General features: G+C 45.1%; 22 protein-coding genes across 22 annotated transcripts; 11 read left to right on the top strand and 11 right to left on the bottom strand.

Moving 5' to 3' along the window:
• The first annotated feature begins 38,485 nt into the window (after positions 1-38,485).
• On the top strand, positions 38,486-39,815 carry MYCFIDRAFT_211194 (uncharacterized protein). The gene has a single exon (XM_007928104.1). The coding sequence runs from the start codon at positions 38,528-38,530 to the stop codon at positions 39,563-39,565; it is 1,038 nt and encodes a 345-aa protein (XP_007926295.1). The 5' UTR covers positions 38,486-38,527; the 3' UTR covers positions 39,566-39,815.
• A 1,179-nt stretch (positions 39,816-40,994) lies between these two features.
• MYCFIDRAFT_174422 (uncharacterized protein) lies at positions 40,995-44,533 on the bottom strand (the record flags this gene model as incomplete). The annotated part of the gene is made up of 15 exons (XM_007928103.1): positions 40,995-41,075; positions 41,135-41,172; positions 41,207-41,311; positions 41,338-41,791; positions 41,812-42,191; positions 42,227-42,303; positions 42,343-42,445; positions 42,476-42,684; positions 42,716-44,033; positions 44,075-44,084; positions 44,111-44,123; positions 44,173-44,237; positions 44,276-44,334; positions 44,364-44,436; positions 44,468-44,533. 15 exons carry the CDS (start codon positions 44,531-44,533, stop codon positions 40,995-40,997), a joined length of 3,051 nt encoding a protein of 1,016 aa, XP_007926294.1.
• A 920-nt stretch (positions 44,534-45,453) lies between these two features.
• Positions 45,454-47,640, top strand: MYCFIDRAFT_203446 (uncharacterized protein). The gene is made up of 6 exons (XM_007928102.1): positions 45,454-45,633; positions 45,702-46,036; positions 46,087-46,345; positions 46,395-46,515; positions 46,774-47,160; positions 47,215-47,640. Exons 1-6 carry the CDS (start codon positions 45,610-45,612, stop codon positions 47,601-47,603), a joined length of 1,515 nt encoding a protein of 504 aa, XP_007926293.1. The 5' UTR covers positions 45,454-45,609; the 3' UTR covers positions 47,604-47,640.
• A 1,343-nt stretch (positions 47,641-48,983) lies between these two features.
• On the bottom strand, positions 48,984-50,376 carry MYCFIDRAFT_164219 (uncharacterized protein). The gene has a single exon (XM_007928101.1). The coding sequence runs from the start codon at positions 50,341-50,343 to the stop codon at positions 49,471-49,473; it is 873 nt and encodes a 290-aa protein (XP_007926292.1). The 5' UTR covers positions 50,344-50,376; the 3' UTR covers positions 48,984-49,470.
• Positions 50,377-58,180: 7,804 nt separating this feature from the next.
• Positions 58,181-62,806, bottom strand: MYCFIDRAFT_36185 (uncharacterized protein; the record flags this gene model as incomplete). The annotated part of the gene is made up of 4 exons (XM_007927550.1): positions 58,181-58,498; positions 62,209-62,357; positions 62,419-62,715; positions 62,767-62,806. The coding sequence occupies 4 exons, from the start codon at positions 62,804-62,806 to the stop codon at positions 58,181-58,183; spliced, it is 804 nt and encodes a 267-aa protein (XP_007925741.1).
• Positions 62,807-63,443: 637 nt separating this feature from the next.
• MYCFIDRAFT_80492 (uncharacterized protein) lies at positions 63,444-64,289 on the bottom strand (the record flags this gene model as incomplete). Its single annotated transcript, XM_007927801.1, has 3 exons — positions 63,444-63,616; positions 63,673-63,901; positions 63,963-64,289. The coding sequence occupies 3 exons, from the start codon at positions 64,287-64,289 to the stop codon at positions 63,444-63,446; spliced, it is 729 nt and encodes a 242-aa protein (XP_007925992.1).
• A 901-nt stretch (positions 64,290-65,190) lies between these two features.
• Positions 65,191-66,814, bottom strand: MYCFIDRAFT_188130 (uncharacterized protein; the record flags this gene model as incomplete). Its single annotated transcript, XM_007928100.1, has 4 exons — positions 65,191-65,205; positions 65,298-66,101; positions 66,151-66,669; positions 66,728-66,814. 4 exons carry the CDS (start codon positions 66,812-66,814, stop codon positions 65,191-65,193), a joined length of 1,425 nt encoding a protein of 474 aa, XP_007926291.1.
• Positions 66,815-67,571: 757 nt separating this feature from the next.
• MYCFIDRAFT_211192 (uncharacterized protein) lies at positions 67,572-68,679 on the top strand. Its single transcript, XM_007928099.1, has one exon. The coding sequence runs from the start codon at positions 67,738-67,740 to the stop codon at positions 68,377-68,379; it is 642 nt and encodes a 213-aa protein (XP_007926290.1). The 5' UTR covers positions 67,572-67,737; the 3' UTR covers positions 68,380-68,679.
• Positions 68,680-69,334: 655 nt separating this feature from the next.
• On the top strand, positions 69,335-73,916 carry MYCFIDRAFT_164213 (uncharacterized protein). The gene has a single exon (XM_007928098.1). It carries the CDS (start codon positions 69,470-69,472, stop codon positions 73,304-73,306), a length of 3,837 nt encoding a protein of 1,278 aa, XP_007926289.1. The 5' UTR covers positions 69,335-69,469; the 3' UTR covers positions 73,307-73,916.
• Positions 73,917-75,125: 1,209 nt separating this feature from the next.
• MYCFIDRAFT_164211 (uncharacterized protein) lies at positions 75,126-76,284 on the top strand. The gene is made up of 3 exons (XM_007928097.1): positions 75,126-75,349; positions 75,406-75,541; positions 75,599-76,284. The coding sequence occupies exons 1-3, from the start codon at positions 75,216-75,218 to the stop codon at positions 76,223-76,225; spliced, it is 897 nt and encodes a 298-aa protein (XP_007926288.1). The 5' UTR covers positions 75,126-75,215; the 3' UTR covers positions 76,226-76,284.
• Positions 76,272-77,028, bottom strand: MYCFIDRAFT_174416 (uncharacterized protein; the record flags this gene model as incomplete). The annotated part of the gene is made up of 2 exons (XM_007928096.1): positions 76,272-76,354; positions 76,383-77,028. The coding sequence occupies 2 exons, from the start codon at positions 77,026-77,028 to the stop codon at positions 76,272-76,274; spliced, it is 729 nt and encodes a 242-aa protein (XP_007926287.1).
• A 1,191-nt stretch (positions 77,029-78,219) lies between these two features.
• Positions 78,220-79,785, top strand: MYCFIDRAFT_182667 (uncharacterized protein). Its single transcript, XM_007928095.1, has 2 exons — positions 78,220-78,982; positions 79,034-79,785. The coding sequence occupies exons 1-2, from the start codon at positions 78,434-78,436 to the stop codon at positions 79,487-79,489; spliced, it is 1,005 nt and encodes a 334-aa protein (XP_007926286.1). The 5' UTR covers positions 78,220-78,433; the 3' UTR covers positions 79,490-79,785.
• Positions 79,786-80,165: 380 nt separating this feature from the next.
• Positions 80,166-80,983, top strand: MYCFIDRAFT_101422 (uncharacterized protein; the record flags this gene model as incomplete). The annotated part of the gene is made up of 2 exons (XM_007928094.1): positions 80,166-80,489; positions 80,561-80,983. Coding segments are annotated over 2 exons (747 nt in total), but the record flags the coding sequence as incomplete, so codon positions are not given.
• Positions 80,984-81,277: 294 nt separating this feature from the next.
• MYCFIDRAFT_80483 (uncharacterized protein) lies at positions 81,278-82,408 on the bottom strand (the record flags this gene model as incomplete). The annotated part of the gene is made up of 4 exons (XM_007927800.1): positions 81,278-81,618; positions 81,763-81,945; positions 82,028-82,154; positions 82,208-82,408. The coding sequence occupies 4 exons, from the start codon at positions 82,406-82,408 to the stop codon at positions 81,278-81,280; spliced, it is 852 nt and encodes a 283-aa protein (XP_007925991.1).
• Positions 82,409-89,371: 6,963 nt separating this feature from the next.
• Positions 89,372-94,628, top strand: MYCFIDRAFT_215124 (uncharacterized protein; the record flags this gene model as incomplete). The annotated part of the gene is made up of 2 exons (XM_007928093.1): positions 89,372-92,533; positions 92,586-94,628. The coding sequence occupies 2 exons, from the start codon at positions 89,372-89,374 to the stop codon at positions 94,239-94,241; spliced, it is 4,818 nt and encodes a 1,605-aa protein (XP_007926284.1). The 3' UTR covers positions 94,242-94,628.
• Positions 94,629-95,631: 1,003 nt separating this feature from the next.
• Positions 95,632-96,513, bottom strand: MYCFIDRAFT_90177 (uncharacterized protein; the record flags this gene model as incomplete). Its single annotated transcript, XM_007928092.1, has 2 exons — positions 95,632-95,936; positions 96,012-96,513. The coding sequence occupies 2 exons, from the start codon at positions 96,511-96,513 to the stop codon at positions 95,632-95,634; spliced, it is 807 nt and encodes a 268-aa protein (XP_007926283.1).
• Positions 96,514-99,758: 3,245 nt separating this feature from the next.
• Positions 99,759-99,998, top strand: MYCFIDRAFT_19639 (uncharacterized protein; the record flags this gene model as incomplete). Its single annotated transcript, XM_007927518.1, has 1 exon — positions 99,759-99,998. A coding segment is annotated over one exon (240 nt), but the record flags the coding sequence as incomplete, so codon positions are not given.
• A 2,262-nt stretch (positions 99,999-102,260) lies between these two features.
• MYCFIDRAFT_36293 (uncharacterized protein) lies at positions 102,261-104,243 on the bottom strand (the record flags this gene model as incomplete). The annotated part of the gene is made up of 1 exon (XM_007927555.1): positions 102,261-104,243. One exon carries the CDS (start codon positions 104,241-104,243, stop codon positions 102,261-102,263), a length of 1,983 nt encoding a protein of 660 aa, XP_007925746.1.
• A 167-nt stretch (positions 104,244-104,410) lies between these two features.
• MYCFIDRAFT_203438 (uncharacterized protein) lies at positions 104,411-105,479 on the top strand (the record flags this gene model as incomplete). Its single annotated transcript, XM_007928091.1, has 2 exons — positions 104,411-105,120; positions 105,188-105,479. 2 exons carry the CDS (start codon positions 104,411-104,413, stop codon positions 105,198-105,200), a joined length of 723 nt encoding a protein of 240 aa, XP_007926282.1. The 3' UTR covers positions 105,201-105,479.
• A 614-nt stretch (positions 105,480-106,093) lies between these two features.
• On the bottom strand, positions 106,094-114,861 carry MYCFIDRAFT_174407 (uncharacterized protein; the record flags this gene model as incomplete). The annotated part of the gene is made up of 6 exons (XM_007928090.1): positions 106,094-106,402; positions 106,433-106,566; positions 106,596-106,690; positions 106,725-106,737; positions 106,776-106,832; positions 114,855-114,861. The coding sequence occupies 6 exons, from the start codon at positions 114,859-114,861 to the stop codon at positions 106,094-106,096; spliced, it is 615 nt and encodes a 204-aa protein (XP_007926281.1).
• A 5,493-nt stretch (positions 114,862-120,354) lies between these two features.
• MYCFIDRAFT_188121 (uncharacterized protein) lies at positions 120,355-123,659 on the top strand (the record flags this gene model as incomplete). The annotated part of the gene is made up of 3 exons (XM_007928089.1): positions 120,355-120,675; positions 120,729-122,842; positions 123,593-123,659. 3 exons carry the CDS (start codon positions 120,355-120,357, stop codon positions 123,657-123,659), a joined length of 2,502 nt encoding a protein of 833 aa, XP_007926280.1.
• An 11,421-nt stretch (positions 123,660-135,080) lies between these two features.
• On the bottom strand, positions 135,081-135,371 carry MYCFIDRAFT_135774 (uncharacterized protein; the record flags this gene model as incomplete). Its single annotated transcript, XM_007928088.1, has 2 exons — positions 135,081-135,212; positions 135,246-135,371. Coding segments are annotated over 2 exons (258 nt in total), but the record flags the coding sequence as incomplete, so codon positions are not given.
• Between the last annotated feature and the right edge of the window lie 4,566 nt (positions 135,372-139,937).

The following is a 139,937-nucleotide window of genomic DNA, read 5'->3' as shown; positions in this document are numbered from 1 at the left end:
TTAAGCTAGATTATAGACCTTGTAATCTCCTCTACGCACTCGACCCTATCGATACAATTAGTAATTTTAAAGACATATGCGAGTGAATTGTACATACAACGCCTTATACAATATTCGATTATTACTAGCGTTATCCGTAGTAATCGAGATTAGTTTCGTTATTACGCTAACCCTATCTATTACCGTATAGACAAGCTTCGCTATATCCTTACTAGTATAGGAACCTAGAATTTTAGGGAATCCGATTATAAGTTCCTAGAGTTTCTAATCCGAATTAATAAAGTATAGCATAATCGAGAGGAAGGAGGCTCTTATAGTCCGGCTTAACTAGCTATCGATAGTAATAGCTACTCGGCGAGTATTACGGAGGATCTCCCGAATGTCGTCTAACATAGCCTCTTTGTTCTTTTCGAATATAATACGCTAGGTTGTCGCGCCGAGAAATAGGGGAGGGTAGTTTATAAGATATAGGTATATCTTCTATATAGACTCCCTTTCGTAGAAGTCTTCCGGAAGACCGTTTATAGCTAGTATTTCGTTTGCTAGTTGCTTAAAGTCTTCGGGGGAGAAATCGGTAGCCTTTAATCCTAGAGCTTCCTTAAGCGCAGCCTATAATAATTAGCTAGATCTCTACGGTTGATTTAGGTAGCCGGAATCTGTAGCCGGCAGCTATAGCCGGCAGCTATAGCCGGCATTTTAGAAGATATACCTCTTTCTAGAACGCTATATCTATATTAACTCTCCTCTCTCCTTAAGATTCCCGATACCGTTTAGAATAGAGATAGTTCGTAGGCGATAAGTTCCTATCCCCTAGTTTCGGGTATTTTAAGATTGAACCGTAGAAGTTATAGACAATTACTAGTTAACCTTTAAGTCGAGAAGTCGTATAACGGTACAATGCCCCCTCTATAAAGAACTTCTAGAATATATCCGTTCGCTCCTTACTCCCCTATCGTATCGAGTACTTCCGGAGTTTATACTCCTTCGAACGTAAGTATAAAGGGAACTATATCTTATAGACCTATTAATTGAACTACTCTATATACTCGGGTTTCTAAAGATACGCCTAGCTAGCCTTTTCGAAGATTTCCGGGTTAATACTCGATATTCTTATATCTCCGAACAACCTTCTACTTAGACTCCGTAAAGGTAAGGACTAGGTAGTAGTACCCTATAATAAATTCCTACTACTAGGATTCGGAGAGGATAAATCTAGCCCTAATCGTAGTCTAGGACTCGATAGGCTCGAAGGTAAGTATACGACCTCCTCTCGACGTTGTCGCAATCTCGCTCGTATACTAGACTGTTTCGACTATCGTTTCGTTGTTACCCTTCCTAGTATAGCGCCTAGTATATATACAATGTCGGTCGGCATGTTTTAAGGTTTCGTACGGTAAGGTAAGGACTTAGGAGTAGTAGATATATACTAGTAGCTATAGAGAAACACCCTTTCTTTTATAGCATCGTATCGTTAGGAATAGCTAGGTAGTAAATAGCTAGCTACCTTTTTTTTTTGTTTCCTAGCTACCTAACTACTAGATTTTTTTTCCTAGCCACCCTAGCTAGCCTAACTACTAGAATTTCTTTCCTAGCTACTCTAACTACCTGAATTTTGCCTTCTATACGGCGGCTCTCTCCTACTAACGGAACCGAGCTACTATACCTAACGAATCTAAGCTCGTTTTTAGTCTCAATCTATCCTCTTTCGGTATAAGATACTCGATAAGCAAATGCTTAGGCCGAGTCTAACTACGAAACCTAAGACTAACTAACAGCTCTATTAACTAATCCTAATCCTCGAACTCCTTCCGCTTCTTAGTAAAGACCTTAAAGAGCGCTCGAGCTTCTTCGGGTGCCTACGGAGTAGTCGAGATAAAGCCGTATCGCTAAAATAGGTAATCCTTCGGAGGCTTATATAGAGATTTAGAGAATTCTAACGCTAACCTATCCTACTAGCAGCTTAGATTCCGGATATAAGCCCTCTCTGCCTTAGTAAAGATTTTATATAGTAGTAGCACTCTGCCTTCGAGAAACGCTTTCTATTTAACTGTTAGTATCTACCGGCTACGAACGCCGGCTATATATGCCGAGTATAGAATAATTACCTATACCCCTTCCTCCTATAGTAACACTTCTACCGTCCCTAGATACCTAGCCCCGATCGCATTAATCGCAAGCTACTTTGCCTTTATAGACGTAAAGGCTTCGCTCTAATACTAATAAAGAAACTTCTACTCTATATTAAGGATATAAAGACGACTAGTCTCGATTCTAATCCTTACTAGCTTTTCGTAGTAGCTTTAACTATAATTTTCTAGATTAATAGGACTTATACCTTAGCCCTTTACTAGTATCTCGTCTCTTTAACTATACTCGATCTACTCCTAGCGCTTATCGTCTATAGCGTTAGGCCCTAAGACTATACCTGTTACTAGATCGACGTATAGTATCTCCTCGCTTTTTTTAGTTCCTTTATTCGTAGTATTAAGCTCTGTCGCGGTATCCTAAACTCTAGTATTGTTGTTCTCGGCTATCTAAACATCTCCGTTACTATCGGTCGTATCGATAGAGGTAGCGGCTACAGGTCTGAATACTATTAGTTAACGTGTTAAAGAAAAATATACCGGCTACAGCTGCCGGCTACGGCTGCCGGCTATAGCTGCTAGCTACGGCCGCTAGCTAGATTAACTTACGCTACTAGAACTTTACGCTCGAAAACTAGCCGCAATTCTTTCCTCCTCTTAGCCTTCTCTTAGGTTGTCTTCTTATTCTAACCTTTACTTTTTTCTATAGGCGCTAGCTATCGATAGAATGCCTTATTCCGCGCCTTTCTTCTCTTATCCTTAGCTCTTTTATCCTTATCTATCTTATCCTTTCTCTCGCGGTCTCGTACGGAATTCTTCTTCGTAGAGTACTCCTCTTTAGTCTTACGCTTTTTAGTTAGACGCTTAGGCAAAACAAACTCGCGGTCTTTAGTTCTATCTTCTGTTTAGCGCGCGGCGCGCTTCTCTCTTGCTATTATAAGGGAAAGGGGCGGGGGCGTAGCGTATAGTAGTTATTATCGGTATAGGTATAGAGGAAGAAGTTAAAAGTGTAAGAATATCGCGAAGCCCTAATTATTGCCGCCTACGTAACGTTATATAGGTAAGCTTTCGCAACTACGGCAACTACGCCCCGGCAATAGTAACTACGCCCTAGCAACGGCAACTACGCCCTAGCAACGGCAACTACGCCCTAGCAACGGTAATAAAGCGTAGTAAATACAACCTAGTAACTATTATAGCCGGCAATCGTAGCCGGTAGTCGAATAAGAGTGTCCTTGTAGCAAAACTACGCCCTAGTAACGGCAACTACGCCCTAGCAACGGCAACTACGCCCTAGCAACGGCAAAAGAGCGTAGTAAATGTAACAGAGTTACTATTATAGCCGGCAATCGTAGCCGGCAGTCGAATAAGAGTGTCCTTATAGTAAAACCAATATAGTCTCTAGTTTAAACTAGGAATCTATATAGTTCGAAAAAACTAAACCGGAACTAGGGAGCTAGTTCGCCGCTAAGAAACCAAACTATATACGTTTAGTAGTTCGGAAACCGAACCACTACGGGGTCTATTTAAGGTATAGGGAGCGAAGTCGGTATTCGTAAGCTACGCTATCGAGACGGTACGATTATAGCTATTCATCTACTTGTCGTTACGAGGCCCGTTATATATATAGTGTCGGGGGTTAAGGTCTCTACTAATACGTAGTTTATCGTAAAGCTCTCGAGGATAGTAGAAGCGGCAAGTACGCGCCCCTATATCCTTGTTCTTACGCTAGCAGTATTCGTAGCCGCATTTATGCCGCTAAACTCGATTAAGGTTTAGTATAAGGAGGTATGCCGTATTACGCACCTTATACGGCGGCATAGACAATACTATAGGTTCTCCTAGCTATAGACTAGTACGATCCGGGTCTAGCTAGAAAGCAGTAATATAACGACCCTAGAAGGTAGCGAGCGCGTTACGATCCGCTTAGGTATTAGATCTCGGAGGCGGAAGTAGCGCCTACTATATATGCGGGTCTAGATTATTATCCTTAAGCTAGTATATACCGTAATTGTATAAACTGCCGCGAGCCTAGAATTCAAACCGGTTCTAATAATCGATAACGCCAAATTTAGGCTTAAGGACGGTTTGCTAGAGGATAGTATAGCGCCGGAAGTAGTAGTAAGCTGCAATTGCCGGGTTGTCTCGTATATTGTTACGAGCAATCTTACGGCGCTAGTACTTATCGCTAGTAGGGATGTTAGGTATATGCTTCTATAAAGACTACTACTAGTTGTTAGCGGCACTAAAAGTAAGGAAGAGATGCGGACTACCTAGAGCTATAACGTAGACCTTAAGTTGCTTACGCTTACTAATCTAGTAAGCGCGGGTACCTCGTAGCTTGTCGGCATATCTTATTAGATCAGAAAGTAGCTTCTTTGACTTATTATCGTTATATAAAGCTAGTGCGGCCTTTAGATCGTTAAGGGAAATCTCCTAATATTCCGGGTTCTACTAGACTAGAAAGTCGGCGATATAGTTGCTCTACTTCCTTATAGAGGTATTTAAAGCAACATATCGGAAGCGGGTATATTAAGCAAAGCGTCCGTCTTGATACTTAAGCATATGCTTAATGTATTTATCGTACGACACACTGCGCTCTCGGTATTCTATAAAGTCGCCTACCCCTATTAGATATAGTAAAGGAAACGCGAGCGAGAGGAGGGCAATCGACTTATTAAACTTAGAAAGAGGAACTCGATCGTATAGAGGGAGAGTTAGGTAGTTCTGTAGCGGATCTCCTAGGCTATCGTACTAAGCGGCCTGTATACGGAGCTCGTCGTCTTTAGCCTAGCGCTACTCCTCCTACTAATTAACAACCTCCTATAACTGTTGCCGCTAATCCTTTAGCATCCGGGCTTACGGAAGGGCAGATTCGAAAGGATAGTCGGCGAAGTCCTCCTTATCTTCGGCTTGCTCTACTTGTTTAGAAGAAGGCTACGGAGCCGATATATTAGGAATCGGTAGAGGGATGTCTTCCTCGGTATAGTACTAGACATTAATACGATCGATTATATTATTATCGACTAGAAGACTAGATAGGCGGTTCTCGTCGATAGCTATATCGGAGTAGCCCTTATAGTTAACCGTTAACTATACTAACTACTAACGAATAACGGCTTAGCGAACCCGGAAGTCGCGCTTAAATATACGCCTAGTCGTATTATTGCCTTATGCTAGTCGAAGAAGAACGGTCTCTAAATGCTTAGGAAGTAAGGGAAGTTCTTACTAAAGCTTGCCTATATCGCGTAGAAAGTTAACTACGTTGTTCTTATATCGGTACTACGCGCCCTTAATTAGGCGAAGCTCGACGTAGACATAGACACATACGATAAGGATCTCCTTAATTATCGTAAGCTTTAGAAGGTATACTAGGTATTCGCCGGGGTCTATTCGATTACGGCTCGATATAAGATTAGGCTCTTCGGGTCGCTTGTTGCTATCGCGTATTATACGACACTTCTTATAGATATTAAAGGTAGGCGACAGTTTACGATTGTCTAGTTGTATATTAAACTAACGCTCTTTACACCCCTTCTAAAGCTCTTTATTCTAGTATGTCTCTATCTTCTCCTATTCTAATGCCGTAAAGAAGTCGGTAACTAAATCGTAGTCGATATTAGCGAGAGCTTGCTAACCGTCGAGATCGGTACGTACTTAGATAGGTAGATCGACAGGGTTGTTAGTAAGGAAGTGATTACGTAGGTCTTACTTGTATTAATCGACGCGGGTACGGTCGCGCTAGCCGGGTCGAGGCGTACGATATAGTAGAGGCTCGTTATCGTTATTACGGACAATGCGGTAAGCTATATAGCAATTCTCGAGTTCCTAAGAGCTATTAGGTATATAGAAATCGCGTCGCTTTATCTCGTATCGGCGAAGGATGCACTACTTGTACTAATTAGGCTCGTCGTTATCTCCTTCTACGTAATAGTAGCAGATATCGATACTAGGATCGGCCTTAGGGGCATCGAACTTGCGGGCAATAGCACGTAGCTAGTTACAAATGCTACACTTAAACTAGCGTCGGGCATTGCGAATTAGTAGATTATATAGATCTCTAGTAGGTAGGCTAATATTACTAAAGGCGGAGCTCGGCAAGGGAGGATCGCTACTATAATTAGTTTGCTATGTTAGTCGAGTAGTCTATAAGGACTAAAGAGGATGCCCTACTAATAGTTGTTTAATAGTTAGTATAGGAGGAGGATGTCTACTAGCGCGACGCTCTTATCGGTGTTAGCGAGAGATTGCGGCGACTTAGGTACGAGTAGTAGTAGTCGCTACGTCGTTACTGCTATATTAACCGCGTAGACGGAGACCTGCCGTACTAGAAGACTACGTTAGAAGCGACGGTAGGCCTATCGAGCCTAAGCCTAAGCCTAAGCCTAAGCCTAAGCCTAAGCCTAAGCCTAAGCCTAACGAATATAGCGGGTTGCGCTTAATTAGATCTCTAGCGGATAGATTAGATAAGGAGGGAATAGAGCTCGAGGGAATAATAGAGCTCTATATAGGGGAAGGCGAGATAGAAATTAGATTAGATACAGCGCCGGCTCGTAGTATTAGTATTAGTGTCTTAAATAGACGGCCGCGCTTATTTAGAGTAAGTATATCGGTATCCTAGTCTGTATCGCGAGGATGCTTTTTAGATATAGCTGCGTTCTTTTTCTTGCTCTTTATATTTGTAAGACGACATCTAAGGTAGTACGCGGTCGCTTTAGTCGCAGTGCTAGTGCTAGTGCTAGTAGTACGAAGGCTCTAGAATTAGGTGCGCTTCTTACGCTTGCTATATAGCGGATTTGTACAGACTCGACTGCTATTAATACTCGGATCGACCTCTTTATCGTCGAGTGCTAGATTGTCGATAGCGTCTTCGTTACGATCGGGCGGAAGAGTCTTACGCAGGTTACTATTACCGCTAGGAGGGCCTTGTCCGCCTAGTGCGCTAGCAGCGGCTTACTAACCGAAGTACTAAACGTCGGCTATATTTAGATTAGGAGGGTAGCTAGAGTTGGCTATAGAAGGAAAGCAAAAGGGGTAGGTAGAAGTCGTAAGGGGCAAGTTAGAAGGTAGAAGGTAGAAGGCGGAAGGTAGAAGGCGGAAGGCGGAAGGCGGAAGGCGCTCTCTGTTTATAGAACGCTAAGCTATGCCGAATTAGGCCTAGAAGGTGAATGCGGCTTCTTGTATATAACAGATTAGACTTGCTATACCTAACCTATATATGCATCGCTCTTAGTACCCGTATTACCTTGCTTACGTTAGCGTTCCGGACAAGTTAAGTACTCGCTAAGGCTCGGCATTAACTTGCCCTCTACTTTAGTACCCTTATTCTACTTATGTTAGCGTTCCGGACAAGTTAAGTACTCGCTAAGGCTCGGTATCAACTTGCCCTCTACTTTGGTACCCTTATTCTACTTACGTTAGCGTTCCGGACAAGTTAAGTACTCGCTAAGGCTCGGCATTAACTTGCCCTCTACTTTAGTACCCTTATTCTGCTAACGTTGCGTTCCGGACAGGTTAAGCTCTCGCTAAGGCTCGACTAAACCTGCCCTCTACTATAGTACCCTCCTCGATACTGCGATACTGTTCTCCTACTAGTAGCTTTGCTTCGAGGTGCCTAAGGCATCCGTCGTTATCGTATTAATTACTTTTGCTAGCGTAGTTTTGCTAGAATTGCGCTCAATCGATTCAACTTAGCGGCTTTAGAGGGTGCGAGTTTAGGTACGAATTTGGGGCCAGTTTGGGTGCTAGTTTAGTATACACTGTCGATACTAACTTAATATTAATAATATAGCTTCGAGATACGGAATTGAACCCTTAACTAAAGTGTCGAAACCTTACCTACCTGCCTTCCCCTTCTAACTAAGCTATTACGCTAGGCAGCAGCAATAAGGGTATACAATAACACTGCAATTCATAACCTTTAACTAATAATAATCGACTAAGACGAAGCGTCGCCTAGCTATAACTAGGTAAGGAGTTACAGTAATCCTTTGCGCCTAGTTATTAAGTTACATAGGGAACCTAAGGGATTTAGGCCATTTAATGGTCTTTTCTAAGGCAGCTAGCAGCCTAATAAACTAGTAGAGGTGACTGCCTATTGTCTAACCCTAAAGAAATTAGTTCTCCGGGATAGGTTTTCTATAGCGGCGTTTCTTCGGAAGCGTATAAGGTCGAAGTCTAGTAGGCATGTTTACTTAGTTAATTCGTAACGTGTCTTAAAGGGTTAAAAGCTCGAGGTCTATATCGTGTCCGCAAGAGTAACTCTAGGTGTTGCCCGTCTATAGTTTTTTTTACCTTTTAGTATTCTCCGTTTTTTTTTAACTAAGTCCTTTATGTCTCTAAGTCCTTAATTACTTATCCTTGCTCTTCCTTTATGCCTCTTTTACCGTCAAAGGTCGCTACAGATTGTGTTTGTTTTGCTATAGAAGGTCGTTACTTCGTTAGTTACGGAAGAGGTAGGTATAGGGGTGTCGCATAGTGCTATTGTCGTATAGTGCTATTATCGTAGGGCGGTTGTCGCATAGGGCTATTAGCGTATAGTGCTGTTGTTGTATAGGGCTATTAGCGTATAGTGCTGTTATCGCATAGTGCTATTAGCGTATAGTGCTATTAGGGGATTGTAGTACTGTTAGCGCATTGTAGTATTGCCTTTGTTATAGGACCTAAGGTTAGAGGGCACGTAATAGTAACTTGAATTGTTAACTAATTATAGCGCGCGCTCGATTTTGCGGGCGTATCTTTAAAATTCAGCCCCCCTACGCTGCTATACTACTACTACTACCTCCTTACTACTAATATTAGCTACGTTATTAGTAGCAATCTGATTTGTTCTCGACCTCTACGCTAGACTAAACAGATACCTTCTACAACCTTCGTCGCAAGCTCCTTAGGTTGCTCTAGGTGCCTATTTTTAGTCTATCGCTCCGCTCGAATAAGATTAATATTATAGAGGGCAAGGAGGTTCCTTTTAGACTACTCTACAACCTTAGTAAGCGCGAGCTTGCTATATTGCGTAAGTACCTAGAAGAAAACCTAGCTAATAGCCGGATACGATATAGTAACAGCCCTACTAGTACACCTATCCTATTCGTACTAAAGAAGGATAGTAGCCTGCGTCTATGTGTTAATTACTATAGGCTTAATACTGTTACTATTAAAGATCGCTATCTACTTCCTCTTATTAATAAGACCCTCGATCGCCTTTCTAGTACCTACTACTATACTATTGTTACGGTTACTCGCGATAGATCGTTAAGTAACTTCTTATTACGTGCAAGCCGAGGCTTCTTTAGAGAGGCTAACATAAGCGGGAGGCAGAGACAGAATAATTGGTACAAAGGTAATTCTAATTAGTAAGTAGGTAATATAAGTTAAACGCTTCGAGCTATAAGGGCATTCCGGCGTTCCTAAATATAAAGGAGATATCTTGTCTATAGTCGTAAGCGACGTAAGCGACGCTATCGCTCTCGACCGCTCCTATCGCTCCTAGTAAGATAGAGCGATAGCTTAGCCTCCTAGTCTTAGCGTCGCTCTAAGATTATATAAGGACTCTAACTAATTAGATCCGTAACACTATCCCCCTCCTTAAGCGGAATAGTCCCTTATTCCGGGACTTTCTAATTCTAACTTCTTTGTTATACTAAAGTTATCTAAGGATTTGTCTTCTCGCTAGCGTAAGGAAAATATCGTAAATAATATCCTCGCCGACTGCCTCGAAATGCCGATCCGCTACTTTTATTGCGAACAGGCCGGTAAACCCTATAAAGTCGATCTTCGTTCCGGTCGCTGCTCCGAGTGCGCCCTATACAGCTAGTCCTATAATATATAAGTTACTCGTATAGAGTATAAAAAAATTCGGAAGGCGCGCCTAAAGATAGCTAAAGATCTCGAAGCGGCCGAAGAGGAGGAGGACCTCCTTACGCGGAAGCTTTTCGAGTATCGCGTAAAGGTCTATCGCTTACGTAAGTCGCTGCGTATAAAGGAGGATCGGGAGATACAAGCTCTTAAGGTAGAGGAGGCCTCTATTTAATAGGCGGAGGAGCTCGAAAGAGAGCTAGGCTCTTCGCTTATAGAGCCGATAATATTCTCGTTACCTACTAACGAGCCGTTTCCCCTAGATAGCCGATTATAGATATCGCCTTATAACTAGAGTCGTCTAGATAGGACATCCTAGCCTGTCTCTAAAATCCCTAGTAGGAGTGCCGAGAGTCTAGTGTCCTAAAGGTATATATTTTTAATGTTTCCTATCTATTTCATCTTCTAGCTAGTTAGTCTAGTAGTATAATTCTTAGCTACAAAAGATATAGTTGCTAGGTACGCTATTAGAGTCCCCGCTCCTCGAGCTACACTGCCCTAGGTCGTTAAGAACTCTAAGGCGCTATAATCGATAGGGTCTAAGAGGTCGTAGGTTTAATTCCTATACTAGTTATTTCTTTTTTGTCCGGTTTTGATATTTTTTAATTATCTGCTAACAGTTCTATAGGTTTTCTTTTAGTTCCTAGGTGTTTTCTAAATGTAGGTATCCTTTCTATTTAATAAGGTATTTCTAACCTTACTAATCTAGGATTTCCTCGACTTTAAACTTATTTTCTTCCTTAAGTTAGAAGTAAAATGTTTCTTAATACGGTGTTTCGGCGTCTGCAGGTTCTAGTATAGAGATATAGAATACTAGGTGGATTTTCGCGTCGTCCGGTAGTTTAAGTCGGTAATTAACTAGTCCTTTAGGCTTATTAATCAAAAATAGCCCGACTTTAACGTAGTCTAGTTTCTTAGTCGATCTCCGGGTTTTTAGATTCTTTGTTAGGAGGTAGACCTTATCCCCCTTCTTTAGCTAAGGTACTATTTTTCGTTTAGTATTATATAGCCCCGTAATCTTTTCTTAAGACTCGGCAATTGCCCTTTGCAATTCTTTATATACCTGCTTTAAGTCTTCTAAAGCGACTATCGCTTTATCCGCGTATAGATGCTATAAATACTGTTCCCCGAATAGCTACGGATGTTTCCTAAAATTAGCGAAGAATAGTGTCTCTTTCGTAGTCTTAGATTGTTAGTTGTTCAGTATAAGTTGTGCTATAGGCAATAGCGATGCCTAATTGTTTTGTACGTAATTGACGTAGTACCGTAAGTATACCTCTAAGGCCTAATTCTTAACTTCCGTTTAGCCGTCTATCTATAGATAGTATACCGTTAATAGCTTGTGCTTAATTCTAAGTATCGCTATAAGCGTCTTCTAGTAGTTTGAGGTAAAGAGCTTGTCTCTATCCGTAATATAGGTCTTTAGAAATCCGTAGTATCGTACAAGTCTATCTAGTACGAGGTATCCGAGTTGCTCTGCCGTACTTACTTCGTTAGCAGGAATAAAGTGTATATATTTCGTAAGCCTATCGACCATAATAAGTATTATATCGTAGCTATATCCTATAACCGGATCCTTAGACTTCGGTAGTTTCGTAATAAAGTCTATTATAACTTCGTCCTATAGTTTATCTAGTAGCGTCCTAAATTGGATGTGTCTATATCTAGCGTGTCTATTAGCCTTATTACGCTAACATTATAGACATTTCTTAATATATTCTAGAACTCGTTGTCGTATATATAGGAATCCGAAGCTTCGCTTAACTAGTTCTATTGTTTTTAAAACTCTAGGGTGTCCATTTTCTAGTCCGTCGTAGTGTTGTCGTATACACTCCGTAACTCGTTCCTTAGGTACTTAGTATTTCCTATATTCGATTAGAAACTGTTCTTCTATATCCTAAAGAACTCGTATAATATAGTTGAATTCTTTTGTATTAGTACTAAGGCTTCCGTCTTGGTTTGCTCTTAATATCTGCTACTATACTAGTTCGTAACCCTCTATATAGTCGCTACGGCGGCTTAGTGCGTCGGCTCGTCCGTTCTCGCGTCCTAGGGTATAGCGGATTTCGAACTTGTACTGTCCTAGTAGCTCCGACTAGCGGGCCTATCTTCGGGTTAGTACTTTAGTCGTAGTAAAGTAAGTTAGATTCTTATAATTAGAAAGAATCGTAAGACTTAGTGCTCCTTCCGCGTATACTCGCTAGTGTTGTAGTAATACAACTATTGCAAGTAGCTCCTTATTATAGATATTGTAGTTCTGTCCCGCGGGTAACATCTTTCTCGAGTAATAGGCTACCGGGTGTCGTTTCCCGTTATGCTCTTATATAAGGCATGCTCCTATAGCTCTATCCGACGCGTCTGTTTCTATCTAGACCGCCTTATTTCTATCGAATAATCGTAGCGTTAGCGTAGAAACGCATTGCTTCTTTAGCTACCTAAACGCTTCGTCTTCCTTCGTGCTCTAGTTCCATTTCTTGTCTTTCTTTATAAGCTCCGTAAGGGGTGCCGCTGTCTTAGAGTAGCCCTCGATGAATTTTCTATTATAGTTGGCTAATCCTAGGAATGATTGTACGTCTTTAACGCATATAGGCGTTAGCTATTCCTATATTAACTTGGTTTTTTCTAGATCGATCCTAATTCCTATAGTACTAATAATAAATCCTAGGAATTTGACTTCCTTCTTATAGAATTCGCATTTCTTAGGTGCAGTCTTAAATCCTACTTAAGTAAATCGTTTAAAGACGTCCTGCACTATTCGTATATAGTCCGCGAGAGCTCCCTTAGTATAGACTAAGATATCGTCTATATATGCGATAACGTATACGTCTAGAAGGTCTCGGAGGACTTCGTTTATAAGGTCTTAATATAACGCTAGGGCATTTGTAAGTCCTATAGGCATAACTAAGAATTCGTAAAGCCTATATCTTGTTCGGAATGCTGTTATCTATTCGTATCTAGCTGCTATACGTATTGCGTAAAACGCGTCGCGTAGGTCAATCTTCGTATACTAGTCTAATCTAGTTAATCGGTCTTGTATTTCTTCGATGTTCGGTAGTAGGTACCGATTCTTAATTGTAATGTCGTTAAGTCGTCTAAAATCGACTACTAGCCGTCCTTCGTCTAATCCGGCTTTCGGAACGAATATTACTAGTAAGGCTGCCGAGGATGTCGACTTCCGTATCTAGCCTTTTTCTAATTTCTCTTTTAGCTACTTGTCTAGGGTTTTAAGCTCTTTCTTAGACATTGCGTATAAGGGTCCCTATAGAGGCTCTTTCCTAGGCTGTAAGTGTATCTTATAATCCTATAGTTAATGTTTAGGTAAGGCTGCCTTGCCTCTCTCCTCTTTAAAGAGTCGCTTCTACTTACTATACTCTTTAGGAATGTCTAGGTCCGAGATTCTAGTTTTATTCTTCGATAGCGTATAACTTCTATCCTTCCCGTAATTATTATTATAACCCTCCTAACCTAACGGTAGTATCGATCCGGGTTGAATACGGTTCTCCGTAATTCCTATCGACGTAAACGTCTTACGAGTCGCCCTACGTTTGTTAATCTTATCTGCCTACGAACGCTGCCGCTATATAGGTTGAATACCGATTATATAGTCGCATTCCTTAAATGTAAGTACTCCTTTTCTCTAGTCTACGACTAGGTTATGCTTTCTTAACTAAGGTATGCCTAATACAATGTTATAACTAGCTATATTAGTAATATCTAAGACAATCTCCTCGTAGTGCTATTAGATAGCTAGTAGTAACGGTATCGTTTCTCGTTCTATACTAGGTAGCGGTAACCTATCTACTGCTATAAGTTTATACGCTCCTTCTCTTCTACTTCGGGTTGCGATCCCTCGGCTTTTAACAAATAATTCGGAGGCAAAGTTCCTGCTCGCTCCGGAATCTATTAATGCACTCGTCGGGTGCCTATTAACGATAACTTTTATACGGAAGACTGCTATTAATACTTAAGCGCTTTCGGCACTAAGGAACTCTCTTAGAACGCTCTAATCTAGAGAGTTAGTCCGTTTCCCGACTGATTAGTAGCCTAACGTTGTTCTAACTAGTTACGGATCCGTAGTCCTACCGTTCGTACTTCTTCGGCATATAATTTTTCCTCGAGGGTATCGTTATATATATCCCGTCCCTGCGCTACTACAGCCTTTCGGTATTGCTAATTTAATTGCTAGACCGTCTAACGCATTTCTTAAGTAATAATCGTCCTTTCGTCGGGTAGGACGTATCCGTAGGGCGTAATTATACTTCCTATCGGTACTCGCTCCGTAATGAAGTTGTAGTACGTATAATCTATAGGTATCCGGGGGTGATTCTAGAATTTTGCCCGTAAGCTTATCTAGAAATAGTTAAATTAGATAGGATCGACCTTCCGTTATCCGTTAACCTTTAGAAACATTTCCTCGTATTTGCGTACTAGATGTAAGGCGATTGTTCGCGCTACTATAGGTATATCTATTATAAACGTAGGGATCGTATCGTCGTTAATCCCGAATTCGTCTTTACTTTCTTTATTCGTAGTTTCTTCCTCGGTATCTAGACTTCCTTCTAAATCTTCTTGCTATTCCTCCTCTTGCTAAGGGGACTCCGGTACTTCTAGGATAGCTCCTAACTCCTCCCCGGGAGGGAATAAAGCTTCTAGATCTCGGTTTTCTTTATCGTCGGCATCTAAGCAAGATTTATTAATCGTTTCTTCTTCTAACTAGGATTTCGCATCTTCTCGTACGAGTCGCCTAATCTAAGGGAAGAATCCTACTTCTACTTTAGTAGAATAATGAATTTAGCATTAGTCGTCGTAACAGAATCTCTAGTAAAGGGTTCTATATACAGGTTCTTGTCGTCGTGCTATTATATAGATTTGTCGTAGCTCTTTCTTTACGACCTCTACGTAGGTCCTCGGCGCGTTATTAATAGAGTATAGTTCTACTACTATTCGGTAGCCTTCTCTACCCGAGTCCTTTCGTTGCATTATATTAAACTGTTCGCGTCGCACTATATTCTTACCGCGGCAGTTTCGTACTATATAGCCTTCCTTGCTATACGTATAGCAAGTTAATCTTCCTACTTTCTTAGGCGAACTCTTGCCTTTTCTTCCTTTAATTGCTCGACCCTTCTAGGTAGCGTCTAGCTCTATTAGTTGCGTACCATAGTAGTTGTTCCTCTTTAGTTTATTATAGGTACTATAGTTTCGTCTATTATCGTATCTAGGAGTATAACTAGCTTTTCTAGAAGTCTTGGAATCGTAACGTCGTTCTAAAGCTCGTTCGTAGAGCCTATCGTCGAGATCGATCGTAACCTTAACTAATGTTCCTATATTATCCATTTTTCTACTATCGCGTATAAGCTCGTCTTTAACGTTATTCTTAAGACCTCGCCGATATATTGTTATAAGAGCTTCGTCGTCCTAATCCGTAAGTTAGGCGTATTCCTAAAATTTGGCGGCGTAATCGGTATATAACCCCTTCTAAGTTAAATGTTAGATAACCCTAACTACGGTAGCAACTTCGTTAGAAGATCTAAAGACCTTCTTTATCGTACGCTTGAGATTTTCGTAGCTTGCGAAGATTCTATCCGAATTGTCGGTCCCGTTGCTATCTAGATAGGTCCTAAGAAATAGTTTAACCTAATACTAAGCCCTACCTCGTATAAACGTCGTTGCGAAGACTAGCTTTAAGTTATCTTAAACCTAGTTAAATATGAAATATATATCTATCTAGCTAACCTAGGTATCGAACTTGTCTCGGTCGCCGTAATAGAAGTCTAGCTTTCCGATCTTAAGAGAATCGTTTCCGGCATAGGTTCCGAGTGTATTACTAGTACTAGAGGTAGTACGTCGAGTACTACCTATCTCGCTAGGGGCGGGAGTTCCCCTTCCGACTTGTAATAAGGCACTTATCCTAAGGGCGTTTAAAGTGTTACGGTTACTCGCGACAGATCGTTAAGTAACTTCTTATTACGTACAAGCCGAGGCTTCTTTAGAGAGGCTAATACAAGCGGGAGGCAGAGACAGAATAATTAGTACAAAGGTAATTCCAATTAGTAAGTAGGTAATATAAGTTAAACGCTTCGAGCTATAAGGGCATTCCGGCGTTCCTAAATACAAAGGAGATATCTTATCTATAGTCGTAAGCGACGTAAGCGACGCTGTCGCTCTCGACCGCTCCTATCGCTCCTAGTAAGATAGAGCGACAGCTTAGCCTCCTAGTCTTAGCGTCGCTCTAAGATTATATAAGGACTCTAACTAATCAGATCCGTAACAACTATATTAGACATTAAGGATGCATACTATCGTATCCGCATTCGTAAGGGTAACGAATAGAAAACGGCCTTCTGTACTCGCTATAGCTATTTCGAGTACTTAGTTATACTATTTAGCCTAGCTAATGCCCCTATAATATTCTAGTCCTATATTAATCGGGCCCTTTCAGGCCTATTAGACTACCTCTGTATAGTTTACCTAGATAACATCCTAGTTTACATATACTTACCTAACATTGCGGAGCACTAGGCTATAGTCCGTAAGGTGCTCGACCGCCTACGGGCCTATAGTCTATATTACAAGCCTTCTAAATGCACCTTTACTACTAAAGAGGTGTCCTTCCTTAGCTTCCTCGTATTAACCGAGGGTGTTAAGGCTGATCCTAACCGGATTAAGACTATTACTAAGTAGCTAACGCCTACTAGTATTAAGGAGCTTTAGTTATTCCTCGGCTTCGCTAACTTTTACCGCCGCTTTATTAAGGGCTATTTACGGCATATAATGCCCCTAACTAAGCTTACTAAAACTAAGGCTAACCTAACTAGAGAGTTTAGATAGACTAATAGAGTACAAGCCGCTTTTAACGGTTTAAAGCAGCGCTTTACTAAAGTCCCCTTGTTATACTACTTCGTACTAGGCAAACCAATCCGTATTAAGACTAACGCTTCGCAGTTCGCTGTATTAGCTATAATGTCTTAGCAGTTAGACAGTGACTACTACTAGCACCTAATTGCCTTCTTTTTACGGAAGATAATCGATATAGAACGTCGGTACGAGACCTACGAGCAAGAGCTCTTAGCAATCGTAGAAGCCTTTAAATACTAGTGCTACTATCTCGACGGTGCTTAGCACCCTATTTAGGTCTATACGGACTATAACAACCTTCGTAGCATTACTAAGGTTACTAGGGTTGTAGGTCGATAGGCTAGATAGGCCGTCTACCTCGCTAGGTTTGATTTTAATGTATTATATCGGCTAGGTATAAGTAACCCTACTAATAGCCTATCGAGGCGACCTAATTACGATAGCGAAACCTAATCTATCAATTCATTGTTTCTAACCCTGCAGTACAAGATTGCTATAGACCTCGTAGTAAGGCAAGCGTAGGATAAGCGGCTTACTAGACTCCGCGACGGCTTGAAGCATGTTAATGCTCTTGCTATATTAATAGTGCGTATTAAGCTTAATAACACTAATAGGAAGGGTTACGATAACTCCCTAGTCGATATCGCTATATATAGTAACAGCGATTAAAGCACTACTACAGTTAATCCGGCTACTAGTGCTACTAGATATATATAGTGTATACTACGCACGATAGCGAGGGTGCTATTAAGCGAACTTGTATAAGGAGATAGTTAAGCCTTTATAAACGAACTGTTACGCGCTTAGCAAAGGGACGCTTTTACTACTGCTCGTATAGATTAGCTTAGAAGTAGCCGTAAGACTAGATCTAGTAAGAATTAGTCGATTGATGCCGATAGCTATTTACGCTATAAGGGCAGATTGTATGTCCCTGCCGAGTATTCGATACGACAAGAGCTTCTTAAGCGACACTATAATAGTAAGCTTGCCGGTTACTATAGTATAGAGAGGTCGTACGAGCTACTATCGCGTATATACTACTAGCTAAATAGTAAGCGGGACATAAAGGACTACGTAAACACGTATGCCGTATATTAACGAGTTAAAGCACCGAAGCACTTACTATTTAGCGATTTGTCTTTACTCCCTGTTCTAAAGAAGCCATTTGCTAAGCTTATAATAGATTTTATTACAGGCCTTCCGCCTACTAAGCGTAGGGGAAGCAAGGATATATATAATGCTATCCTAGTTGTCGTAGACCGGTTTACTAAGGGCGCTCGTTACATTCCTACCCGAAAGGATTAGACGGCTATTAACCTAGCTAAGTCGCTATAGAATAACATCTTCTATAGCTATTAGGGGATCCCTAAGGGGATAGTCTCCGATCGAGGTTCGATATTTATATCTTACTATTAGAGTAAGATTTGCCTATAGCTAAGACTCAAGCATCGCCTATCTACAGCATTCTATCTATAAACAGATAGTTAGACCGAGAGGTAGAATGCTACGCTATAGCAATACCTACGTAGCTACATTAACGAGAATCCTAACGACTAGGTTAACCTCCTATAACTAGCTAAATTCGTATACAATAATAGTGTCTACTTATTAACTAAGGTATTACTATATATAGCTATAATAGGCTAGAACGCTACTATGCTACAAGATCCCCTATCGCTCGAGGCCGAGCGTAAGGAAAGGGAAGCGGGTCAACCTAAAACACTAGCGGCTATTAAGAGGGTTCAAAAGATGCGAGAAATCTATGCTAAGATAGCTAAGAAGCTAACAAAGGCTCAAGAGTACTAAAAGACCTACTACGATAAGCGCTATACACCGATAACCTTTAAGCAAGGCGATATAGTTATACTTAGTATAAAGAACCTCCGCATCCGCAAACACCTATTACCCGATAGCAAAACACGCCCTAAACTAGCACTACGGTTTATTGGCCTATTCCGAATCCGAGAACCGAAGGGCAATAGCTAGGCCTATTAGTTATAGCTTCTACCCTATTATACTATCTATAACACCTTCTATATATCCCTCCTTAAACTATACTACTAGCGCGAAAGCGATAAAGCGCCTACTAAGTTAGAAGAAGTCTTAGCTAATAGCGAAGAGCTGTAGTCTATAGAACGTATCCTATAGCACCGGACTAGGAAAGGCAAGAAGGAGTACCTATTAAGATAGTAAGGCTATTTACCTAAATAGGACTCGTAGGAAGCTAAAGGTTCCTTTAAGGATATAGCTAAGCTATTAGACGAGTATTAGACTAGCGTAAAGAACAAGAAGAAGGCTAAAAGCTCGTAATGTTACTAAGGCTTAGGAATAATGCTACCCCCGGGGTGCTATTAAGCTAACTAATTAGAGGCAAGCAATTGTTAGTAAAGGACAACAAGACTATACTACGATAACGGATGCGTACCGAGCGTTAACAAACGCGCTATAACTATTAACCAATCGACTGCTCTTTCGAGGATTCTACCTCTTTACTAATACGCCCTATAGGTCCCCCTCTTAGTCTTTATTCTATCGAGGCCTCGAGACCTAAGCGTTCGACAAGGGCGATATACGCGCGCGTACGAATAGCGGTAATAAAGGTAATAGTATCGCGCTACGAGCTAGTAGTGCGCCGGCGGCTAACGCGGCTATGTTAGTAACGGTGTTATAGAGTATATTATTAGTCGAAGAAGGAAATCGAAAAGTAAGGTAAAGTTAGCGCTAAGACGACTAGCGCCGCTATTGTTAACATTACTTACTATTATTACTACGCCTACAGACACAACCTTACCTATACTACGAGCCTAAGGCACCTTTAATTAAAACTTTGATCAAAACTTTAAGCCGCCTAAAAGATTAAGCGACTAATAGACTAACTAAGGGCAAAACTATAGAGCTAAGCTAGCCGGGGTCGATCTTGCGGACAATAGGTTACTCCTCGATCTTTCTAACCCTTTAAGCGAGGCGAACCTCAACCACTATACTTACAATAGCCTTTACCTATAGAAACTAGACGAGCTGTGTTTTTTCTAAAAAGTAAATAATAGCCCTCGTAATAATAAGAACAAACCCTCGGAAGCGGACAACCCTCGGAAGCGGACATTACTAGGTCTTTTAAGAGTAGACGCAAAGAACTTAATACGATATCACTTAGAACGGAGGCAGGGCTATAATACCTCGTACGTCTACCTATTATAGTAGGGAAGACGCGCTCGTATTATAATTAGTCGAAGGCCCTCAATTCTTGTAGATACATATTACTTTATAGGTTGTTATATATAGGAATAGCGTAGTTAGAGTTGGACATTGTATTAGAAGGTAAGGTTTAATATAGTTATATAATTAGGTGGTTAAGTGTTTAATTTAGCGCGGGCTAAGTAGCTTATTAGATTTGCTAAGTTAGTAGCAATAGAGGCCGAGATTAGAATATAGACAGGCTACGAGGGCGCGGCCTTTAGAAGGGAAGCGTATATTAGGGCTAAGGAGGCTATATATAATTAGCATATAATTAGGCCGAGTGAAGCTAGGGTCTTAATGCCTTAGGCAGGGCTTAGCGCTTAGCGTTAGGCTAACTCTCCTACCTTCCTCCCTCTCCTCCTAGATCTCTATCGAATACTATACTAATTTACTACCACCCTATCTACCTACTAACATAACCCTTCTTATATACTAGATAACTACTAATAACGCCTCTAATAAGACTATAAGGCTATACCGTTAAGAATACCCTCCTTCTTAACCGTAACCCTAATTATTACTAACTAAGCTCCCTATCGTACCGAGGCTATATTAAATATAAATTAAATATAAATATTTACTAACATTTAATAGTAAATACTAATACAAGCGGTAAATCTTAAATATTTAGTATTTAATATCTATAGGTATAATTCTATATATTTTAAGAGAGATTAGCTATACGCGACTATGTTTGTAATGCTGTAATCGATTAGAATAGTTATAGAGGTTTGATTCCGACGAACCGACAGTCTCGTATCCGCTTACATTCCTTAGCTCCTATATCCGGGGTTTCTTTAGTTACTTTACCCCGCTAATCGCGGGGATTTAGTCTATACGTAAAATCGGCTTTTCTTAGTAGGCTATACGTAAATATCGATATAGTAGTAGGTTCCAGTCCTATATAGATATCTAGGTGTATGCAGTATTAAACCGCGAGTCTAAATATTATATTAGCGAGGTTATCCGAGTATATAGTAGCTATAGACCTTACTGCCGCCGATTATTATATAATCCCTTAGTAGGCGCGTCTACCTCTATTCTAGCGCGTATTCTATCTCTTTATAACATAGTATTCGCTACTGTTACTATTACCGTCGATATAGTAGCTCGGAAGGGTAGAAGGAAGAAGCGCGTACGTACTAAACGGCTTACCGAGACTAAGAGGCTCGAGAAGGTAGTAGAAAGGGTTGTATCGAAGGCTTAAGAATAGAGGTTACAAGACAGGCGCTTTAGTCTAAAAGAACTGTATAAGAGTAGTAGTACGGCCTGTCTAGTAAAGATTAAAGATATATAGGATAGTAGCTATTATAGCTAGCTATTTACTCTAGCGTAGGAAGTAGTCTTTATATGCTCGAGATATAGGCCTACTTGTAAAGTCGTAGATTACATAATTGACGCCAAGTATGCGCTAAGACGGCTACTACCTAATATCTACGTTATTTAGTCGACAATTCTACCTCTATATATTTACCTGTCTATTTATAAGCCACTTATTAGTCTATATCCCGACAATGGCACCCCTATCGAACGTTTCTATCGAGATTTACGTATAGATTACTATAGAAAGCGCGATTTTACGTTTGGCTTAAATCCCCGAGCTAGGCGAGGGGCGGAGTGTATAATAGAGCCTCGGATATCGAAGGCTTCCCTTATTAGAGCGCAGCGCCGGTCTAACTACCAAAATCGCCGAGCTAACTACCGCGGTAGTTAGGAACTCTAAAATGACAGGGGGTTAGCCGAGGTTAAGCTAATTGGAATGCGAAACCATTAAGTAAGTTTATTATATTTTTAATAGAATTTAAATGAAATTTCAATAAGAAATAAATAATCTTTTATTTTTTTACTTCTATAATAATTACTATAGGGTAAAGATTTTTTAAAAGGATTTAGAAAGGATTTAGAAAGGATTCGGAAAGGATTCGGAAAGGATTTAGAAAGGATTCGGAAAGGATTCGGAAAGGATTCGGAAAGGATTTAGATAGGAATTAAACAGGAATTAAATAGGAATTAAATACAATTTCAATAGAATTAATATAGTACTCTTAAAAAACAATTTAGAAAGGAATTAGATAATAATTAGATAGAAAGCGGATAGGAATAAAATAGAAATCGGATAGGAATAAGATAGGGATTAGCTAGGAATCGGATAGGAATCGGATAGGAATCGGATAGGAATCGGATAGGAATCGGATAGGAATCGGATAGGATTTAGATAGGATTCGGATAGAATTTTAGAAATAGTTTAGCTAAATACTAAAATAACTAATTAGCTAGTAGATTAGCTATATTTAAAAATTATATTAGTTAATTACTAAGACTTTCTCTAACTAGACTTAGAGACTATTAACTATTTAGATAATAAAAAATAATTATAGTAGCTAATACGAATAGAATATAAAGAAAACAGAATAGAAAGAATTTAGAAAGGATTTATATAGATAGATAGATATTTCATTTGCCTGTTATAGTGCCTTTCGGCCTATGCAGGTCTGTTTCTATATATTGTTTTAGATAGGAAACCAACTTAGTTAGTAAAAACCTCCCTCCTATCCTATTTATAAGTGTTGATCTTCCTCGTTTCCTTGTTTTCCTTCCTCTAGGGTGCACTAGTGTTATAGTTATTACCCTCTAACTACCTTGTCTGCTGCCCTACCCTTCTTTCCCCCTTAGACCCCGCAGTGGTTCGGGTTGGTTTGGTTTAGTTTGCTAAGCCGAAACTCTAGTTTGGTTTGGGTTGGTTTGCTAAGCAACTATATAAGTAGCTAGTTCGAACTATATAATTTATCGGTTTTTAAGAAGTGTACGAATGTATACGTAGCTTCAAGCAAGCCCTTTATAAGACTTAGCAGTATAGCCGGCAGCGTAGCCGGCATTTTTAGTCCTTAGTACTTATAGAATTTTCGAATCCTACTTAGGCTATATAGTTATATAAAGGTACTTATATAACCTTAAATCTATAGACAATTAGCTAAGGGCACTAACCAATCAAAAGCATATATATATACATATAAGGCATTATAGTTTAGTTCGGAAACTGTACTCCTTAGGTATAAATTTCATCCTTTCGTTTACAGTTCAATTCCCTAACTGCTTAGTAGAATGTCTTTATCTAGATCTAGGTAGAACTCATCGATTTCCCTAGAAGTCCTCCTCCTTAAGAAGTTTATACACTTTCCTACCGAACTATTCGACAATATTAAGTACTAGGATAGCTCCTCCCTCGGTATCGGTATAGTATATAAAAGAGCTATAAGGTAGCTCTGTAGAACGTTCTACTAGTTACTCGCTATACTAAGGCCGAATACTAGTTCGTTCCTTAGAACTCTTAGTTATTTAGGAGATATAAAGGGTAGGGTAGGTAGTAACTTCGTATTGTATAAGGAGGTAGAGGCTGCTATAGAAGAGGCCTTTAACCTATAGAAGATAGTAAAAGATATAGAGGCAGCTATAGGTCTAGGTACCTAGTTGAATTTTTAGTAGGTAGAGTATAAGGATATTTAGAGGGAGTATTAGGTAGAGTTGCGAAGGCAGGTATATAATATACTCTAGAAAACAGGGATAGTGCCTATAACTATAACTATTAGGCTCTTCAACCTTCCTTATTTTTCCCTGTTTTCTTTTTATAAAAATCTAAACTAATACAAATCAACCGGAATGTCTATCTTCTTTTAGTTCTTTGAAAAACCTAGCAGCGTAGCTAGTAGCGTAGCCGGCAGCGTAGCCGGCAGCGTAGCCGGCCTTTTTACTCCTTAGTACTAACGGGATTTTAGGAGACTTCTATTCCGTACGGCTAATAAAGTATACTATACTATATATATATATGCTTAGAGAGTATTTAGAGCGCGGTATATAGCGCCGTATAACAGCGGCTCATTTCGCATATAGAAAAGCTTATAGATAATACTACGAACATCCTTTCTACTAGAATATCTATCCTACCTAGCACCGTCTCGAATATAGACATTCTAGCCTTTTAGAATCTAATCGAGTGCTTTGAAATCCTTATCTATAATCGTTATACGCTTCGCGTAGATAGCTATAAGGTTAACCGCTAAAATAGTATTAGTATAGTCCGAAAAGAGGTAGAAGAGAAACATACATTCGAAGATACGAACTAGGTAGGCTTCTATAGCCTCTTAAAGGGCGTCTATCGCGGAGGCTTAGAAGCGAAGGTCCGTTCTATAATCCTAGGCAATTTCGCGAACAAGTCGTTAGAAAGGAGTTTTGCGGATTAGGAGCTAAGAACTCTTCTAATACTGCCGAATCTTACGGAGGGCTACGGCTAAAGAAGGATTAGTAAAAAGACAGTAAGAATGCCGGCTACGCTGCCGGCTACGCTGCCGGCTACGCTGCCGGCTATAAATAGGACTTACTTCCTAGGCGCTATCGACGCTTCGTACGATTGCTACTAGTAGTAGAAGCGCTAGTTGTCGTCTTACGTAGAGCCTTGCCCGCCGTTGTCTTACGCGGAGCCTTACTCGCGACGCCCTTTCTAGTACCGGAGCTAGCGGTAGTAGCAGTAGCCCTCTTACGTTAATATACTATACTCGTTCTACTATTTCCGGTCTTATTGCGACCCGCAGAAGTACTAGGTCCTTTCTTACGAGGCGTCGTAACTTAGTTAAGTAGACTCGCTATTATAAAAGTCGTCGAATTAAGGAAAAAAGTACGTTGCGAAGGTGTACGAAGGCGCGCGCAGAGCGAGGGTATTACGGAGGTAGTAGATATAGAGCGTAGAGGTATAGGTATCGATGCGAAGGTTAAATATAGCGGTAATGTCGCGGTATCGCTAGGCAATAGAGTAAGCTTCGCGCAAGCCTACATTATAGTAACGTTAGAGCAAGGAAAGAAGGTAGGCACGGCTAAAAAAGGCAGGCACGGCTAAAAAAGGCAGGTACGGGAGACTTTGAAATATAGCCGGTATATATAGCCGGCATAGTAATAGGCGAAAGCCTCCTTTTAATAAATAGCCGGCGTGATAATAGTATCTTACTATAGTATAGATATTCTTTAGTAATGCCTTTACTAGCTATAGTAATCTTATAAGTAACCTAGGCCTATTGCTAGTAAATATAAGAAATATTAGGTAGGCTATACTAAACAAGCTAGTCATTTAGTAGGAAAAGGCCTACTACCGTCTCTATATGCCGGCTACGAGTGCCGGCTATCGCTCTAAATTCAACTCTGCCCTATCTCGGAGGCTAAGGTACTAAGCGGAAACCCTATAGCTTATATTCACTCGGTTATCGCGGAGCGCTTACAGGTAAGGTATTAGAAAAGAGTATAAAAAGTACGAGAAGAGTATCCTAGGATATAGGTCGTAAGTAAATAAGAGTAGTACGCCTAGTTATTTATATAGTACGTTACTCTATACGACTAAGAGCCTATATTATCTTATACTTCGCTTATAAGACCTCGACTCTACTAGTATACTATCGATCTCTTCCTCGGTCGCTAATACGCTATCTTAATTCTTCTTCGAGTTACCGGACTTAGTACGTATCTATAGCTATACAATAGCGCTACGTATTATAGAGAATTTCTCGTTAAAGTTTCTCTCTCGTAGGCTTACTATCTGCCTCGCAGTATAGAGGATTAAAGTGCTAATGCTAAAGAATCTCCTTATAGTTAGGATACTAGGGCTCCTTAGGACCTTTATATTTTAGGTCTAAATAGAGACGTATTATAAACGTTCTATCGCCCTTTCGCTTACTACCCGCTAGGTCGCGATATACGAAGAAACTAATCTGAATATAGCTCGTCTCTGTAATAGCCGGGTAAATATAGAGCGCTAGGTTTCTACTTCGTACCTTAGATTTAGGGACGGCGCGGAGATAAAATCAGAAATGTAGCCGGCACCTATAGCCGGCAAAAGGATGCGAAAATGGGCTTCCTCCTAGGTTAATCTAACGACTAAATACAATTTCCAACTAATCTGCTATAAACCGACGCCGAATTTTAGCTAGAAGCTATATATCTTTATTTTAAAAAGTAACCCGCTTCGTATAGATAGTAAGGAGGTTTGAAAGCTTAAGCTCGGTTACGAGAAATGCCTCCGTAGCTTCCTAAAGAGCACTAATCGCCTTAGCCGTAAATCGTATATTAGACCGAAAATCTAATATAATTTCTCGGACGAGTCGCTAGAAGGGAGTCTTAGGGATTAAAAGCTCGGTCCCTCTTTTGTTTTAGAAAAGCCGGATCTAGCGAAGGGCAATAGTACCTAGTTTAAAGCGCCGCTTCTTTATCGTCGAGTCCTACCTTATTCCCTTTCTTTTAATAGAAAGATAACTTTTCTTCGCGATAGTCTTCGTCCGCCTACTCTTTTTAGCCTTCTCCTATCTACCTATAGCCTTCTTGTTTTTTAGTACTGTTTTCCGAGGAACCCCCTTCCTTCGTATATACTACGGAGAGCCTTGCTCTTCCGATATCTCGTTCTCGCTACGGTCTCCCTATACTTAGCTTGCTTTACCCTTACCCTTTAGCCTCTAAAGATATTTATCTACGCGTTTAGGCGACGAAGGTATATCGGTAGGACCTAGAAAATTAATAAGTATATAATCGTAAGGAGATATTAATGCTTCTTACCTTCTAGAACAAATAGTCTTCTATTAAATCGCCTTATTAGGTTATCGTTAGATTCGAATAAAGGATAGTAGCTTAAGGAAGGGGAGGTAGCCGGCTTAGGAAGGCCCGAAGAGCCGAATCCTTAAGGTATGTTTGTCTTTAAGAATATAGGGAAAGGGAAGAAGGAGAGGAAGAGCGAATAGAGAATTAGAAATAGTCCGTAGGTAAGCGGGGTCGGTTGCTATAGCAACTAGTCTGTTTAGGTCCTAGGAATTCGAAACACATTTCGGATATATACCGGCTATATACGCCGGCTATATTACCTTATACGTAAACGCTTCGTCTCCTTAAAGCTGCTCTAAGCCTATATACGTTTCCGCTTCTCGACCCGGTATCGCCTTCTACCTCCGCCCTCCTCCTCTTCGTTATCGCTAATTAGGGTTTCGCTTAGACTAAATTTCGTATTCTCTTCGCGCTCCTAGGTTTCTTCGATCTTAAGGTTTTCTAATTCCTCGATTAACTCCTTTAGTATAATCTTTAGTAACCTGCCTTAGCGATTCTAGTAGAGGAGATAGTATCGGAATACTATAATAGATTCGAAGGTAGTAGGCGAGTATGTTCGATTAAAGCGGCCCTAGTAACGAGCGATACTAAAAGACCTCTTATAGCCTATACCTACGCTCGGGATAGCGAGGACGTCCCGAGCGACCGACGCTATCGTTAGAAACTTAGGCTCTAACCGCTACTATATAGCGAGAATATCGTCTCCGAATTCGTCTAGAAGACCGGTAAGATCTAGAGATTATTAGCCCTCTTTCCGAGCCTACGGGTTTATACTTACTCGCGCGCCGATAGAGATCGAACTCTTCTTTATTTACTTTAGTAGTTGCTTCCTCTTCTGCCTCTACTTCCTACCTACGAAACAGGTATAATATCGGAGCCTTCTAAACCTTCTTTTTCTTTATAGGAGCTATATTTAGACTAGTTTCTTTCCGACGCTCGTAGAATATCTTTTCTAGAATAGTCTAGTAATACTTCGGCTATACCTCGTCCGCTTTCTATTCCGGCCTCTACTAGTATATATCCTTTTCTACCGGGTTAAGCAAGCACGTAACGCTATAGATATCCCCGAACGAGTTAAAGGTAGTACTATAATATTTATACAACTTAGTATAGGAGGTGTCTATAGCTTTCGTTATAGCTACTTTCTAGGGAACGCTCTTCTTAGCTAGCTTAGCTACGGTTTCCTCGAGCTCGTTAAAGAGCTAGTTATAGTACGTAAAGATAAGGTAGATCGTCGGTCCTCGGGTTCTTCTAATCGTAGTAGTAACCTTCGCGTAATGCTTACTAATATCGACGAGATACTCTACTTAGCGCTATTCGGCGGCGGTAAGGCCGAGCTACTTAATACCCTCGGAACTCTAATAGATCTCGAGAGCGGTACGTAAAGTATATCCCCTCGTAACTATATAGAAAGTCGAATCGAACCGGGTCTTAACGTCTTAGGTAAAACGGAGTAGGCGCTAAGGAGGCCGCTTTTGCTATCGCTTATTCTATACGATATTCTAGGCATCGGTTTTAGGGCGCTCGATTAGGTTCTTTTAAATAGCCTCGAATCGGTTATATCTCTATAAGCTCGAGTTCGTATATATTGCTAGACGACGAAGCTAGAGAAAAAGAGTTAGAACTATACTAGGTTGCCGGCTATAGGTGCCGGCTACGGACAAAAGTTATACCTTATATAAAACGAGAGCGAGGCTCTCTGCCTTATCCCGTCTTATTACTATAATAAGTTTCTCGACTTTCGACTTTGCTTTATCCTTATCTAGGATCTTCTATTAGTCGTCGTTTAATAGTGCAATTTTAAGCGTCTTAAAGAGGGCTCGGATCGCGATTTAAACTATATAAGCGAGGTAGGGAAACTTCTATAGGGATATAACTAGTAACGACGTCGGCTCCGATTTAATAGGGCTAGGGCTATTAATAGGCTCCTCTTTATCGTTATTATCGTACGTATTGTCGTACGTATCCGGAATCGTAGCGAGCTTAATATTCGGAAGATTAAGCTAGATTATAGACCTTATAATCTCCTCTACGTACTCGACCCTATCGATACAATTAGTGATTTTAAAGATATATACGAGTGAATTGTATATATAACGCCTTATACAATGTTCGATTATTACTAGCGTTGTCCGTAGTAATCGAGATTAGTTTCGTTGTTACGCTAACCCTATCTATTACCGTATAGACAAGCTTCGCTATATCCTTACTAGTATAGGAACCTAGAATTTTAGGGAATCCGATTATAAGTTCCTAGAGTTTCTAATCCGAATTAATAAAGTATAGTATAATCGAGAGGAAGGAGGCTCTTATAGTCCGGCTTAACTAGCTATCGATAGTAATAGCTACTCGGCGAGTATTACGGAGGATCTCCCGAATATCGTCTAACGTAGCCTCTTTGTTCTTTTCGAATATAATACGCTAGGTTATCGCGCCGAGAAATAGGGGAGGGTAGTTTATAAGATATAGGTATATCTTCTATATAGACTCCCTTTCGTAGAAGTCTTCCGGAAGACCGTTTGTAGCTAGCATTTCGTTTGCTAGTTACTTAAAGTCTTCGGGGGAGAAATCGGTAGCCTTCAATCCTAGAGCTTCCTTAAGCGTAGCCTATAATAATTAGCTAGATCTCTACGGTTAATTTAGGTAGCCGGAATCTATAGCCGGTAGCTATAGCCGGCAGCTATAGCCGGCATTTTAGAAGACATACCTCTTTCTAGAACGCTATATCTATATTAACTCTCCTCTCTCCTTAAGATTCCCGATACTGTTTAGAATAGAGATAGTTCGTAGGCGATAAGTTCCTATCCCCTAGTTTCAGGTATTTTAAGATTAAACCGCAGAAGTTGCAGACAATTACTAGTTAACCTTTAAGTCGAGAAGTCGTATAACGGTGCAATGCCCCCTCTATAAAGAACTTCTAGAATATGTCCGTTCGCTCCTTACTCCCCTATCGTATCGAGTACTTCCGGAGTTTACACTCCTTCGAACGTAAGTATAAAGGGAACTATATCTTATAGACCTATTAATTAAACTGCTCTATATACTCGGGTTTCTAAAGATACGCCTAGCTAGCCTTTTCGAAGATTTCCGGGTTAATACTCGATGTTCTTATGTCTCCGAACAACCTTCTACTTAGACTCTATAAAGGTAAGGACTAGGTAGTAGTACCCTATAATGAATTCCTACTACTAGGATTCGGAGAGGATGAATCTAGCCCTAATCGTAGTCTAGGACTCGATAGGCTCGAAGGTAAGTATGCGACCTCCTCTCGACGTTGTCGCAATCTCGCTCGTATACTAGACTGTTTCGACTGTCGTCTCGTTATTACCCTTCCTAGTATAGCGCCTAGTATATATACAATGTCGGTCGGTATGTTTTAAGGTTTCGTACGGTAAGGTAAGGACTTAGGAGTAGTAGATATATACTAGTAGCTATAGAGAAACACCCTTTCTTTTATAGTATCGTATCGTTAGGAACAGCTAGGTAGTAAATAGCTAGCTACCTTTTTTTTTGTTTCCTAGCTACCTAACTACTAGATTTTTTTTCCTAGCTACCCTAGCTAGCCTAACTACTAGAATTTCTTTCCTAGCTATACTAACTACCTGAATTTTGCCTTCTATACGGCGGCTCTCTCCTACTAACGGAACCGAGCTACTATACCTAACGAATCTAAGCTCGTTTTTAGTCTCAATCTATCCTCTTTCGGTATAAGATACTCGATAAGCAAATGCTTAGGCCGAGTCTAACTACGAAACCTAAGACTAACTAATAGCTCTATTAACTAATCCTAATCCTCGAACTCCTTCCGCTTCTTAGTAAAGACCTTAAAGAGCGCTCGAGCTTCTTCGGGTACCTACGGAGTAGTCGAGATAAAGCCGTATCGCTAAAATAGGTAATCCTTCGGAGGCTTATATAGAGATTTAGAGAATTCTAACGCCAACCTATCCTACTAGTAGCTTAGATTCCGGATATAAGCCCTCTCTACCTTAGTAAAGATTTTATATAGCAGTAGCACTCTGCCTTCGAGAAACGCTTTCTATTTAACTGTTAGTATCTGCCGGCTACGAACGCCGGCTATATATGCCGAGTATAGAATAATTACCTATACCCCTTCCTCCTATAGTAACACTTCTGCCGTCCCTAGATACCTAGCCCCGATCGCATTAATCGCAAGCTACTTTGCCTTTATAGACGTAAAGGCTTCGCTCTAATACTAATAAAGAAACTTCTACTCTATATCGAGGATATAAAGACGACTAGTCTCGATTCTAATCCTTACTAGCTTTTCGTAGTAGCTTTAACTATAATTTTCTAGATTAATAGGACTTATGCCTTAGCCCTTTACTAGTATCTCGTCTCTTTAACTATACTCGATCTACTCCTAGCGCTTATCGTCTATAGCGTTAGGCCCTAAGACTATACCTATTACTAGATCGACGTATAGTATCTCCTCGCTTTTTTTAGTTCCTTTATTCGTAGTATTAAGCTCTATCGCGGTATCCTAAACTCTAGCATTGTTGTTCTCGGCTATCTAAATATCTCCGTTACTATCGGTCGTATCGATAGAGGTAGCGGCTATAGGTCTAAATGCTATTAGTTAACGTGTTAAAGAAAAATATACCGGCTATAGCTGCCGGCTACGGCTACCGGCTATAGCTGCTAGCTACGGCCGCTAGCTAGATTAACTTACGCTGCTAGAACTTTACGCTCGAAAACTAGCCGCAATTCTTTCCTCCTCTTAGCCTTCTCTTAGGTTGTCTTCTTATTCCAACCTTCACTTTTTTCTATAGGCGCTAGCTATCGATAGAATGCCTTATTCCGCGCCTTTCTTCTCTTATCCTTAGCTCTTTTATCCTTATCTATCTTGTCCTTTCTCTCGCGGTCTCGTACGGAATTCTTCTTCGTAGAGTACTCCTCTTTAGTCTTGCGCTTTTTAGTTAGACGCTTAGGCAAAACAAACTCGCGGTCTTTAGTTCTATCTTCTGTTTAGCGCGCGGCGCGCTTCTCTCTTGCTATTATAAGGGAAAGGGGCGGGGGCGTAGCGTATAGTAGTTATTGTCGGTGTAGGTATAGAGGAAGAAGTTAAAAGTATAAGAATATCGCGAAGCCCTAATTATTGCCGCCTACGTAACGTTATATAGGTAAGCTTTCGCAACTACGGCAACTACGCCCCGGCAATAGCAACTACGCCCTAGCAACGGCAACTACGCCCTAGTAATAGCAACCACGCCCTAGCAACGGTAATAAAGCGTAGTAAATACAACCTAGTAACTATTATAGCCGGCAATCGTAGCCGGCAGTCGAATAAGAGTGTCCTTATAGCAAAACTACGCCCTAGTAACGGCAACTACGCCCTAGTAACGGCAACCACGCCCTAGCAACGGTAAAAGAGCGTAGTAAATGTAACAGAGTTACTATTATAGCCGGTAATCGTAGCCGGCAGTCGAATAAGAGTGTCCTTATAGTAAAACTAATACAGTCTCTAGTTCAAACTAGGAATCTATATAGTTCGAAAAAACCAAACCGGAACTAGGGAGCTAGTTCGCCGCTAAGAAACCAAACTATATACGTTTGGTGGTTCGGAAACCGAACTACTACGGGGTCTATTCCCCCTCTTCTTCCCTCCTTCTTATCTACTCCTTAGTTTCCCTTATTAGTGCGAATTGTTGTATAAATCCCTGTTTAATAATCTACTTCACTATCCTCTTTAGGTCTTCTTTGCTCTAGATTAGCTTGTCGTATTCCCTTTCTATTGCTTTTTGTCTCTAATTACTTCTACCTTCTAACTATTAAGGGTAGACTAGCAGTATATGCTTAGGGTTCTAAGATTAGTAGCTATATTAGTAAGCCCTGCTTTCAATTCCTAGGACGTTTCTTCTAAATAGGTAAGATCTGAGTCTAATGTGCTTAGATCTAATTTAGATAGCTAGGCTTGCCTCGGCCCTGTTTAGGTCCTTATAGAGCTAGTAGTTGTATTGACTAAATTTAATTAGTGCCTTTAGGGTTCCTAGTCTAACTTATGTTTTGTTCTATTCCTGCTCTTATAGGTATCTAGCAATTGATTCTACTAGGCTTTGTTTCTCTCCCTTTAGCTTGTCTTCCCTTAGCCTTGTATTTAGTCCCTAAAGCTCTTTCTCTAGTATTTCTCTTATTAAGACTCTATATTGCTCTAGGTCTTTGACTTTCTAGGGAGTTATTTATAGTCTGTCTCGCCTCCTAGTCCTAATGCACTAGGCTTTTATCTTGTCTATTGCCTTTTAGATAGTCTATTAGGCTAGGTATTCTATTGTCTTTGCTATATATTAGTGTCTTAGTCCCTTAAAGTATTATTTAACTAGTAGGATCCCTAATTCTATTTCCACTACCCTTGTTAGTATAGTTTTGTATACTCCTAGGATTTTCTTTAGGCTTTAGGTTTAGGACCTGCTAACTGGTTACTTAATCCTCTTTAGTGTTTTCTCTTAGGCTGTCTATATCTATACTCTATATAGCATTGCTAGCTTGACAATTGCTTTGTATATAACTTTAGCTTTCTCGAATATAGCCCCCTATATAGAGGCTATAAGCCTATTAATAGATTGTATATTAGCATCTGCCCTCTGCTTTGCCTTCTTTACTTATAGTCCCTAATTCAGTTTTGGATCCAGCTAGATCCCTAGTACCCTAAGCTCTATTAATAGCTAGGTTTCAAAGCCTTAGATAGTAATTAATTGCTTTATATTATAGGTTGATTTAGCCTTGCTAAAGTAGATAAGCTAGTACTTTTCTAGGGCGAATTTTGCTCTATACCTCCTTACCTATTTTTTATACTCCTAGTGCTTCTCTTCTAGGATCTTATAGTTGGTTTCTGTTGTCTTAGACTAGGCTAGGATATTTGTATTATCTACAAACCCTAATGCTAATGTGTTTTTTAATTCTAGGAGTAGGAGTAGGTCTGCTACGAAGATAAGGAAGAGGATTAGGGAGAGTGTTAATCCTTAGGGGATTCCCTTTTTAGTTAGTATTAGGTCTGATTTGAATTTGCCTAGAATAAGCTATATTGATCTTTCCTATAGGAAGGACTAGATAAATTGGACTATCTAGTTTAGTATAGCTTTCTATTTGAGTATATATAGGAGCCTTTCGTAGGAGACATTGTTAAAGGCTCCTAAGATATTAAGGGAGAGGAGGGTTGCTACCTAGTTTTAACTATAGTACTAGATATGCTTAATCTGTTCTATAATTAGTTTTATAGCTGTTAGTGTTAACCTCTTCTTTCTTCCTCCTATCTAGCCTTTAGGAAGGATATTCCTTTCCTCGGTAAAGGTTGTTAGCCTTTTAGCGACAATTTTTTCTAGTACCTTGCCTATTATGTTAAGTAGGGCTATTAGTCTATAGGCCTTAAGCTGTATATAGTCTTCCTTCTAGGGCTTCCTTAGTACTACTGTTAGAGACTTCCTAAATAGTCTTAGGTAGTGTCCTAGTGCTAGGCTTTATAAAAAGATATTAGCTAGTGCTAGGGCTAGCCCCTTCCTATATGCTTTTAGAAGTTTGTTATAGATCTTGTCTTCTCCTAGTGCCTTGTTACCTAGAATCTTCTTTAGGATCCTTTTAATAGTTTTAGGTTTGACCTAGGTGTCTCTTAGTATACCTAGTAGTAGAGTCTCTTATTCTTTCTCCTTTATATCTAATAGGTCTACTTATACTTGTCTATAGAAGAAGTGTTGGCCTAGGGCTCTTGCTTTCCCTTCTATTGTAGTCTACATTTGTCCTTATTAGTCTATAATGTCCGGGAATTGTAGTAGTATGTCCTTATCCTATTTAGGTCTCCTTGCCTATTTAGCTATCCTCTATATCTCCTCTAGTTTCTTTGTAATTATTCCTATTATAGATCTCTATTCTTGTATCTTGTCTTTCTTAATTTAGATCTTCTTTTCCTAGTAGGCTTTGTTATAGTTGTCCTATGCTTCCTAGGTATAGGTTTGTATTTACTGCCTCCTAGCCTTCCTTGCTACTTTAACCTTCCTTATATACTTACTAGTCTAGTATAGTTGCTAGTATAGTAAGTGTTTCTTTGCTAGGGTATACTTTCTAGCTACCTGTTTCAGGATTCCTATTAGTTCTTCTACTGCCTTATTAATATCCTCTAGCCTTAGTAGGTGCTTTGTTAAGAGTTCCTCTAGTTTTAGGTCCCTTTCTAGTTCCTCCCTAATCCTGCCCTATTAGGTACCTTTCTAGTTAAGCTTCTCCTCTAGTTCCCTTTCCTAATTAGCTTAGACATTTAGCTTAATCTACACTAGGAAGTAGTCTAATAATTCTTCTAGTTCCTAGTTAACCCTGCATCTTGTAATCCTATTCCTAATCTAATATAATATAAAGTATAGGTCTAGTGTGCTACTACTTCCTCTTGCCTCCTAAGTAATTAGTCCCTTTAGGGTAACAATTTCTATTCCTTCCCTCTCTAACATATCAATTAGTCTTCCTACTAGGAAGTAGTAAGCTAGGGTAAAGTCTAAGCCCTAGAGGGGGTAGTAGAGGTTGAAATCCCTAAGTAGGATTTAGTAGGTATTCCCCTAGATAACTCTAGGTAGTCTTTCTAGGGTTTTTAGTTAGGTACTGCTTCTTGAGTCTAGTAGTAGGTTATATATATAGTGGACTTAGAGTGTACCTTAGGATGTCTCTACTTAAACTAATGTTAGGTCCCTATCCTCCTATAGTATAGCCTGCTAGGTTTCTATATCTATCTCCTTACTAATATAGATGTATATCCTTAAGGCTCCCTAGTTATAGATAATTAGGTAGTATCTTAGGTCTTTAACTATTGCTAGTCTCTTTGTATATAGGTTAAGCTAGGGCTCTTAGATTGCAATAATGTAATGTTCTTTTAGGTTTAGTGCTTAAAGGAAGCTCCTCTGTACCTTATCTTTGCTCTTATTAATATTGTACTATATAATATTCAGTAATGTTGCAGTGTTTATTAGGTTTTATCTATATTATTTCCCTATAAGTTTTCCTTTAGTCTTCCCTTACTTTAGACCAATATTTAACTAAGCTTTGTCTACCCTACTTCCTTTCCTACAATATTAAGGTATCTTAGTCTCCCTAGTTGCTAGTAACTCTCTTATACTAGTAAGGCCCTAAATGTGAACCTATTATCTTGTCTAGACCTCTTTTATAGTACTTAGCTAGGTTGCTTCTATATCTAGCTGCCCTAGCTTGTTGTATATCTTTTTAGTGTATTGATTCTAGCTTCCTTTGCCTTTCTAGCTACCTGTATTCTTACTAGGCATTCCTTCGCCTAAGAGGGGTATCTTTTAGTGCAGTATATATATCTTGCTTCTCCCTTATATGCTTTGTATTCTTTGACCTAGTAATCCCCTATATAATAGGAGCAGGTATTAGTTGTCTTTATATACTTAGCTGCTAAGTGTCTATAGTATTAACATTTAAAGCACTGCATTATCCTATAGTTGCTTCTATATATCTCTGTTTCTAATCTTTTAAAGTCCTAGAACAACCCCTAGTCTAGTACTATATTAGCTTGCTCTATACTCCCGACCTAGATAATTAGGGAAGACTGCTTCTTAGTCTCTTCGATTTTCCTTTTAATCTATGCTACTTTTGTAATCTTTAGGCCTAGGCATATAGCTTAGTTTTGTCTCTATAGGCTCTTAATATCCTATTCTTCCTTAAAGCTTCTTATTATACTATAGGCTATAATTATAAATTGCTATTAGGAGACCTTTACTGTTTTCCCTATCTTAGTTGTCTATTCTTTTTGTGTTTCTAGCTTCTTTTTGTCCTGCTCTTGTACTATAAATAGCTTAATTACCCCTTTACCTTCGTTCCTAGCCCTAATTACCTCTTTAACTATAACTCTTTTTACAATCTCTTTCCCTATAAGTCCTTAGATTTCCTTTTACTCCTATAGGTCCGTAATATAGACTCTAACTACTATCCTCGGGGGTTTTAGCGCCTCCTAACTAGCTACTACTGCCTAGGTGCGGTAGTTTAGGCTTATCTCCTATTGTTTCTTCGTAATCTTTGCTACGACTATATTAGCTACCTTTATAATTACGTAGCTTGCCTAGTTATAGATTGCTTTTAGTCCTCTAAGGAGTTCTAAGATCATTATCCTATATGCCCTCTTAGGGGTTCTTCTATCTTCCGCCTTTAGCACCTCCTCTGCCCTAGTATATAGTGCTTTCTATTCGTCCTCCCTTCCTTCTTAACTGTCTTCCCTTCGTCTCTAATTGTTCGCTACTATTTTTTCCGCTTAAAGGATTTATATAGAATTTTAGAAAAACTTAGCTAAGTACTAAATGAAATAACTAAATAGCTTACCTATATAGAAAATATTATTATATTAAAATAATAAGACTTAGTTTAATTAGAAGAAAAATCTACTTTAATAATAGCACTAATTCTAGTAGCGAGTTTAATTAGAATATAAGTAGGATATAGATAGTACTAAAATTATAAATATACTCCTATAATAAACGAATATAGATTACTAATAATATAGCCCTATATACTAGATATATACCTATATAAAAACACTACTAGATATTATTATACCTAGAATTAGATCTACTACTTAGTTCTACCTAGAACTACTCTAGTAGTATCTAGTTAGAAGTAAAGCTAGGACTATATTTGCCTTCTAGACCTATTTAGTTTCTATATAATTTCTAATTAAATTGTACTAGAATTCTTTAAGAGTCTTATTAAAGTAATTTATTTACTTAGTTATAGCTTATAAAATTATAGCGCTAGGCCTTAACTTATATATACTTCTACTTTTATACTTACTAGGCGTATCTAGTTTTAGATTTATAAGTTTTTTAGTTATTAAAGTTATCTAAAGCTATAGAAATCTACTTTATCTTTTATTCCTTTCCTATTCCTTTCCTATTCCTTTCTTATTCCTTTCCTATTCCTTTTCGATTCCTTTTCGATTCCTTTTCGATTCCTATTCGATTCCTATTCGATTCCTATTCGATTCCTATTCGATTCCTATTCGATTCCTAGTCGATTCCTAGTTAATTCCTAGTCGATTCCTAGTCGATTCCGATTAACTTTCGGCAAATGGGGCTAACTTAAGCCGAGGCTACGCACGGTCCACCGTACGGACTACTACGGCTCTATCCGATTGGTCAATTCGGTGGTCAGGTCGGTGATTTCGGTGGTCAGGATTTCTGAGTGCCCCCCTCATCAAGAGCATCACGTGAGGGTTCACAGGATATGCCAGGCCACTAGCGAGGAACGAATCCGCCAAGATGGCAGCATCGCCCCCGGCTACTGCAGAGAACTGCCCCGTCCCGCGCGATATAGAAACACGACGCCACGTCAGAGCATTTTCGTCTGGCACCTTCAAATCCATTTGCTATACATAAATCTGCGCTGTGCATGGTCCATACTGGGCGTCGGCATCGCCTCACCGTAGCATGAGCCCATTCACTGCAGTCTGTATCGACGGTATTCTGAGAGTCTCACATGACCTACAGCCTAGTCCGCTTCTTTGGTCTTTCACTAGAATAACGGCAGTCGTCAATATTAATCTGCTCTGCTTCCTCCAGTCGCTCGCTCATGGCAAAGCGTAGAATATCTCGCTTGTCTCCTGATTCTCCCCCGGGAGCAGCCGTTTCCTCAGAACAGAACACTGCCACTCAGCGACCCAGACCTGATCCTGATCCTTCGACACGCCAAAATTATGGGCCTACGTCGCCACAGATACATCTGGCCCTGTACCCGCCCCACAAAGCTCCCTTGGCGCACTGCTGCAGCAACATGTACATGCGTCCTCCCTTTCACCACCTTTCGCAGACACTACGAATGCTGCAGCCATTGTCTTTGGCCTGGCATCGGCTACCGCGAGTGCATACTCAATGTCGAGCAACAACTTCGGACTTGATGCGATGCCCGGCGCAGACATTCAGCCCACCTCGGCGAGAGTTGCGGATGCTATGAGCAGCAATGGAACTGGCAACATCGTGTCAGTCCTAGCTCAGGTCGCAGCACCACACGCCCCGAAGCCCACCGGAGAGCCAAATGCCCTGTCTGTCTTGCTTTCAGCATTACCGAGCGATGTCGTCTCATCATTTGCATCGGAGTACCACGATTTCACAAGCATAAATTTCCGGCCAGCGAGCACAGAACGACCAGAAACATCGGAACCAGGCCAACCCACATCAAGACCTTCGTCACGCCCCACAAATTTTCAGACTTCTATGCGTCCCTCTTCAAGGCCACACATGACCTCAATACCACCACTATTCACCTCAAGACCTCCAACAACATCGATTCCTGTGACATCTACTTCCACCAGCTCTTCTACGACACTGTCGACCATGACACGATCTAGCTCAACAACTTCCTCTATCGCAGCAGCGACGTCTACAGCAGCTCCGACAGCAGCTCCATCGCCGCAGCTGGCAAATGCATCTATTGCTGGCATTGCGACAGGCGTCGCTGCTGGTGCCGTTCTGACTCTCATGGCAGCATTCTTCCTTTGGAGACGTCGACAGCAAGGGAAGCCACCATTCGCCCGAAAGTCTTCTCAGCGATCAGCACCAGTGTATCCCGAAGTAGCATGGCTCTATGACCCGACACCCTCTCCGCCACCTGAAGGCGAGATGCAGGATGGACACGCATCCGAAAGAGCATTGCTAAATCCTCAGGGTGGAGCTGCAGAGATGACTCCTCTGGCTTCGGCGCCGGGAACACCTGAGTTAAGGCCTGCTCGACCGGAGAGTCCTCTGCTACCTCCCGTGATGCCAGCAGCTCGTCGCCGTTCTCCTGGTGCCTCGCCCAGCGGGTCCAATCGCAGCAGCATAGGCAGCTCGTCTGGAGGTCGTCGATCAGGAAGGAGCTCGGCAGGATCTGTGGGACGCATGGTTCCAATCTTCGAGGAGCCAAGAGTTTGAGCTATAAGCATATCTGACAACAGCATCGGCAAAGCAACGGCCTGTACTATTTTGATAGCGTTCTAGCAAGGAGTTCAGCGATGACGGAAAGCCTGAAAGGAATGGCATGCATTTGTTCGTGAGATATGGCGTTGAGGATTTGTATTGTCTATCCTGGGACAAGGATGATACCCCATCAGCATTTGAAATCAATGACCAAAATAGATCATAGATCATCGATACCTTACGGCTGCCTTCAATCTACATGACTATCTAAGGCCACCCTCCATCGTGGCATTCAAGCTCAAACTGATGCACTTTCGCTAAGGACCAGGAGCACATGATTGTACTTGGTGCAGCATCATGCGAATGGGAAGAACGGCACCGTAGGTGAAGAGAACTTATGAAAGACCGCCTCTGATCAGCCTCCAGGGGACCAGAATGTTCTCGCTCAGGTACGGCTTGTATCAAGTCCAGTCTCGAATGACGCGGTCGCGGCGAGACAGTGCTGACCAGAGGATGTGCCACACAAGCGAGGCAAGGCAAGTTGGCCTCTCTCTCTCTCTCTCTCTTCTCGTCAGTTCGGGTACCACCACTCGGAATCTCACGAATTCCCTACAACTCACGGACCAAGCCATGGTCGAAAGTACGTGTGAGTCCCCTCGCTGGACCATCGATTGCGCTTCATTGGTGAGCTCTGATCCCGGCAGTAATTTCAGCATCATTCCGTGACTTGGCCTTTGACCGCCTGTCGCAGAGCAATGGACAGCGACAGTCTTCACCACCAAACATCCGTGCTCCCTGATACAGGAGGCAAGAAACTCGCTTGGAAGCTTGCGCGGGTGTCATGAGAGTTTGTTTGTCGGAACGCCGCACTGAGCAATTTCTCAAGTCGTGAAAGCGAGTACGGCCAAGCTCACGGTAGCCCTTCTACCGCTCCGCGAAAGCCTGTTTATGGGGTGAAGCGTTGTGCACTTCAATTGCAGAGCAACAGGTCCGGTCCCGAGCCGAAGACCTCGCTTGGAAGCGGCCTTGATTGGTTTGCTCGGCGAATTCGATTCGGCGCCGGGCAGGTGGCCGATCCTTGTGGACGACCGACCGATTACTGCCTAAAGTCGAGTCGTTCTTTCTATAGACGCTCGCGTACGGAGCCTACGTTATGGCAGCTCAGTCTCGAGTTGAACCCCACAGCCGATGCGTTAACGCCAAGCGAGGAGATTGAGCGGGAACGCATTCAGGAAAAGTACCAAATCCCAGGCGAGTTCGGCCTTTGTAAGACGGACAAGTGTTCACATCCGCAGAATTGGTGAGCCGGTCTCGAGGAATTCGAGCATATACAAGTCTCCGGTCTCGATCTGGACCGCATATTTACTGCTAAAACGCCCCAGAGAACGACTATTCCTTAGCTCCTCGTAAACTGTATACATACTGATTTTCCGTCCCTTTTCCATTAGGCTGTCTCGAGTGGGTCGAGGGTACACGAGTCCCCAGTCGAGACATAGGCACTACAGTCACCAGTCCTCGCAACGAGCTAGAGCTAAATCTGCACCTAGATCTGAGAGAATCCTAGCTATTGTAGAGTATACTCACGCCTGTTCCTCTCTCGAGGTCTGCGAAGATATACGAGACTTTGATTGCAGCCAGAGCAATCATACTCAATACTCTTGTCCTTCATCTTGGACAGGCTGAGGTTGTACAGGACCAGCGTTGCGGGCATGAGTAACGCAGCGACGTGGGGTGTTCTGAATACTCGTCGTTGATCAGAAGCTGACCATCCCTTCGGAACTGAACACGATATGAATCGTGACGGCCAGAGATGCACCACTTGCGCTCATCGTGAGGATTCAAGTCGACAGTCTTAGTAGTGCAATACAGGCAGAGATCGGTGCCTTCCTGAGTGCGTAAGTCGTTCTTACGTGGGTGCTCGCACTTGTCGCAATCAAAGTCTAGTGGCGCAGCGGGAGCAATGGTGGGTGGATCATTCGAGGTTGCCGTACCTGTTGCTGGTGGCGCTGTATCCAACTCTCCTTCAGGTTCTTCTAGTCTATTTCGAGTACGCTGACGCTTTTTAGCACGATCTTCCCGAGCATGGCTCTGGGTAAGAAGGCGCTGCTGAGCTTCCTGCTCGGTCGCTTTCCGCCTGGTAGAGTACCTTCTGGAGTGACGTCGAAGTACTGAGCATGCCGCCGCTTTATTCCATGTCAAGGCGGGCGAGGAGGTGGAGGGTCGTTCAGCATACGATTCGGTCTGCCAGCACCAGCTCGAACACCACCAGCTAAGCCCTGGTTCTTCCAGTGCTTGTTGCAGGTCTTCTTGGTCTTCGGATTGCCGTTATCATCGCGGGATCCATCCCAAAACTCGGTCTTATTCTTGGTCTTGCCACAGTTGCTGCACCTCTGTGTACCACTAAGAAGCTGCTCGTCGTCCTTGTCCATAGGAAGCGCGATCTTAGAGCCAGGAATAGTAGGTCGCTGCGGTGGTTGATCGTCGCCATCGTCTCCTGCTATACCGCTGAGAGTCGCTATCTTGGACTTGGTCTTGCTCGAGGGTTGAATGTAGAATGGAAAGGAATAGCGAGAGACGGACTTACGTAACATGTTCTCGCGTTTGTTCGCGTTTGCTTCTACGCGTCGGCCCGGCAACTGACCTACAAAAAGCAACATTGTCGTCCTCGAATCGAACTAGAGCCTAAAATGCATCGAAGTCCGAGTGAGTTTGGATATCGTAAACCTGCAAGTCTGCTTACATCTACAGCATCTCTTAGGGAATCCGAAGGTATATGATATACTGATTACCACCCGAGCACCTCAGTTATTACTACTCGAAATGAGCTGAAAGTGCGAAGTACACAGCAGGTCCAGCCTTTGTGAAGCGTGCGTGAGCTCACATTTACGGCTTTATCTCGAGAATTTCGAATGGCACACTATACACCCATCGCCACCAGAGCACTACGGTCACGAGCACATGGAACGAGCTGAATGAGAAAATGCAAGAAACCAACCAAGTTTTGCATGTCATGTCTACCAAAAAAAGTGCAGTTTACCAGAGGACCAGCCTCTTTCACCAAAGAAAAAAATCGCTTAAACCCCACGGTGAAAAAAAAAACGCTCAAAAATGCCCTCTCTCTCTCCCTCTCCCCCCTAGTTCTCTCTCAGCCTAAACCGCTGCAACAACTTCCTATGAAACCACGGATCGCAAACCTGACAGTAATAATCAAGATCCTTGCCAGTCTCCTTCTTAGGCTCCTTATCCTCGCCCGTCATGCACTTCGCATGCTGCCAAACATGACACTCAGGAGTCTCGCAACCAATCCAGATCTGGCAGCCTCGAGGAGCGTTGTAGTTACCGCAGACGCAGCGAACAGGACCGTCGCCGTCGAGGATGAGTTGCTGCTCGGCGGCGGAAAAGTTGCGGCGGTCGAAGAACTCTGGGGGGAAGTCTGGATGTTGAGTGGTTGGGAGGTTGGATTTGAGATTCGAGAGGCGGAGACGAGAGGCTTCTTTGGCTTGGTCTCGGCTTCTTGGGAGGTTCTCGCCGTTGATGATCTTTTCGTAGTCCACTTCGAGGGTAGGGGGCAAGGGTTGAGCGGGCTGCTTTGCTGGGGCCTTGAGGTTTACCTTCTTGGTGGTGCGAGCGGGAGCTGCAGCAGGAGCGGGCTGTGTCTTGGCGCGCTTGCGAGGTGCTGGAGCTGGGGCTGGGGCTGGAGATGGTGCTGGGGAAGACTCAGTTGAGTCGCTGTGGTTGGATTGGATGTCGTCGCGGTCCTCGTCATGTCCATCTGCTGGTGCGGCGCGCTTGAGGCTTTGCGGCGTCTTGACTGGTACTGAAATGGGGCGATTGCCGACAGCGGCGACGCCAGAATGCGCGGAATAGTGTGGTGGCTCTGCGGAGGAGGAAGCGCTCATTTCTGGTGTGGCAGGAGTGTCTTCGCGCAAGATGGGAGTCGAAATGAAGCCAGGGTGCCATTCGTCGGCGGGATAGCCTTGGAAGTCGTCGAGAGAGTGGGTGTTGGTGGCGGTGGACAATGGGAGCAGCGGGTCAATCTCGCAGGCCAGCTCGCGAGCGCGCACCTGCTGCGCGGAGAGGACCTCTTGCTGGCCCTTGAAGACCTCTTTTCCGTCCCTCTTAATGCCAGGGAGGAGGCGGGTCAAGCCCCGAAAGGCAGGGTGCTTGCCCAGGAAGCCGAGGCGGCGCGTGGTGTACTCTTCGAGTGAGTACCACTCGTTGATCACTCGGCCATCGCCTTCGAGGCGCTTGGCCTCCGCAACTGCGGCCAGGTTGGTGGTGGCTGCCATGGTGGAGTGGCGGCGGCGGAGTTGTTGTGGTAGTGGTGGTGGTGCTGCTGCTGCTGTCCTTCTCTGGTTGATCACTTGAGGCTGCTGGTGTGCTCTCGAAGATGTGAGAAGGGTAGTGGGAATGTGAGTAAAACAGGAAGAAAATAAGAAAGTTGGCGGCTTAAGAGTCAAGACGAGATGAGACCGTGCGGAAGCTCACCTCTGAGACTATTGTTCAATTCGATGAGAATGGCACAATAGTCGTGCTATTGTGACAATAGCAGACCTCCACAAGCACCTGCCTTCTGAAATATATATGTTATTGTGCTTGTTGGGAGTCGTCGACCGCTCCACTCGTATTGTCGTTGCCGGTGAGGTTGTTTCATGTGAATGAGTGAATGTGAAAGCTTGACGTCACACTTCAACGGCGGGCATTTTCAAAAGGCAGCGGCCGCACGAAGGCATAGGGGACAATAGCAAAGCCAATCGTGAGCAACACGGTGTAGTCTTGCGGAGCTGACGTGCACGCGAGCTGCGCACTTCACGCAGATGGCGTTCCTGGCAATTCCAGCAGCTCACAGCGAGGACGGCGAGGGAGGTGGCAAGGGCGCAATCATTCTAATGACCCGAATGAGGCGTCTCGGAGCACAATATCTTCCTGCGGCAGTGGATTGGGCGTGGGTCCTGTGAAGCAAGACCACAGTAGCGGAAACATTGCAGTACGACATCTGCTTCGCCCAAAAGTACATGATGTGATGGGCGGTCTCTTGGCGGCAGGTCTGCAAGTATCAGCCAGTGTACAGATATATGGGTGAAACTCTGTGCCGCTACCTTCTTGCCATTGCTTCCATGGCCGTCGTGTTGGCGATGAGCATGTCATATGTCATAGGCACTGCGGCCTTACAGCTGCCCTCTTGAGCGTTCTTTCTGAAGCCTTTCTAGTGACAAAGCCAAGTTCCGAGCAATATGAGCTCAGCTATGGCAAGTCTGACCAAATGAGATAGACAGACATAGCGAGCCTCGGATAGTATCTCGAGAGCCGTTGTTAGGTGACGCGACCAGAAGTCGAATCTCGAGTGTGGTACTGATAAGGCCCGCGTCAAAGAGGATTCCGCTGTTCCGGACAGTGAGGCTGAAGAAGCATGGCATAATCACTATAATGACGGGAAGCTGCAAGTGACGACAGGATCCCCTGTACGGAATGCAGCACAGCATACCATGCCACGATCTACATTTATGCAAGATCCAGCCTTATTACGAGGCCCGGACACGGCATGTGCGCCGTCAACAACTGCCGTGCAGCTTCACCACCAACCAGCTCACACACGTACGTACTATGGAGTATGGACGACGTCTCAACAATCAAATTCAATCAATGTGTGCATCAATAATGCACTCTGCACTGCATCCTCCTCCACAGTCTACTCCGCATCCGAAGTCACCCCCAGATGCCGCTGTTCTCCCTACTGCAACATCTCCGCGCTCATCGACGCCGCCTTGGACCAGAATCCTGGTCGCTTAGCGAGTGCGGTACTGTGTCCGTCCCTCACGTGCATTTTGACGTGCTCTGACCTTAAATAAGCTTGCCTTCCCGCTCTGCTTCCCTGTCCTGATTCCTGGAGAATAGAGCCTCAGCACTCGCGACGTTGCCGCGGTCGCTGGCACGCAGAGCAACATCCTGAAGGACTCCCTTGGTCGAGCGATATCAGCTTCCCACACTTCTTGCATCCCTCGTGGTGCCCTCATCCGCATGCCGGATCGCCACGGTCACCAGAGATAAGAGCAGCGGCCATGGAGATGAACGCGAATGCTCGGGCACGTACCGCCCAATGGCGTACACTTTATCCACCGACGACATTCCACTAACGAACCTGAGAATACAGGAGCTCCATGAGCTGGAAAATGAGCTCCACGTCGAGCTCTTGCCGGGCACGGAGCTCATGACAGACGTCGGCTCCCATCATTTCGTAAAGGGCAAATCTCATGTTCTCGTTCCTCAACCATCCGACGACAGCCACGATCCTCTCAACTGGAGCCCATTCTGGAAATCGTGCTGTATCATAGCCGCAACCATGGTCACATTTACCCAGGGCTTTGGACCACTCGCATTGGCGCCCATGTTTCCAGCATACATCAAAGAGTTTGACTCTGATCTGCATCATGTCGTCAAGTTCACGGGCGTCTGCATCTTGGTGTTGGGTTTTAGCAATTTCATCTGGTGCGAGCTCTCGCATTGAACCGAGTCTCTCCGGCTGACACTATCTCCAGGGTGCCCATCAGCACATCGTGTGGGCGACGGCCAGTCTACATCCTTTCCCAGCTCATCTGCCTTGCCTCGTCGATATGGCGAGCGAAAGCCACAACATATGGACAATTTATGGGAGCTTGTGTACTGAATGGCATCGGTGCCGGCCCAGCAGAGACGATTCAGCCCCAAGTCATCGCTGACATATTCTTCTTGCACGATCGTGGATTTTGGAATACACTCTACTGGGTAGCCTACATGGGCAGCTTGATGGTCGGACCGGTGAGTATTACCTTTTCGGTCCATGCACTTGGCACTGACAACTGCAAAGATCGTCTCTGGAGTCATGGACCTTCATATCGGATGGCGAAGCTTTTGGTGGCTCAATGCGGGCCTCCTTGGACTATCCATCCTAATGGTTATCTTCATGTTCCCAGAAACGAAATGGCATCGTGCGCATCGCGACGAGTTCCTTACAGACAATGATGTTGTGAAGACAGTTCACACGAACTCAAAGAACTCAAGTTCTGCCGACAATGTCGAGGTTCGTGCACTATGCCACACATACAAAGGAAAATCCATTCCTTCCGTACAGGCGCTTCCCTCCCAGCGGCGCTAGAGTACGCTTACTGACTTTAATCAGGACGTCGAGAAGACCGGCATCACGGGAGTTCAAGCGGACGAAAATGCAATGTCACGACAAGACACAGCCGCCAGAGATCCGTGGCTCGGCAAAGGAGCTCCAAGCAGGCTACAGTGGGGCGTCTACACCCCAAGCCCGAACCCGCTCAAGAGCATATTCCTCGATCTCTGGATTCCGTGGAAGCTTTTCATGTTCCCGATCGTCGAATTCTCCTCCTTCGTCGTTTCCTGGTCTTGCAGCTCCTTCCTCACCATCAACCTTACACAGTCTCAGAACTTCGCCGCACCACCTTACAACTTCAGCCCGCAAAGCATTGGTTTCATGAACTTCGCTATCCTGGCAGGCGCGATCATCGGTCTCGTTACAGCTGGACCGCTCAGTGACTGGGTCAGCGCTCGCGCCACCAAGAAGAATCGCGGCATTCGCGAGCCTGAGATGAGACTGCCTGCTATGAGTACGTGTGCTACTTTCCCGCGTGAGCATACCAATGCTGATCTATTCTTTCTAGTCCCTTACGTCCTCATCATGATCCTCGGCAACTTCATCGTCGCATTTGGCTATGACCGGAAATGGTCCTGGGAAGTCATCGTTATCGTCGGCTTCGCCTGTGCTGGTCTCCAGGTCGCTGCACTTCCCGCCATGGCTACGACTTACGCTGTCGACTCTTACAAGCCTGTCGCCGGAAGTCTGATGGTTTCAATTACCGTCAATAAGAACCTGTGGGGCTACGGATTTGCCGAGTTCATCACACCTTGGGTTGTGAAGTCTGGTTTCATCCCGCCCATCATGACTAACATGAGTCTCATCACATTGTGGTGCTCTTTTGGCTTCTTGTTCTACTACTCTGGCAAGACATTCAGAAGATGGAGCAGGAATGACTCGGTGCATCGAATGTAGAAGTATCTATTACATGAACAAGGCGCATCATGACGATATATGGGAGAGCCTCATCACGATTTTTCAGTGAATCTAATGACTACCGATACCTGAACCTGACTACAATCATAGAACATGACAAGGATTAAACACTTGCACGACTTTTGCCACATCCAGTTGTTGTCTAATACTCACTGGAAGGTCCCTAGGGAATATGTGCAGTGCAGTCTTTCCGCTCAAATTTCTAGGTTCCGCTCAATGTACATATACATAGATTCCGCTCATCAATTTTTCTTTAGATTCCGCAGCGCAGCCTCGTACTGTACGGTAAATCCTGTTCGGCAGATCTATAACCTAGTTCTTTTTTTTATTAAGCTCCACGTGCCCAGGCGCATGGTAAGTATACATGGATGGAAGCCGCTGAGTACCAACCACCAACCACCAACCAACACCCAACCTCCTTTATTAGAAACCCCTGCGGAGATAATGTGGGAGAAGTACTGTATGTAGAAACTCCAAGCGGATTATTAGGGAGAATATGCTGCAGAGACACAATCCTGAAGGAATTGGCATGATGAGATAGATGAGTGGAGATTTCTGGACTGGACTGGACTGGCAACAAGTCTGGCTAATAAGAGGTGCAGATCAGTGCCCCTTGAGAATCACCGGGAGCTTTGATGATGGAACTGTTGCTTTGTATTGTTCTTGCGTTGTTGATGAGAGCGGTAGGTAGGTAGGTAGGTACCCAGCCAGTCTCAGATTTTCAGAGCACACATGCAATTTCTGAAGTTCATAAGTATGACCATGAAGCTGCCTACCTATGCAACAAGATGCCAAAATTCCCACAGAGTCCTCCTGCGACGTTACTTATGTACGCACACCATGTGAGGCTGTGAAAGTCGTGAACGTTTGCAAAAATCAGGGTATACATCTTCGTTCCTAAATGGGCTGCTCAAACAGCAGCAGCGACCTTTGGTTTGGCAAGTAGAGGGGGGTTGGTTCCCACGAGAATTCCACTATGCTTTTCAGTAGCCATACAAGTGGCGCCATTTGAAGTCTGGTCGGGATGTCAGTAGCACTTCCTCAAATCCGTGATGCTTCCTGAGCGGAGTTGGATGAGGCGTCAAGCTGGTCTGTCACCACGAAAGGAAATTGGTCCAGAAAATCGGGGGGGTTCACAAGCAAGCACAAGCAGTTGACTGTAAGCATAAGACAACAGTAGGTTACATGATATATGGCACTAACGCTCTTGAAGGACCATCATTAATGGCCGTCAGATGTTTCGACCACACATGATGAAGAAAGCTTCAGCGTTTCGCATCCGGTGGGCTTGGTGTGTTCAAGAGTGTGAACTTCGGACAGAACCACCATTGTCCAGCGGAAGCTGGCAAGACCTCGTGCGTCTACGTTGTGATGAGATATATGCAGGTAGGTCAGCTCACTTCCTCGCGCGGCTTCTTCAGACCATGCAGCTAATGGCTCTCCTTCTACAACAGTATCTGGTTCATGAGTGTCCGAATCTCTGTGAATCGACCAAATGCGATGAGGCATATTCCATCAAAGCACCCCTCAAAGGAAGAGATGTCAGGTGATATTGTAGGTACGATGAAGGACCTGCAGGGAAGAATTGTTCTCGGTTGGGTCATGAATTTTGGAAGCCGACAGTGCCATCGGGTGACGGTGGCGGACTGAGCGCTGTTGATCTCACGGCAGGAAACAATAGCTCCGGGGGGACTTCAACATCGGAGCTCGATGGTCGGAATACAGTCGTTCCCTATGCCATCCTAGGTGAGAGTTTGGACACCTCTTCAACAAGACCACAGAGCGCCAGCTGTGTGACTTATGAGCTTTTTTGGGATATCACTTGAATTCAAACCAGCTCTCTTGATCACCGATCGGCGTGCAACATGTCGACGATCATCTTTGCTCTTTCGCCTCCCAAATACTGCGTCGCGCCTTCCATCTCATCAAGTTCGAGACTGGCGTCGTAAGCTCTTCTGACCGTGTGTTCCTCGACCTTGACGCTTCCCTCGACGAGCGCTTTGATGCATCCAGCAACCCTTGCTATCTCCCTCCTCGTGTCCGGGCTGATTTCATCATTCTGGGTCGAATACATGCCGATGCTGGCAGTCTCCTCAAGGCGATTGATACCGACATCTTGGCTCGACTGCTCTTGCACATGCTTCTCGATCCACACATATCCATTGACGCCCAGCATGACATCCACCTCTCCTCCACGGCTCGTCTGCAATGTGAAGATCTGCCTCTTGCTCCTCACGACACCCATGCCTCCGCCCATGCCACTAACAGCCATGAAGTATCCATTTCTCAGCTTTCCATATTTCAGAGAGCGCGTGTGCAATGCCGCGCTTCCGTCGTGGAATAAGTTCTGCACCTCAGCCACAATCAATTCTCCCTCTCCAAAGAATGAGCGAATGTTCAGCTCATCTACGCTCGTTCGCTTCCGCAGCGCTCCGCCGGGTAAATTGATAGAGCTCAGCTGTAGGACTGCCAACACTGGCGCCGCAACATCAACTTTCCATCTCCTGCTCTGGACCTCCACAATTCTGCCAATCACCAAGTCTCCGACCTCAGGATTATATCGTGCTCGCAAAGGCACGACCGAAATGAGTTTGTTGGTTTTCTGAATTGTGCCGGCCAGTGTTGAACGAATTGCGGCGGCGGTGTCGTCTGCGGCGGCGAATGTTCCATGGCCGCGCATCCATTGAGGGTCTGTGGTAATGATCTGGCCTGGCGTCATGATGTGGGTGGATTGTGAGTGGCCAGACGGGAGGTTGTCAATGTCCATGGAATCGCCATCCTCGGAGGGGTCATCGTAATCTTGGCCGTGGGCGTTTGTTGGGGGTGCCGCTGGTGTCGGCGGCAATATCGTTATAGCCATGGCGTTGTGTACAAGTTCAAGTTTCACATGCAAAATAATTCAAGGCGATGTACGTCAGATCCCGGTCCCGGTCGACAAGCGCGTGGGGCTGGGGCTGGGGCTGGGGCGGAGACAGGACGTGAATGCTTGACTTCGACCTTTTATTACCTTCGACACCACCATCCACATTTCTACGGCAATATTCTCGCCGTCATCAAGCACGAGCCGGTATGAGCTCTATTCTACATTGCATATCGCATTGAGCTATTGTTCTTCTGGCAGCGTAAACTCGACGCGATGTAGGCGTTACGTATTTTCTATGCGACACTAAGAGGAACTAACTGTATAGCAGCAACACTAGGTTAGATGCTTGCATTTCTATAGATAGATAGGAGACATCCGGTAGGCGTACAGTCTCGATGCCTTAACCTTCCCCTCCTCTTATCTCTAGCCCGGTACTTGCAAAATCGCCTATCTTGCGCTAATATATATTTCGACCGTAGGCGATAATAAGCAGTAAAAAACTGCGTACCGCAGATACTATCTCTTAAGCATTAGCATAACAACTACGAAATCTACTCCTAGCGTAACTAAGGATAGTATCGAACCTTAAGTTTTCGATTAAGGGGCTATCTACGAGAAAGACGATAAACGAGAAGCTTATAAGATCTTCTAGAAATCTATAGATAGCGTAGAATCTCGCACTATATTATAGCCTAAAGCACGGTCGTTTATTATATTACGTATAGCGCAGTAGATTACTTATATAATACTACATTGCCGGCGGTTGAATTAGCTTCGTTAATTGCCTATATTCTGCTCTATTCTATAGTCTAAAATATAGTGTAAAAATTCTTTAAGCTAAGAAGTTACGTATCTGTTATATAATTGAGCTAACGCGTTACATACCCCCTTAGCTTATACAAAAGGGTTTTAGGTAAGGTAGTTAATGCTTCTTTATATACAAACAAAAGAAAATTAATCCTTTTAACTCCTTATATAGTGCTTTATTAAAACACTAAAAAAAAATAGTTTGAATCTACACTATATATAAGAGAGTCTTATTTCATATCCCGATTACCCTAGAAGGATATCGTTATATAATCCGGACTGCATATGCACCTTTATATATAGTCCCTATTACTAGGAACTGTTGTCTTCCTACGTAGTCTAAGCACAGACCGACACTATTAAGCCTTATCTAAGTACTCGTATCGTACAGTAAAGTTAGTTTAGCTAAACTGAGCCCGTTACATTATTACTATCGGTTATTATATCAATCGCATAGGTAGCGTCTATTTGATTAGATAAAGGATTAGGTAAGATATACATTAGTTAAACAGATTTGATAAATTAGGATAGGTAACTTAACTAAGGACGCCACCCTTAGCTAAGACTACTACACTATTATTACTAGCACTAATACAATCGCCGCAGACTTGTTATTAGTTAGTAGAAGTAACGTTCGAAGTAATAATATAGGCGACAGTAACGTACCCCGCAAAGTGAGGTTTCCTATGCTATTTGTTTAGTCTATATTAGAAGGTAAGGTTAAATCCTTTATTCTAATTAGTCGTCGTTATCGTATTAGACACTTTTGCTAGCGCCAATCGATAAAGGTATGCTTAATCGACTTAGTTATAATTAATAGGGGGGGGCGCCTACTACCTATTATATAGAGTTATCTTCGTATTGCTAAAGAGGAAGAGGTTGTTAGAGGAAGAGTTGCTTCCTTATATACCCCTATAACTATACATCTTAGTTAGTTGTTAGGTTAGGTAGTTTAGTTAGTCTCAGCTGTTTAATAAACCTCTTCTAGTTCTAAGGGCTATAGAGCTTAGTTATTCTATCGGCTAGCATGTCCTATATAGCTAGGTATTCGCATTAAATCCTTCTAGCCTTATGTTCTTACCTTAGCTAGCACTAGTGAATATCTACATAGCGGAGCTTCGTGTCTAGTTTGCTAGCATTAGCCTTAATAATGCGGATAGTCTGTATATTATTATAGTATAGCATAGGAATGCTGTTTAAGGTAAGGCCAATATTGTTAAAGAAACGCTTCTACTAGATCAATTCTAAGCCTATATATAAGGCAGCTAGCAGTTCAGCTTTAGTCGTAGATTTAGTAATAGTTAACTGTCGTGCTACCTTCTAATTAACTAGTCTATTAAATAGGCTAAATATCCATCCCTCTAATAACTATCTCGTCCCCTTATAGTTACTATAGGATGCGTTAGAAGCTCCGTAGAATTCATAAAGCTATTAGCTTGAATAAGTAGTAATTGTTGGTCCGTTTGCGTTATACTCTAAGTATAGGTCCTTCGTGTTTAGTAGGTACCTAATGCACTAGTCTGCTGCTGCTATGTCTTCTGTCCGCGGGTTCTATAGAGCCTTAGACAACAAGGACACTGCCTTAGCTATGTCTAGCCTAGTTTGAACTGCTACAAAGTTGAGTGACCCTATACGGCTTTAGTAGGCTAGGATTGCTAATAGATTAATTCGAGCAGAGTTATCTTCACTAGAAGTTGGTTTCTTATATAGCTCGTATCTAGTTAGCAAGGGTGCTTTAGCTCTTCGACTAGCTATTGCGATACTGTATCTTTAAGCTATCTTCTCGGTATATGCCTTCTAAGACAGCTATAGTTTCCTATTCTGCCTGTCGCGTATAATTTCAATGCTAAGGAACTATAAGAGCTTTCCTAGGTTACTAATTTCATATTCCTTTATTAACTTCTGCTTAAGGTCTATTGCCTTTTATATATGCTAGCGGTAATACAACAGTACAATGTCGTCTACGTAGAAGAAGATAAATACCTGTTTATCTAGGTCGGTGTATAGGCAGTCTATATTGTCTACTAGTTGCATGCTAAGTTTGTTTTCTAGTGTTATAGTGAAGTGGTTATACTATAGCCGAGGTGACTCCTATAGACTATAGAGTACTTAGATTAGTTTTAATACCTTGCCCTTCTGCTTAAAACTATTAGGCGGCCTAAGGTATAGCGTATATAGGAATATAGTATTAAGGAAGGCATTAACTGCATCCATTTACTTAGCTTCTAGGTCAAACTTAGCTACGATAGCTATAAGGGCTCTAAAAACTCGTACAGCTAGTGTTAAGGCATAGGTGTCTAAGTGTATGTTCTTCTAAAGGTCCCCTCTTACATACACTCTTGCTTTGAACTTAATCAGACGACTATTAGCATCACCCTTGTATTTAAATACCTAGGTAAGAGGCAGAAGGTTAGGCTTATCTAGTGTGTTTAGATCCACCTATTTAAAGGTACGTGTCTTTAGTGCCTTATTAAATTCAACTCTTGTAGCATGTATCTAATGTTCCTTAAACCGGCTCTTAAGTACCTGTCGCTAGTTACGTAGCTCTGCTAGTAGGTCTAAGACCTTCGGTGCAAGGGTTAGATCGCTCTCGTCTCGTAGAAGTAGTAGCGCTAGTAGGTCTAGTAAATTAGACTTATTAGATCGAGTAGGCTATATAAAGCGTGCTTTATGCTCGGCGGCTATACAAAGGTTGCTAAATAGAAGGAGGTTTCTCGCTTGTTCTCGGTCGCTAATATAGTAACGACCGTATCGGTAGATAGCCGCTACTCGCTATCGTTTGTTTAGGTTGTTAACTCGATAATGCGGCCCTCCTATATTTAGGGAGTAACGATGAGATACATTAGCGGCTTCAATTAGCATTAGCAATTCAGCTAGCTTAGTACGTAGCAAGTTGAAGTCTATATTATCTGTATAACCTAGTGCGTCCACTTCGTTAGTAGGGGCTTTATTGCTAGCATCGTTCTTAGGTTGTAGTTGCTAATTAATAGTTAGTTCTATTAATCTATCTAGTATATTATTACGCGGTTATAGTATTTCGCGTAGATCAATTGGAAAGTCTCGTTTCTATATAGGCACCTATGCAAGCTGCAGCTTAGCTAGTGCTAGTAGTTGAGGTAGTAGTAGTTCTAGTCTAATAGGGTTATCTGTTAGCTTATTAACTATTATAAGTCGACTAGGCCCTATTAGTGTATCTACCCCCTTAGCTCCAAACCTAACAAGGTCTAGAGGTGTGTCGTAGGCTTCTCGAAGTTCGTTAAACTAATGCTCCGAGGCGGGTGCTTATGCTTCTTCGAGATTACTATATTCTTCTACAAGCTCTTAGTTAGTTATAACAACACCTAGGTCGTTATTGTAGCCGTTATAGAACTTGGTTTCGTTAAATATAATATCTCTTATGCGTAGTACTGTTATCTTCGAGGGCACCTATATCCTATAGATAGAGTGTCCCTTATAACTATATAGGTACCTAATGTAGGTCCGTAAGGCTACTTTTATAGTATTTAGCAGTATAGCCTTCCTTTTGCTATTGCTATTAGCTGTCTCTATGCCGTAGATTACTAGATATGCCCTTACACTAAACTAGTAGATATAGGCTACATTTGGCTTATAGCTAGTGCTAATCTTATATAGTGTTCGCATTAGTAGGTTAGCGGTTCGAGACCTTAGTAATCTATTAGCGAGGAAGGTAGCTGCATAAACTGCTTCTAGCTATAGGTTATGAGGGAACCTAGCATATATTATTAAGGCTCGAGCTACCTTAATAATAGTACGGCCTGCTCGCTTAGCTAGGTCCTATTCTAATATATACGGGGCTGTTAGCCTCTATATAGTATAATTATTGCGCAAGTAGGACCGAAAGCGAAGGCCTAAAATTCCTCCTTTATTGTTAGATAATAGGCATATAATGTCTCTGCCAATGCTGCGTACGAAGGTAGCTATTTAGTTCTAGCATTGTAGGAGAGTTGATTCCTAGCGATTGTTAATAGTCTATGTAAAATGAAGTCTAGTATTCAGGTCGTATACGTAAAAGATATACTAGTCTCTATTATAGGCTGGATCTAGCTACATTAGGTCGGCTATAATGTATCTATATAGAGTTAGTATTGACACATTATAGTGCCTTAGTCTCCTAGAAATGAGCCTCTTTCCCTTTGCTTATATACATATAGGACAAAGCGGTGTTCTTAGTACCTTATTGTTATGTGTGTAATCTCTTGTTAAGTTGTTATTCTATTAACCCTATCTATAAGCTCTTACGCTCTCTTAGAGCCGAGATGTCTAAATACTTTATATATTTGTTTAAGGGTGAGCTTCCTTAGCGGTAGTAGGCGTACGGAGCGACGAGCTGTTACGTAGGCTAATAGTATAGTTGTCGACTGTGCTAGTTAGAAGGGGTATAGGTATAGCTTGCCTTTATCCCCTATTAGCTATTCGAGCGGGGGTTTACTATCTGCTTTATAGGTAATATCGAAATAGGGCATATAGTTGTTAGGTCTAATAAGAGGGACTAGTAGTTTCCCCTATAGGTTGTAGAGAACATTATTAAGCTTATTATGCTTAAACCTACGGTAATAGAAGATTGCCCCTCTAATAATATTAGTATAGAAATTAGGGACATAGAGGCACTCTTTTAGCTTAATAGTTAGGGGTTTACCTACTACTAACTTGACAGTAAAGGATGCCCTTCTAATAGCGATAACTTTGTTATATCTAGTTCCTATTGCAATAGTAGCTCGCGGAGGAATAAACATTGCCTAAAAGTTGAAGCGACTAGGGTAGTTAACAATGTTATAGTTAGACCTACTATCGTATATAAGGCTAACAAAGGGATTCTATTTCTTGCCCCTTGTAGCTATTAACAGATAGGTAGTTAGTATAAGGGTAACTAAGGCGAAGGCTAATAGGTCTAGAGTGTCAGGTTTAAAGAAGTAGGCTAGCGAGACTTTGTCTAATCCATTTCCTATTCTAGTATCGTCTCTATCTTTAGCCGAAAGTCTATAGTATTGCTATGTAATCTTAATAGCTAGTAGGTCCTTAAAGAACTTAGCTTATCTTAGGCAGAACCCTTTGTTCTTACGTAGGTAGGACTCGAAGTACTTTAGTTTTCCTTTCTACTTATTATCCTTATCCTTCTTTTTAACCTGTTCTCGAAGGCGGTAGTTTACTATAGTGCATTTGCCGCGGTTTTTATATGCCTTCTTCTCGCCCACTCTAGTAAGCTTAGTATATGTCTTTAGTGTACGGTTGCTACTATTACTGCGGCCCTTGTTCTTATTAGGTTTGTCGTTGTCGTCTGCAGCTTATAGGGCGGCGTTAGTACTAGCTTCACCTTCTTCGTAGATAATACTAAAAGATAAACCCTTCTTCGTAGAAGTACCTAGTATATTACGGGCATATTCTCGTACTATACTAATAAGTTAATAGAAGTTGTTAACCGATAGCCCTACCTAGTGCATTATATAGAGCCCTTTGCTATAGGTCTTATCTACATTTGTAACTATAGTGCACAGGTGGGTTACTAAGTTGTCAAATTCCGGGTGTTGTATACGTTTTATTGTCTTATAAAGATTAAGCCATTCCTTACATTAGTACTCGGGGTCCTTTACCTGCTTAGAATTTACAAGGCGGTAAAGCTCCTTACTAAGGGCAGTCCTTTGCTATTAAGTATTAGGTATAAGCTTGTTCTTTAATCGAGTTAGAATAAGCCGCATAGTTAGTACTACGTTGTCTATATTAGGATTAGTAATCTCTGAATGATAGCGAATGTCTATAGTTGTAGCTAGATATTTAATTGTCTTATTACGAGCTGTCCTAAAGCGTTCAAACTCCGCCTTCCTTATATTAAAGTGTTCCTTAGTAAGCTTTGCCCTAGCCTAATATAGGGGGTTGCTTATAAGTTGTTCTATATCGAATTCCGGGAGAAGGGGTTGTGCTAGTTCAGTTAGCTTAGTCGAATATAGGTTAGTAAGGACCTAGGTCTTATATCTAGTTAGGTATGTCTTAGTTTGCTTAAACTATCGATCCTAATTATTAGGTCTACGAAGGATAATAAGCTTGCTACTACCGAGGCGACTAGCTAATAAGAGGGCTATTAAGGATATACTAAATTCGAAACGATTATAGAGGCTTATAGAAGCTTAAATAGTTGTTTTCTTATAGTGCCGTTAAGACTGTCGATTGTTAAAGGTCTCGTAGAATAGAAAATTCTTTCCTACTATAGAAGTCTCTAACACCGCGGATTAAATCCGGGCTTATAACTATTACGTACAGCGTAGTAGATTACTTACGTAATACTGCATTGCCGGCGGTTGAATTGGCTTCGTTAATTGCCTATATTCTGCTCTATTCTATAGTCTAAAATACAGTGTAAAAATTCTTCAAGCTAAGAAGTTACGTGTCTATTATATAATTGAGCTAACGCGTTACACATTAGACCACTTAGCTTGCATCCAACCTAGTCTTAGGCGTTTCTCGGTTTCATTATTGCCGAAGCAGTGCCAATCCTCAATTATCTTCTAGGTCTAGCAGCTTCGCTCTGCTTTACACCGTTCTCGCTAATCTTCCCTACTCTACTCTGGATGTATGACTACAGAGGCTATCACTCCGGAAGTGCGGGCCAGAAAGTCGTCTATAGCCTCCACATTGCAATCTTCCTAGTCGGACTTTTCATAGTGGTTGGCGGAACGTGAGTAAATCGAAATTTGGAACCGTTACATTTGTACTAACTTCGCCTTCGCAGATATGGTGTGGCTTTGTCCATCAAAGAAGCCTACGCTACCGGTATCATTGGCAGGGCGTTCGACTGCTCGGACAATTCTGGATCTGTAGCAAAGGCTTGAGAAATCACACAGTTGACGCTCACATACAATCAAGACTTTTTGACTCATGCGACTTTCTCCTCTTGCCCCCTGCCTGCTTCCTTCGCACTTTTCTCCTCCTCCATCTTTCTGTAAAACGCTTTTCCTCTCTCTTCGAAAGCCCTCATCGCCTCAGGATCCATGAGCATCTCCCTCTGATGCTTATCTGGCACCTGTCTGCCCTTCTGCACACCCGGCCTGTCGAACATCCGCTCTTCCCACGCTCTGAGCGCAGGGAATGCATCCAAAGGACTCTTCGGATAGTCTTCGCCACCCAGCGACCATCGCGCGAGTGCGATCCAGCCCCAGTGGGCGATGTCGGCGATGGTACACTTCTCGCCCACCAGCATAGTTGTTGATTGTTGATTAATCACAATCACATGGCGAATATCACAATCACAACTGATTGTGAGTGATTAACTATATAATCAAATCATACAATTAGTGCTAGTAGTGGTTATAGTTGAGAAGGAGGTGTATTTACATGCTCTTAGCGTAGTTAACGATTAACACACTATATCTAGCCGCTAGGTCGTTGTCTTCCGCCTCTTCTAATAATGCTAGCTCTTACAATAGTATATCTATAACGAGGCCTGTTCTTAGCTAATTCTTTGAACACTCACTTATCCGAATATAGTTACTACTAAGTTGTAAGCGCTCCTATAATATAGTGCGGCGGCTCTAACTAAAGGTCCGTTCTAACTCGGCTAATATACTAAAGGCTAACAATACATTAATAGCTAGTTGTGCGAGCGCTCGGTTTAAAGGTCGTTATTGTAGCTACTACTTAATAGCGGTTATATAGACTAGCCTGTTCTTGCTATCCTTGCCTATAATAGGTAATATAGTAGGTATCGCTTAAATAAAGGTCTCGAAGGGGTCTTTATTAGTAGCAACTAGGTTAGTTTAAGACTCAATTTGCTATCGCTCGAGAGCAGTAAGACCTTCTAAATTGCCTTTAGAAGTAGACGGCTAAGGGCTTCTATAGCGGCTATTATAGTCTTTCTATAGCAACCTTCTAAGGTCTAATAAGGTCTTAATGTCTACCTCCGAGCGCTTCTTAAGCTAGGCAAGTCGACGAGTTAGATATAGAAGTACTGCTATTATATAGACGGCTGTCTATTAGTTAAGACTATAGTACTTATTAAATAGCTATCTTGCAAGGCGGATTAAGCGGACAAGAGGCTTACGCCGTACGTTGTATTCGGCTAATTAAGTGAGATAGCTTCTTATATATTCTATAGCTTCTTAATATATATCTAGTATAATAGTATAGCCTTACAGCTTAAGAGTAACCTCCTTAAAGGGCACAAGGAAGTTATAAGTATACTATAGAACCGAGTACTCGTCGCTAGTAAGCTAAGCCTCTCGTAGATACGGCATCCTATCGAAGAAGCTGTTTAGAATTGGCCTTGTTTAAAGGGCTTCTTCTATTATAAGAAGCCATCTATTCTAGCGCGTCTCTCCTAGAATCTTAGGTATTAAATAAGGCAGTTAAGGCTACGATTTATATACCTCCTTAAAGACGTTGAAGTTGTCGTTCGTCCGTAATAGCTTAGCGAGTGCGAATAGCCGTTATAATAGCCCTTGTTTAGTAAAGGAGTCTACGTCTATGTCTAACTACCTAGAAATAGATACAGTATCGCTATCCTCTATTACTGTCTAGTTAAACTCTTTACTCTTAGCAGACTCCTTGTCCTTAGTAAATATAAAGGCTTGTGTTATCCGATTAATAATATAGCTAATATAGCGGAGTTAACGGTCCTTCTAGTAGTTAAAGCTAGCCTGTCGTATATAGCCCTCGATAGATTTATAGAGCGTGCTATTAGCAGAGGCATTGTTAGCAGTTAACTAGCCAATCTTGCTAGTTATACTAAAGACCTAGAAGTAAGGTATAATAAGCTAAGCGAGGAAGTTACTTATATATAAGCCGACCGGAAGTTGTAGCAAATCTAATAGTACTTGAACGAGCCTACCCTTCTTATCTATATACTAGCAATTAATAGCTTGGAAGTGCTTCTTGCTATATTAAGCCTTCTATATATTAGTACTAAAGTAGAGACAGCTTATAGTACTAAGAAGGCGCTGTTTAACTCGTTCTCGCTAGCTCTCGAAGTTGTAAAGAATATAGGCATATAGCGACGTATACGAGCGTAGAAGTACGTAGTCGGCTTATAGATTAGCCGTTAGAATAAGGTCTCTAAACTCCTTAGAAACAAGGGCGTTATAAGAGATGCTAAGTCCTATAGCAAAGCGAGCGAGGGTATAGCGGAAGGCCTTCTTGTCGATAGCGTTCTTAAGGATATTAATCGTCTTCTAAGCCTCTATATCCTCGTTCTTCCGCTAGATAGACAAGAAGTTAAGCTGTATCTGTTTCTTGCTATTGTCTTCCTTCTCTTTTATACGACTAACGATAATCTAATACTTATAGAATAGGTATTTAGCGGCGTTGCTAGATTATAACTAAAAGCGCTCTAGATCGTTGTCCGAATAGTGTCTGCAATAGAACACCTTATAGCGGCTGTTCTTTAGTCTCTTAGGCTCCTTATCCTTTAGAGGCCGCGAATAAGACTATAACTCCGGATCGCGCCTATTGCTCGCTCTTTTCCTTTTTTCTAATAGTATCGGGGTCGGTGTTAGCTATATAGGTGTTACTAAGGACGATAATAACTATATAGGAAGGAATAACAGGTTAGGTATTAGTCGAGGTAGTAGTTAACTTAGTAGCGTAGGATTTGGTATCTCTCCGGCTTTATTATCTTCGAGGTCGCTAAGATCGCTAGAATCTTATATAAATAGTATCCGTTGTCTATCGTGCGTTTCCCGTTATGTTTCTTAGCTCTTACGGAAGTTTTCTAAGCGCCGCTATAAAGGCTTAGGGTTTTTGCGTGTCTCTACTATAGTAAGGAAATAGTAGAAGTTATAAAAGAATAGAGGTTTGGAAAATTTGAGTTTAGTAGTGCTTACTAAGGTTCAAGGCGCGAGCCGAAGCCGCTCGGTTAGTAGACTCCGGAGGCTCCTATTAGGCTTTAAAGACCCTAAATAATATAATTAATAGGAACAGGTAACTAGAATACCGACAAGTCCTACTATTCTACTATTCTAATCCTTTATAACACCCTTAATACTACTATTACTACTACTAATACACTCCTTTCCGAAAGCTTTAATAGCTAAGGCATTACGAGTACGTTATATAGCGAGCTCGGCCTTTAATTCGCATTCCTCGCCTATACGTAGTATATACGACTAGCAAGTATAGGGGTTACTAAATCTAAAGTGCTTCGCCCTCTCTTCGACCCTCTATATACACTTACGACAGACCTCGTAGCGATAGTCGGTTAGATATACGGCTATATAGTTGCCCTTCTTGCGGATATAATTATCGAAGGCTTCTTACTTCTTAGTAAAGACGTCGAGCTCGGCATTCTTCGTAATTAGTCGGTGTTCTACGCCTTCGTATTCCTTTAGAATAAGGCGAGACTCTTATAACAACCCTTCTATAACCGTCTACTAAGCCCCTATTTCCTTATACTATTAATCGAGCTAATCCTAACCTTTTACCGTCTTCTTAGGGTTCTAACGAAGCCTCTTAGCAACCGGTTATTCTTGTTCTTTATTAGAAGCGCTAGATACACTGTTAGCGATAGACGACTTCTCGATAGGCGGCTTATTATCTACTAATTAAGTCTAAGTCTATAGCGGCGGCAGCGGTAGTAGCGATAATAAGGTGTCTATAACCTCCGATTTAGGCTCGCTATCTGATAGCTATACGATTAGCTATAGCAGTCGCTAGTATTCGCTGTTTACCTACCTCGATTACTTCTATGCGCTTCTAACCTATCGTTAGTACGAAATTGTATAAGGAAAGAGGTAGAAATACGATAATTTATAGGATCTATATACGCCGCAGTATTGCTATTCTCTCCCTAAGAAACACCGAGTAATTAACTGATTATAATTACAATTACATGCTTAGCAATCACATTCACAATTAATGTGATTGTGAGTAATTATATAATTAATCTAATCAACAATCAACAACTATGCCCACCAGATACGGATGCGCACTATCGCGAAGATGCTTGTCAAGAACACTATACAGCCTCTTGGTCTCCGTTTGGTACCGCTCGATGGCATACGGCACCTGTTCGCCCGCGTATCTAAAGAAATGATTTGCCTGACCTTGCATTGGGCCCACTCCTGAATTCGAAAATCCGCGAGTCAATCACCCACCCCGAACCGAAGCATTCCTCCTACTCACCCGAATTCATGAAGAAAAGCCAATTGTTAGTCTCAACCCACTCTCGGGAGCCTCGTGGGTACGAGATCCTATGCTCTGGATCATGCCTCTCAACAAGATACTGCATGATACTTCCGCTCTCGAAGACGCAGATCTCCTCGCCGTCTGAGAAGGTATCGGCTATGGCTGGGATCCTCATGTTGGGGTTGATTTTTTCGAACCATTCGGACTTTTGTTCGTTGTTGGCGACATCGACTTTGCGGACTGTGTATGGGATGCCGAGTTCTTCAAGAGTGATTGAGATTTTGATGCCGTTGGCTGGAAGAGAAGGTCAGCGGACAGTCGAAAACATTCGGGGGAAAAGCTCACGCGTTTGCCCGGTGTAGAGCGTGATGTTTGAAGAGGACATCCTGGACACGAACCCAAATAGTGAGTGCCTGTATTGAAGACGTACGATCTAAAAATGCTTAGGTCGACCAGTGATGCCCTCGCGGGGTTCCTGCAGAATCCTTCGACTCCGTGGCATTAGTCAGCATGTCGAGCAAGATATCGACCACAATCGTTTGCAGTGCTGCCTCCTTGTCCCAAGTAACTCAGACCAATCGCTACTTCCGGTTCATCCCCTCCGGATCGAACGCAAGTAGCAAAGGCAGGGAAGATACGCACCCTCCTGGACGGATGAACTCGTCCCGGTCTCGTTTATTACATTTGATAGGGATGCTACCATTGCACCACAGGACCATTTTGATCTGTATCTGATGTCTGCACCGCGAAGTGGTCTGTGCGCTTGAGTTGCATGTGATGAACATGGATGCGGCTTGCTCTGGCTTCAAGAGTATAATGGAAAGACTTGTCAGATGGCAAAAGGAAACCTCAAGGTGGCATATAGATTACAGAGGCCGAAGAAGTCAAGCTGGATCAACTGAGTTCGTACTAGACAACAGAGCTATCTCAAGACATTAAAATTGTATTTGCGGGCTGGCGGTGACCAGTCAAAGTCCAAGTGCTTTCCCTCCTTTCCGATTGTGCGCTTTACTACTATAATCTCACAAGAAAGCCACGACAGCCAAGCCAGCCCCAAGCAAGCCTCCGGCGACAGCAAGCGGAGCTTTGCTCTGCACTGCACCAGCTTCGAGAGTAGTGCCCGTACCTGTCGCAGTGATAGTCGGACTGCGAGTAGCTTCGGCAGTGGTTGCAGAAGTGATTGTCGATCCAGCAGCTACACAAATATCATCAGAATCCTGATCCCATCCTCCATAAATGTGTCTTACTCACCATTGGTCGTGACAATCGCGCCAGCTTCGCTCGTGATCGTGGAAACAATGGATCCGGCCGCATTAGTCGCCACGGTGTAAACACTATTGCCAACGGAAGTGACGAAAGTATAGATCTCGCCGTTGATCGACGTGGCTTCGCTGTAGAGGCTTCCAGCAATCGCAGTGGCGAGAGAATATTGTGATCCAGCGATTGACGTTGCTTCGCTCCAGATTTTGGGACCGACGGCCTAGAAGAAATTTATGATCAGCGATGTGGCGGAGCACGAGAATTCGGGCGTATATGCTTACAGCAGCTATGCTCGCTGCGTTCTCACCGTACACCGAAGCGATGCTGGCGGCTGCTTCTGCAGCTGTCTGTCCGGCACGAATACCGGCGTCAGCAGCACTTTGATCCGCTTGAGCAGCTTGGTTGGCAGCATCTTGAGCTGCTTGAGCGGCATTCTCACCAGCTTGTGTGCCTTGGTTGGCGGCATTGATTCCTGCGTTTGCTGCATCTTGTCCAGCTTGGATGGCTGCGTTGACGGCGTCGATACCTGCTTGGACTGCTGGGTCCTGATCTGCCAGAGAGCAGGCGCTCAAGGCGAGGAGAAGCTTGATAGGAGTAGGCAGAATCATCTTGAATGTATCCTTCTGGCTTTCCGATATGAGAATGGTGGTCGCTCAGATTTGAAGAGTACTGCTATAGAGCTATCAGTGGCTCTTTCGATACTTTGCTCTCGATGGTTGTCATGATGCATTTCGCCACAGAACAGACTTGATATAAACAGTGAAGTCGCGGCAGAGACACGACAGCGCACGAGTGCGAAGCCCAGCGAGTGGTTCATCTTCGCATGCCTGAACAGCTGAGCCTACAAAAGCCACAGGCACGCTTACGTAGATACTAGGATGCTTCTTGCTGATGTGCTGATGAGCCAAGGACTGAACGAAAGCGGACGAGGCGCCATCCGAGTCCCCTGTGCATCGGCTCGAGTATAAGCTCTGGCAGAAGCTTGAACGAAGCTTGAACGACGACTGTCCCGAAAGCGTTCCAGGCTGAGCTTTGAAACCACAACATCTTTTTATATGTCGACGGTAAATTTGGTATGTAACTCAGCAAGAGCAATTCGCATCATAGCATTGAGTTTCTAGAGCTTTTTGAGTCTATCCGGCCTAGGCCTTCAAAGTCATCGACCGGGTCATCATGTCATTAGAGTCAATTGACGTTCTGGGTCCTGCTAAAGCGCCTTGGACGGATAAGTCACTTGTGAAGACTTGACCCTATCGGCTGGTCATCTGCAACACATCAAATAGCGACTCCGCCAAGCTCCACTCCCGATGGCCGAAGCTTTGTATTTCACGGATTTCATGGAGACGGGCCACGGACATCTCAAATGTAAGACTGAGCCTCAGAGAATGAGGTGGAATACTTGCCAATGTGAGCTGAAGTCCGCCCTGCGGAATGTCTTATTCCGGATCGCCGTTCAATCCCGGCAGATTGTGTCCCATGATCCTGGCATAAAACCATCTTCACACTTTTTCATGTTTCTCGACGCTGATGATGTGGTCTTTCATCGTACTAGGTAACTCCATGTCGTCTGCCGTGACGTCGAAATCTTTGCGCAAGCCAGCGAAGCCAGGTCTCACGAACAGATAGTCGACTTGCTCGAGAGTCTTACCGCCCGTCTCAGGGCATAGAAAGAACACGAAAATGATTGCAACGACGTTGCCGCTGATTACCCAGAGCCAGAAGTACCAGCCAATATGATCGAATCCGATCGGGCCGGCAAAAACAGTTATGAAAGTCATGAGCCACTCGCCGAAAGCAGTTGCGGCAGCGCCAATATGCCGATATTCCAGGGGTGCAATCTCAGCACAGTACAGCCAGACACATCCTTGCCAGCTCCATCCGAAGACAAACAAGAAAAAAAAGATGAATGACACCGCTGTCCATCCAATCGATTCTATATCAGCTCCAGTTGCGACTAGAGCAGTGAAGATGGTGATGAGGACGGTCATGGCCATAGCTCCATAAAGCAGGATCGACCTTCGCCCCACTTTCTCGACGGTGAAGTACAACGGGACACATCCGAGGGCGAAGAAGATGTTCAAGACTCCAGATAAAAGTGACACAAGTGAAGGCTTGGCAACTGTCGAGAGGATGATGCTGCTGTAGTAGGCGATTAGGCTCGAGCCCATCCATTCTCGGATCATTGGAAGCCAGAAGCACATGCACAGTCGCCGAATGATCTTCATTCTGGTCTTGTCCCTGATGCCCATGGTCAGGAATTGCTTCCAGTCTAGACTTGCATTGGCTTCGAGTTCAGCTTCGATAGCGGCAAGGATCTCACTGCGTGTGCGCTGAACTCTAGGGTCGCTGACATCCGTATCGTGCAGCTGGGCGAGAGCGGCGTCGCCTTCTTCCCATCGGTTGCGGGCGTAGTACCAGCGCTTCACTCTATCAGTAAGTCTCTAAATAAGATTCGCACTGTTGACTTACTGGCGTATCTGGTAAGAACAGCATCAGACCACCACTGATAATGGCGAAGATGCATTGAAATATGATTGGAACTCTCCAGGAAGCCTGCGTTTGCATTTTGGTGAAGCCGTAGTCGACCCAGTACGCCAAAGGGACACCAGATATGAGCAGAATTGCATTCAACGCGTTGGCTGGACCACGGTCTCCGATCTCAACACCAGTCTCGGAAAGATAGGTAGGCACAGCGCTTGATATCGCTCCGATGGAGACCCCTTGTACGAGTCGACCGACGATAAGCTGGGCAACAGAATACGAACTGGCTTGAATCACCGAGCCAATGATCGCTGCGATATTGCCGAGGATTACAGTACCACGGCGACCGATTCTGAATGCAAAGAAGGCCACCACGAGTGCGGTCACGCAAGCTGCCAGGTCATAACTGGCCACGATCATCGGGATGACAGTGTCATTGGATGGATTGCCAATGGCGTCGAGAAATGGCTTATGAAGAATGATACCGCCGAGTACTCCAGCATCATACTATGCAGATGTCAGCTCAACAGCACCATTTACAGAGTCTGAGCCATTGTGTACTCACCCCATACATCATGAAAGAGGTTCCGCAAACAATCTTCATCAGCAGATAGAGTCGCCTTCCGCGAAGGCTAATCTTGGCTGCCAGCATTCTGATTGTGCGTTGTCTGAGGCTACAGCTGGTCGACGGTAAGGGATGGATCTGAAGTTCATGTTTTCCATCATCAAGATATGGACGTCCTCCAGTCTTTCTAAAGATCGGCAATGGATCCTTCCTCGCCTATGTCGGCGTGCATTCGGATGAAGCTTGCCCTGGAAGATCTGCGGTCCCCGCACGTGTCGCCCATGGGAATTTCTCGGTTATGCGACACAGCATATGATTTCTTGTCTTAGAAGTAGAATATAAGCAGAAAGTACCCACTACAGCAGGCTGGGATATGCAGGCTCTCAGTGAAGCTTGACTCTTGTCGCCGTACCTTCTAGGGAGGCTGAATTGGCAGGTGTAGCGATGCTTGCTGTTGAAGTGGATACCTACTTGTGGCCTGCACTCACCCTAAGTAAAGCCATTTGTCGGAGTGGTTGATGGCACTGCTGTATCGTTGGTGTCTCAGACCAGAAAACTCACCGGTCGAACACAGCAACCTCCCTTCGAAGTCCATTTCGAAGACTCCACCTTTCGACAGACTTGGAATACAAGCAGTCACAATGGAATAGTGGCTTCCATCACCTCTTCCACTCGGCCTGATGATCCGGGGAACATTAGCGCCAATCGCTAGGACCGCTCTGTCATCTGCTCGCATGATCTTGGGCCCAGATCCTGGTAGTCCATCACGTGTGGCCAAAAAGCAGCGTTGAGATGATCATTCTGCAAATGCTTCCCAGAATTCATGTGCAGGATTCGTTTACGAGAAACGCGTGGTGAAGGAGATGGAGCTGACTTTGAGATTGATGCAGTCATGTCGTTGGTAGAGTAGAGATGTTCGGATCTGAAGTCATGGCACCCAAGAGCTGCTGACTCAGGTTGCTCAACCTTATTTCACCACTTCTGCCACCACTCTTTCCGACGCATTCAACATGAGCGAAAAGAAAGGCGCATACGGCGGCAAGGGCGCAGGCGACACGGACTTCCGCCGAACATGGGATCGCGAAGAATATGCAGCGCGCGCAGCCGACCGCGATGCCAAAATCAAAGAGGAAGGCAAAGCGCGACATGAAGCAGCGTTGGCAGGAAAGAAATACATCCGTCGCGCCTCGACCCCTCCAGACGCGCGCGATACAGAAGCGCGAAAACAACGTCTCAATGTGGCAGATCAAGTTGGAAAAACACAAATCGTGCCTGCTGGAGCCGGGCAAGGCAAGCGAGGCAAAGGCGCCGGATTCTACTGCGATGCTTGCGATTTGACTTTCAAGGATAACTTGCAATTTGTGGAGCACTTGAACAGTAAGCAGCATCTTGTTGCTACGGGCGAAAGTGGTGAAGTTAGGAGAGCAACGTTGGAGGAAGTGCAGGAGAGGCTCGAGTATTTGAAGAGGAAAAGGGATGAGGAGGCTGCGAGAGATACGGTGGATTTGCAAACGAGGATAAGTAGTGCAAAGGAGCAGGAGGAGCGGGAGAGGGAGGAGAAACGGAGGAAGAGGAATGAGAAGAGACGGAAGACGAAGGATGGGATGGGACATGCGGAAGTTAAGGTAGAGGGTGATGGAGTCATTTGTTGATTAATCATAGGCCTGCGACGGAAGTCGAAGCCTCTGGGTGTGATTGATCTTAGCGAGGCGTTGGTGGAGTTGTTTCTCTGCAGATCGAGGCGCTCAAAGATAGAACACCACGGCTAGGAGCGGTAGCGCGAGAAGGGCGAATTGCATGTTGAAATGCCGGGCTTGGCGAATTGTGAATAGCGAGCCAAGGTGGAAAGGAAAAGGCGATGACTTGAAGACATAGTCACTGCACTCAACAGCTGTATCGACCCAAGGCGAGGCAATGCGTGAAGCCCAGAAAGCCATTCACATGCTCCCTCGTCCCTCCCGAGTCGTCTGTGCCAGTTCTTCCCCACGTTGGATGCCTGAATTATGGATTGGTGCCTGAAATGGACCCTTGAAACGGGCGCGCGCGACTGTTTACTTTCTGTTTTGGCTTGCTCCGAGCTGCACAAACATTCTCTTTCTGCGCCACGACTGTGCCAAACACACACCCGCTTGCCCGTCGGGTATTCAGAGCTTGGATAGTCAGATCTTGGATAGTCATAACTGCGACTTGATGTCCCAAGGGCGGCTGCGATCGATATATCGCGGCATCTATTCAACACCAACAGCACATACGCGAAACGCCTAGGAGAATCGGCAGAGCTACAATGTCCGACGACTCGATGGAGGTGTCTGCCTTTGAGGTGGACGCGTCCTCTGATTTCGAGCCGGCAGTGAAGCCAGTGAGTCCAGCTTCACCTGACATCTCGCCATCACATGCTATGCTGTCCTTCTCACCTCACATCCGCTAACAATCCTCACTCAGAAAGCGAAGGCTCCCCCCAAAAAGGCCGCCGCTCCAGCCAAACCAAAGGCAACTAAACAGACAACTCTGAAGACGACCAAGGCTGCGCCCAAAGCAGCTGCTAAAGCCGCGCCGAAGCCAAAGAAGCGCGCAAAGCCTGTCTCCGATGATGAGAACACAGACATAGACGCGATCGACTCGGACAACGACGCCTCGTTACTTTCGAATACACCGCCGTCGGCCAAGAAGCAGAAGAAGGCGCCAGCCGCAAAGAAGTCTTCCGGTCAGCCACTTGCAGAACTTGCAAACGAAAGCTTTAACATGGACGTGCCAGTGGAGCAAAAGGCGAAGAAGGGGTCGGAGCAGTATGAGAAGTTGACTCAACTGGAGCATATTCTGAAGCGTCCAGATACCTATATTGGGTCTGTGGAGCAGACTACGGAGCAGATGTGGGTCTATAACTCCGAGACTGAGTCCATGGAGAATCGCAAGGTGACTTTCGTACCCGGCCTTTACAAAATTTTCGACGAAATCCTGGTCAACGCTGCCGACAACAAGCAGCGCGACAAGAACATGAACGAGCTGCGTGTGTGGGTTGATGCAGAGAAGGGCGTGATCTCAGTCAAGAACAACGGCAAGGGCATTCCCATTGAAATGCACACCAAGGAGGGCATCTGGATCCCGGAGATGATCTTCGGTCATCTTCTGACCTCTTCAAACTACGACGATAACGAAGCGAAGACCACTGGTGGTCGCAATGGTTACGGTGCGAAGCTCACCAATATCTACTCTACGCAATTCGAGCTCGATACAGTGGATTCCAAGTCGAAGCAGCGCTACCGACAGACGTGGCGCAAGAACATGAGCGTAATGGAGAAGGCGAAGATCGACAAGGTCAAGGTCGACGACTACACACAGGTCACTTTCCGACCTGACTTTAGCAAGTTCGGCATGGAGAAGATGGACGCCGATTTCGAGGCACTCGTCAAGCGTCGAGTCTACGACATGGCTGGCACCGCCAAGGGAGTAAAGGTCTACCTCAATGGCGAGCGCATCAAGATCTCAAAGTTCAAGCAGTACATGGAAATGTACACAAAAGCCATCAAGACGGAGAACATCGTCAATGACGGAACTGCCCCTGAGCAGGTCATTCTGACTGACAACCCTCATGAGCGATGGGAAATTGGTTTTGCAGTCTCTGACGGCTCATTCCAGCAAGTCTCTTTCGTCAATTCGATCGCGACCACATCTGGAGGTACACACGTCAACTATATTGCAGACCAGATTTGCGACAAGTTGGAAGAGATTGTCAACAAGAAGAACAAGGGTGGTGTCAAGCTGAAGAAGGCCCAGCTCAAGAACCACATCTTCTTGTTCGTGAATGCGCTGATTGTGAACCCAGCTTTCACATCGCAGACCAAGGAGCAGCTCACCACCAAGGTGTCCGCTTTTGGCAGCAGACCACAAGTCAGCGAGAAATTCCTCAAGGACATTGCGAAGACCGAAGTCGTGAACAATATCTTGCACTTCGCTCAGCAGAAGGCTGACAAGGTGCTGGCGAAGTCTGATGGGGGCCGCCGACAACGTATGAACCATTCGAAGCTCACCGATGCCAACAAGGCTGGTACCAAGGATGGGCATCGCTGCACTTTAGTCTTGACTGAAGGTGACTCAGCCGCGCTCCTCGCTCTGGCTGGTCGTGCTGTGGTCAACCCCGACCTCTTTGGTGTCTTCCCATTACGTGGTAAGGTGCTCAATGTCCGCGATGCATCCGTTGACCAGATCTCTAAGAATCAAGAGATTCAGAACATCAAGAAGTTCATCGGTCTCCAGCATAAGAAAGAATACACTGATACCAGAGGTCTGCGATATGGGCACATCATGATCATGACAGATCAGGATCATGATGGTTCCCACATTAAGGGACTTCTCATCAACTTCTTGCAAGTGCAGTTCCCATCGTTGCTCAAGATTCCCGGATTCTTGCTGGAGTTCATCACACCCATTGTCAAGGTCTGGAAGGGCGATCCCAAGCATCCAAAGGCCAAGCATGACTTCTTCACCATGCCTGAATACGAAGCATGGCGAGAACAGCCTGGCCATTCGAAAGGCTGGGACCACAAATACTACAAGGGATTGGGTACCTCTGATACGAGAGATGCTCAGATCTACTTCGCGGATCTCGACAAGCACTTGAAGACGTTCCATGCGATGCAGGATCACGAGCCAGAACTTCTGGAGATGGCATTCTCGAAGAAGAAGGCTGACGCTCGAAAGACCTGGCTTCAAAACTTCGTGCCTGGCACATACCTGGACATGTCTGGCACCGAGGAGATCACATATGACGATTTCATCAACAAGGAGCTGATCCTTTTCTCAATGGCAGACAATCAGCGTTCGATCCCATCAGTAATTGATGGTCTCAAGCCTGGGCAGAGAAAGGTCATGTACACTTGCTTCCGCCGCAACATGAAGAAAGATATGAAGGTTGTCGAGCTCGCTGGTCTCGTGTCTGGTCTGACCGCATATCCATATGGTGATGCTTCTCTACAGCAGACCATTGTGGCTATGGCCCAGAATTTCGTCGGCTCCAACAACATGAACGTGCTTGAGCCAAGTGGTAACTTTGGTTCTCGTCTGCAAGGTGGTAGCGATGCGGCCAGCGCTCGTTATATTTACACGAGACTGTCACCTTTCGCACGCAAGATCTTCCACCAGTCTGATGAGGCTCTGCTTACCTACAATTTGGACGATGGCAAGACTATCGAGCCTGAGCAATATGTCCCGATCCTCCCAATGGTCCTCATTAATGGCGCTGAAGGTATCGGAACCGGATGGAGCACTTCCATCCCACAATATAAGCCGGACGATGTTATCGACAACCTCATTCGCCGCATGGATGTTGGCGAGAAGGATGCTATGCAACCAATGACGCCTTGGTACCGTGGCTGGACTGGACAGACTGACCAGATCGATGACACCCGTTTCAAGTTTACCGGCAAGATCGAGGTCATTGATGAAACGACTGTGAGAGTCACTGAGCTGCCAGTGCATTACTGGACGCAAGCTTTCAAGGACAAGCTTGAGGATATTATCAAGGCTGAGAAGACTCCATCCTTCATCAAGGACTACGTCGAGTACAACACTCCAGAAACGGTGCACTTCGAGATCAAGCTGGAGGCTAAGACTCTTCAGCAGAATGAAGGAAAGCTTGAAGAGCTTTTCAAGCTCTCAAACACTCAGGTTACGACCAATCTTGTAGCTTTCGACCCGCAAGGTCGCATCTACAAGTACGCCAGCCCGTTGGACATCATCGAGGAATTCTACCACGTTCGCTTGCAGAAGTATCAACAGCGAAAGGATTGGCTCCTTTCCGAGATGCACAAGGAGCTCGACAAGCTCAACAACCAAGCTCGCTTCGTGAACATGATCATCAAGAACGAGCTCGTTGTCAGCAAGAAGAAGAAGGCTGTTCTTGTGAAGGAACTTGACAAACTCGGCTTCACCCGCTTTCCAAAGGTCATCGAAGCCAAGAAGCAGGGCGAATTGGAAGAGGTTGTCGAGGATGATAACGAAGAATCTGATGATGCAGAGGTGGCTGCAGGCGCCAATGACTTCGACTACCTTCTCGGCATGCCCATTTGGTCACTGACTGAGGAGCGTGTCGCCAAGCTCAACAAGCAAATTGGAGACAAGGAGGTCGAGATTGATATCTTGACAGCCAAATCTCCTCAGGATCTCTGGAAGGAAGACCTGACTGAGCTACGCACAGAATACCAGGCTTACCTTGACGAGGAGAAGGCTCGCGACAAGAAGATCAATGCCAATGGCCGTCGTGCTTCGGGAAAGCTTGGCATAGGAGGCCAAGCTTCGAAGAAGCGCAATGCTAATGACAGCGACGCCTCAGAGTCCGACTTTGCGCCAAGAAGCCAAAGACGACCAAATCTAAGGCTGTTAATGGACTGCTCGGCATGGGCGCCAAGGCTCAGTCGAAGCCAGCAGGTATCTACCCAGTTGTTAATGGCATTGAGCAGAAACCTGTTGCACCGCCACCAGCCGAGAAGCAGATCACTTTGGAGAATGCGTTCCAGTCGAAGGGACCTGTCGCCAAGTCTTCCAGGCCTACATCGAAGGCTTCCACAGATACGGAAGCGCTAGGGAAGAAGGCACGAGGTCGGCCGAAGAAGGTGGCCAATGAGTCTGATGATGAGGCAGCTGTGAAGCCAGCCAAGAAGGCAGCACGTGCAAAGAAGACGGTCGATTCGGATGAGGAGATGGCTGATGACTCGGACGTCTTCGCTGCTATCGCTGAGGAAGCAGCTTCTCGACCAGCACCTGCACCCGCTCGTGGCGGACGTGCAGCCGCTCAGAAGGCCAAGTACAAGATCGAATCTGACTCTGAAGACGAAGAATCCGACGGAGGAAATGACATGCTTGCCGATGTTTCCGCCATGGTCAAGGGCATCGGCAGTGGTGCTCAAGATGGTGCAACACGCCTTTTCCATCCGGCTTCTGCTTCACGGCCTACGAGCAGTCATGGCTTGAAGGCCAAGCCAAGCAAGAAGAACCTGGCGGACACGGAGATCTCCGAAGATGAGACTAATTGGGAGGGCTTGGCCCAGAATTCGCCTCAAAAAGCTGCCAATCGTACCATGTTGGAGTCTGAAAGTGAGGACTCCATGGATGTCGACGAGCCACCCAAGCCTGCTCCAAAGCCCGCAGCAGCGAAGGCAGTGCCGAAGCCGAAAGCTGTTCCGAAGCAGAAGACGGCGGCCGCTGCTCTGAAGCAAAAGAAAGCCCCGGCTCCTGCAGCAGCGCCAGCTCCAAAGCCCCCTGCGTTGTCCCCGGCTGCCAAGGCATATGCAAAGAAAGTGCAAGCAGCTCAGGCCAAGGCAGGCGCTGCGAAGAAGAAGCTTCCTGAGTCCGATGAGGAAGAGGAAGATGCTGACCAGCTTGCGAACGAGATTCTCAGCGACGAGGACGATGGCAGTCCGGTCAAGCCCGCTGCTCGACCATCCCGTCGAGCTGCAGCCGCCGCACCAAAGAGCAAGTACACCGTCGACGATGAGGACGACGAGGAGGAGGATGATGAATCTGAGGCAGAGTTCGAGGATGCTGATGAGAGCTTTGACTAAGGAAGTCGATATTGAGAGTCTTTATGGTGCGTATTGGCGCCTTTTTTTGCATGATTTGGAAGTACGTTTGGCCTTGGGCCGAATCGATCAGGCAAGCCTAATTGGCATCTCTTTGGACGTGTAGTCAGTCAGGAATTTCGTATCTCGTATGGACGTTCAATTACGATTCCGCCGAATCAGAACACTCTCGGACAGATAACGGCGTCGAAGGTCGCAGAGGATCTGCGACATGGCCCTGAAGTTTTGCTGACATGACTAGTGATGTCGATGTTATTCCAGGTTGGACGTTGCATATTCGCCGAGCATCACCAAAGACGTGAACGAATTCCTGGAACCGAAGCGGAAAATCGGCACAGCTCTCTGCATTGCTCGTTGGCCGAATTCGCCTCGCCACTGCGACTTCACGGAGTATACCACTCACTATCCAGCCCACGAAACGCAAGACTTTTCCGTTCACGAAGCTCCTGGAGATAGATGGCATTGTGCGCCAAATGGAGGACAACACGGCCGTGGCCACAATGAAAGAAAATCTTATCATCAACCATGTATCTCTACTACCATCCATGTACTGGGAAACTGACCCGACTGACCGGCAAGAGACCCTGTTGTTTACGAGAATGCAGTCAGCAGCATCATCTCTGCCGCCAGCCGTTCGTTGGCCGAAAGCGCGCAACCACACCGCTCGCCACACCAGATACCGGCCGCCTCACCCGAGGCTGTGGATTGCGGGGGTTAGGGTACTTTTGCTTCGTGGCGACGATAGGGCGTTGGCTGATTCTTGCCCTTATATCACCTTTTTATCCCGACCCGACGAGGTTACTTCTTTTTTTTGCCACTTCTCAATACTATCAAGGAAGACGTAGATTCTTGACTTCGAAAACTTGACGATCTTACAGGGTTGTTTTGTTCTTTGCAGGGGATTGAAACCAACCATGGCACCACACGCACAAGACCCGGTCGGTGTTTCTGCAAATGGACACTCTGAGGCTGTGAATAATGGAGAAGCGCCACTGGAACCGGGTGTGAAGAAGACGATTGCGCAGGGGAAGATGATGGAGTTTCCGAGGTGCGTTCGTCGAGACAAAAAGGTAGTTGGTGGTTGGTTGCTCATGTCATGTTCAGGCCTCCGAAATTCGAAGACAAATACAAGGAAAGGGAATATTTGAAGGGCAGATTGGCGGCAGCCTTCAGGATTTTTGGGAAATATGGGTTTGATGAGGGTGTCGCTGGACATATTACGCTGAGGGATCCTGTTGATGCAAGACCTGTCATATAGTCTTGACATTGTTGGTTGGTGATGCTGACTCGCTTTTAGCCCAACTGCTTCTGGGTCAACCCCTTCGGCGTCGCATTCTCCATGATCAACAAATCCGACCTCATCCTCGTGAACCATTCCGGCCAAGTCATCGACGGAGGCGAGGTCCGACTCCTCAACACAGCAGCCTACATGATCCATTCCGCGATCCACGCTGCACGTCCAGATGTCAACTGCGCCGCACATTCTCACTCCATCTACGGCCGAACATGGTGCTCTTTGGGTCGAAAGCTCGATACTTTGACCCAAGATTCTTGTGCTTTCCACAACGATCATGTGGTTTATGATTCGTTTAACGGTGTTGTTTTGGCGCAGAAGGAGGGGAAAGATATTGCGAATTGTCTCGGGGATAAGAAGGCGGCGTTGTTGCAGAATCATGGACTTTTGACTGTGGGCCAGACGATTGAGGAGACGATCTTTTGGTTTGTGAGTTTGGAGAAGTGTTGTCAGTCCCAGTTGATGGCCGAGGCTGCTGCTGGGAGTCGCGGTGAGAAGCCGATTGCTATCGGTGAGGAGGAGGCACAGTATACCTATAGGAGTGTTGGAACGAGTCGAGCGGGTTGGTTCTCTGCCAAGCCACTGTTTGATGTCGTGCATAAGGAGACGAATGGGGATTATTTGCAGTAAATCTGCACAGATAGATGATGAAGCATATGGCGCTACGAATGATGAATCAATCTCCGGGGTCAAGCCTCTCTTGTTCTTCTGTTGTCGCTTTCTCTGGACCTCCTACTTCCTGCTGTTGTTGCACTTCGTCTTAACTCCGATGGTTCAACTTGCCGACTTGATCCGGATATCCTCTGGCTATTCCTGGACCGCATGAGAGCCGCCTGCACATCTATTAGACCACCATCTGCTGCCAGCTTGATGCGTCGCACGATCGCAAGCTGCGGCTGGCTACGGTAGAGTGTCGGTAGGTGTGTCCGCAACTCTTCCAGGGCCTTGTCTCTGGGAGTTTGGAGGATGTCAGGATCTGCTACTATCACAGCATACGCATTCCTATAGACCTCGGTCAAAGATCTGGCAGCGTTTCGCGCACTCGGAGGCGAGCACAGCTTGGGGAGCCAGAAGCATAATTCCGCGCGAACTTCCTCGACCTGAATCTTTCCCAGCGGATATGCTAATTGCATGAGCTGACAAGTGGTGATGGTGTTGTACGTGGAGAAGTTGATGACCTCGGAATTTGTTGAAGTCACCACCACGTATTGTCTACGTCCATCATGAGGTTTCGCGACCAGATTCAGCTTATCTGTGTCGCCAGTCTGGATGCTCAAAAGCGGTATGTCTCCATCTCGTGTTATCTGGGCAATTCTCTCCACTGGTGCTTCGATGATGCGGCACTCGCAATGTCGTCGTAGATGTTGCGCAGACGTGGATGGCCGTATAGGTTCTCTGGCTTCCGGTTCCGGTGCGCAGACAGGCTGGCTCATTGATCTCGTAACGTGGACGCTCCTTGTGGGATGAACCCTCGATTATTTGTTGCTCGTGCTCCAGGCATAAATCCTCCTCGGACAGCGGGGACCAAAGACACTTATACTGATGACATGGGCACACAGCCTTACCAGCTGAGCGTCCTTCTCCCGTCGCCACCAACACACGTCGTTCCATGCAGAATTTTGATGCCTTACTATTATTAGCCTTGGAGGTCACTCTGAACCTCTTTCGGCCGACGAAGTGCGTTAAGCGTATACAAGGCGTCAAAGGCTCGGGAGACACGGGACATGTTCGCTGGCGGCTGAGTATGGTCAAGAGCGTCTAGTCAAGGGAGGATGGAGACGGGAGAAGGGTGGAAAATGTCCGTGCCTTGGATTCTGCCTCGTGAAGCAGAGTTCCGCCTAGGCAACCGGCTGTTCGGGACGTTGCTGCCGCGCCGAAGACAAGCGAGTCTTCAGACTCTTCACATGGTCTGGTCCGAGCGAAGGTTTGAGAAATCCTGGCCATGTGGGCGGAACCATCATGTGATACGATCATGGAGTCGAGCACAATACTGTAGAATGTCGTGTGGACGATTGCCCGTCTCAGCCGGGCGGGTGAGCGGGCGAGGCAAGGCGAGGCAGAAAGGTTTCGAGAGGCAAATACAGGGGTTCTGTGAAGTCATCCAGCGTTGGGAGAGGCCGTGCACCATTGGTGGGTTAGTAGTTCTAGCTTTCAGGGCAGCGCAACCAAATCTTGCCGCACAAACATATCGCGAACTTCGCAAACTTCACACCGCCAGTACACTTCTTGAGCTGCAGCAACACCTCCCTGAGCGTGCAGTTCCGCCGAGCTTGAACGAAAGCAAAGCAAAGCATCATCATATCGAGTACACAGAACGGAGCTCGTCCAATCCAGGCAAGCGAGCGAACAACCCCGGAGCTCCCCTATCTCACCCATCACCCATACGAAACACATACAGTCATGTCTGGTCCCTTTGTCGACCAGGCTCTGCAGCCCGGCGACCACGCAGCCTATCCTGAACTGAAGACCGACGAGACTGTTGAGAAGCAAGAGCTGTCCGGATTTCTTGCAAGTAAGGTAAGTGAAGCTGCACAAAATGCAGCCACGACATGTGGTAGTGCCTGAGCGCCATCGATTGCATGGATACGCGATGCGGTGGGCGATGGGCGGGAGCAAGCTGTTCACTGCACCACGTCACTCCCATTACCTGTTTTTTCGCTCTCACATCTCAGGAACAACTTCCCGCGCCTTCTCTCAACCATTTCCTCTCGCGCTGCCGCAGTCACAAACACCCGTGACACCTTTCGACCTCAACTGACCACCATATCGACAGTACCCAGCATTTCCGCCCTCTCCGCCTGATAGCATAGCACACATCAGGCACACCTCGACCCTAACATGTCTCTCTCAGACGCCCAACAGACCGCTCAGAACACCATGGACAGCATCAAGAACTCGCAGACAGTGCAAGCGGTCGCCAACGGCCCCGTCGTCGACAAGGCGCGCGCTGAGGCCAATGCCACTCGAAACGAATTCGGAAACCTTTCGGCATCGAAGCAGACCCCTCAAACCACAACCGCCAACGGCCAAGAACTGACACACTACCACTCCTTCTTCTACAACCTGCTCTCGTGGGAGAACCCAAGAGCCACCGCCGTCACCTATGCTACCTTCGTCCTCTCCATCCTCATCGCGCGCTATGTCCCAGTCGTCCGATACCTACTCAAGGCTTCTTACATTGTACTTGGCATCACTGCAGCACTCGAGGCTACCGGCAGACTCGCTTTGGGTCAGGGTGTGGCCAGCAAGATGCGACCGAGAGCCTACTACAGAATTCCGCCTGAGTCCGTCGAGAGCGTCCTGTCTGATTTGGCAGAGCTTGTCAACTTCTTTGTCATTGAGTTCCAGCGCATCGTCTTTGCTGAGAACATCTCCGCCACCATTCTCGTAAGCGCTCCTCCCGATTGTTGAATTTCCTCCAGCTAACAATAAGTATAGGCCTTCTTGAGTACCTTCACCACCTACTGGCTGGTCAAGATCATGCCAGCTTGGGGCTTCATCCTCCTCTCCACTACCGTCCTCTTCTTCACCCCTCTGGTCTACATCACCAACAAGGAACTCATCGATGAGTACCTTGGCAACGCACAAAAGATTGCTTCCGAGCAGGTCAGCCAGATCCGTGGCCTTGCTGCTGAGCACACTGGCAAGGCTTGGGAGGCAAGCCAGAACGCTCTCAAGAATGTTAGCGCTCAGGCTTCTGAGGTAATTGGACAAGGAAAGCAGGCTGCTGTTGACAAGGGTATTGTCAGCCCTCAGACCGCTGAGAAGGTGACACCGGAGTCGGCAGTCAAGAGTGACGACTTCCCTTCGGCACCAAAGGATAATCCGCTGGTCCCTGAGGCTACTACCCATGAAGAAATCCACCACAGCGAGAAGGAGCCTCTCCTTGCATAAGCGTATCCGAAGAGATCAACTGTTGCGGAGAACTTGACAAGGTGAAGAAGAGTTGATGCATCAGGAGCACGACCTGGAGATACCTATGTAGCTACGGCTGGCCCTACAGAATGGCATAGTTTTGATACTGGCGCTTGCTATCGAAACCTGGCATGGAGTTGGGGAACTGTATCACTTGCTCCGAGCAGGTTTTGAATTGAAGCGGCATATGCGAGCATGACACTTTAGGTACTCTTACTATGGCATGATGGACGAGAAGATGATATCTGCCTAATGTAAAGCGAGTGTCTAACCAGAGCAAGCCTCTGACTGTGCCACCCTGCCCTAGGATGACTTGGTTCTTACTCTTGGCTTGTGGGATCGAGCATTGCAATGCTGTCATTCATTCCACTTCTGATTTGAGAGCATCGCACCAACAGCTCTCTCGTCGGCTCTTACGTGCTAATTCCGCTTGGCCACATCTCAGCAAGCTTCAGCTCATGCACCTCCAGGGCACATTTCTTGCAGCATTATTAAGCTTTCTCTCGGACCGGTATAACCCTGTCCCCCGTTTCGCCGCTTCTACTTCATGCTGTTCAATACTTCAAGAGTTGCTTCTCGACTTGGAATCACACAACATAGAACCCTCAGCACCACACTCCGATCAATAGTAAATATGGCCACAACGAACGGCCACGTCAGCGGCAATGCCGTCGCATCACCAAAGATCACTCTTTACACCAACCATCAATGCCCTTACGCCCATCGAGCTCACATTGCTTTGAAAGAGCTCAACTTGCCATTCGAGGAAGTCATCATCGATCTCAGCACGCCACGACCACAGTGGTATCTCGACATCAACCCACGCGGTCTAGTGCCTTCGATCAAGTATTCCGTCGAAGGCGTCTATGACGAGGAAATCTTGACCGAATCGGCTATTGTGGCCGAGTTCCTTGCCAACTCGTTTCCGGGAAAACTGCTGCCGGGTTTGAGAGATAGTCCGAGAGCGCCGCTGGAGAGGGTGAGTTCGCAGCGATTCAGGAAAAATTTTTTTTAGAGCAATGCTAATTCATGATGATTGATGATTATTAGGCGAGAATCAATTTCTTCACTGATACCTGGAACAACAAAGTCTCATCCTTCTGGTTCCAAACCTTGCTCGCTCCGGCAGGGAGTGCCGAAAAAGAAGCGAAAGCTGAGGAATGGTTTAAAGCCGTGGAGAAGGAAATCGAACCTCTGCTTTCCAATTCTGCGCCTTACTTTAATGGAAGCGAGACTTTGACTTTTGCGGAAGTTCATGCTGCTCCGTTTATTGTGAGATGGTATGCGTTGGGAAAGCATGAGGATTTGATTCCTACGAGTTTGATCAGGAATTTGGATTCGCTTCCGAAGTTTTCGGTCTGGGCCAAGGCGATTCGGGAGAATGAGAGTGTGACGAAGGTTGTGGATTGGGAGGCGAGTGTTGATGCTATGAGGGCTAAGGTCGAGCAGTTTAGGGCTAAGGCTGCTGCTAAGAAGTAAGTTGGCGTGTCTTGTCTCAGAGAGATGAGAGGTAGCAGAAGCGGTCTGAGACTGCGATAAACAGAGATCAATGGTCTCACTTGCTCGATCCACGAATCTCCTCGCTGTGTCTACACTCAAAAATTGCAAGTCACTGGTCGACGGCCCATCTGGCGCTTACGGATTCAACCATTGCCAGCTCTCTCGATAAAGTGCCGGCCGCTCATGTCCCAATGCCCTCAACAACGACGCCGCCGCGAACGGTATCGCATCAAACCCTGCTCTCAAATTTTCAGTGAAGCCGAAGGTCTACCTTCCACCTTCAACTTCTCTCAACAGCACCTTCAATTCGCCACCAAATCTCGTACGCAGAGCATGGAATTTCGCCCTCTCTCGCTCGAATGCTGCCTTTTCCGCCTCTAACTCAGCTGTGCGGTGCTGATACTCTCGCTCGCAGTCCTCCCAGCCGTTGTTGTAGGAAGCGATGTACGTTTGAGTGTACTGATCTTGAGGTATAGCAGCAGGTTTCGGGGGCGCGGCGCTCGGTGCTTGTGGTGCTGATGCTGGGACGATAGCAATGGGACCAGGTGTGAGGGGTGTTAGCGAGGCACTTGGTAGCTGTCTAGATGGCGGAACTGCTGGAAAGGAGCCTGATGTAGAGGTAGGAGGTGGTGGATAATAGCTTAGCAGCTGCTGGGTTTGCGGGTTAGCGGAAACTATACTGGTATCAGGCACAGACGTCTTCGCAGGCTGGATTGGCTTCTCGGCTGGCGATGGAGCAGCTGCAGACGCACTCGGCTCAGGCACAGGAGTTGCGGCTGGCTGAGTCAGTTGCTGAAGTGGCGACGGTGACGCTGGTAGCGCGGCGATCTGCTTCAGCTTCTTTGACTTCGGTGTGTTGACAACTTCCGGTGCGACAGGGTCTGCTTTTCGCTTTTGAGAGCCGCGAATGGATTGCATGAAGTTCTCGTACCACGCTAATTGTGTCAGCTCTCAAACGCGCTGATGACCTGAACGCCAGTAGGGAGTCTGGAGTCCTCGACCTGGAAAGCTACTCACAAACTTCACCATCGATCAGTCCTCTGCTCTTATTCATGCCCCTCTGGAACATTGGCTTCTTCGCGGCATCGATCTCGTGAGCATCGGTAAAATGCTTGTTAAGAGTTACATAGTCCGCAAACCGCAGCTGATCAAAACAGTCAGCATTGATACGCTTTGTTCGCACGAATCTGGACCTACACCGCAGATTCGCATGCCATCCTTGCCTGGAAGGCGGCAAAAGCGCTCGCCCATGTGAAGGACGGGATAACCATTCTTGTCGAGCTCGGCAAGCGACGCATGTTGTGGAAGCTCTGTCAAGTCCTCATATTCCAGGTAGGCGCCGGAGCGCTTTTGAAGTGTCAGGCAGCCCTTCCCTTTGAATTCTTTCTTTTCGGCCATACCGCCGTTGAAGCAATGTTGATCGATAGCAGTCGGCTATTTGGTCTTGCTTGATCTGGAGCCGCGCTGATTTGTGGTTATTGCCAATGCTAAGAAATTGCATGTGCAGTAGCGGTGGAAGTGAAGAACGGGTGTGACAATGGCAGTTGCCTGCAGAAGTGAGGTTCGTGGCACCTGCATTAGGTAAACGGCCATATGACAATCTAATCCAGAGAGTGAACTTGAGCCGTAGGACGCCAGGTTGCCTCTGCAGCACACAATCCAAGGTCGAAACCAATGTCTACTGAGGCACGCAAGCACGATGATCATGCATCAGCCTGGGAGAGTCTGTTCAAGACCACCCCTTTTTCTCAATAATGCTTAAAGCTTCCATGGGCGGACATTTGGTCTTTCACAGCCCTTCGATGCGAGAATTGGGACGACGAAGGAGTGAAGGCAGGCAAAGCACGGAGATGACAATGTGGTTTGCCGACGAGCCGATGTGGAACCCGAGTTCTTGGCGTGTCTTGCGCCCTTCCCTCAAGCAAACCATTTTTGTGCCTTTAACTTCAACTTCAGCATGCCTTCATCGCGAGACAACATCCACGATTCTCAGACCTACAGTGCGTAGAGTCTATGCAGCCGCAGAACATGTTCGCCTGCGCCAAAACGAACACGGCCCAAGAAACACGATGTCTCAAGGGCTCGCAAGCAGCCTCACTCACGGCGCTGGGAGAAAGGCAGCTTGAAGTGCACCGAAAGGTGTCTTTCACTGCTGCTCGACCAGTTCGATTCGGACTGAGACCTCTGAGCAAATGCTGTCTGAGATCAAAACACGCATTGACGATGTTCAATCGTGTGTCCACACATATCGTCTTGAATTACCTGCTGATCTGCTCTCGTGGCTTCCCAATCTTCCCTCCGAGCACCGCCCATACACCGCCAATAACCTCTTACTCTTTTCACAGGTTTTCACAGTACACATTCTACCCATAATGGACAACAGCTTCAGAAGCATACATATTTCCGGCAGGCCTGGAAGATCGTATGCCATCACTTCGGAACAGATCCTTGCTGACAGGTTCGCGACCCTGGACGCGAGCATCGCAGATCTCCAAAGGAAGGTGGATGCTGATTCAGTCTTACTGACTCAACTCGACTACAGCTTCAAGAAGATTAGAACAGATATGGAAGCTGTCAAAGAACGGATCGGCAGATTAGAAATGGAGAACACAAGTGAGAACATCGAATCTTCAGGATCTTGAGCACCAGTTGACGTGCCGTCTAGCAGATTCGAAGAAAAGAAGATTGCCACGCCGATCTGTCTCTAGTGAATGTCCAATCTGCAGAGAGGCTTTTGACGACCCACACGAAACGCCGTGTGGACATGTATTCTGCAGGCAATGCATTTACCAGTGGCTCACGAGAACAAAATCCTGTCCACTCGACCGAAAGAGGATCACAGCCCTGGACCCCGTACCCGTGTCACTGCCAGTACAAAGTGATTCGCACATTCAGGCGAACGCTAGCCAGTCAACCTCTGATCGTCACTTGAGAGACGGGAAGCCTAGCGAAAACAGAGAATTAACCCAGATCCGTGACCAGTCCAATGAAGAGGCATCACTTCCGACACTCATGCTGCTTATGAGTGCGATATTCAGCAGCGGCGGCCTCAGGAATCTTGGAGTGCCTTGAGAAGAATGGCTGAATGGAGGTGCGTTCTGTTTGGAACAAGATCTTGCGTCGGCAATCTTGACAGCCCTAGATCATGTTGGACACCCTCCTCCTGTGGGAATGTAACGGATGGGAGGTGATTGGACCAAGCAATGGAGGTATGGCATTTGTGGTCTGGCGACTCAGTCGGCAACTGCACTGGTCGACGACCTGACAACAAGAAGTTCCGCATAAACTTGTTAGCACCAGCGATTCAGCAGAAACGGGTGGCCGTCAATGAATGCCTTGCTAAGGCAGTAAAGGTTCGACGAAGGAGGATGTGCAGGAATCACCTCTACTCGATCTGCCGAGGTGTTCAGCATCTTGAAATGCCGCAATGTGATGTCCAGGATTGTCCCTGCCGATGATGCTGCTATAAGAGGAGAATAATAGAGCTACCAGCGAGGCAGACACATAATCTGTCGGAGCGCGCTGCATGTTCTTCCATCGTGGATCGCTCATTCAATGATTGTCTGAGCGTGCTCGTACTAGAAGCGAGGGAGTCAGTGCAATTCGTCTTGCTATCAAACTTTCCTTGAAGTAACAAAGCATGCGACCACGCGAGCAGATTATGTTTGTATTGAGTCATGTGGAGTCACAATCTACCACTCGGGCGGCGGACGAGGAGGGTGTAGCCAAGATCCAAAATTTCCAAATGCGATTTTTTCGACGACTGTTGAAGGGTCAAATCAACGTTCTCCCGCAGCAGCGACTCGGGAGTGTCGGACCGCCGGCGATTGTGCATCAGCGTTCTTGCCTGACGAACAAGTTACACAACATGATCTTCGCTGAGCGAACATCAGCTCAAAGCGAGGCCTGTACAGTGTACACCAGGATGAGCCCAGAACTCTGGCGTGTGGCTTGGGCTTTCACCCTTGTCATGGATCTGCCAAAGCCGGAGAGCATCCCTGTAACTCACATCAACCTCAGCGAACATGATCTCACCAGGATCGTGTAGCGTCGAATTCTATACCATAGTTCTTGTCTGATCATGGCTCGATCGACACCTCCAGATCCAGCATCTTGACGGAGAAGGCATCGATGAACCACACATCGGGCAGGCACACATCTTGGATACCGGTATGTGGGAGTGGCGATCGAGGACCGCTGTGCAGTAGAATGATGCACGTTTGTTCGTCGTCTCCTGATGCTCGAAATCCGGCGGATGCTTAGCTCAGGCGTCCGATGCCCAGCCGTTCCTCCACATGATGATGCGCGTCGGGCGCTCGCTGAACGCGGGTCAGAGTTCGCGGCGGAGAGGATCGCGTTTCGGCAGCGTCCAAGTTCCAGGGTGCAGGGAGCTCTAAGTTAATGTAAAAGCACAGAGGTTGATGAAGAGGAGAGCCGATACGTGCATCAACTTCATCATGATAAGACTTTGTGACGGGTGCACCAACGCGACAGCGCGACAGGTACATTATAACCGTTCGCATGCGCAATTATTGTTAGCTGAGTTAGCTGGGTGTTGCCGCGCGTGCCCGTTGCACGGCTTCCAGTTCCATGTCGGCCAGGGTTGGACTAAAATCAAGTTCTGCCTTTGAGCGACACCTCAAGCAGAAGATGTTGCGCCGACGACTCATGCAGCGTGGAGCAGGCTCGCATTCACTAACGTTAGTAGTCTCGTCGCCATCGCGCACCATCGCATGTGCGGCGGGCTGCGCGGGTGTGACCACGGCTGCAGAGTGACTACTGTTAGCGATGTTAGACACAACATCACAAGGTTCGTGTATACGGTGATATCACGGTGTATACGACCTATATTGGCGCCGGTCTTATAAACACAAATGTAAATAACCGAATGTAGTTATAATGGCTTAGAATAGCTAGTTTGGTTGCTTTAGTACTTAGTAGCTAGCTAGTGCCCTTAGTTAACATACTAGCGCTATAGAGATTTCTTTATACCCTTGTCTATACTATATTACTAACGCGCCTGCTCGCGACTTTTCGTATTATAATAGCGTTTATAAGCAATACTATATACAAAAGTAATAGTTATAGAAAGGTAATAGAGCCTATTAGATATAGACCTAATCTACTATAGGGAAATTACAAATACCGACGAGAACTCGGCGGCAAGACTATAGCAATTGCGGACAAATAAGACCGTGCTAGAAAGCATATAATATAGGCAATTTTGTAGTAGAATATATATAGATAGACTATTAGTTTCCTCCTCTTTTATTAATCCCTTTAGCTTTAATCTACTACTAAATACTCTATCGTTTTTACTATATCCGACAACGCCTCGAGCTAGCAATCGCTGCTTGCTACCCTTAGTAGTCTACTAACAACTACTCTAACTCGTTATGTATTTAGCAAGCGGAAGCGTATAGAAGACCCTTACTAGCGTAAGGTAATAAGAGACCGCTCGAATAGCAAATTCTATACTATTGCTAAGTATAACTATTATAGTAAGTCTTAGACGTCGAATAAGCGCTCGAGAGTTATTAAATACCTATTAAAGTGTTAGTTCTTGCTAGAGTCGCTATAGAAGACTTATTAACCTTATCTATTACTAGAAGTAGTAGAAACCGAGGCGCTAGAACCTGTTCTAGCGCTTATAGGTAATAATAATGTTAAGGAAATCCCTCGTCCTACCCGTAAGAAGGTGCTACTACTAGGGTTAGGCTTTGTCGACGAGATAACTCCTAACGAGTACGATGCCCTCTACGAGTTAGTTACTAAGTAGGTGTTTGCCTCTAGTAGTCTATTAAGTACGATAGAGCATCTAGCCTTTATAAGATAGATAAAGAGGATAAGACCGGCCTTTAAACTGCTAACTCGCTATTAGCTTAGATACGTGTACCTACCTCGCCTCTATATATAGCTATATCGTAAGATAGTAGTAGAGGTTAGTAGAAGTACGCGGCTCTATATCGTATCGGATAGGTAGTCGGATCGGGCGTATCGTTTAGTCGTTAATTATCTCGTAGTTGCGCCTCGAGCGGCGTAGTTTATAAAGTCCGAGCTTACTAGCGCGATAAGGAGTAATGCCTCTTATTATACTAAAGGCCTTCTCGAGATTATCGACTAGTTTCCGGTAGGCAAGGTAGTCGGTATAGTTGCTAATAATGCATTAGTAATAAAGGCGGCTACGGAAGAGGTATATTTCGAAGATTAGAGGTTAGAAATAGTCCCTCCGGCAAGCCCCGACTAACTAATAGATAAGCGCTAATAAGACTTAGTGCGTACGGTAGCATCTGACGCTAATCCGATTAAGATATGCCTCCTATTTTACTTAGCTTCTAGTTAGGGACCTTCATTTAGTAACAACTAGCATTACAAGGCTTAGAACAATTACTAACGACGCTAAATCTATCGCAGAATACTTTAAGTATATACAGCTACCTTTTAAGATACTGCTAGATATATTAAAAGGCAAAGTACGGCATTTCTAGGTCCCTAGAGATGTCCGCTAGTAAGCCGACCTATACTGCGCTTAAAGCATACTTGTTAATAAATACTAGATTAAAGACCTCCGAGCTAACTATAAACAACGCCTCTTCTATAGATCGACTAATACGTAGTAGCAGAGTTAGCTAGAGATATGTAATATCTTCGAAGAAGGCTCGTTCTAGCGTAATCTACGAGGGTGAGTGCTAAAGCCGAGTTTTGCGTACTAACTAACTTCCCTTAGCTATTACGACTTAATAGAGCTATTCCTAAAGGTTACTATTGCCTTAGAGTTAGATAGACTAAAGCTATTACACGTATATAGCAACTAGCGCTAGCTTATAAATACTATAATCGATAAGGCTCTAAATCTCGTCTTAAACAAGGAAATAGAGATATATATAGAAAGGCGGTAGAAGGTACTATAAGTTCTTTAACTATAGAACCCTCTAGCGGACTAATAACGCTATTAGTTATTAGCCTATTATGCTAATTGCCTATCTAGCTAATGTTTCCGAGCGCTCCGACCCTAAGAAGTAGTTTATACTAATTAACAACGACGAAGTTAAATCCCTTACCCCCTTCCTTATCGAGTACTATACTAAGTAGCAACGCATGTCCGCTACCTATCTAGACTATAACGAGTTAAGAGATAAGATTAATATACGCGCTAGACAACTTCTAAACGATATCTTTATACTTAGAAGCCGACAAGGTCTATTTAGTAACCCCGTTATATAGGTAGCTAGAAAGAGCCGGATACCGTTACTATAGTAGGCTAATAACTTCTAAGACTCGTACTCTAAGCTTACTAACCTCTATATGCTAGCCTTATCTCTTTGTCTAACAACCGGCACTGCTAAGCGCAACTAGTCTGCCTTTAGCTTTATTTAAAGCCTTAAGCGTAATAGATTAAGCTACGAAGTGCTCGAGAAGTTAGTCTTTATCTACTAGAATCTATATATTAAGTATAACCTAGACGATAGTAAGCTTATAGACGACAGTTACGTAGATCTATAGGATATACTAAAGGAAGTATTTAAGCTACAAGGCGACTTCGAATATACTCGTAATAGCGGCGGTAATATAGATAATATAGACGACGATAGTAACGTTGTCGACCTTACTACTAATAGTAACAGTTAGTAGAATAGCTAGTAGAACAACTAGTAGCTAGTAGGGCTGTTTATATACTAAGATTGTTACTATTTACGCTCTATATTCTTATTTCCTTTATTGTTTTATTTTGTATAGGATACGCTATAATAACTAGATCTACCTGCTAATTAATCTGTGTCTCGTATATGTTTATAAGGTGTACACGGTGTTTATAAGCCCGGAAATTAAACGCACCGTGATTCTACATCTCTAACTACTGTGACTACTGTGCATGCAGCAGGCGCACGAGCCGCCTTTCTAAACACGGCCGGATGGAAAGCCTAATAAGCGCACAGATCGGCCTGCTAGAATAGATGCTAGTGCGTGCATGCTGCCCTTCCCGTGTTCCTCCCTGCTTCCCCAATAAACAACCCGCAGAACACTCCTCTTGCGCTGCTCTGCTGCGAGAGCAATTGGCAATTGGTCCTCTCTGGCCTTCATGCCGTTCCCTGCGCCGCGTGGGGCGACTGGTCGACGCTGCGACACCCCTCTGCAATTGATGTTCGCCCGGGAATAGAGACAACCCTAAGACAGAGAGAGGGAGAGAGAGAGAGAGAGTCAGAGAGAGAGCGCGCGTCCAAGGGGCCGATTTCGAGCCGCGCTTTTAGCTTGGCTCTAGAAGAGGCCGTCAGGGCCGTCGACTGGGCGAGCCACCGAGCAACGCCGGCTGTCCTGCTGCTGCCCTGCGGTTCTGCTGCACTCGCGGTGCTCGCCTGAACCATGGCCGCCATGGCAAACCTCTACCCTTCCAGTAGAGCGGAAACGCCTGTGAGCCCATTGCTGCAAACCGACTTCCCATTGCCTCCCTCCAGCCACTCCAGCCTGCAACTGCAACGCCTCTCGAACCGCGGCGATGCCTTCAATCTAGCACATGCTCCGCACTTCAGTTCGCCAGGCATGAACATGTCGCGAAGCCCCAGCATCTCCAGCTACTCGTCAGTAGCATGGGCCAAAGAGCCGGCAACGCCCACCAACGTGCACCCGCCGCCGGCATACATCGCCCCCTTCGGCGCGTCCCAGGTTGTCAGCGAGACGAAACGACGCCTCAGCGACGATGACGGCGATGGGGATAATCGGGGCTCGGCTCGATCGAATCGAGACGAAATGCAGTTCTCACCTGCAGCTTTGGCCCTCGTCAATGCCTTTCTGGACCAGCTGCTATACTCGATGCTGGCAACTGCCAAATCGACCACATTGACGGCATTGCGACCCGCTGTGATTGAAGTGCTCAAATCCAGATTGGCGAGCGATGCCATCAGTAGCGCAGAGGAGGAATTGGCGGAGCTGCTGGCTGGGGGTGAGGAGGAAGAAGAGGAGATGAATCAGAGACAATCTGTGGCCGAGCGACAGCGGCTCTGGGACACAGAGCTCGTCTGGAAGCGCACAAGGCTGCGCGTCATGGTCTACATCCGCTTAGGCGAGATGGAGGACGATGACGAGGAGCGTCATGTGCGCGAAGACGAGCTGTTTCATGGCGGCGATCGGAGGTTTTCACACTCTACAGGACTTGTGTCTTGGGCTGCAGCCATCTTCCTGACCTCAGTGCTGGAATACGTAGCGGAGCAGGTGCTGCAAGTGGCCGGTCAAGCAGCTGCTAGCCGCGCACGCCGTCAAAGCCGGAGTCTGCGTGTAACAATGTCAGCTTCCGGCATGGTAACACCCGTGGATGGCGTAACCGTGGAAGACTACGACATGGAAAAGGTTGCACTGAACTCCACGCTCGGGCGTCTTTGGCGCACGTGGCGCAAGTCGTTGCGGAACCACTTACTTGGCAGCAACAACAGTAATGGTTTACCGCCAACTCCTACGCACCTCACCAGCAACAACTTCTCTCGCCGCCTCAGCAGGGATCATTTTGGTGGAGCAGTAATGAGCCCCACACGCAGCAGCTTCGGCAATGGCCCTGAATCTGTCTCCGCTGTGGATGACTCTCGGCCTGCATCTACCAGTGTGGACGACCGGGATGGGCTCGAGGACGGAGTCGAAGAACTTCCAGAAGCACAGTACCCCGAGCATGTTCTCGCTGCAAATATCCCTCTCCCCATGGAGCGCGACGAAAGGCGGGATGTCGATGAAATCGAGGTTCCTGGTTTGGCCAGGGATCCCGACGAAGCCGAGGGAGATGGGAGCACGACACCCGTGGAGCCATTGCACCTGCGACGGAAGAGCTTGACCGGCTCAGCGCCTTGGAGCTTGATCGCCAACATACTGCAAATCAATGCTGAGTCCGATGCGTCTGTTTTAGCGATGTCAGAAACGACGCCGCCCGAGAAGACCGCGCTCATGAGGCGGCAGCGTTCGCAGTCGGTCCCAGTGCGGTTTTCACCTGTGTCGTTTCCAGCGAGAGATGCCCCAGAGCCGGTCCCTGCAGATGTTGAGACTGTAGGTGCAGCCGCCGCTGAAACAGACGCCGGTCCCAAGAAGCTGCCCGAAGCAACAGAGATGGCATCCCAGCATGACGAAGCGGCTGCCGGGCAACCCGCACAAAGCCAGGACAACGACCAAACCGAGCTGCCCGCCAGCGATGGTCACCCATTTGATTTCTCAGGCCTGCTGGGTACTGCCGCAGCCAGCTTGACGACTGCCACAGCGGCTGCGACAGCGGTGATGTACGGTGTAAGTCCACAAGCTTCAGCCGGCTACAAGAGATTTGGAGGCGCCGCCGCCGGCTCAGCTGCTGCCGCAGCGGCCGCCGTGGCATTGGTATATGGCGACAGCTTGCGAGCGATGCCTTGCGAAAAGATCGCCGAGGATGCAGTCGAAGGCGCTGCCGTCGAAAAATCAGGCACGGAGCCTGTGGACACGCCGATTGAGAAGCATCCAGAGAGAACATTGGTCGACAAGAAGAGCATGGTTGATTTAATTAAGAGCGGGCAGCTTGAACCTCCTCCAGAAGCTGAAGATGACCATATTGAAGAGCGAGACAACCAGAAGCAGCTTGTGGACACAAAGCGGTTGAGCATACCTCCTGCGAACAAGCGTACTTCGTGGGACGCCGAAAGGACCAGGTCTGCTGAAAAAGTGCCGCCCATCGAGCCCGAGTTCTCTCGCGACTCAACGACTCCGAGGGCGGCCAGATCTCCCAAAACCAGCCAGGAAAGCTTCGCACTCGACGACGGGAGTGAGCTGCCACAACCTATCGTGAGACCAAGGCATTTGTCGCGTGACATCGAGTCAGAGCATGCCGCGGATGGCTCTGGCGACATTGGAGTTGCAAGAACATCAGATACTGCTGTTTCGACAGGCGAGTTGCCGCAGGAGGAATGCTACCATGCAAGGGACAGTCTCGCGAACCCAGCACCGAAGCGATGGTCCAATATCATTCTCGCACCTACGGAAGAACAACCTGCACTTACCAGACAGGACAATCCGCCGTCGCCCCTCGAGACAGAACCGCAACTTACAACCCCAGCCAGTTTCCTGGCGAAACGCTCTCTGACGCCGAAAGCTTTACCATTGGAGAAGGTCAAGAATCAGGCTGTCACGGGTGAGCGGAGCAGGTCGCCGGTGCAGCCATCCCCAGCACGCAGTGGACCTCCAGCTGGACTCACAGTCTCAACTTCGCAAGCTCCTGCGCCTGAGAAGACTCCTTCGCCATGGCGTCAGTCATTCTCTGCAGCTGTAAAGGAGAGCACATCATGGACAGCACACTCCAGGAAATCGGCATCAGTATCAGAACCCGCTTCAGCTGTGCCCGTTCAGGAGCATCCTGTAGTCTTCAAGATGGGAAGCAATAAGCGAGACAGCAGACATAAGGAGGACTCCGACAAGAACCCGCTCACCAGCGCTAGTATCAAAGGCCCAGAGGATTTTGAGATGTTTGTGCAAGGTGGTGATACAGTCAAATACACCCTTACACCGGAAAGCGTGAGAGGTGGTCCCGTAAGTCTCCTTGTGTGACACGTTGCAAGAACCTTACTGATTGAGAGATCAGTCGCCTACTGAAGCCGTCCCGCGTACGCAAGCAACGAGCTCGCGTAGCACAGACAAAACGCCTTCCTCCCCGAAGAAGCAAATTGCGGTCCCTGCTGTTCCAGTTGAGGACACACGCACTGGGAGAAGTCAGGTATCCAAGCAAGCCACCGCGGCTTCAGATGACGACGAAAGCCGAAGTACGAAGAGGGAGCACCGACGATCTATCTCCCGGCCTCCAGTTCGCAACACTAGTGTGCACCGGAAGAGCGGGCTCATGGCCCGCGAACCACAAGTTCTTACTGAATCTACAAGGGATTTCGCTGACTTCATCAGATCTACTGGACCCAGCAAAGAACCAGAAATCCGGCCTCTGGTCAGCAATCGCTCATCGATATCCTTACATTCTCTTGGAAGGGAGCCCAGCATTCATACACCTCGGTCTCATTCGCCTGCAGCATCTACTCGCAGCATGACCAGAACAGTAACTCAAGCTGCAGATGCGCCACCTGTACCTCCCATGCCAGCCTCAGCTTCTACCATTAACACCCAGAAAGTCAACATGCAGCCGAGGAATGCGCAGATAAATAATGCTGATGGCACTTCCGAGCTGATCGACTTCATTCGGACAGGACCAAACGGCGGCACGGCATCTGCTGCTGGTGAGCAGCGACAACACCGTATCTCCAGGACCGTGGCTCCATTCCGAACAACCATGGACTCGGACCAGCTTCAAGAATGGGGCGATAGGATCGCCGTCCAGCCTGATTTGAAGCTGAATACCAACATTCCTGTCAGCAGTATCGCACCGAGTGTGAGAAGTGCTTCCTCGGCCAAGTCATCAAATCGCGCATCAGCCAATTCCAGATCCGCGCTGCTTCAGAACAGTAACACGAGTACAACGACTGACAACACTCACCCTGCTTACGCAGACCATCCACCTCGATTGACTTCAGCCACTCCGAAGACGGTACTTTCATTAGGAGAAGCTGTGCCCAAACAGCGATTCAGAAACAAGGACCCTTACTCTATCGACTTGTCCGACGACGAAGATGATGATCTTCTCACTGCGTTGCCCAAGAACAGACGTCAAGAAGAGTCTCTTATTGACTTCCTTCGAAACTCGGAGCCACCCGAGACCAATAACCCGCGTGCTACTGCAAACGGCATCAAATCGCAGAGCGCGAGTGCAGCCGTTCCTCCTCCTCGCGGCAGTTCTCAGATAGCCACAGGAGGCTTGAAGACTTTCGGAGCAGATGCAGTGTCCATGGGTCGTCGTGGCTCAGCTGCAGCTCGGGATGGCCCACAGGTACCTCCGAAGACCAATGCACAACGTAACGGCACTACTGCCATCGCCGTTGGCCCAATCACAAAGTCGCGGGCAAAGCTTGAGGCTCGCAATGACGGCCCCAGGAGTGTCAATTTCGGAGGCACAACCGAACTGGCTGACTTCCTGCGAAGCTCCGGACCATCCGAGCCTCCTACCAAACAAGTCGACCGCGTTGAGCCTCTTCGCGGAGCTGGTATGCAAACGAAATCTTCGGCCAACATGAACAGACACAACAGCAAGGCGAGCATTAGCGCTAGTACAAGTAGCAAGAGAAGTTTGAGCGGCTTCTTCAGTAGCGTATTCGGGTCGAGAAGAAAGCAGCAATCTGCTGGATATCTGGATATGTAATGGATAAAGGAAAGGAGAGGGATTCACTACTGAGCCATTTGCGAGGCTCATCCAGACCAGACAATCTTGGATTTTGATCTATTCGAGGACACGGAGTTTTTTGTTTGTTTGTTTGCTGCAGCGCGGCGTTCGCTCATTGCATCACGGACGGCATGTACAGCTTCTATACCCAGGGAGGATGTTCAGCATACACATCTCGTCTTATGCTGCTCGTTTGTGTGTTTTCGAGATACCGTACATTCGCGTTAAAAGCGCAGTCGAGACAATTTCCTTGGAAGGAAAGAATGTGTGTGTGTTTGTGTGTGTGTGTGTGTGTGAGAGAGAGAGAGAGAGAGAGAAATGGACTAATGCCTAGATGTGGCTATCTGTACAGTTTGTTGTACAGTGAACAATTTTATGAGGCTGGTTGTGCTCATCAACTGCCTCCGAACCTCTTTCCTCTCTCACAATGTTATTGCTGCGCCTGTCTTCCGCATCCCCATCTACGCCGTAGGTCTACGCTCGCATGCTGAACCAGGTGACGTGGAACGAAGGGCAATGCCGTGCTATACAATCGCCATCTCCCTCTTGTTCATGAGCGGCAGATGATCGAAGGACCAGGTGAAGCCAATCGGAAATACCTGCCTGGCTGCATCATCTTGGCATATCATCGACACGGGTATTCTTTCCCACTCAAGCGATCTCGTGATGAGTAGTGCACCAGCCAACCAACCGGGACTACTCGGCCCGTATACCTCGAGCTGACTTTTCCAGATCAAGTTTGAATTCCGCCACGTCGGTGACACGGCGCGGCTTGCTGAGGGAGACTCTTTGAGTGGTTCACCCCAGAGGGAGGCAATGTCTGGGCAGTCATGGAGAACCCATCACTATAGAGCGCTACTATGACTGCAAAGGTTGGTCAAGTAACATCGTAGGCCGACAAGTTCGGACTTATCGACTCGTTTCGAGATCTCGTTCGGCAGTGGGAACGATCGGGCTCGCAACTTTGGGGAAGCGCTTCAACGGACAGGCTTGGCTTGTCGTATCAAGTGGCTTGGAAGAGGTCGAAAGTATGGCCGACGTTGGGTTGAGATCTACTTCTGGGGAACAGGTGGACTGCAAGCGTGACAGATCTCGATGGAGAAGGCCAGACATAGGCAAAGGCCTGAGATCAAGAACCGTTTTGGCCTTATGCCAAGCGAAGTGCTGAGTATGCGGCAGGGGAGGGGAAAAGGTAGATGACAGGCGCCTTCCCAGCCTCCACGGGCTCAAGAGTGGTCTGCGGAAAATGAGCGCATTCTCATATCTTTGACTGGACCGTATCCAAGTGCAGTGGAAGGAGCTTTTTCTAACCCATCGAGCGGCGGCTCATTGCAGACGGAGAGCCGATCGCAAAAAAAACTTCCAGATTTCACCGTTTCACTACCAGATCGCTTCGAATAACCCATTTCTCGCCTTCGGTGACCTCGCGACCTTCATGCAGAAGACAGTCTTTGCCATGTCTATGCAAGAGTGCCATGCCGACTTCTAGCTCGGCGACGACCGGCGGCGGCGCAGCCTCGCGCTTACTCGACGCTTCAGGATAGAACACTGTCTCGCCGCCTTGGCATCCAGTTGCTGGCGAGGTCAAATAGAGAAGAAGCGTCCAGGTCGTCTTCGCTGCGACACGGTTCGGAGATTCGGCCGAAGGGAAATCGATGTTGTTGCTGTCATCATCTGTAGAAAGCTTACTGTATCAGCCCAATCATAGCTTCTATCACAACAAGCTCATTTGCGTTCGCGTCTACTCACAGTGCTGATCGAAAAATTGCCCTTTGCTGTAGCGATAGATGCGTATATTGGGATTCAGACCCAAGACGTCGCCGCCCCAGAGCTCCGAGCGCGCATTTTCATCGAGCTCCACGCCGTCGATGACGGGCTGAGTGACGAGATCTTTCAAGGCAGTGCATGACCATAGCTGCTCGGCGAAGCGCGCATCGTTGACCTGGTACCTGTCGTTCACCCTTACAGCCTCGCCTTTTTTCGGCTTGCCGGGGGTGGTCACTAGCGGCAGCGTCTTGAGGAAGGTCACGTAGGATTTGCAAAGTTTACTCGTCCAAAGCTGGGAGATTGTCAAAATCTGGTCTTTCAACAGAATCTCGATTGCGAGCTCCGAGGACGGCAGAGTTTGGATAGGTGGCCAGTATGGGGCGTGGTTGTGCTGTGATGTAGCAAGTTGCATTGTGGTGGCCTTGTCCGGCCTCGGTTCGATGGTATTTGCTGACCTCTTGGTCGATTTTGATTTGGCGACCATCTTGTGGTAAGCGGATATGCGTAGGCTGAGTGGCACAATCGCCAGCTGTGTATCCACTCCGTTGAGCTTTATTTCATGGTACGCCCAGCTCGTCAGGCTGAAGGCTCTGGTTCGGCTGAGGCAAGAGGCAAGGTCTTGGCCGCTACAGCATGCGCCCAACAAGACTTGCACAGCTTGACGCGGGTATACATCAAGCAGCCAAGACTGCGCACCGTCGTGACACTTCCTGGTCAAGATGCAATGATGGCAGGCAACTCCTTTGCTCAGACGGGAAATGGACGTTCGTCGATGACTCTGATGGACTCGTGGAATACAGTACAGAGAGGCGCACAGGCGTTCGCGAATTATGCAAGTGAGTAAAGCATCTACATACCCGAAGCACAACGTGAAGTCCACGTTCAGAGGCCAGACGTGGCACGGCATGTGAGGGAAGTTGTGGTACTGAAAGCGGCTCTTGCGGGACCACTTCTACTCGCCTGTTCGATACGGAGTCTGGCCCAGAACTGCGTGTGGAAGGCAACAGGATGTCAGTCGAAGCAGCGACGTACCATTGCCGGAAGACTGACTTCACTGGACTCGACATGCCATACTATGCGAAAGACGATACGAAGCGTGCAAGAAGAGATTGAGTTCTGGAACCACGACTTTGTTGTCCGATACCCTTGGCTGAGGCCCGTGCCTTCGGAGCTAACGCCGCTTGATGCCGGCGATGCAGATCGTCCTTCCCTTCACCGCGCTGCTCTAACTTCTTGAGCAGGAACATCTCGACAAAGTGCAGGCCCGACCTCACTCCTTCCCACCTTACGAGCCCACGATCAGGCAGCAGCAGCAGCAGCAGCAGCAGGACATCGCGCACACCACCCTCGTCCACCTGTCGCACAATTCCCTACTGCTGCAGGCCCATCGTCCGCACTGCACCCGCACCCTGGCCTGCACCATCCACGCGAAGCTGCAAAGACTCCTGCTGGCCCGATCGGAGGACGCAATGCACTGTCATCTTGGCCCACACCACGAAAGATGGAAAGTGCTGGATCTGTTGCGCCTGCCGCCCCGGCACAATCCGCGAGCGAGTCGCACATCCTGACGGGAACGGAGCCGGAAGATGTGAAAGAGCACGCTGCAGAGACAAGCAATCCCCATTTGAGCCACACACCCGTGCCTGCACCCGCACCCGCACCCTTTACTCCCGCAGCAAACAGCAGACGGAGCTCTGGCCAGTGGCCTGGCATCGATACACCTGTCCAACCCATCGACCATGGAGTAGAGAGCAGCATCCGCAACACCGCTGCCCTTGGCCTCGACGATATGCCTAAGCCCGGAATGCATCCCGCACACGTGAATGGCAATGTGCCTGACGCCCAAATCCCACTCGCCCTTCACACGAACGCTGACGACGTCGCTGCTTTCACTTCTGCCGCTGAGGCCGCCTCATCCCATGAAGAACCTGATACCACCATGTCTGCTGCTGCCGAGGAGCCCACGCCAGAGGTCCACAATGCTTTCGCAATGCTTCAGTTCCCTGACAGCTATTGTTATGTCCACACGCCTTACCTTATGCTTGGTCGAGACTTGAAGTTCGAGGCATATGTCAAGGCACAGCGCAAACAGGAGCGCCGTGCGGCAAAGCGAGAGGCCAAAAGGAAAAAGGCCCAGCGGCATGCTGCGGAATTCCTGGCGAGTTACGAGCGAGAACCGAGTATGCCCTCCGTCTACGACGATCAGCTTGCCTCGGACGACGAGCCCGCTGATGATGGTGGACTTACGGGACATCCAATGCCCAGCTTGCTGAGCAACTACAGTCAGCAGGGCGGAGTAGTCTCATTTGTCGGCGAGGACGATCAAGATATGATCATGGCCCAGTATCAATATCGAAAGAAGAAGCTCAATTCGTCATCCAACCATTCGATTGCACCGCAAAGTCTCCACGACTTAGCTGAAGGCGATGCCCTCTACACGGAAGGCTACACTGGCCGAGAGTATCCCGACGCAGATCCCTCGGAATGGGCACAGCTGTCTGTGCATCCTCAGAACCCCGATGCCATTGGCTCCATCTCCAAAGAGCACCTCTTGCTGAAATACAATTCTGAGCTCGGCAGATGGGTCGCTGACGTCCATGGTCAGAATGGCATCTGGATCGAGGAGAAACATTACCAGAAAGGTGCGCGAGACATTATTCTCAATCATGGCGCTGAAATCTTCATTGGTGAAATCGGCTTCTTCTTCTGCCTGCCGTCCAACGTGGTCGCGCAACTTCAACAGCAGGAAATGGGACAGTTTGATGATGACGACGATGAGGTCATGGAGAGCGTGGAAGTTGATAGCGATGTCGAGACAAGCCCCGCTGCTCGACGGATATCCGATACTGTCGAATCCGTCCCGAGTGACGAGGAAGACGATGTTGCCCTTGCTGGCGCTCACAGAAGAAGAAGGCGAAAAAGAGCAAGGAGCCGAAGAAACCTCTTGGCAAAATCAAGCTTAGTCTCGGTAAAAAGGCTCGACCGCCTGCAGAGGAAGCCGCAGGTAGTGGCTCGGGCAAGGGCAAGGGCAAGGGCAAGGGCAAGGGCAAAGACAAGGGCAAAGGTAAAGACAAGTCTTCGGGCAAAACCACTACGAAGGCGAAGGCACAAGATGATGCGAAACCTGAGGATGCGAAAGCTGGAGAGCAGAGTCAACCTGCAGGCGAACCGCAAGCGAGGACGGAAGCTTCACAAGACCCAGCCGCACCCACCGTGGGTTCAGCAGATACGTCTGGTGAGCAAGCAACGAAGCCGCCGAAGCCAGAGCCTAAACTTGATCCCACTTCTGCCTTCGCGAATGCGGCACCCGGTCAACTTCCAGAGAAGCGGAAAGGTCCGGGCCGGCCACCAAAGAATGGTCTGCTCTCGAAGCGTGACGATGCTGCTGTCAAGCGCAAGTTGAAGGAATATGACCGCATGGGACAACAGCCTCCCGATCTTCAAACAGTGCTTGAGATGGTTCGTAATGAGCAGCGAGCCAAAGATGCTGCTGCGAAGGCGCAGGCCAAAGGTGAGCCGCTGCCCGATGCGCCAGTACCGAACATTGAAGCCTCAGGAGCGCCTCATCCGACGGTGCCAGTACCAACCCAGCCTGTTGGGGTCGCGCAGGCGCCAATACAGGGTAGTGTAAGCCCCAATGAAGTGCCGGCTCAGCGTCCAATGCCGCCAACGCTGCCTCGTCGGGCTCGCTCACCATCTCCAATCAAACCTGAACATGAATTCACGGAAGAGCAACTGAAGAAGCCCACGATGACCTACATCTACATTATTGATGAAATACTCATGAACATTGAGGGAGGACAAGCCGATCTGCAGACTATTTACGACAAGATACAGAAGCGGTGGCCTTTTTTCAAGTACAAGGTCAATTCTGTTGGTTGGCAGAGCAGTGTTCGACATAACCTGCTGCAATCCGACCGCTTCGTGGAAGCCGGAAAAAGTGGCAAGGGCAAGTACTGGACGATAGACCACAACTATCCCCTCAGCGACAAAAAGCGAAAACCAACGCCGCCTCCGCGACCGCAGATGCCCTACCAGTATGGACAATATGGCCAACAGCCTACGAATGGGCAAATGGCGTACAATCCAAATGGACAGCCTGGTTCAGGTAATTACGCAAGCCCATACACTGCGAATGGTTCGTATCCACCGCCACAGCAAGGTCCAATGCGCCAGAATTCAAACGGCCACTATCAACAGCAAGGACCTCATGCTAGTGGCCCTCCACGACCGCAATCCCAGCAGGCAGCACAGTACGATAGTCTCGTTAATGATCTTGTGCGGTTCAAGTTGCAGTATCTGAGCCAGTTCATTGCTGAGCAGAAGGAAGTTATGACCAAGGCTTTTGGCGAGCAATTAGCGGAGGTTGAGAACTTTCTCAAAGCAGGCGGTACAGCGGCCTCTGCAGCTGAGGCCAAATTTGATGGCAATTCAGAGCCATGCAAGACTCTTCTGACCATTTTCGAAGCACATAAGAAGGAGTGGGCGTCGCCGACTGTTCAGACCCCGCAGCCTGCAGATTCTTCAACGCCAGCGCCTGCACCGGCCGCCGCGCCAGGGACTCAGACTCCGGCGCCAGTTCAACCAGCGAACAACAACATCGCATCGCCACAGGCAGTGCCGCAAATGCCAGTAGCACAGAACGGCCAACCAAGTGTGAGACAGGACGGTCCGCAGAATGTGGCAGCAAACGGCCCCAGTGCCGCACCTGCTCCGCTACATCCACAAGCACCTCCGCAGCCGCCGTCTCAATATCCTCCTCACCCGCCTTATATGCAGGCCTCGGCCAGCGTGGCGCCTAATCAGAAGAGCATCACTGCAAGCGCTACGACTCAGAGCTCAGCTGCAGGCCCGCCGCCGCCACAATACACACACGGCCTTCCGACACCGCAGAATTCTGAAGCTTCATCTGCTTTGCCGGCGACGACCAATCCACCCCCAGCGTCAACGGCTTCAAATGCCATGCCAGAGAGCAACACGGACGAGACGACAAAGAGCCACGCTGCTACCGACAGCAGGGTGGAAGGGTTGCCAATCTCGCAGCCGATCGCAGAGCAGGAGAAGCAGCTTTCAAAGACCGCTTGTCAAGATACATGGCCGCCCCTGACCGAAACACGGCCGTCTTCTGCAGGAGTGAAGCGCCCTCGGGAAGATGAGGCCGAGGATATGGAAACGAAGCGTGTAAAGTCGGGAACAGAAACCGCTGGAGAGCAAAAATCACCTGAGTAGTACGACGGTCACCTCGGCTCTTTGATGGCAGGCTTTGCACAGAAGATGCAGCCTTCTCAAGTTCCTGTTGATCTTGGTGCTATGATGAACTCATTTGCTCGACGAATTCATCGCCGAAGCAGAGATTACAACACACTTGCCGGAACGTCGCCAGCAACAGCAATCGTTCTGGATGAAGATGTGCAGAGGCGTGGAAGGTCGACAACTAAAGGCGCACGGAGGCCGTATTGAGAGGGCACACAGGATTTGTGTCGCGGCAAGGACGCTGTAAAACCAAAAGGACACCTAGAGCTCGAAGCGAGCAGTGTTTACTGTGTGGTGAGATGGCACCGCATCGCATGAAACGAAATGGTATACACAAAAGGGACGAAGAAAAGTGAGAGAGATCCATCGCCGGACGATTTGAACCGTCAGCGTTCACTACTAAAGTAATGTTTGTTTGTTTTTTGATATGGGATTAGCAAGCGAGGAGTTGGTGGTTTGTCTGCACAGCATAACTCGACGGTCTTCGAGGACCAGGACTCGCTCGGCTTGCATTGGTGGGAAATGGGTTGAGAGGGGTGTTTAGCTGTCCATCATAGCATGACTACGAAATCACGACTTTGAACGTAAAATTAATGCGTTTGGCACATATCACCAGAATCTTGCTCAAGATGCTTCGATCTCAACGACAACATGATGAAACTCGATCCTAGAAGCTCTGTCGGAAGATTTTTCTGCCTTGTGGCGATGGTCATCGGGACCATAATCGAGCACCTTTGAACTGAAGGCGATTGTCTTGCTCCCTGGCATGAAGTTTTGGTACTTGGACTGTGCAGACGCTTTGCTTTCTTCATGGAGAGGAATCATACTGGGTAGAATAGACGCGATCCTTGTCTTGCGCTTCAGTATGGTAGTGGTACGATATCCACGCAATGTAAGAAGATTAAGTCGCTGATTTTGGGTTGGGGGGGGGGATTCATTGAGCATGATCTGGGTATCTCTCCATCTATCTATACAGATTCACTTAGCCAGGAATGCTTGAAAGGCCTTATTGTCGATCGCCACATTGCCCACAGCCCTGAGCTTCTTCCTCCCCTCTTTCTGCTTTTCCAACAGCTTTCTTCTTCTGGACACATCGGCCGCATGTAGCTTTTGCAGGACATCTTTCCTGAATGGCTTCAAAGTTTCTCTCGCCACGACTTTCTTTCCAGCGACGGCCTGAATGACGACCTCGAACATCTGTCGATCAACATGCTCTTTGAACTTTGTGACCCATGCTTTCCCGATGCGTTCTGCCTCGCTGTAGTGCACTATGCGAGCAACGGCGTCAACGGGGACTTTGTTGACGTGCAATTGCAGCTTGAGGATATTGGCTTTTCGGTAGCCAGCGTCTTCATAGTCAAGAGATGCATAGCCTTTGGTCGTCGATTTGAGTTTGCCGAAGAAATCATCGACAAGCCGCTCGAGAGGAAGGAGGTATTTGAGAATGACTTGCGTTGCAGTGAAGAACGACAGGTTTTGCTGGACCCCACGATTGCCTTCGCAAAGCTCGATCACTTTGCCGAGATACTCCTCTGGCAAGGTAATGGTGGCCTCAACGTAAGGCTCCTCGAGCGATGCTACATTCTGGTACACTTCTGGGCCTTCTGGGAAATGGTTGGGATTCGAGATCACCTCTTCGCGACCGTCTCTGCGAACGACCTTGAAAGGCACGGAGGGCGGCGTGATGATGATATTGGCGCCGTGCTCTTGGCGCAGACGATCTTCGAAGACCGAGCAGTGAAGTGTGCCCAGAAAGCCGAGACGCCAGCCTGCGCCGAGTGCTTCTGAACTCTCTTTTGTGACCGTCACAGATCGGTCGTTGAGCGTGACTTGGTTGATGCTGTCCTCCAGGTGAGCGTAATCGCTCTGATCCGTTGGAAAAGCTGCGACGAAGACCATTGGCTTTGGCTCTTCGAATCCGGGTAGAGGCTCGACCAATTTTCTGCTCGCAACTGTAGTATATGTATCTCCGATCTTTGCTTCCTTCTGTCTCTTCATGCCTGGATTCATGTAGATGTATCCAACTTGACCCGCGCGAAGCACTTTCTGAGGAGTCTCGAGTGGATACATGATACCAACCTCGCCGACAATGTATTCCAGTTCCGTCGCGAAGGAACAAAGTCGATCACCTGCTTTGACCTTGCCCTCAAAGATGCGCACCAGCAGAATGACACCACGATAGTTGTCATACCAGCTATCCACAAGCAGAAGCTTCAATGGCCCATTTTCATCTCCAACCGGCGCAGGAATGTCGCGCACAATTGTTGGAAGCAGCTTTTCGACATTGAGACCAGTCTTTGCAGACACCATAACAGCGTTGGAGGCATCGAGCTCAAAAGTGTCCTTGAGCTGAGTAATCGTTCTTTCAGTATCGGCGGAAGGCAGATCTACCTTATTCAGGACGGGGATTAGTGACAGGTCTTGTGCGAATGCCAAATAGAAGTTGGACACCGTCTGTGCCTGTACTCCTTGTGAAGCATCAACGAGAAGTAGAGCACCTCCACAACTGGCATAACTTCTGCTCACTTCGGCTCTGAAGTCCACGTGTCCAGGCGTATCAACAAGATGCAGCAGGTAGTCTTCTCCATTGTGGTTGTACAGCATCGAACACGTCTGCGCCTTGACGGTAATGCCTCTTTCTCTCTCCACATCGAGCTTGTCCAAGATCTGCTTGTTCCCTCCCGGTTGGATGGTGCCCGTCAACTCCAGCAGGCGGTCACTGAGCGTGCTCTTGCCATGATCAACATGTGCGACAATGCAGAAATTGCGGAAACGTTCGATGGGTATCTTTGAGATGCGCTCCTCGATGGCAGAGGGCGTCGGAGCGGCGAAGAGGCGAGCAGTAGTGCTCAGTCGTTGTCGCTGAAAGCCATTGAAGGCATCAGCAGCGATGATGCTTGACTGCCACCAGGAGCGGCAGAAGCCATTGGTACTCCTAGTCGCCAGGAAACATCGTCGCATGGGTGTGAGTGCTGTTCATTACTCTTCTGAACATCTGCTGCTGCGATGCATCTCTAAAAGTCTTGGCGCTATACCTCGTTACTACGCCAACCATCTATATAAACATCGCTACATCTCATTCGACCGCCGACGAGCACTGCAACACCACACACCACAAACCACCCAAGATGTCTTCCTCGCGCAGCAAAGACCCATCAGCCACCAAAAAATCGTCCTCCAAGTCCTCCAAAGAAATCGACACCCACAAACTCGCCCTCCGCGGCTCCTCCAAACTCGTAACCGAATTCTTCGAATACAGCATCAACACAATCCTCTTCCAACGCGGCGTCTACCCACCCGAAGACTTCGCACCGGTGAAAAAATATGGATTGAACATGATGGTGACCTTGGACGATGAAGTCAAAGCGTACATCAAGAAAATCATGTCGCAACTCAGCAAATGGATGCAAAAAAGCAAGATTTCGAAACTCGTCGTTGTGGTCACTTCCAAAGACACGGGGGAACATGTTGAGAGGTGGCAGTTTGGTGTGGATGTGATGGGAGACAGCAATAATAGCAACAAGAAGAAGGCGAGGAAAGGGGAGGGAAGTGGCGATAAGGAGAATTCGGAGCCCAAGACGGAAGAGAAGGAGAAGGGTGAGACGGAGATTCAGGCGGAGATTCAGGCGCTTTTCAGACAGATTACGGCGAGTGTGAGTTTTCTGCCGATGTTGGATGGGAATTGTACGTTTAATGTTTTGGTGTATGCGGATGCGGATAGTGAGGTGCCGCTGGAGTGGGGGGATAGTGATGCGAAGGAGGTGAAGAATGCTGAGAAGGTGATGTTGAGGAGTTTTTCGACGAATTCGCATCGCGTTGATACGGTGGTTAGTTATAGGTGAGTGTTTCGATACGAGAGAGAGAGAGCATGGGCGATGTGAGACGGTGCTGACTTATGACTTTAGGCTGGCGGATTGATGACAGGGTGCTTTTGCTTCATAGGCGAAGTTGAGAGATGACCTTTGTAGTTTGTACATGGCTGCTGGATTTTGGGCATTTTGTGGTATTGGGTCTCGCACAGCATCAGGATGAGCAAGGGCCCGGAGAAGTCAGGCGTTCTGGAATAGTAGAGAAGCGGCTGAGGCTGGTTCACCACGGCGTGTTTCATACCAAGGATACCCTATATCTGAAAGCGGAGCGCTGGCCTTCTGTGATCCACTTTTGGCGACATACGAGAATCGATTCAGTCTCAACGTCAAATATTCTATTCATGCAGAACTTTCCAGCTCCTCGGAGACAGGAACGCGTGCGAACACATGCCTCTCAATGAAACTCGTGGCCGCCTCTAGGCACTGGCTTCCGCTTCGAAAGCGTGGGTGCAACGTGGTAGCAGAGCAGGAGACGCAAGTGAGGTACTGCAGTACTTCACCTGGATGACTGTAGCTCTTTAGATGTGCGGCTCGTGAGACGGACGAAACTAGCACGAGGGGCAAAGTCACACTACTCTAGCAAGGCTGATCCGGTTGTGAGGTGAAGCAGTAATTCACTTCTGCTTCACGAGCAACTCCAGCCGCTCTATTTACACGTGGCGGATGATGATAGCTGCGGTGTCCGCAGGCCTTCTCTGGATTACTGAATCGTTAGCCAGTGTCAGCGACTCAGAGAACGTTAGTCTCGGCCTGGCAGAAGTCAAGTCAACGGAAGCTGTTAGTGCCGTCCTCGAGCTCTCGAGATATGCCATATACAATCTTTGCATACTCCTGTCTCAATTCATAGATCCTGTGTGCTCTCGCCGCACATCTCTACGGATTATTATTCTGCGGCAAGCTGATATGCGCTGCGTGATCTCAAATCCATGACTTGCCTCGGAATCATTCCTCCTTGGATTTTCTCATTGTTTGATACACGTTTTCAAATCCATTGTGCATATTAATAATAGAGAGCAGAGCTGTAAATGTAGCACGTGACAAAAAGTCCAAATACAATCCTTCCACGTCTTGTAATGTCCGAATAACGTTTGTCTCCATCTCCTTGCATTGCATAAGGGCAGCGGTTGTGCATATGTGCTTCCGCGCTGCATATGAAACGCTCCGAACAAGTGCTATATATGTATTCGTGATCTCTTGGCGCTTCGTGCCTGGCACTATTGAAACTCTTACAGTAGCATGTTCAGTCGTGCGCTCAACCGCAGCTGCAGGAAATAAGTGCACAATATAGCGCAGTCTTATAGAGTTGTTGAAGATTTTGAAGTGCTCGATGTGCCGTGTAGCACTGGGCGAGCGCGCAGCATCGAGAGATGGCTCGGGCGCAATGAGTGATGTTGTCCCGCTCCACTTCTGGTTCACTTTTGATCGCGGTGCTGCTCGACTCAACTACCTCTCGCGGAGCTGCGCATCGTGTTCAGGTATCCCAGCTCATACCGGCTCTTTCGAGAAGAGTCTGACTTGCTCGCGCGAATTGAATCGTACCTGCATAACAGGGGGTTTAGAATAGGCCATCGACCGCCTCGTTATGTCTGCATGTCATCTTTCCAGCTTCCTTTCAACTAGGCACCTTGCGCAGTAGGTTTGAATTGGCAGTTGCGCTCCGTGCACGCGGAAGTGGCTCGCGCTAGTGCACTAGCATGTGAATAAACTCCAACCTGTTACCCGTGCGTAAAGGATTAAGTGAATAAAAGCACGGGTAACACCTTAGTCTCAACCTGTTACCTGTATACGCTTATATAATCGAAAATACGCTAATTAGACCCTATACTAGGCCGTTAATAGTTAAGTAAAGGAGTATATAGAGCGCTTAGCGTAGTAGCTTAAACCCTGCCCTCGGCTTCTATTAAATTCCTCTCCGCTAGTATAGTACCTATTATATACTAGTCGCTATATAACCCCTACCTATATATATAAAAGCAAAGAGTTTAGTAAGAGGTATATAAAGGTTAGCGGACGGCTACTAAGCTTTATATAGGTCTAATAGCTAGTATGCAATTACTCTAAGAGCTGTTATAGGAGGAGTTATAGATATCTTAGAAGAGAGCGATATAATTAGAATTAGGTCTATACCTTAAAAGAGGTATATATTAGGGCTTCTAAGAGTATAGAAGGTACTTAGAAGCTTAGATTTGTTAGCAAATACCTCCTATTTAGAGCATCTTAGCACTATAGCGGCTCCTATTACCCTAATATATACTCTACCTAGAATTACCTTTCTTCTCGACCCTAATTTTAACTTCTTTTAAAGCGATCTATACCCTCGCTTAGGTCCTTCCTTCTATATACTACTAGCTATGTTCCGCGACTATTATAGTTAACTTGCGCTATATAGTCTAACGCAATTACTTGCTAGTAAAGTCGTCTATAAGCTAGTAGCTAATTAAGACTATAAAGTAAGTAATTTAGTTACTTCTACGCTAGTCGAAGAGGCCGCTTCTACGCTAGTCGAGAGACTAATTAAGGAGCCTATTTCTACGCTAATTTCTACGCCGATTAATACTTAATCTTTAGCTAAATAACTATTATAAGACGACCTAATCGCCGCTTCTATAGTAGAAGCTAATACCGCTAATACTCGAGTACGTAGATATAGCTATATCTCGCCTAAGTATAAGCTTACTTTCGTTAAAGTAGCTATAGCGATTACTTATAAGCGAGTCTCCGGCAAGATCCGTTAGTAGAATACTAAGCTAAAGAATGTTATAATAGCTTACTAGCTACGAGATAAGCCGACTATTAGTAACGCTTTCGTTATTCTATATCGACTAGTCTATTAGCGTATAGAAGCTAAGCGTACTATTAAAGCGGCTTCTAGAGCGGTTATTATAGATATACTATAGGATTAATTACTAGATAAGGCAATCGATACTATATTCTAGCTCGATAAGGTATAGCGAGAGAGGATATTATAGTCTTAAGAACTAAGGGTCTTTAACGCTCCGGCATAGAATATACGAGATAATACACTATCGATACTCTCTTAGCAGTCTAATAATAAAGTAAAAGTACCTATACTAATACCGAGCGCTCTAACTAAGCTATCTCTAGATCTAAATCTACCGTTAACTCTAGCTCGGCGTATAGAGGTTATCGACTTAAATACGCTAAGTACTAGCAATAATAGCAATACTATATAGCTTACTAAGCGTCGTCGACTAGACTTCGAGTCTAAACGGCTTTAGTATAGCTCGTAAGTATAAGGAGCTATACTTAAGGAGGTACTATTACCTATATTTAAGACGCTAAGAATACTAGCTAAAGGACGTAGTATAAGACAAAGATTATCGTCTATAGGTACCTCTATTAGTAGCGTCGATAGCGAGGGACTCTATATACTAAGTCCTACTAGATTTATAAGCACCGTCGGCAGTATTAACGACAGACTCGAGATAAGAGTTAATACGGCTATTCGAGAGGTTAAGGCGAAGAGAGTATATTAATTAGATATAGTCTAGTCTAGTATTTAGGCCTTGTCCGTAATAATTACTTTTTTATTGCTATTCCGGCCCTTACTATTGTCTTAAATAGTAGCTTCTAATAGTACTATAGGAAGTTAAATAGAGTCGCTAGACTACGATAACGATAGCGACTATTTCGTAGACCTTAATACTATTAAGGAAGAGGTATTCTCGTAGATAATTTAATCTCTTAGGGTTAGGGTTAGGGTTAGGGTAAGGGTTAAGCTTAGGGTATTACAATTGTTATATTCTTGTTATCGAGAATATTGTAATTACTTAGTTAATATCTTCTTTTACGAGTGCCTATTCGAAATTGTAGCTTCGTTCGGTACGAGAGTACTAAGACCCTCTATATCTAATAAAATCGCGGGGTTAGAGCTCGAATAGCGAACCCGTACCGACGGCTCTAAAGGACTCGTAAAATAGGATAGGTATTATAGTATATAGCTTGAAGTAATATAGAAAGCCGAGATTTTATTACTTAGTAAGCAGGCTTCGACCTTCTACGACTCGCTACGTAATAACGTACTACTCGTTTTCGCTCGTTTTTAAACGATAAAACGCGCCGTATACTAAAGAATATAGCGTACGTAAGAGTATATAGAATTAGTAATATTGTTATTATATTTAAAGTCGCAAAGCATCTCGTATAATATACTATACGCTAGTACGGGTATACCCGTATCTACTACTTTCCTATATCTTCTACCTCTATTTCCTAATTTAATCTTCTTCTATTATATTAATAACTTTAATCTCGTCCGTCTTATAGAATAGTATAACCGTACGACTATACCTAAACGAAGCGCTACTATCGAATACCTCGTCGCTAGCTTAATAGCCTAATCCGAAGTCCCTACTATAGCGTTGTAAGAAGGGTTATATTAGTAGGTAGATAGGGTAGTAGTAGGTATAAGTAGTATTCGATCGAGAACTAGGAGGAGAAGGAGGAAGGCAGGCTAGTTAGCCTAACGCTAAGCGCTAAGCCCTGCCTAAGGCACTAAGACCCTAGCTTTACTCGGCCTAATTACATACTAATTACATATAGCCTCTTTAGCCCTAATATACGCTTCCCTTCTAAAGGCCGCGCCCTCGTAGCCTGTCTATATTCTACGACCTCTATTGCCGCTAACTTAGCAAGTCTAATAAGCTACCTAGCTTATACTAAATTAAACACTTAACTACCTAATTATATAACTATATCAAACCTTACCTCTAATATAATATAATATGCAACTCTAACTGCGCTATTCTTATATATAATAAAGTAATATATATTTACAAGAATTAAGGGCCTTCGACTAATTATAATACGAGCGCGTCTTCCCTACTATAATAGGTAGACGTACGAGGTATTATAGCCCTGCCTCCGCTCTAAGTAATATCGTACCGAGTTCTTTGCGTCTACTCTTAAAAGACCTAGAAATGTCCGCTCCGAGGGTTTGTCCGTTCCGAGGGTTGTTCTTATTATTACAAGGACTATTATTTACTATCGTAGTTTTACTAGCCCTAATTAGTTAGGTTTAGCAGCCTTTAAGTGTTAACTAATTATATCTTTTTAAAAAACTCAGTTCTTCTAGTTTCTATAGGTAAAGGCTATTATAAGTGCAATAGTTAAGGTTCGCCTCGCTTAAAGAGTTAGAAAGATTAAGGAGTAACCTATTATCCGCAAGATCGACCCTAGCTAGCTTAGCTCTATAGTTTTTGCCCTTAGTTAGTTAGTCTATTAAGCTACTTAATCTTTTAAACCTTAATATTTTAACTTAGCCTTAAAGTTTTAATTAAACCTTTAATAGATTTAATCTTTTAACTTAGTTAGTATAGTACTTTAGGCTCGTAGTATAGGTAAGGTTAACAATAGTAGCGAGCAGGTAATATTAATAACAGCGGCGCTAGTCGTCTTAGCGCTAACTTTACCTTGCTTCTAATTTCCTTCTTTAACTAATAACAATATTAGTAATACCGTTACTAATATAGTCGCGTCGTCTTCCTTCGATTAGTAACACACTCCGTAATACTATTACCGATATAGCCGCGCCGGCTATGCCGCCTTTTAGTATAGGCGCGACGCCGTTATTATTATTATTATTACTATTTACGCGCGCGCGCGCCGTCCTTACTAATCGCCTAGGCCTCGAGGCCTCGATAGAAGGAGGGAATAAGAGGGGGACCTATAGGGCGCGTTAGTAAAGAGGTAGAATCCTTAAAAGAGCAGGCGATTAGTTAACGCGTTATAGCGCGCCTAGTATAGTCTTATTGTCCTTTATTGCTAACAATTGCTTACCTCTAATTAGTTAGCTAATAGCACTCTAGGGGTAGTATTATTCCTAGGCGACATTATAGGCCCTTAGCCTTCTTCTTATTCTTTATACTAGTCTAATACTTATCTAACAACTTAGCTATATCCTTAAAGGAATCTTTAGCCTCCTACGAGTCCTATTTAGGTAAATAGCCTTACTATCTTAGGAGGTACTCCTTCTTGCCTTATCTAGTCCGATGCTTTAGGATACGTTCTATAGACTATAGCTCTTTACCGTCGGCTAGTATCTCTTTATGTTTAGTAGGGGCTTCTTTAGGGCCTCCGCGGTAGTAGTATAGTTTAAGGAGGGAGATATAGAAGGTATTATAGATATTATAGTATAGTAGGAGCTGTAACTAATAGGCCTAGCTATTGCCCTTCGGTTCTCGGATTCGGAATAGGCTAATAAACCGTAGTGCTAGTTTAGGGCGTATTTTGCTATCGGGTAATAGGTGTTTACGGATGCGGAGGTTCTTTATACTAAGTATAACTATATCGCCTTACTTAAAGGTTATCGGTATATAACGCTTATCGTAATAGGTCTTTTAGTACTCTTAAGCCTTTGTTAGCTTCTTAGCTATCTTAGCATAGATTTCTCGCATCTTTTAAACCCTCTTAATAGCCGCTAGTATCTTAGGTTAACCCGCTTCCCTTTCCTTACGCTCGGCCTCGAGCGATAGGGGGTCTTATAGCATAGCAGCGTTCTAGCCTATTATAGCTATATATAGTAATACCTTAGTTGATAAGTAGACACTATTATTATACACGAATTTAGCTAGCTATAGGAGGTTGACCTAGTCGTTAGGGTTCTCGTTAATGTAACTGCGCAGGTACTGCTATAGGGTAGTATTCTGCCTCTCGGTATAGCTATCTATCTATAGATAGAAGGCTATAGATAGCCGATGCTTAAGTCTTAGCTATAGGCATATCTTACTCTAATAGTAAGATATAAATGTCGAGCCTCGGTCGGAAACTATCCCCTTAGGGGTTCTCTAATAGCTATAGAAAATATTATTCTATAGCGCTTCTACTATATTAATAGAAGTCTAATCCTTCCGAGTAGGGATATAACGAGCGCCTTTAGTAAATCGATCTACTATAATAAGGATAGCATTATACACGTCCTTACTGCCCCTACGCTTAGTAGGAGGAAGGCCTATAATAAAGTCTATTATAAGCTCTACAAATGGTTTCTTTAGAACAGTAAGTAAAGACAATTCCCCGAATAGTAAGTGCTTGGGTGCTTTAACTCGCTAGTATACTACATAGGTCTGTATATATTCCTTTATATGCCGCTTACTATTTAGCTAGTAGTATATGCGCGATAGTAGCTCGTACGACCTCTCTATACTATAGTAACTAGCGAGTTTACTATTATAGTGCCTTTTTAAAAGCTCTTGTCTAATCGATTGTTTAGCGGGGACATAGTATCTGCCTTTAAACTTCAAGTAACCTTTGTCGTCGATCGACTAATTATTACTCTTACTAGATCGAGTCGTTCGCCTACTTATAAGCTTATCGATACATTTAGTAGCAAAGGCGTCCCTCTACTAAGTACGTAATAGCTCGTCTATAAACGATTAACTATCCCTGTTTGCAAAGTTATTTAACAGTACCCTCGCTATTAAACGAGGTACGTATTATATGCATCTAATAGCACTAGTAGCCGGATTAACTATAGTAGTACTATCGCTATTACTATATATTGCAATATCGACTAGGGAGTTATTATAACTTCTCCTATCTATGTCCTTAGCCCTTGCCTTAATACGTACTATTAATATAGCAAGAGCATTAATATACTTTAAGCCGTCGCAGAGTCCGGTAAGCCGCTTATCCTACGCTTACTTATTAATAATACGGGCTATAGCAATCTTATACTATAGGGTTAGAAACAAAGAATTAATATGCTAGGTCTCGCTATTATAATTAGGTCGCCTTAATAGGCTATTAGTAGGGTTACTTACGCCTAGCCGATATAATATATTAAAATCAAACCTAGCGAGGTAGACGGCCTATCTAGCCTATCGACCTATAACCCTAGTAACCTTCGTAATTCTACGGAGGTTGTTATAGTCCGTATAGACCTAAATAGGGTGCTAAGCACTATCGAGATAATAGCGCTAGTACTTAAAGGCTTCTACGATTACTAAGAGCTCTTGCTCGTAGGTTTCGTACCGACGTTCTATATCGATTATCTTCCGTAAAAAGAAGGCGATTAGGTGCTAGTAATTGTTACTAGCCTATTGTAATATAATAGCTAATACAGCGAACTATAAAGCGTTAGTCTTAATTCGGATCTGCTTGCTTAGTACGAAATAGTATAATAAGGGGACTTTAGTAAAGCGTTGTTTTAGACCGTTAAAAGCGGCTTGTGCTCTATTAGTCCATTTAAACTCTCTAGTTAGATTGGCCTTAGTTTTAGTAAGCTTAGTTAATAGCATTATATGCCTCGAATAGCCCTTAATAAACCGGCGGTAGAAGTTAGCAAAACCGAGGAATAATTGAAGCTTTTTAATAGACGTAGGAATAGGCTATTTAATAATTGTTTTAATCCGATTAGGGTTAGCCCCCACACCACCAGCCAATACGAGGAAGCTAAGGAAGGGCACCTCTTTAGCAGCGAAGGTGCATTTAGAGGGCTTATAGTATAAGCTATAGGCCTATAGGCGGTCGAGCACCTTACGTACTCTAGCCTAGTATTCTACAATATTAGGTAAATAGATATAAACTAGGATATTATCTAGGTAAACTACATAGAGGTAGTCTAATAGGCCTAAAAGGGCCCGATTAATATAGGACTAGAATATTATAGGGGCATTAGCTAGCCCGAATAGCATAACTAAGTACTCGAAATAGCTATAACGGATATAGAAGGCTGTTTTCTATTTATCGCCCTTACGAATACAAATGCGGTAATAGGCGTCCTTAATATCTAATATAGTATAGAAGTAGGCGCTAGAAAGACGATCGAGGGTCTTATTAATAAGCGGAAGTAGATAACGGTCTTTAATAGTAACAGTATTAAGCCCTCTATAATTAACATATAAACGTAGGCTACTATCCTTCTTTAGTACGAATAGGATAGGTATACTAGCAGGGCTGTTGCTATACTAAATTCGACTATTAGCTAGGTTCTTATCTAGGTACTTACGCAATATAGTAAGTTCTCGTTTACTAAGGTTATAAAGGGGCCTAAAGGGGACCTCTTTGCCCTCTATAATATTAATCTTATAATTAGTCTCTTTAAACATAGGCAATGTCGATGCTAGGTAGTGTTTAAATACATTAATATAGGTCTCTCGAATAGGTAGTAGTATACGAGCAAGCTAATTAGGATCTATACTATTAGAGGGTACAGGTTTATCGTTATCTCTACCGAGAAGGTTAGCCGTCGGATTAGCTAAGGTAGGCGTTAGGTTGCTAATAAATAGGACCTAGATATCGTCGGGATACTCGCTAATATTAATGTATTTAATGTCCTCTCTCCTAGCGATTCTAAATCGCTACTATTAACTGCCTAAGTCTATAACTATAGTATAGTGCTTAAGAATAGGGTTGCTAATAATAATATCGAATAGAAGGTTGTCTATGTCTACTACGTAGGCAGTGAAATCTAGTAAGCGTTTATTGCCGAGGTCGTCTTTTAGAACTATAGGAATATAGTAGGCCCTATAGGTTAAGTGCCGAGCGTTATTAAACTAAGCGAGGGTTAGTATATTAGTTCTAGGCAATTGTCGGAGGTCTAATTACTTAGCTAGGCGGTAATTAATAAGGGCGCTAACCGAATTTCCTAGATCTAGCATAACCTTAGTCTTATAGTTGTCTCTATATATATCTTATATAAGATAGGTGCGTATAATAGCTAGTACTATGTCGATAGTTTTACGCCGCATAAGGCTAATAGTTAGTACGGCGCTTATTCCTTTTTCGACTAATAGGAAGGGCCGATAGGGGTAGCATTAGCGGCTAAAAGGTGCTTTCGGTACTTAGTAGTAGCACGGTCGATTCGGGCCTAGTTCTTAGGTTTGTTATATTAGCCTAGTAGATAGCTAGTGCTATTACAATTAAAGCACTTTAGTCCGGTTAGAACATTGCTATAGCTACTATTGCTACTATTATTAGTTAGGCGATTAGTATTATAGGGATACGAGCCCCTTCTACGGCCCCTATTACGGCCTCCTTTATATAGCTGTCGGCTACGGCCTCTTCTATGGTCGTTACTGTTCCTATTATTAGCACTATTGTTTTAGGTAGAACCTTAGTTTCCTCCTCGGCTACGGTTGCTATAGTTAGTACTAGCTAGTCGGATCCTCGATTCTAGTCGTTACTAGAGCTAAATAGCTCGTTTAGCTGTTTCCACTTCGACTATAAATTAAATGCGTATTAGATTAGCCTGTTTAAATACACGGCGGCGGTCTAATTTAAGGACTAGTTCCTATCTTAGTTTAGGTCGTATCTTAGATATCTAGATAGAGTCGGTTTTAGGTAGCAAATCGTCCTTAAGGGTCTTTAGATAGGCCTCGAAGGATCGAGAGGTTTAGTCGGCCTTTTGTTTAGTACGTAGGTATTAGTCTTAGGCGTGCTACTAGCGCAATATAGGGTTACTAAGGGTGTTTAGCATAATAGTCTTATAGTCTTGCTACTAAACAACGGTCTGGTTGTTAAGGGAATTAAAATAGTTATCCTAGGTGCGTTTTAGGTCGCTATTAATATACTATATAGCATAGACGACTAACGAATAGTCGTCTAGAAGGGCCCTCGGTACGTTTCGCTAGTTAAGCTTATAGTTACGAATATAGTCGTTATATTGCTTTCAACTAGAGCTGTTAAACACAGTATAGTCCTTAAGTTTAGCATCCTTCTTTTAAATAGTTAGCGAGGAAGGCCCTACTGCTAGTTTAGTATTAGTTATTAGAGACTTCTATAGGCGGCGAATTTCGAGGAGATTATCCTTTAGCTATTGTTCTTAACGCAAGGCAGTAAGCCTGTTCTGAGTGGCTTCTTAAAGCCTCGCTATCGGCTAGGGCCTAAAGGCTAGTTAGCTATATCGTCGATTAACAATGTTGTTAAGAATGTCGTTAATAGGCAATTCTAGGTTATTACTAGGAATTATAGGTTCTTCTTTAATAGGCCCTCTAGTAGGCTCTTTAGCAGGCACTTTAGTAGGCACTTTAGCGGGAACTATACTACTAGCGTTGTTATTGCTAGCGCTGCTAGCGGCGCTGCGGTTGTTGTTGCTTCGTAATAAGCCGGCTATTATAAGGGGTAATACTAATAATATATTATAGGCCCCTAAGATACGGATATAGCGGGATTAGTAGGTATCGGCTTAGTGCGATTAACTTAGTATAATAGGCTATATAGAAGGCCTTGCTTAATAATTAGTACGGTTGTTTTAATAGAATAGTACGTATAGGTCCCGTTCTTCGGGCGTAATATAGTTAAATCGATAGTTTTCGTAGCTATACCGCTAAAAGCTTAAAATAAGGACTATCTAGCTACTGCCCTTAAAGGGTAGATCGAATACTATATAAGAAGGGTTATATTAGCAGGTAGATAGGGTAGTAGTAGGTATAAGTAGTATTCGATCGAGAACTAGGAGAAGAAGGAGGAAGGTAGGCTAGTTAGCCTAAGCTGCCTAACGCTAAGCGCTAAGCCCTGCCTAAGGCACTAAGACCCTAGCTTTACTCGGCCTAATTACATACTAATTACATATAGCCTCTTTAGCCCTAATAAGCGTAGAAGGTCGCTATCGTTAGTTTAAGCTATAGGTATTATAGGTAGAGATAGTAGGTTAGCGAGATATTCGTATATACTCGGTAGATTTACCTTATATAACCGACTAATCTTATTGCTACGATAATAAGTAAGGCAATTAGTAAGTAGTATAGTAATAAGATATATCGCTCCGACCGGTATTAACTCGACTTAGAGCCTATAGAAGTACTTTATTAACTCGAAGTTATTAATAACCTTAGTAAAGCCCTATTCGACCGACTAGCGTATAGTACTTATCTCCTTTACCGCCGTAGCCTTACTAGTATTACGAAACTCGCTATTCGTCGTCTTCTAGCTTCCTATAATACTATTAAGGATATTATAGGCCTAATTACTATATAAGAATACCTGCTCTTCGAAGGGTCGTTATAGCTACCCTAGCGGCTCGAAATAGGACTTCTAGATATCGTTAAAGCTAGACTCTAGTACTAAAGCTATATCGCTATAAGATCTAGGCGCTAGACCGTAGATTAATATTATACTATCTAGTAGGACAATGCCTTAATATTTAAGTCTATAGAAGTGCTTATAGCTATTATAGAACAGCTACTAGTTATAGGTCGGTCTATAGCACTTCTATAGTATACTATCGATATAACCGAAGACGTACTTTATATCGATTAATCTAGTAATAGTAACGGCTATTCGCTATAAGTAGGCTTTACTTAACCTATTAAAGTCCTATACTAACCTATCCTTCTAACGCCTTACTATTTAAGTATAGCTAGCATTAAATATACGACTTCGGACTAATCTAGCTATTACTACGACTAAAGATCTAGCTTAAGTTACGTTAATAACCTAGATTACTAAGCCTTCTATATATAATATATAATACTATTACTAGATTATAACGTATGCGGTATAGTAACTTAATCGACTTAATATCTAGTAACTTAGCTAATTCTATTACTTATTACTTACTAAAGCGGAAGTCGCTCTTAAAGTTAGTATTAGGGTACGTTTCTAGTAACTATTACTTATCTCTTAGATACTCGCGTAGCTCTTTATATAGCCTATTACTACGAGCCTATCTATACTAGTATTTACGCTTAGTCTTACCCTCTCGGCGAATAGCTAGATCTAGTAGATTGTCGACGTTAGAAGCTAAGATAGCTATAGTTGTTACTATTATTCTACTATAAACGGCGATTATATCTTTATTAAGTTTACTATTAGTTAAGAAGCCGTCCGAGTCGTATTCCGCTATAGTATACTATAGTAATAGCAATCCTATCTGCCTACTAATTATAGTAAGGTCTAAGACCCCGGGCGCGTCTTAGCACCTCTGTTGCTTACTAAGCAGTCGATCGAGCAACGCTACTAAATTGCCTACGCAACCTCTTATTAACCGTTGGTCTGGTTATTCACTTTCCGCCGCTGAAACGGCGCTATTCGCGGCTTCTTACATATGCTAAACGGCTAGAAACCTACTGCGCAAGGTGCCTACTGCTGGGTTTCCGTATGCAATTCGTAGGGCGCGCCCGGTTGAGGTATCCGGATCGCCATTTCGTGGGTGGCTGAGAATGACGAACAAGCGCATGACGCGAGATCTCGCGACGACAGTAGTACATAGACAGTACCAACCGCGAACTCCCTCTCGCCGGCAAACAAATTCTTTCCGTTCCAGAACAATCGCCACGAAAATCGGCACCAATCTTCGAACTGCCAGCGTAATGGCGGTACCGCAAAAGGTTCCTTGGATCTGGCAAGACACGGCCTATACACGCCTATTCTATAGTGTGTGGTATCCGGCATTGCTCGGCACTCAGACAGGGGCAACTCAGACCTCACTTTCTCCGCTGCGAAGCAGATCTCTTCGCAAAACATTCCGCTCTCGTGTCTCTGGCGACACGTTTCGGATCCAGGCACCATCAATTTGGACGGAATATGGCCTAGAAGCCGAGAACCCGCTTTTGCCTCATGAATCGAAGACATGTATGCAGCTTTCCGTCCGTCTCTCGCCCAAGAATAGGGCAATCGCCGACAAAAATGTGGATACCATAGCGGCGACTTGCATACATCCGTGAGATCAGGCCAAAGCTGCCCTATGTTCTGCTGGTAGCCTTGAGCTAGCAATTCGGTGCTGTCGCCGAGGTGCTCATCAACGCGTTTGCTTCGCACTCGGCTTCGGCGTGGTGGGACAAGCTTTGGACCATGGCTTTGGAATATGCTCATTGCTCAGGTCTCGGTCTGAGCAAGATGTGAACCGTCTATCCCAGAACCACGCTGCTGCACGATTCCCATTTAGGCCGAAGGAGCCATCTTACAATAGCTATCAGCCGGCCGAAAGCAGCAGGTCTGAGGCCAGAATCTGTGAGATAATTACTGGACGGAGCTTGCCGACCACGATAGTATGTGATGCACTGTACATGGCGGCAAAAGCTTCACATCTAGTTGGCAACTTATGCAAGAGGCGCAGGCTGCATTGTGGTCACAGATTTTGTCGTCCGATCCAGCATGATGCTTGAACAGAGGAGAGATCTGCCACATGTAAACCCTGTTATTGGTCCAGGGCACGATCTGGTAGACCGAGCTGACGGGCGTTGTTCTGGACAACCTCGTGGCGATGCAATCGCCCTGACCGTACCTATCACTGTACTACCATCAAATTGCTGGGCCCAGGAACACACAATTTCAGGCACCGATGTCTCGCCTCCTGTCCAGCCTTTGACGTGAACGGCGCTTTCGCTCGAGTGAAGAACTGCTCGAGGTGGACCCAATTGTGGTTCCTGCCAAGACCACCATCCGGCCCTTCTCTTATTACCCAACAACTCTGTTTGGCCCTTCCGCGGCAACTAGAAGTCGTCTTGGGGACGATTTGATCATAGACTACGGCCATCCGAGACCAAGCTTAAAATAGGGTTTGCCTGCGTTGTAGGTTCTGGGCTACTTTCGGCTAGATCACTGGCACGATCGAGTCAAGCGGTACCGTTTTCAGAAGATGTATGTAACCTTATTCTCGGTCTGTGCCGACCAGCTCGCTCGATGCGGCGTGGCGGATATGCCGCGATAGTCGTGTCGCGCCGTTCTTGGTGAAGACGCCTCAGCGTTGGATATGCTCCTACACTTCTTCATGCGACTCAAACCTACGCCGCCGCTACGAAGCTATGGCGTTCGAGACGCTTCAGTGTCGCAGGATATGCTCGAGCCCGTCGATGATAGGCCGCTCACCAGAGGCGTCGGTCGACGATCACCACGCCGACCTGTCAACAATATGGTGAGGTATGTGCTCCTGGTCTCATCACTCTTTTTTTCCTCTTCAGTTGCTTGCTTGTACCTCGCATTCATCTTGACGCGAGACGTTCGTACGTCTACGTGTTCTTTCGTTTCTGGTGCTTGTAGTCGGCAACCAATTGCTGATTACCACCTCCCTCCGTTCAATTTGAAGCTTGGTACCACGACCCGCAGCAACCACCCGAACAATCCGGACCAGCACTACCGACTCAACTCAGTTGATACCAACTTGCAAACGAAACATCAACACATTCGCCTACAGGTCATTCGTCGGCACCTGAGGCCACACCTCGAAGATGGGTGTTCTATCCTATCTCAAGCCCAAGAAGGGCAACCAGGAGGCCGCCGCACCTGAACATGGAAAGACAGAGATGACTGAGAAGAATGGCGTCGAACCCAGCGTGGCTCCTGCTCCTACACCAGAAGCAGGAACTCCAGACACTTGGTCTCGCCCTGCATCGCTCTATCCTTCAGGAGACTTTCGAAACTCTCAGGCAGACATCAACGAGATTAAGTGCGATGTGATGGTCAACTGGCTGTACCAACAGCAGATGGAGCGCCTTTGGACCGCTGGTGGCACTGACGAGGGTGTCATCCTCAAGAAGTCTAGAGGACAATACACTTGTTGCCCAGCAGATATTGCTGACGAGCCATATGGCTTCTTCAAGTCAATCGAGACTCTCAACGTCCGAGTAAGTTTTGAAGTATAGCTGGCGTGCTGCGACAGATTCTAATATCCTCCTAGGTTGCAATGACTGTGAACACCAGAGTCATCAAGCTCTTCCTCCACAACAATCAGCGACCATATGTGCCACTGAAGAACGGCCTTCGCCTGCAGGTTCTCCCAGACATGTCATATCTTCCTCGTTGCCAGAAGCATCAATTCGCCGCTTTCATCGCCGACCGCGGCCTCCTTGTCGTATGGGACGACGAGCCTCGCCATCTCTTAGACCGTGCCCATAAGATCGAAAAGTCTCTCATGGAAATGATTTGGGAAGATGAGTTCGACCCTGACGACAAGAAAGAAGGCAGTGTTGCTGTCCATGAAGTTGGAATGTCTGATACCGACTCCGGCCTGGCTGAGGAAGGATACCAGGAGCCAAAGCGCAACATTGTCCTCTACGAATCAGTGCTCTGCGCCGCTACGCTATTGCTCACTTTCCTGGCCATTGGATCTGGTTTCGTCCATATTGCCGTCGAGACATTCATCGACCACAGCTACATCCGCTTGGCATTCGTCCTGGTCGTGCCGCTTCAGATGTGGCTGGGATTGTTCTTCTTCCAGTCTGTTGTGAACAACGTTGCCCAGCTCATTGGACCCATCTCGCAGATCAATACCAACACCAAGTTCTACTCTGGACTCCGACCAAAGCGACTTCGTCGCGAAGTAGCTGGTTTGCCACATCTTACTATCCAGATGCCGGTGTATAAGGAGGGCCTCACTGCTGTCATTGAACCTACGATCCGATCTATCAAAGCTGCTATCTCCACGTACGAAATGCAAGGCGGTACTGCTAACATCTTCGTCAATGACGACGGTATGCAATTGATCAATGACGATGATGCCCGGGCTCGACAAGACTTTTACGACGAGAACAACATTGGTTGGGTCGCTCGGCCAAAGCACAATCCAAAACCTGCTGAGGGTGAGGAAGCATTTGTGCGTCGTGGAAAGTTCAAGAAAGCTTCTAACATGAACTACGCTCTTTGGGTCAGCAACCGTGTTGAAGAGAAGCTGAACGGCCTCGAACGTCACCAGAACTGGAACCAGGAAGACGAAGCTGGCGCATACCGAGACGCACTTGCGACGATTGTCGAAGAGGACGAAGGCAGGACTTGGGCAGATGGCAACATCAGAATGGGTGACTACATTCTTATCATCGACTCCGATACTCGTGTGCCTACGGACTGTTTCCTGGACGCTGTCTCTGAAATGGAGCACAGTCAACAAGTCGCTATCATCCAGTACACTTCCGGTGTCATGAACGTTACGGACTCCTACTTCGAGAAGGGAATTACCTTCTTCACCAACCTGATCTACACTGCCATCAAATTCGCTGTCGCAAACGGTGATGTTGCTCCTTTCGTTGGCCACAACGCTGTCCTCCGCTGGTCTGCTCTCCAAGCTATCGGCTACGAATGTAAGAATGACAGTCGCGAGAAGTTCTGGTCCGAAGACACTGTATCGGAAGATTTCGACATGGCTCTCCGTCTGCAAACCGCTGGCTACGTCGTCCGTCTCGCTGCATACCAAGGAACCGGTTTCAAGGAGGGTGTCTCGCTCACTGTCTACGACGAGCTTGCACGTTGGGAGAAGTATGCATACGGCTGCTCGGAACTCATCTTCCACCCTTTCCGCTACTGGTTTACTCGAGGACCATTCACCAAGCTCTTCCGCAACTTCATCTGCTCATCCATGCCTTTGCCATCGAAGTTCACCATCATGGCATACATTGGTACCTACTACGCCCTTGGCTCAGCTTGGATTCTTACAGTTGCCAATTACTTCTTGACTGGCTGGTTCAATGGAGCCCTCGACCACTACTACATCGACTCCTTCAAGATTTACTTCGCCATCATCATCATCTTCTCCGGACTTGGTAACGTGTCTCTTGCTGTTCTCCGCTACCGTCTCGGCGAAGGCAGCATCGTGCGCAACATTTTCGAGAACTTCAGCTGGGTCCCACTTTTGATGATCTTCCTCGGGGGTGTCTCGCTCCACGTATCGCAAGCCATCTTGTCGCACTTGTTCAGCGTAGACATGAACTGGGGAGCGACGAGCAAGGAAGCCGAAAACACAACCTTCTTCAAGGAAATTCCCAAGGTCATCAAGAAGTTTAAGGGGACATTTGTTTTCGTGTTTGGCGCGACAGCAATGATTGTTGTACTGGCTTGCTTCACACCCTACTTCTGGAAGATCGACACCTTCATTGCGATTTATCCACTGGGAACCGTCATCGTTGGACACTTCCTACTACCAGTGGCTCTCAACCCAGGTTTGATGAGATTTACCTGGTAATGGGCGTGTCACACTTTTTGCTTTTGCGATTTTGGCAAGCGTTGCATGGGATCATAGAGGCTGGCGATACGAGGATACGATGGCTACCACCAAGTCGTTGACATACGACATGACTTTACATCATGATAGACTGCTACTGTTCAAATCCACACTTGTACAGATCACCACCACATCTTCCCGAGGCATGTCACTGAAGACAATCACTGACCCGAATTGGCAGACGTGCTGTAGCCATTGTAGCCCGACTGATCTCAAATTCCAGGAGCCAAAGACTCGCGGGTGGTGGTGCAAAGTATTTGTTAGGATTAGGAGTGGTAGCAAAAGTAAGGTATTGTCGTATGCAGAATGTCGCGCCAACCCGTAGAATAGCCGGTGTACGCACTCCTAATTCAGTGCTCTGTGTAACCCACGCCTGCCACTGAATTTTGGTGTCAAACCTAGGCAAATAGGAGCATAAAAGCCAGCTTAGGTATTAAGAACGTTTTCCATCTCTTTCTATATATGTTGTCGCCATTTCAGTAGTATAGCTGGTCCTAGTAGTTGTTTGCTTAGCAACCGTGGTTGCTATAGTACGGCTACTACTCCACTAGGTCTAGGAACTTCTCCGGCTCTTTGACACTACCAATCTCTCGAACAATGAGATCTCCTTATGGCTGAACCTGTCTAGGCGCACTGTCGACAAGATCCATAATACGTACGAGCTGTTTAGTGTGCCGTACCTACGCGATTTGAGTCGACTCGGTCGGAAGCGCGTATTGCGACTATTATATAAGCAGGTATGTATATTTGGTAGAAAATCGCGACCGTAGCTAATAATAGTAGTGTTAGCGTATTCTCGACTTCCTCGATAGCTATCCTTGCGCCTACTAAGACGAGATTATCTAGTATCTGTATAATATATTCGATGTAGTTGTTAGTTAGTCGACGGTCTCTCGTACGCTAAAGCGCAACAAATAGACGAAGAAGGTGTATTAGCGCAGGGCTCTCGAGCGCAATAAGGAGTTACGTGAGGACTTCGAAGAGTAGCAATAAGGCAAGGACCCGGATAAGATATATTGTGTCGATAAGAGTAGTACGAATAAGCGCACTAGATAGCGGAAGACTAGATACTCGTAGGTTAATAAACTATACGAGTATAACGGCTCAACTAAGCGCTTAAAGAGGTAGAGTGTCCTACTAGCAATAACCTCGCGTAGTTATCTCGAAGGCACCCTCTATATCTAAGGATCTATTACTGCCGCTATATTCGAATACTAGCTCGAGTTTACCGTTATTCCTCAGCTCAGCGGTCTAGGTTAGTGGATTGTAATAGACAACGCGCCTATCTATCGTTCTTAACGCGTTAAAGACCTCTACGCCGCAGCGGGTATTAACCTTAAGTACTTGCCGCTATACTCGCTAGATTACAACCTAATTAAGATCTTATTCGCAAGCCTAAAGAGCTGGATCAAACACCATTTCGAGGAATACGCTGTCTTCGAGAACTTCGGCTACTTCGTTAAGTATGCTATTATAGAGGTCAGCAGCAACAGTATTACTAAGCACGTAGCAGGGTAGTTCTAGAGGTGCGGTTATCGTAGTTAATTAGTTAAAGACGATAACCGCTATTGTATATAACTAACTACAGTTACTTATTCAGTTATAGACTCGCTTATTCCTACGATAGTCTCTAGCTTAGTAATACGAGCCTTTAAGTCTTCTATCTCTCGTCTTATCTCTTCTATAATAGCACGCGCAACCTTAGTAGCTTGCTCCTTTATAATCGCTTCTATATACTATAGATCTGGCAATACTAGCTATAGTAACGAGCTCCTCGTTAGTAGTAACGAGGGCACAACGGTAGACGAGTCGACAATATCCTTATTACCCTAACTGTCGGCAATCTAGTCGAGAAGTTAGCTAAATCTATTAGCATACCTAATTACTATACCTCTAATGTACCCCTAGTGTTTATTGCGATGAAAGAGCCTAGAATTTAGTGGGTTTAGTACTGTTTCTTATCGCTAGTATTACTTCGAGGCTATTTGAGCTAGCGCCGTTAGTATATCGCTTTGTTCGCGGCCTCGAGTCGCGTTTGTCCGGAGAGAAGCCGCTTAGTAAGCGCGAATCCACAACGACTAATAGGGCATTACTATAACACTACTATAACATATCTATATTATCTCTTCGGTAGGAAGTACTACTATCGATGCCGCTAAGCAACCTCCCGTTGTCTGTTTAAAAAAATATGCACTTATAGTAAAGAAACAGCGCTTTTAAGATCTCGGAAGTTCGCGACTTTCCGATAACTTCTCTACCGGCAATTTCCGTTAAGACCGCCGAAAGCTCGGCTTCCGCGGAAAGCCGGGGTTAGTACGCGAAGCCGCGATTAACTAGCGACAACGGTCGTATATAACAACACCACTACGCAAGGTAATTAATATATTTCTAACTGTGATCCGACGCGCTTAATAGCGACGAAGAACCTCCCGTTTACGCCGTACAAAAATACCTAATGCTCGCTAAGATATACGACGTTAAAGAAAGTACTAAATCTCGCCTTTGCGAAGCCGACCCTCGACTTATAGCAGTCTACGCGCCACCGTTCTAAAATAACTCTTCCTATAGCGATCGCTCGTTCTTATCGTACTTACGCAACACATACATTAGCCGACCGTATTAGCTATCCTTTAAACCCTATTCTATCTACCTAGAGTGCGGCATAGTTGCCAATTAGTCTAGGCTATAGTCTCTTATACTTAGAGCGTCGTAGATTATACGAATATCAGTTTTGCGGCTTCGCTAGCCGTTACGGTCTTATCGCTTTAACTAGTTAAAGAACACTAGCAATTAGACGTCCGGCGGCGTTACTATATGTCTAGGTTTACCTATAATCGGACTAGAAGGAGCTATAGTGCTTGACCTAACTAGACTAGACTCGGAAGTACGTCGTTTCTTTATAGGGCCGCCCTTACTGTAACCGCCGAGATGGTTGTATATTACAACCCCTATAGCGCTATCTATAGCGCGGGCCTTAGTTGCAAATGGATTGCTATTGCTGTCCTTACGGGCCTTCTGTCTTATTAACCTGCTAACTATCTCTTTACCTAGACGGCTTATAGTGACTACTAGCACGTCCGCTCGGAATTGGCCTATTCGAATAAGCTTAGCCTATCTAATTATAGCATTAGGGCCTATTTTGACGTAGTTCTCGTACCGCTTCTTGCCATTAATCTAATAGTGGCCGCTATAATTCTTACAAAGTTAGTCTATATAGGCCTATCGATTATGTAAGGCACTGCGATAGTTACCGCTCGGTATAGGCGTGTCGTCGTTGTCTATCTCATTATTTAGGTCTAGGTCGTTCTCGCTGCTAGCAGCCGCCTAAGAGGCCCTCAATTTACGCAGAGCTTGTTATATAGCTATATTCTAACGCGGAGTATTAGTTGTCGCTGCCGCCGTTGCTAGAGTCTTTAGTAGTAGTAGCTTCTTAGTTAATATAACCTTTAACTGAAGAAGAAGGCCCTTCTTGCCTGCCTAGTGCTATTCTTCCAGTTGTTTAAGAGCCCTTCGAATAGACCCCCTAGTTATAGTAGTCTCGAGGTAAGTCGGACAACGACTAGCCTTCGCAATAGTCTTAAAGCGTACATTCTTCTCGAAGGTCTCACTCGTTATATTAAGCGTTGTCTACTAACTACGCTTCTACTCGGACTAAAGGTCTCTATGCTTAGCACTATCGTTATCCGAAGAGATCTTCTGCGGCTTACTAGCGAGCGTATCGCGGCTATACGAGATAGTCTATAGAAGCGACAGCGTCTAATCGACTACCTCTTACTATTGTTCTATATCCTTATCTTCTTTAGCGCCTTCTATATAGTCTTCTTCATTAGCGGCAACAGTGCCTTCCTCGTTAGTCGCTATAGAGCCTTCCTCGTTTACCGCTGTAGAGCCTTCCTCGTTTACCGCTGTAGAGCCTTCCTTATTTACCGCTATAGAGCCTTCCTTACTATCGCTTCTAGTAGCGGCATCGAGCAGAATATCGTCTTCTATAGATGCTACTAGCTCCTTACGGCGGCGAGGGCGACGTGCTTCCTTTATCTAACTTAGCTTGACGATATTATATATAGGTAGCTGTCGGTCGCGGTCCGGAGGCTTTATTAAAGGCGGCGTAGATTAAACGACAGGCTCGAGATTAGCCTCCTTCTTAAACCTAATCGACACTATAAACAACACTAGGCTAGAAGGAGCAGTCTGCTTACCGCTAACCTACTATTTACTAACAAATTTGCAGTAGAGCCTAGGTGTGGTATATAGCGGCTGTTCTACGGGTTAGCGCGACATTCTACATACTATAGTACCCTAGTTAACAGCGGTCGATAGCAGAGTTCAATTTGTATATAGAATATTGTTATCGGGACGGCGCTTCGGCTGCACCTAACTACTGTGTTTTGCGTTAAGGTTGAGAATGCTAAGAACCTCGTAATCTCGATGCCTGTCTATACTGTTTCTTAGCGATTAGGTCGATAGAGTATAGACATATCCTTATACCGCTTTTAAGATGTCCTTAATAGGCAGTATACCTCTAGAGATAGCATATATCGTCGCTACGGTCTACGTTGCTAGTAATCTCCTACTAGTCTATTATCTCTTAATAGCGCTAAAACTGCCGAAGAATCCGCCTACTATAGCTCGTACGAGTCGATCGCGTAAACTAGTCGAGAAGGAGCTACTAGCGTATAAGGACGCTATTATAAGGCGCGAGTTGCTAAAGAAGAAGAAGACGAAGGTAAAGAAGTCGGCGGCGGCGACGGCGATAGCGGCGGCACTAAAGAAGTTTAGTAAGGCGCGCGCATTCGATATAGACACGTAGAAGGAGTTCTCGAAGTAGGTAGACGACGGCGCCTCGATAGCGGTTAGTAACGAGAATGTTAGTATAGAAGGATAAGTTAAGCCTAGCGAGTTAACGGCTATAGGTAAGGCCGCGCCTGCCTCGAAGTTAGTATAACGCCTTATAAAATAGTAATTAGTAGATAAGGAAGATATCGAGACGGCCTCGTACGATAGTCGAGACGACCTACGCTATAAGTAGTGCTAGCGCCTTCTTAATAGCAATTAAGTACTTAGAACTAAGAATAAGGAGTAGTCTAGCGCCGCTACTTAACCTACTAAGGATGCCTTCTACTAGGCAGTCGATAAAGCTAAGAAATAAGGTCTCTTTATAGGAAGCTATATACTAGTCGTATCCGCTACGAGTATAAAGAAGTTAGAGTAGTTCTATTAAAGTTAGAAACAGAATAGTAAGCTTAACGGCTAATCGTTGTTCCTTCTAAGATTAGTTATATACTAATATCTCTCGTAGCTAAGGACTATAGCAAGGCTCTTAATACTACTATCGAGTTTGTATACGAGGCTCGCGATAAGATCCGGATTGATATTGAATTTAAGACGGCTCTAAAGGACGCTCTTGCTAGCGCTGTTCTTAAGGTCTTAAAACTAAAGCTAAACGAATAGTAGGCTACTAACGGCCTTGCCTTTATTGCTAAGGAGCGTAGATCTAGCAATTATAAGACTAAGCTCTAAGCTAACTATATATATACTCTCTCTAGTTATAAGAACTATAGCGGCTTCTGCTATTATCCTAAGAATACTCCGAATACGGACACCTATTATTACTAGTTCTACGAAGACGCTACGAAGATCTAGTCTTACGCTCTTGCTATAAAATAAGAAGGTGTTACTCTTAAGAAGCCGCTAGAGTTAGCCTTTATTAAAATAAAGGATTATAAAGACAAGATGCTAAGCGGTAGGCTTAAAGGCTCTGCTAGTATGCTTGCTAATTTAAAGACAATGCTTAAGCTTCCGCAAACGCCTGCTTAACGAGGCCGCAGTGCTATTGATTCTAGAGCTATTGTCCGAGACACTATATCGAGTCTGCTTCTAGTTCTTCGTAGCGGCTTAGCTAAGCCTACTATCGCTTAACCTTAACCTCAACCTCTAGCTATAGTAGAAGAGTCTCCTATTCCTTTATATATTATAGCAACACTTAGAACGCTAATCTTAAGCCTTACTCGGCAGTTCTTTAAGTATGCTATTAAGCAACACGAATAGTCTAATCTAGAAGAGCTTAGAGACTTTAAGAAGATAGAGTTATACTTCCTTACTAAGAAATAGGACTATAATTAGATAATGCGTGTCTCTAAGAAGTACTAGAAGGAAGAACTTAGCTTCTTTAAAGGATATAGACGCCGGTTGATTAATACGTTAAAGCGCTTTTAGAAGATAAAGTTGTCTAAGAGGGCAGAGAAGTAATAGATACGAGTGATAATAACGACATTTATAGATAGATAGATGTTTTATTTGCCTGTTGTAGTGCCTTTCGGCCTATGTAGGTCTGTTTCTATGTATTGTTTTAGGTAGGAAACCAACTTAGTTAGTAAAAACCTCCCTCCTATCCTATTTATAATTGTTAATCTTCCTCGTTTCCTTGTTTTCCTTCCTCTAGGGTATACTAGTGTTATAGTTGTTACCCTCTAACTACCTTGCCTACTGCCCTGCCCTTCTTTCCCCCTCTTCTTCCCTCCTTCTTATCTACTCCTTAGTTTCCCTTACTAGTGCGAATTGTTGTATAAATCCCTATTTAATAATCCACTTTACTATCCTCTTTAGGTCTTCTTTGCTCTGGATTAGCTTATCGTATTCCCTTTCTATTGCTTTTAGTCTCTAATTACTTCTGCCTTCTAACTATTAAGGGCAGACTAGTAGTATATGCTTAGGGTTCTAAGATTAGTAGCTATATTAGCAAGCCCTGCTTTTAATTCCTAGGACGTTTCTTCTAAATAGGTAAGATCTAAATCCAATGTGTTTAGATCTAATTTAGATAGCTAGGCTTGCTTCGGCCCTATTTAGGTCCTTGTAGAGCTAGTAGTTATATTAACCAAATTTGATTAGTGCCTTTAGGGTTCCTAGTCTAGCTTATGTTTTGTTCTATTCCTGCTCCTATAGATATCTAGCTATTGATTCTGCTAGGCTTTGTTTCTCTCTCTTTAGTTTGTCTTCCTTTAGCCTTATATTTAGTCCCTAAAGCTCTTTCTCTAGCATTTCTCTTATTAAGACTCTATAGTACTCTAGGTCTTTAACTTTCTAGGGAGTTATTTATAGTCTATCTCGCCTCCTAGTCCTAATGCACTAGGCTTTTATCTTGTCTAGTGCCTTTTAGATAGTCTGTTAGGCTAGGTATTCTATTGTCTTTGCTATATATTAGTGTCTTAGTCCCTTAAAGTATTGTTTAACTAGTAGGATCCCTAATTCTATTTCCACTACCCTTATAGGTATAGTTTTATATGCTCCTAGGATTTTCTTTAGGCCTTAGGTTTAGGACCTACTAACTAGTTACTCGATCCTCTTTAGTGTTTTCTCCTAGGCTGTCTATATCTATGCTCTATATAGCATTGCTAGCTTAACAATTGCTTTGTATATAACTTTGGCTTTCTCGAATATAGCCCCCTATATAGAGGCTATAAGCCTATTAATGGATTGTATATTAGCATCTGCCCTCTGCTTTGCCTTCTTTACTTGTAGTCCCTAATTCAGTTTTAGGTCTAGCTAGATCCCTAGTACCCTAAGCTCTGCTAATAGTTGGGTTTTAAAGCCTTAGATAGTGATTAATTGCTTTATATTGTAGGTTGATTTAGCCTTACTAAAGTAGATAAGCTAGTATTTTTCTAGGGCGAATTTTGCTCTATATCTCTTTGCCTATTTTTTATACTCCTAGTGCTTCTCTTCTAGGATCTTATAGTTAGTTTCTGTTGTCTTAGACTAGGCTAGGATGTTTGTGTTATCTACAAACCCTAATGCTAATATGTTTCTTAATTCTAGGAGTAGGAGTAGGTCTGCTATAAAGATAAGGAAGAGGATTAGGGAGAGTGTTAATCCTTAGGGGATTCCCTTTTTAGTTAGTATTAGGTCGGATTTGAATTTGCCTAGAATAAGCTATATTAACCTTTCCTATAGGAAGGACTAGATAAATTAGACTATCCAGTTTAGTGTAGCCTTCTATTTAAGTATATATAGGAGCCTTTTATAGGAGACATTGTTAAAGGCTCCTAAGATATTAAGGGAGAGGAGGGTTGCTACCTAGTTTTAACTATAGTACTAGATATGCTTGATCTGTTCTATAATTAGTTCTATAGCTATTAGTATTGACCTCTTCTTTCTTCCTCCTATCTAGCCTTTAGGAAGGATGTTCCTTTCCTCGGTAAAGGTTGTTAGCCTTTTAGCGACAATTTTTTCTAGCACCTTACCTATTGTATTAAGTAGGGCTATTAGTCTATAGGCCTTAAGCTACGTATAGTCTTCCTTCTAGGGCTTCCTTAGTACTACTGTTAGGGACTTCCTAAATAGTCTTAGGTAGTGTCCTAGTGCTAGGCTTTATAAAAAGATATTGGCTAGTACTAGGGCTAGCCCCTTCCTATATACTTTTAGAAGTTTATTATAGATCTTATCTTCTCCTAGTGCCTTATTGCCTAGAATTTTCTTTAGGATCCTTTTAATAGTTTCGGGTTTGACCTAGGTGTCTCTTAGTATGCCTAGTAGTAGAGTCTCTTGTTCTTTCTCCTTTATGTCTAATAGGTCTGCTTATACTTTTCTATAGAAGAAGTGTTAGCCTAGGGCTCTTGCTTTCCCTTCTATTGTAGTCTGCATTTGTCCTTATTAGTCTATAATATCCGGGAATTGTAGTAGTATATCTTTATCCTATTTAGGTCTCCTTGCCTATTTAGCTATCCTCTATATCTCCTCTAGTTTCTTTGTAATTATTCCTATTATAGATCTCTATTCTTGTATCTTATCCTTCTTAATCTAGATCTTCTTTTCCTAGTAGGCTTTGTTATAGTTGTCCTATACTTCCTAGATATAGGTTTGTATCTACTACCTCCTAGCCTTCCTTGCTGCTTTAACCTTCTCTATACACTTACTAGTCTAGTATAGTTGCTAGTACAGTAAATATTTCTTTGCTAGGGTATGCTTTCTAGCTACCTGTTTTAGGATTCCTATTAGTTCTTCTACTGCCTTATCAATGTCCTCTAGCCTTAGGAGGTACTTTGTTAAGAGTTCCTCTAGTTTTAGGTCCCTTTCTAGTTCCTCCCTAATCCTGTCCTATTAGGTACCTTTCTAGTTAAGCTTCTCCTCTAGTTCCCTTTCCTAATTAGCTTAGACATTTAGCTTAATCTGTACCGGGAAGTAGTCTAATGATTCTTCTAGCTCCTAGTTAACCCTGTATCTTATAATCCTGTTCCTAATCTAATATAATGCAAAGTATAGATCTAGTATGCTACTGCTTCCTCTTGCTTCCTAAGTAATTAGTCCCTTTAGGGTAACAATTTCTATTCCTTCCCTCTCTAATATATTAATTAGTCTTCCTGCTAGGAAGTAGTAAGCTAGGGTAAAGTCTAAGCCCTAGAGGGGGTAGTAGAGGTTGAAATCCCTAAGTAGGATTTAGTAGGTGTTCCCCTAGATAACTCTAGGTAGTCTTTCTAGGGTTTTCAGTTAGGTACTACTTCTTAAGTCTAGTAGTGGGTTGTATATATAGTAGACTTAGAGTATACCTTAGGATATCTCTACTTAAACTAATATTAGGTCCCTATCCTCCTATAGTATAGCCTGCTAGGTTTCTATATCTATCTCCTTACTAATATAGTGGAAGTGTAATGGCAACTGTGTATTCGATAGGTACGTAGAGAGGTAGAAGTTCTAAGTACGGAAGGGGGCTCTCGTGGCATGCCAAGTCCGCTTTGTCGATGCCTTAGGCTCTAACTCTCTAACCACTCCCCTAACTATAAGTCGCAGAGCCTGCGATACAGTGTCGCTATTGCCTTGTCTAATATCCTACCCGTTACAACGGTAGATCACATAAAAGAAGATTATTTATATGCTAATCAGTCCCTAGGGTATTATACAAATCAGTCTCTTACGCTAGTAATATGCTAGTTACTATGTCTAATCTGTATCTCTAACTATAACTCTAAGTCAATCTATATGTCTATGCTCTTGTATTGATGCTTAGTAAGCGAGTGTAGGTAATGAGTTGCGGAGCGCGTAAAGTCGTACGCTAGGAAGGTCGGTCGATATAGGTAATAGGTAACTATTGTAGAGGTCTCGGAGGTGTCGCTCGATCGTTAGTTACTAAGTGTTATTGCGTAGGTTGAATCGGTAATGTGCTTCTGCCTTCTTCGTAGCCTTCTTTAGGTGCAGTATGCGCGGCTACGGAAGCCCTTCTAGTGTGTCGATCTGCTGTCTTGCTAGATATCTACTTCTAGGCGTAAACTTCTGCAAATGCTTACGATAATATAGGCCCTATAGTGACTTGGTTCTATTAACAGTCTGCAGCTCGAAAGCATTGTCTATATTATCGCTTAATTGTTTAACGCGGAAGAGGCTAGTCTAGGATGGTTGCTAACTCTTTTAACGGATTGACTAATTCTTAAGAAGGACAAGATTACTAGGCCCAATTATAGGATGTGTGTTTATAGACCGATGAAGACGTCTAATGCGCTTAGCTGATGCTGCCTTGCTGCGGCGGCGCACTTCCGAGTGTACGCGATGCCGGGTTGTAAGGTGTTCTAGTATATTAAAGAGGCTAGTGCATAGCACCTTTAGCTACTAACTCGTAGTAGTAGCGTTAACGTCGATTTCGGGCTTATTATTAATTAAATCAACTATTGCTATATTAGCTTCTTTAACGCCTTCTAATACGTTGATTAATTCCTATCGTCGTACGGAAGGATAGAGATCGGCCTTGTTACTAAGCTCTTCCGGTCGGAGGCCTAACTTAATCTCCGCAGGTAAATATCCGATGCCCTCAATGTGCCTGTAATTAGCATACCTTATTGCCTTAATAGCATTAGTAACCCAGCCGCTAAGTTGCTTAATCGGGTGTCTATTTAGGTCTATTAGGTAACTATTGTTGTTGCGCTTAAGTAATCGACGAATGACTCGGTTTAATACCCCTACGGAGCTAGTAAGTCGCTTACTTCCTGCAGGCCCTAGCATTGCGTAGATGCCCCTATCCTGTCGAAGGTGCTCCGCTACTATTGCAAACTCAGTGCCGGGGTTATAGAATGCTACTATAGGGTCCGTAGAAGCGTTAAAGACCTTATCTAGTGCTATGTATACAGTCTCGGTCTCCTTATCTTCTAATAGCTTTACTTCGCTAAAGCGTAAGAAGACATTAGCGACTATAAGCAAATATCGATACGGTCTCCTACTAACTCTAATGCGCTTAGGCGGAAACGGTCCTATTAGATCAATCTCGACGACTTCACTAGGGTGCAGAGTATAGAAGACCTTGTATAGGTGTGTTAGGTTAGCTAGTCTCTAAAGAGCGCAATAGAAGCAGCCTTTAACGTATTTAATAATGTCGCTATATATGCCTAGCTAGAACACTCGGTTAATAAGCTTCTAGTAAACGATGCGCTTATTAAAGTATCCTACTTCATCGTGTAGCTTTTGTAGCAATAGCACAATCTCGTATAGTAACAAGCATAGTACTAGGATTCGTCGCTTGTTAATCCGATCCGTAACGATGTATCTCTATAGGATGCCTATTGCTATATTGTATCGATAGCTAGCGGTAATAGTCTTAAAGCTCCTATAGACGGCCTTAGTCTAGATTTGAGGGATCTGCTAATATTTGTAATATCTTACAATGTCGCCGTACTATTGCTTAGTAAGCGCCAAGTCCTTATCTAATAGCCTCCCCGGTATAAGATTCGGCGCCTTGCAACAAGGGTAGTTATAGTAGGGATTATAGCATATCTAACTCGGATCGCCGTTCTTATAGACGCAAAGAATCTCGTGCCCGATCTCTAGGCAGTCTAGGATAGGCACCTTTATTGTTGTTCCCTCGGTTAATCGTTTAGGTTCACTAAAGGGTATCTATAGTAGTAGTTCTTCGACACTAATATTGTTAGTTGGCCCTATTACCATTTCCTCCTCTTGTTCCTTCCTTAGCCGACTTCTTACGCGCATAAGTGCCTTACTAAGCAGATTCAAACCCTAATATTCCCTTATCCTATCGGCCTTATATCCTTCAAACCTAATGCCCTATATTCGATCAGTTAGTAATGCCTCTACAAGTTTACGATCACTAGTGCCTAGAAGAGATTCTAGTAGCCTAGGGTTTGCTTTAAACTTTAGGTAGTTGCCTTGTTCCGCAATAGCCTCTCGGTGTTTATTCTAGATCGCCGGTTGCTATCGTAACCCGCGCACCGTGCGGCCAAGTAGCTTCTGTTTAGCAGGGTTGTTAGCGTTTATAATCTTAGCGGCGGTCTCGAAGTTACGATAAATCTCTGCTTTCCGCATTATTATAAACTGTTTAGCAGTATTGAATGTGAGGCCCTCGTATTCGATATTGTTGCTAAGGATATACTATTAAGAAAGGAAGCTATAAGGCTATAGTTGCTAGAAATATATAGGCCCTAGTTGTCGATTAATAGCGTTGCCGCAGGTGTCGCATTTGTCGCCTTTAATACGAGTGTTGCAGGTCCTACAGGTTACGACAACTCGTGTATTGTTAGTATTAACCTCCTCGTACGCAGTATTGTTCTTGCTTGCTGATTCGATGCTGCTAAGTATATATTTCTCGTATCTCTCCCCCCTGCCGAAAAGTTTATTTAACGTCTCGTTAAAGCCTCCTTTGCTATCTTTCTATATCTATAAGTCATTATTGTTATGTGCGTCTAACTCCTTCCTTAGTTCGATAGTCTTAGTGTTAAGGTCCTGTTTATTGTCGTCTTCGAAGATCGTACGAGACAGCGCATCTGCTACTACGTTACAAGGGCCTTCGATATACTCGATACAGATATTGTGCTATCGAAGGGCGTCTTGCTAGCGTGCGTAGATCCTATCTGCTTAAGCGTTAATAAAGCTAGTAATAGGCTTATAGTCCGTATAGATAACAGAAGTAATAGGTCCTTAGAATATATAGGTGTATTTGCCGATAAAATAAACGATTGACTTTAGTTCTCGCTTGTAGGTGCCGTAGTTGCGTTCGGTCTTGCTAAAGAGATAGGTATCGTATAGGATAGGTACCTATTTGCTAGTTGTCTTACTATTGTAAGTAACCTCCTGCCTCTGTCGGATAAAGCAGCCTATACCCTTAGTAGAAGCATCTAAGTACATCTTATACGGTAGTGTTAGGTTATGTCTATACTGTTCTACTACGGATGCCACCTGTTTCTTTACTAGGTTAAAGCTTAGCTAAGCAGCCTCGTTCTATTACTAATCTTCTAGGTTGTCGCTTATTAGCCGCCGAATAGGTATTATAACCTCTCCTATATTCTTAACGTATTCGCGCGCAGTGTTAACAATGCCGTTAAACCTTCGTGCGTTATAGGCGTTCTACGGTACTAGCTAGTCGAGGATCTTCTATACTCTTACTAGTTTCAATGCCTTACGTCTACCCGATTTGTATATATCTCTAAGCATCTCTAACTCGTTAAAGCTAATATACACTTTCCGGAAGGATAGCTTTATCTTTACGAATGCTAAGCGAGGGAAGAGGTAATCTCGAATGAAGGGCTACTAGGTGCTCTAGTCTCGGTGCGCTAGTAAGATATCGTCGATATAAACGGTTATATAAGGCAGCTGCTGTTCCTAGTCTAAGCCGACTATTATGTCGACAGCGATAAGCGAGGGCTCCGGGTCTAGTAGAGGTATTATTCCGAATGCTACGTTGCCGTATTCGTTTATAGTAAAGCTCGAAGACCTTGCGCCTATTAGTATACATATAGGTTGCAGTTGTCCGATTGTAGGTATATAGAATGCTAGGAGATGCCTATTAGTAGGGTAAATCGATATTGTCTAGTATGCGTCTTTAATGTTAAACTTCGAGAAGCATCTATAGGTCGGGTTGCTAAGGAACTCTTAGCTCTTTTTTATTAGCTGCATCTGTTCGCCGCTCTCTTACTCCTATATATAATAATAATTAAATGTAAGGCATAGGCGTAGTTTGCCTAGTTTAGCAACGATAACGCAGTTAGTATTCTACTTACTAATCTCTCCGTTAGCCGTTACTATACTCTTAAAGAGGCCGTTCTCGAGACCTTCCGTAGTATACTTAATTAGCTACTATTCCTTGTCCGCGCTTATTCGCTTTAGCTTAGCGCGGAAGACCTACGTACCTTCCTTTAAGATCGTGCGGTACTATATTAGGTCTATAGTAGGTCCGAGATCTCCTTATCTAAGTGCCTCTAGGTCGCGATAGGTCTATAAGACTTAAAGGACTTCTAGTATATCCGATTTAGGTATTAAAGAGCTAAGCTTAATCTCCTTCGTACTAATCTATTCCTCTAGTCCTACGAGATTCTTACTTGTATCGATTTCTCGGCGTTCGACTCGGCGAGTAACGGGGTACTTATAGGTAGAAGTCTCGGTACCGATGCTGTTACTTTAGACTATATAATTGTCGATCGTTTCTACTAGCTAATATCGGAAGCAGAAGTACTCGGTACTATAGCGGCAGGTTCCTTCGGAAACGTCGTAGTATCGCTTAGGGTAAGGGTTAGGGTTGGAGTTATCGCTTACGTAATCGCCTTTTGCCTCCGAGACCTTATATGCTCTAAATGGCCTAATTCTTCGAGAAATGCCATTATCCACCTTAGGGTATAACCCTAACCCTAACCCTAACCCTAACCCTAACTCTAGCCCTAGTGTTTCTCTAAAGCTCTCCTTCTGTCGTAGCTCGGCGCTATTAACGTCGACGCTATAGTTAGTATTTATATTAGTAGTAAGCCTTTTCTTGTTATACTAAGGACTTAGTAAAAAGCCTAGCCCTTCCTACTAGTTACCTTTATATTACTAAGGTCTATCTCTTCTAAATTACGGTTTAGCTCTTCTATATCTATATTATCCTCTTCCTCCTTATCGCTACTACGCTCTTCTATTTCCTTTACTTCTCCTAGACTTATTAAGTCCTAAATGTCTATTATAAACTTCGGTAGGTCGCTATACTTTAGTATTATCTTAATACGGACGACCTACTCCCTAATGCTAGTATCTCTAACTTCTATAGCTCTATCTTTAACGCGTAGAACAGCGTTAACTTAGTCTAGGAACGCTAAACCGAGAATAAGTAAGAGGTTGCTACGTCCCTTAGGGTAGCAGATCGCCTATATGTCCCTCCGAACGCCTCTAATATCGACGTAGAAGGTCGAGAAGTGTATAATACTAACTAAGCCTCCGTCGGCGACCTTTATATTAAGTAACGGAAAGCTAAGGAGCTTAACCGAATAGAGCTGTAGCTTTATACCCTTGCGGAGGTGTAGGTAGATAACGTTTAAATCTGATCCTTAGTCCGCAATATACTAGGTACGAGGTACTTATACCTCCCTTCCTCTCGCGGCGTTATAGATCTTAATAGGCAATAAGTAGGCCTTAGTCTTTAAGTCCCGCTAGCGCTAGCTACTAATACTTGCCTATACCTATACGGTAATGCTATTGCTATTGCCGTTAATCGTAGCACTTAGGCTAACCTAGTACTCCTTTATTATATCTTCCGCGGTAACTATAGGTATTCCTTTACCGAGGCCGGTAGCGGCTATAGTTAACAACTAGACAGCCTTTATTACCTCTATTATAACGGTCTCGGGTAGTACTATCTCGCACAACTCCGTAACCGTAATGCTGTTATTCTCGGCTAATTCTATTATCTCCGCTATATCTTCCTCTTCGGCCTTCTTAGCCTTACGCTTACCTGCTTCGCGGAAGCGTAGTTGCGAGAAGAGGTACTTATACCGGTTGCGGAAGAACGGTAACTACTATATAAGCTATAGGATTAGTAAGCGGATCTCTAGGTTGCTAAGGACCTTCTTTACCTTAATCGGTAGTTCGTTAAAGAGGCCGTTAATAGGCTTTATAGGCTTAGCGCCTTTGTCGACCTTCGAGGTACGTGCCTTTATAGGCTTAATAACTCGTGTAGTTAGGATGTTTAGTATATCGGTGTCTCCGTTGCCCTCCTTATTATAGTGAACCCTCTTATTCGTATTACTAGTAGGCTCGGTAGGCTCCCTATTGCTATATCCTTCGGCTTTATTCGTATCGACGTCTTAGCTCTAACTCTTCTTAATAATAGTAATAGCGGTAAGTAGCTCTTCTAGTGTCTTCGTACTATCCTAGTTTAGTAACACTTCGATGTAATAAGCATCCGCCGATAGCGCGTTACTATTCCGCGCGTCGTTTAATAGTCGATCGCTTAGTAGCGGAGGCCTAGGAGGAGGTGTTCTGCTATAATCTCGATCGCTACTATAACCTCTACGGCCGCCTCTATATAAGCTATAACCCCTACGATTATTACTATAACCGCTACTATATCTACCTCGATTGCCCTCGCCTCGGTTAGTACCTAGATTCTTAGCAAAGAAGTCCTCTCGTTGTTCTTATATAAGATATATAAGGAACCTGCTCTCCTATAGCATTAGTCGCTAATCTTCCGTATAGACATTGTTACGCTTAAGGTGTCTACGCTAGCTATACCCGTAGTATAGTAGATTGTTGAACTTATATCGGTACTAGATTATACTATTAATATAGCTATTCTAGGACTAGGTTAGGTCGACGTCTCTATTACGCTTACGGCTACGGCGCACAGCCGCATAATAGTATTCTAGTATTAGGTTGTTCTCGCTATAACCTAGTCCTATATTGTTGCGTAGAGCGCGTAACTAGAAACCCTAGCGCTACTGCTACGGAGGTCCTTATTAATACCCTAGTTGCTAAGCTTGCTATTATAGTAGCGGCGGGGCCTAATTCCTCGGTAGTATATATAGGGAGCGCTATTAAGAAGGTGTCGGTAAAGGTAAGGCGTAGTAATAGTAGCTATTGCTGTATTGATATAGGTAGCCCTACTAATCCTTAGCTTCCGGCGGAGTCGACTATACTATATTAGTATCGGCATTATAAGGC

This window comes from Pseudocercospora fijiensis (assembly GCF_000340215.1).
Source record: "Pseudocercospora fijiensis CIRAD86 unplaced genomic scaffold MYCFIscaffold_4, whole genome shotgun sequence".
NCBI classification, from domain to species: domain Eukaryota; kingdom Fungi; phylum Ascomycota; class Dothideomycetes; order Mycosphaerellales; family Mycosphaerellaceae; genus Pseudocercospora; species Pseudocercospora fijiensis.
This window is presented reverse-complemented; position numbering and strand designations above follow the sequence as displayed.

Bases quoted from the DNA above. Each gene is read 5' to 3' on its own strand.
- MYCFIDRAFT_211194 (XM_007928104.1), top strand. From the start codon at position 38,528: ATGTCGAGCAACAACTTCGGACTTGATGCGATGCCCGGCGCAGACATT.
- MYCFIDRAFT_203446 (XM_007928102.1), top strand. From the start codon at position 45,610: ATGGAGATGAACGCGAATGCTCGG. The intron at 46,516-46,773 runs GTGCGCATCGCG...GACAAGACACAG, and splicing joins CCCAGAAACGAAATGGCATC to CCGCCAGAGATCCGTGGCTC. The intron at 47,161-47,214 runs GTACGTGTGCTA...TATTCTTTCTAG, and splicing joins GATGAGACTGCCTGCTATGA to TCCCTTACGTCCTCATCATG.
- MYCFIDRAFT_164219 (XM_007928101.1), bottom strand. From the start codon at position 50,343: ATGACGCCAGGCCAGATCATTACCACAGACCCTCAATGGATGCGCGGC.
- MYCFIDRAFT_211192 (XM_007928099.1), top strand. From the start codon at position 67,738: ATGAGCGAAAAGAAAGGCGCATACGGCGGCAAGGGCGCAGGCGACACG.
- MYCFIDRAFT_164213 (XM_007928098.1), top strand. From the start codon at position 69,470: ATGGACGTGCCAGTGGAGCAAAAGGCGAAGAAGGGGTCGGAGCAGTAT.
- MYCFIDRAFT_164211 (XM_007928097.1), top strand. From the start codon at position 75,216: ATGGCACCACACGCACAAGACCCGGTCGGTGTTTCTGCAAATGGACAC. The intron at 75,350-75,405 runs GTGCGTTCGTCG...TGTCATGTTCAG, and splicing joins AAGATGATGGAGTTTCCGAG to GCCTCCGAAATTCGAAGACA. The intron at 75,542-75,598 runs GCAAGACCTGTC...ACTCGCTTTTAG, and splicing joins CGCTGAGGGATCCTGTTGAT to CCCAACTGCTTCTGGGTCAA.
- MYCFIDRAFT_182667 (XM_007928095.1), top strand. From the start codon at position 78,434: ATGTCTCTCTCAGACGCCCAACAGACCGCTCAGAACACCATGGACAGC. The intron at 78,983-79,033 runs GTAAGCGCTCCT...CAATAAGTATAG, and splicing joins ACATCTCCGCCACCATTCTC to GCCTTCTTGAGTACCTTCAC.